The 120,978-nt window shown below is 49.5% G+C and overlaps 1 protein-coding gene across 4 annotated transcripts; it reads left to right on the top strand.

Moving 5' to 3' along the window:
• Positions 1–21,268: 21,268 nt before the first annotated feature.
• On the top strand, positions 21,269–120,654 carry KIRREL1 (kirre like nephrin family adhesion molecule 1). 4 transcript variants are annotated; one of them, XM_081495428.1, is made up of 16 exons: positions 21,565–21,704; positions 31,098–31,266; positions 102,093–102,242; positions 104,033–104,182; positions 109,715–109,872; positions 111,818–111,968; positions 112,972–113,077; positions 113,227–113,375; positions 113,547–113,674; positions 114,345–114,519; positions 114,606–114,706; positions 116,310–116,508; positions 117,936–118,043; positions 118,176–118,315; positions 118,883–118,960; positions 119,228–120,654. In XM_081495428.1, exons 2-16 carry the CDS (start codon positions 31,146–31,148, stop codon positions 119,702–119,704), a joined length of 2,391 nt encoding a protein of 796 aa, XP_081351554.1. In that variant the 5' UTR covers positions 21,565–21,704; positions 31,098–31,145; the 3' UTR covers positions 119,705–120,654. The 4 variants fall into 4 exon arrangements, with proteins under 4 accessions (XP_081351553.1, XP_081351555.1, XP_081351556.1 ...); XM_081495427.1 differs by lacking the exon at positions 31,098–31,266 and having other exon boundaries at positions 21,269–21,704; XM_081495429.1 differs by lacking the exon at positions 31,098–31,266 and having other exon boundaries at positions 21,270–21,704; positions 114,393–114,519.
• The last annotated feature ends 324 nt before the right edge of the window (positions 120,655–120,978 follow it).

The raw sequence follows: 120,978 nt of genomic DNA, 5'->3' as shown, positions 1-120,978 counted from the left end.
CAGGAAGGCTTTCTGGGGGAGGTAGAACCTGGAACCTGGTCTGTCGCCATCTCAGTTTAACCATTCTTATCTACAGGCTGACCTCTACCCACTGCAGGCAGTAAGCTCTCTAACCACAAGTCTGCTGTTTAATATCTTTATTATGGACTTCCTTGGTGGCCTGGTAGCTAAGAATCCGCCTGCCAATACGGGGGACTTAGGTTTGCTCCCTGGTCCGGGAAGACACCACTAAGCCAGTTTGACACAACTTCTGAAGCCCATGTGCCCTAGAGCCCGTCCTCCACAACAAGAGAAGCCACTGCAGTGATAAGACCGTGTACTGAAACTAGAGAGTAGTTCCCACTTGTTGCAACTAGGGAAAGCCTGTAGGCAACAACCAAGATCCAGAGCAGCCAAATGTAAATAAATTATTTAATTTTTAAAATATCCTTATTACAACACAGATCACTCCCCTGCTTCCAGCCTTCTAACTCCCCCTCACCATCAAGATAAAATCCAAACACCTCCAATGATTTCTGTGATGCTGGGAAGTCCTCTCCAATCTCAGTTCCTGCCAAAGCTGTCCTTAAACCCGCATTCTGCCTTTCTCAAGATACCCCTGGCTCACAGACCTAGGTCAGCCCATGCTCCTCTCCAGATGAAGCCCAGCCAACTCCTCTCTTCACCCATCTCACATCTAGTCAACTTTCAAGACATGACTCAAGAGCCACCTCCTCCAGAAAGCCTTTCCTGACCCCCAAGTTGAGTTTTGTACTTCACCTCTGTTATCCCACTGTGCCCTAGGCTGACATCTACCTGTACCTCAGCACTTACCATGGTGCTTTGTTATTGCACGCTCATCTGTTCCTTCAGTCTGCAAACTTCTTGAGGACCTGGAAGATGACTTGCACCTCTGAATCCCCAGAACACTCAGAAGTCTCTTAAAAAAAAAAAAAAATTTTACTAAGTGAAAATATTAGCAATGGAAAAGAGCAGAATCAGTGGAGAGACGTGAAAAAGGTATTCCAGGCAGTGCGGTCAGGAGAAATAAAGATGCGCAAGCTGGAATGGGGTGATGCGGTGAGGTGGAAGCGTAATAAGCAGGCAAGTGGGTCCAGAGCCTCTGCTCTAAGTGATGATTAGGAAATAGGACTGGGAGGCATGATAGTGCTGGTCACGGTTACTGTGAATGCTGGACCTGATCCCATAGGATATAATGTGGGCCTGACAAGGCAGCACTATTCTTTTTTTTTTTTTGTAAGGCGAACTGATACACTCTATGCTTTTTTTTAAATGTTTTTATTTTTTAAAATAAATACAAATAAATAAACATTTATTTATTTATTCTAGTTCTGCTGAGTCTTTGTTGCTGCACACAAGCTTTCTCTAGTTGCAGTGAGTGGGGGCTACTCTTCTTTGAGGCATGTGGGCTTCTCACTGCGGTGGGTTATCTTGCTGCAGGGCACGGGCTTTAGGTGCTTGGGCTTCAGTAGTTGGGCTTAGTTGTTCCGAGGCATGTGGGATCTTCTTGGGATTGAACCAATGTCCCTTGCATTGCAAGGTGGATTCTTAAACCACTGACTCACCAGGGAAGCCCCAAGGCAGCAGTATTCTGAGACATTTAAGGAGGGAAGGGATGGGACCTGGGTGCCTGGCCTGTGTGCAGGAAGGGTATCTGGAGAAGAGACTTGGTTGGTACCAGATTTGGCAGTGATGAGGGCAGGTCAGACACAAACTTGGTGAAGAGATTTTGTGGATACAATTAAGGTCCCAGATCAGTTGACTTTGAGTTAATTAAAAGGGAGATTATTCTGAGCTTGTTTAATCAGAAAAAAACCCTTAATAAAAGAACTGGGCCCTCACTGGAAAAAGAGATTCAAAGCAGCAAAAACAATCTCCTGCTGTCCTTAAAGAAGAGGACATTCATAGTGTGAGTGGCCTATGGAGAGAGTTGGCTTCTAGGAGCTGACTGCCTCAGTCCCACAACCACAAGGAATTGAGCAGAAAACCTCTTCACAGTCTCCATGACAAAGCCCTACAGACTTCCCTACAGTTGGTAAGGAATCTTCCTGCAATGCAGGAGACCCCAGTTCGATTCCTGGTCAGGAAGATCCCCTGGAAGAAGGGAAAGGCTACCCACTCCAGTATTCTGGCCTAGAGAATTCCATGGACTGTATGTATAGTCCATGCAGTGGCAAAGAGTCAGCTTTCACTCTCACAGACTTCCCAGGACACTTTCCCTACATCCTAGGCTCTAGACCCCCTGGGCTAGTAATTACCTACTCCTATTACCCAATTCCAGCTTCATCCCTTTCTTTCTGCCCAGACTTCTGACTGCTAGGTTTGTGGTATTTGATTACACAGCAATATATCACTAATCTAAGGGATCTCGAGTCAGCAACGTAGCATCAAAGAAATGTGTTGCAGAGTGAGCTTCTGTAGGGTCTTTTTCATAAAGAAGACTCCACAGCGAAGCACAACTACAGCTCTCCTAGTTCAAAACATCCCCAAGGGCAGAGACCACATCTCCTGCCACCTGTGGATCCTTTCTGCCTACCCCACTGCTTTACTTCCAGGCCCCTACATTTCTCAGGTATTAATGAAACTGTAAATTGGTTAAGGTCTTCAAGGCTCTCCTCTCCTCTCAAGAGAACAGGCACTGGAAACAACCCAAGGGTGTCTCTTTAGAGGATTTGTTAAATAAATCATGTTATTTCCACATAAGGAAGTACTATGAAGCTATTAAAGTGGGGGGAAAAGGAAGCCATCTTTAGAGCTATGGGGAAAATCTCCTGGCTATATTGTTAGGTGAAATAAGAGAGGGGTAGAACACTGAACATACTACCTTTTGTCTAAGAAAAAGTGAAAGTGAAAGTCGCTCAGTCGTGTCCGGCTCTTTGAAACCCCATGGACTATATAGTCCATGGAATTCTCCAGGCCAGAATACTGGAGTGGGTAGCCTTTCCCTCCTCCAGGGGATCTTCCCAATGCAGGGATCAAGCCCAGGTCTCCCATATTGCAGGTGGATTCTTTACCAGCTGGGCCACAAGGGACGCTGTCTAAGAAAAGAAGACTATAAACTCATGCATCTGTATGGGCTTGTGAAGCCACTGGAAAGACAGAGCAAAAGCAAATTAATCCAGTTCCCTAAAAGAGATGGAATGGGGGGGGTGGAGTTGGAGAGCAGAGATAATAAAGATGGTAAAAATGAGACTCCTCAATACATTCCTTTTTATATCATTCTTTAAATCTTTGAACCTATTCAAAATAAATTATTTAAAGGTACTGAGCAAGGAAAAAGTATTTTTTTCTACTTCCTTAATGCTGTATCTATATGAGACGATGGATGTTCACTAAAACTCTTGTGGTAATCATTTCATGATGTACGTAAGTCAAATCATTATGCTGTACACCTTAAACTTATACAGTGCTGTATGTCAATTATATCTCAACAAAACTGTGAAATAAATGAATAAATAAAGTACTGAAACATTTTGAGGGGAAGAGATTCCCAAAGGGCCAAACAAACTGAAGAGCTGTGATTCTGTGATAGGCAGCCTCCAAACTGAACAGAAAGAAGACAAGCCAGATATGATTTTGCAACCAGGAAGGTCATATTCCTGTGTGTTAGGTTATATTAACTAGGATCTGTGTGACCAGGTACTTCTGTGAGGTTCTGAATGTGTCAGAGTAAAGTGAGGGAGATGTTGAAGAAGGAATTCGTAGGGCCTGGACTCCATCTTAGGCCTGTTCATGCTGATCATGTTCGGCCACCTCTCTAATAGACTCTGAACTCTGTGCTTAGTGCCTGTGGAAACGACAATAGAAGGATAAGATCCCCTCCGGACAGGGGAACCTTGAAGATCGTATCTAGGTTACTCATCGCCTAAGAGAAAACATACACTAATCACCCCTGTCTCTGGACAGGCCGTAAATTTTTCTGTACCTATCGGAGTGTAACCTCGGGCTTATTGATTATTGGCCAATTGTTTAACTGTTTGAACACATAACACCTAAATGATGAGATTATTGTGATTATATTTACCCTTCCTTTGTTTATGTAAGTCTCAAGGAATTTGGGGTGGTGAGTTCGGACACATACACGTGGGGTATAAAAGATTTTCACAAATGCTGGTCGGGGTCCTTGGCTAAGAGGAGACTCTGCCTTGGGCGAGCAGGTGTAATAAACTGCACTCCATTACCTGCATTGTCCTTCTGAGTGAGTTTGTTTCCCAAAACGCGTGGCTGAAACAGTGTTAGGATGTGTTTGTGGGGCTGTGTGTGGGAATGTTACAGGGTCCAGTCTAGGGCAACCTAGATAACCCTGATATCTACAAGATTTGGTGGTAGACTGGTCTGGGCAAGGACGGTGGTAAGAGCTAGATTGTGTTCCCCAAAATCCATGTTTGAGGTCCTCAGAATGTGACTATACATGGAAATTAGGTCTTTAAAGAAGCAAATAGGACTTCCCTGGTTGTCCAGTGGTTGAGAGTCCACCTGCCAATGCAGGGTCACAGGTTCAATCCCTGGTCCAAGAAGATTCCACACGCTTCAGTGCAACTACTTAAGCCTGCGCCCTAGTGCCCATGCTGTGCAACAAGAGAAGCAACTGCAATGAGAAGCCAGAGCACTGCAACTAGAGAGTAGTCCTGGATGTAACCAGAGAAAGCCAGGAAGACCCTGTGTGGCCAAAAATATATTTTTTTAAAGATGTAATTAAATTAAAATAAGATCATCATGGTTGGCCCTAATCCAACATGGCTGGTGTCCTTATTTGAAGAGATTAGGACACACACAAGCACTAAGGGAAACCATAGGAGGGCACTGGGAGAAAATGGCCATTCACAAGCCAAGGAGAGCTGCCTCAGAAGAAACCAATCTTGCTGACACACTGATTTGGGACTTCTAGCCTCCAGAGCTAGGAGAAAATATTTACACCACCCAGTCTGTGGCACTTTGTCATGGCAGCCACAGCAAACTGATACAGGAGGGAACTGGCCTGGCGGGCAAGGAGGACAGCTTTGCTAAGGGGTGAACTCAGAAGAGAAGCAGGGGCAAGGGGGTGAGGGGGGGATGGTGCTGAGGGCGGCACAACTTTGGGGGATCCTGGGAGAAAAGGAAGAGAGGCAGAGCACTGAAGAGAGGAAGGAGAAGCCCTGCGTGTCTGTGTCTGTTTGGGGGTGGTGGGCAGTGAACGGAAGGCACTAAGTCTCTCATTTTTCTCCCTTAAAATCCCATTTTCCCCAGAGCCAGCCCTTCCCCAGGGCCACACTCTCAATGTCCCTCTGTTCTGCTCGGGGAGCAGAAGGTTTGGCTCTGAGGAGGGGCCAGTGCAGAGCCGCCCGCCCCTCCCCGCCATCTGACGGCCCATTGTGCCCACGCAGCTTGGAGGGGTGACTCCGAGGGGCACTTTCCCCCCGGCCCGGGAAGGTCTCTGGCTCCCAGGGCTCCCTCGGTGCCGTTGGGAGCAGAGGGGGCCGGCTCCCAGGATGGGGAGGGGATGGCAGGTGGGGGCTGGGCAGCCAGGGATTGATTGCAGCCTCAGCTGGCGCGGTCCCCTCCCGCCACCTCCGCCCCTCGGCCCGGCGGCAGCTGGGCGCGCGCCCTCTCCTTTCTCCAGGTCTTTGTGGCTCCAGTTTATTTTCCAGTTAATGAAGTGGAGAGGAGGCTGCGTGCTGGCTGCTGCCCCTGGAGACGCTGGAGTTCTGAAGGCATCTCCTCCCGAGGCAGCAGCCTGCGCCCCCACCCCTTCCGCGCCCGCCCCCGCCCCAGGCGGCCTGCGGGTCCCACCTGCCGAGCGTCCGCCGCCCGAGGCCTCACCCCGCCCACCCTGGGCCAAGGCCAAGGCCAAGGCCGGCGTCGGGGGCTGTGGGAGCGCAGGGAAAAGCCTGCGGCCAAAGCTGAACTCTCCTGCCGTCTGTCGGCTGTGTGTCTTCCAGCTTTACACTTGGCCGCTCTGAGTGTAAGATGAGCGGTGAAGTCTGGGAACTTAAACTCTTCACTCTGGGGCCAGGGGAGGTGAGGGAACCAGGATTTAGATCAGCGAATACAGAAAGTAAGTTTCTGTGTTGTATCCAGGCTTTGCAGCTTCCCAGCTGAACAACCTGGGACAGGTTGCCTAACATCTCTGGGACTTTAGTTCCTTCATCTGTAAAATGGAGAAAACAAGTAGTTTCCAATGGGGGAAACAAGTTGTTATTGAGGAGTAAGTGAGATAATTTCACAGTAAAGCACTTAGAATAATTCGGGCACATAATAAACTTTAGGAAAAGTGTCGCCATTCAGCATTATCTTAATAAAATACCAATGCTGTAGACATAGATGAATCCTATTTTATGGGGTCTGGAGGTTTATGCTGTTTTGCTTTTTGGGGTGGGGCTGGGGGGCTTCATTATTAAAGGAAAAGAATACAAAATTATAAATGCAAAAGTAAGTAAGAAGTGAACATTTGTTTTAAAAATGAATAAAGGATTCATAACACGTTACAACTTTTAAAAAGTTGGCAAATCAAAATCATTAAAATCCAGAAAAAAAATAATCATTTTTATTAATTAACCGCCTGGCACACCCATTAATATTTTTTGCTACTTTTTTGGCTGCATACCCTTTGATTGATTCCCTGTAATGATTCTGTAATGTTTTTATAGAGAGAGCAGAAGGATGATTCGGTTTTCTTCTGGCATGGTTGATCAAAATTTATCTTTTTATTATCAATAGTCTTTAAAAATGTCTTTCAACTCTAAAATTGCTATATTAATGTATGCATGCATGCTAAGTCGCTTCAGTCATGTCCAACTCTTTTCCACCTCATGGGCTGTACCCACTAGCCTCCTCTGTCTATGGGATTCTTCAGACAAGAATACTAGAGTGGGTTGCCATGCCCTCCTCCAGAAGATCTTCCCCACCCAGGGATTGAACCCATATCTCTCATGTCTCCTGCATTGGCAGGTGGGTTCTTTACCACTAGCAGCACCTGGGAAGACCATTATGTTGATAATACCATCTATAATTTTAGAATTGTTATTTTTGGAAGACAAAAAATCTGTACACTTTTTAAAAAAATAATTGAGCTGTAAGATATCAGGGCAGTTTGAGTTTTTTTATGTTGTTGTTCAGTCACTAAGTCTTGTCCAACGCTTTGCAACTTGCCAGGCTTTTCTGTCCTTCCCTATCTCCCCCAGTTTGCTCAAACACATGACCATTGAGTCAGCAATGCCATCCAACCATCTCGTGTCATCCTCTGTCTCACCCTTCTCTTCCTGCCGTCAGTCTTTCCTAGCATCAGGATCTTTTCCCGTAAGTCAGGAAAAAGTGGCCAAAGTATTGTAACTGCTGCTGCTGCTGCTGCTAAGTCGCTTCAGTCGTGTCTGACTCTGTGCGACCCCATAGATGGTAGTCCACCAGGCTCCGCCATCCCTGGGATTCTCCAGGCAAGAATACTGGAGCGGATTGCCATCTCCTTCTCCAGTGTATGAAAGTGAAAAGTGAAAGTGAAGTCGCTCAGTTGTGTCCGACTCTAAGCGACCCCATGGACTGTAGCCTACCAGGCTCTTCTGTCCGTGGGATTTTCCAGGCAAGAGTACTGGAGTGGGGTGCCATTGCCTTCTCCGGTATTGCAACTAATCTTAAGTATTTGTTCTAAAGGATACCAGTCATTATTAACAAGCTTTTCCTCATTGTAGTGATCTATTATATTTATCTTTACCAAATCACCAAGAAATTGAAAATTTTCTCCACTGTAATCGTATGTGTTACCCTCTTTATTAATTGGGATATTGAAGAATCCCAGTGCCTTTAGAAAACTATTCTGTTCCTTTTAGTGAAATATCTCTCTGGGGATAAACTGAGTTTTGTGTTACAATTCTCTTCCTAATGTCAGAATACCTTCTATCTAATCATTTCATATAAAATACACAGGAAACATTCTAGTATGGCATATTTATAATTTATATGCAACATCATTAGGCATATTCCTGACAGGAAAGAACTTCCATTTTGACAGAGCATCAATGAGAACCAAACCCAACACTTGCCATGTTCCATGTCAGGTGATTAGAAAAATTTTCCGTGGACTAGCTTCTGCTTTCTGCACCTCCAGGTCTGGGTACTAGAGGACACATTCTTGCCTCCACGACCCTCCTGTTCTGCATCTACACATCCTGATGCTGCCTGAGTCAGCTTGGTGACCACAGGAGGATTCCTAGAATCCATCCCTATACCAGAGGGTTAACATAACCATACATGCCAGTGATTATGAGCTGTATTGCATAAACACTTTCATCCAACCTAAATGGACTTCCTACTCAATCTGCCCTTAGCCAGGCCCGAAGAATGTCCATGGCTCCTCCACCTCCTGACCTGAGGGAAAGTGGGGTGGAGGAAAGTACTAGTGAAAAGAAACCGCAGACTTAACTGTGATTACAATATCTTACTCTTGCATTTTTTATGCAGACCACATGAAAGCACTGGCGCATAGATGGGGTGCCACCCAAGGCCTTAGAAGGTCCTGAGCAACTGAGCTTCATTAACTTCATGGTAATTCTCCCTCTGCTTGTAGACTATTGGGTGAGCTGTAATTTCATGGGCTCTAGAAGGTTTCTCTGTAGTACCCCCAAAATGCCTCCTTACCAAGTAAAAAAATGTCTATAACTACACTGTCAGACATACTTTTCCTTGGTTAAAACATTGCCCCAGGAACTGCCCTGGTGGTCCAGTAGTTACAATTTATATATATTACATAATATCTGGGGTGTCAGGGGGAGGATATGGAGTCCTTCACATTTTAGCATAAGCTCATTCTCCAGGGAAAGTTTAGAGCAGAAAGAGAGCTCTCAAGATTGTGGAATAATGCTTCAAGAAAGATACAGGATCATCAAAGACAAACTTCTTTCACTTCACACTTTGTGTGAGGAATGAATGTGCTGGATTCTGCAGCCAAATATGGGGTTGCAAATAGCCTATGTGAGAAGGTGGAGCTGGGGAAAACACTTATAGGAACTCAGCATCATTTTAAATCACTTTTCAATTCTGAGCAATAATAGAAGATATAACAATTATTTATAATATTAATAGAAATTTTTTAGCAAAATCACTTTGCTTGGTAAATATTTTTTATTTTATTCAGTGTCTTAAGCCACATGCTGGTGACCTAGCTGAACATGAATTGGGAAGACACATACTTTTTCTGATTTGCTCTGGCTTCTTTCCCCCACGATCACCTGCCCTCACTTCCCAGTCTCGGCTTCCCAAATTCTGCTTGCCTAAGATCATGACTCAGATCCTAGCCTATCTGAACTACACCACCAACACCCTACTCCCCACCCACCTTGGGTAATTTCTAGTTCCCACTTTCCCTGAGGTAAACATTTGATGGTTTGTTTGGGAGAAAGAGAATCTCAGTTCACCATTGCTTCTCTTTCCTTTTTTTTTTTTTTTTTTTAGCCCTGCTGCTCAGAATGTGGGATCTTAATTCCCCACCCTGAGATCAAACCCATGCCTCCTGCATTGGAAGCACAGTCTTAACCGCTGGACCCCTAGGAAAAGTCCCTCTTCCCATTTAGACTCTGAATAGAGGTGATGGTAAAATCATCCAAGAAGATCCAGAAGCAGAGGAGGGGAGATGCAGAGGAAAGCCAGGGTCCTGAGCAGTGGGTGGTTTGGCTGCCAGGTGGCTGTTTATCTCACATTCTCTCTCGCTGACTCTGAGTTTTCCTTCCCCCACATAAATGAGGTAGGGAAGGGGTCGGTCCCCAGGACACAAAAAGGCCCTGGGGCTTCTTCTTTCAAAGCAGTGATTTTCTGACAAGCCTCCTCAGAACACTTCATTTGGTGGTCCGGTGGTTAAGAATCTGCCTCCCAATGCAGGGGACACAGGTTTGATCCCTGCTCCAGGAACTAAGATCCCACATGCCAAGGAGCAACTAAGCCCCAGTGCAGCAACCAGAGAGGCCATAAGCACCAAGTCTCAACTAGAGAAAGCCTGTGTGCAGAAATGAAGACTCAATGCAGCCCCCCAAAAAAGAAACTTCATTTTGATGACTCCAGCACCTGAGTAAGCGACCCTGGAACCAGTTGTGAAGAGGCAGGTTATTAGCTGGCTGTGTGCAGTGCTTTTAAGAAGAGAATGCATATCCTGGGATATTAGATAGAAACCAGACTATAGACCATACAGCCCAAGGTCTCCAGAAATAGGAAAAACATGGTAGATTTTGACATATTGACTGAGAAGCCTATGGTCACGTTTACTTGCTGTATACCTTGGGTAAGCTACTGCGCCTCTCTCTGCCTCAACCATCTTACACAGAAGAGGGGATGCTGACACTTCCTAGTCATGTGAGGATTGAAAATCCTGCCAGTAGAGCTTCCAACTGGACATGGTTGCAGATGTTCAAGGGGGACTATGTTCACAGAAGGAACAGATATTTGATTGAACAAACATTCTCTGAGTTTCTGCCATGTGGCAGGACCTGGAGCAGACCTTGAGGAAGGAACGAAGATGTGTGGGGAAGGGACTCACCATTTGAGTTGGAAACAAGACATGTCTGGGTGCAAGTTTATCATGGTGAACAGGTGACCTCAAGGAGCAGAGAATGCAGAGTCAGTGGTGTTGGGAGGAGAGAACCGAATGGTGCACCTTGCACTGGGCATCTCAGTGAAAATGTTGCGTCTGCGTTGGGCCTAATAAAGGAGCAGTTTTGACTGGAGATTTATAGTAGAAAAACACAATACATGGAGGGAAAACATGAGCAAATACATGGAGGGATGAACACCTAGGAGCTATTTGGGGAAACTCAATGAAGACTGGGGACCACATGGCGAATGTGAATAAAGCTGTGCTGTGCTGGGCTCAGTTGTGTTCAACTCTTGGTGACCCCATGGACTATAGTCCACCAGGCTCCTCTGTCCACGGGATTCTCCAGGCAAGAAGACTGGAGTGGGTTGCCATGCCCTCATCCAAGGGTTCTTCCCCACTCAGGGCCATACATGGAGCCCAAAGATAAGCAAAGGCCAATGAGGCTTTGCATGTCTTAAGTGTCCACAGCTCATCAGTAAATGGGGAACTGCGGCAGATTTTTGAATGCATGGTTTTGGAGAGAACTCCCCACTCCTCAGTGCCTCCAGTACCCCCAAGCAGGGGCCTGGCCCAGCCATCCTGTTTCATGAGAAGAGCAGGACTTTGGCCACCATCAAACAGGAGGACGAGGGAGGGCAGGCAGGCAGGGAGAAGTACTAGTGAGTTACACCGTTATAAATACACTTTAGGGCCGTGTGACTTGACCATAAATCCCCGCACTGTGCTCAGGTGATGTCACTCGACGCTCGGCTGTATTTATAGCTTTGTTCACTGCTCCCTAGGTTTTTTTTTTTTTTTTTTTTTTCACATCCAAGGTAATATGTGTCTCCCACGCACACACGCACTCTAAACAAGAGAAGATAAACTAACATGCCAGTTTTGCTCTTCTTCTGGTGCCTTGCATGGATGATTTCCTGGAACTTGCTAAATGCCTACTTAGTGGGGAAGTTCCTCCTGGAGTCTAACTGCTAGTCCTCTGGCTCTACTTTGTTACATGGAAACTAGCCCCCTCTCTACTCCAAGAAATCCTTTCCAGGATTCAAAATAGGGAACATATCTCTTTCTCAGTCCTAAGAGCCTACTATGTGCCAGGCACTATGGTGACAGCAGTGAACAGTACTGGCAGGCTCTACCTGTACAGGGCTTAGGATCCAACAGGGGAAACAGACACTGAATACCTAATTACAAGTGTGATTAATGCTGCCAGTGAAAATAGAGGGTGCTTGAGGGCAATAATGAGGTGATCTAACCTGTTTGGAGGAATTAGAGAGGCTTCCATGGAGAAATGACATTCAGTGTGGGATCTGAGAGATGAGCAGGACTTAGTCTAGGGGATGAGGTAGGGGCAAGGGCCAGGGTGGAAAAAACATTGCAGGCAAGGGAACAGGACACGTGGAGGCCCTGATGATGACCCATATGTGGCCAGTTCCAAGAACTTGGATAAGCCTGTCAGTATAAGGGGTAAGAGGGAGTGTCAGAAGCAGTGAGACTGTGAGGCAAGGCAGAGCCATCCCAGGCAGGATCTGGTAGCTGACGGGAAGATTCTGAGTCTGATCCATGGGGCTGTAGAGTTACCAGTGAGTTTAAGCAGGAGAATTATGTGATCCAGTTTAAGCTTGAGTAAGACCACTGGGGCTGCAGACATACAGAACTGCAGAGAACAGAACTGAGCAGACACCGAGAGGCTGTTGCTGGTGGTCCAGGCAGGAGAGGACCAAGGCAGTGACAGTGGAGGTGGAAGGAACTGGATATAACTTATAACAACCGATAGGAGTTGGAGACTAATTGGGGATGGATGGGGAGAAAGAAGAAACAGTCAAGTAGAGCAGGTCTTTGGTTTAAACAACAGGGTGGAAGCTGTTGCCAGTCCTTTTTCTTTTTTAATCACATTATTGAGGGATGGTTAACATACAAAAAGCTGCACACATTTAATGTATACAACTTGTTGAGTTTGCAAATAAGTATGCATGCAGGAAACCATCACCATATCTGTGCCATAAACATATCCATCACCTCCAAAATTTCCTTCAGCCTCTTTTTAAAAAAAAATATTAATTAATCAATTTGACTGTGCCAGGTCTTAGCTGTGGTACGGGGATCTTCGAAGACCTTCGATCTTCATAGCGACATTCAGGATCTTTAGTCATGGCATGTGAACCCTTAGTTGTGGCTGCGGGATCTAGTTCCCTGACCATGGTTTGAACCCAGGCTGCCTGCATTGGGAGTGCAGAGTCTTAGCCACGGGACCACCAGGGAAGTTCCCTTCTGCCTCTTTTTATGTATTATTATTATTTTGAGATAAGAACACTTAACGTAAGATTTACTCTCCTAGCAAATTCTTGAGTACAAGATAGCATTGTTAACTTATATAACTCTTATATAACTGAACCTTTGTACCTTTTGACTAATGCCTCTCCTTTCCCCATCCTCATCCCCCGACAAACAGCATTCTGCTCTCAGGTGGTACCTCTTGAAGGACCCCTGAAAGATGAGTCAGGTTTCCGGTGTTTTGCTCTTTTTCATTGGTGGCAAACTTTTCATGGGGATTTGCTTTCCCCTAGACCATGGGTCTTCCCAGATGGGTCAGTGGTAAAGAATCTGCCTGCAATGCAGGAGACGCAGGTTTGATCCATAGGTCGAGAACATCCCCTGGAGGTTGAAATAGCAACCCATTCCAATATTCTTGCCTGGGAAATCCAATGGATAGAGGAGCATTGCGGGCTACAGTGCAAAGGATCACAAAAGAGTCGGCCACGATTTAGCGACTCAACAGCAACAACAAAAGACCTATTACCAGAGCCTGGGCTCAGGCTCTGTGTTGGGAGGACTTGGGGATGGGGCTGGAGGAAGCTGGAGGCTTGGGGATGAAGGCTGTTGGAGGAGGGGCACTGCCATGCCTGCCAGAGGAGGACAAGGTGCCAGGGCCTTATTGCTGACTGTGTCTGGGAGGATGGAATAGAGGCACTGGAGGGACATTAAATCAACATTCTCCATCTGTCCATTTAGGAAATACCACCAAAACCAGCAGCCAGACCCTGCCTGGCAGTCACTGCTAGGCCTGTTCACTGGCACAGAAGCTGGGAAGCTAGTGGGATCAGGGAGGAATACTTTGGCCTGGAGCATGGCTGTCTCACATAGGAAAGCCCACTGTGTTGTATGCAGGGAGTTAGGAGATGGCTCCCTGACCCTGGATCTCAGGAGGAATAGAAGCAGTTCTCAAACAGGGAGCATTTCTAGAACAACGTTATAGATATCCCGATGGAACCTCTCAGCAGGCATCTCTAGGGAACAGCCTTTGCCTTCTTAGTATAAACAAACATTTAACTGTACTGCAGGGCTGTCAGAGCTACATGACACTGAGGCCCAGAGAGGGGAACTATCTTACTTAGGGCCCTATTTCAGACTTTGAAGATCCTAATTCTCAGCTCTAGGAAACTTTCCTTGACATCTCCAAGCTAAATTCAATAATTCCTGCTTTGCCCTCTTAAGGAAATGGGCATGTTTCTATCGCTGCACCTCCCAACTCTGTTGTAGTTACCTGTTGGTCTTTCCCACTAGACTGTGGCTTCAACAAGGGGTGCATTTTATTCATCTTTGTGTACTAAGTGTTTAGCCTAGTACCTGGGCATAGAGTAAGCTTTTAATACATGTTTGTGAGATGAAGAGATGGATGAATGGGTGAACAAACTAATTACTAATCAATTAATCTTAACCCAAACCCTTTGCAAGCCTCTATTGGGGTTATTAGGGCTGGAGTGACATTTTTTTTTTTTAGTGTTTTAAAAATTTTATTAGTTAAGATTAAATTGTTTATCACTATTAATTTTCCCTTTAAGCACAGCTTTGGCTATATCCTGTAAGTTGTTTTTTTTTTTTGGCTGTGTTTGGCTTTTGTTGCGTTGCTTGAGCTTTCCCTAGTTGCAGTAAGTGGGGGTTCCTCTTCATTGCGGTGGTTTCTCTTGTTATGGAGCACAGGTCCTAGGGCACTTGACTTTAGTAGTTGTGACACACAGGCTCACTCGTTTCAGCTCCTGGGCTCTAGAGCTCAGGCTCAGTAGTTGTGGTGCATGGGCTTAGTTGCTCCAAGGCCTGTGGAATCTTCCCTGAGCAGGGATGTCCCCTACATTACCAGACGGATTCTTACTCATTGCACTACCAGGGAAGTCCAACTTTGGTTTCTTTTTTAATTGAAGTATAGTTTATACACAATGCTATGTTAATTTCTGCTATACAGCAAAGTGATTCAGTTATACATATCATATATATATACACTCTTTTTCATATTCTTTTCCATTCTGCTTTATTACAGGGTATTGAATATAGTTCCCTGTGCTATACAGTAGGAGCTTGTTGTTTATCCATTCTATGTATAATAGTTTGTGTCTGCTAATCTCCAACTCCTAATCCTTCCTTCCTGAAGTGACATAGTTAAGGGTTGTGCTTTAAAGTAATGACTCCTCTTATAATAAGGGTAGGGCTTCTCCGATAGCTCAGTTGGTAAAGACTCTGCCTGCAATGCTGGAGACTTGGGTTCAATCCCTGGGTTGGGAAGATCCCCTGGAGAAGGGAACAGCTACCCACTCCGGTATTCTGACCTGAAGAATTCCATGGACTGTATAGTCCCTGGGGTCGCAAATAGTCAGCTATGACTGAGTGACTTTCATACACACATAATAAGGGTTGAGGCTTCCCTGGTGGCTCAGATGGTAGAGAATCTGCCTACAGTGCAGGAGACCGGGGTTAGATTCCTGCGGGCTACAGTCCATAGGGTCACAAAGAGTCGGACATGACTGAGTGACTAAGCACATAATGAGGGTTGAGTAAGCCTAACTGTATATTTCCACTGGTGTGAACATTATTCAACTTCACCCTTAAACCTACTATGTTGTTCAATGACCTTAATATAACTTCAGACCATAATCTTAGCTGCCAACTTGATCTCATATCTAGCTTGAATGTAAACATAAACCACAATTCTCACAGCCAGTCCTGATACTAAATAGATCTAATGATGGGAAGTTTTAGGTCTGCGAAGAAACACCAAGGAATGCTAAAAATCAGGAGACTGTGAACTTGGGAATAGGATCCAAAGGAACTAAAAGCAAGGGCCAAAGGTAGATGAGAGAGACACTTCCTTTCTCCTTCACAACCCCCCTTCTGCTTAGTTGAGTCTCTGATTTTCATATACCTACAGGAGACCAGAGCTATGATCAGAGCTGTTTGGACATATGGGTTGACTTTGCTGATAAAAGCACTTGGAATGGGTCTGGGTTGCAGGGATGGGGAGCTGAAGTTAACAAGACACACAAGTGAATCCTGGCCTGAGAGGCAAGAGGGCTGAGTTCTGATCCCAGTCTTCTACTATAAGTTGCTTTGTCATTTCACCATTTCAAGGGAGAAGGGGCCTCATGTTTTTTGAGGCTTCATATAGTTCTGGAGCTTGACATTTGAGTCGTTAGTTGACATTTCTTTCCATTTTTTCCTAATTAAATCTATTCCCCACTCTCCCCTCCTCAATACCCACACCCCCACCCACTCCCCGCCTCTGTGCCCCTGCCCAGGGCCCCCGAGTCCTAGCTCTCTCCTCTTTCTCTAAGCTGATCTCCTCAACTGGGCTGCTCATTTGAAGCAGGAATCTTCCAATCCCTGTGAGCTGAGGCAATGAAATCCTCATTAAACCTAATAAGAGATAACTGGTCCATTTAGCACAAATTGTCTCCCCACGTTGGAGCTGGGATGTGATGCAGTGAGAAAGAGGGGGCTGAAATGGGTGGGATGGAACAGATCACAGTTGCTCACAGGCAAGGCTGGTGTGTGGTAAACACACCCTGGGAGCCTGTCTTTGCCAAGGTCATTCTTTCTCTGTCCCTGCCTCAGAGCACTTTCAGCCTATCCAAATCTCTCCTCAAATATTTTGGACACTCCTCCTCAGTAGATGGTCCCTTCTGAAGTCTAGTCTTTAGCCCTTTGCTTCCATAGCAGCAGTGCCCCCTCAAATAACCTCTGACACCCATGCCCCATCCAAGGAGCCTGATTCCTTGGTGCCCTCCCCCAAGGGACCACTAAGGGTTGGGCAGAGCACTTCAGCAGCTGTTGCTCTTCCTCATGACCCCGCCCCCCTCCCCCTTCCCTCACAGTGCAGATCTGAATCTCTCCCCATCGCCATTAAGGCTGTCTTCTGTCTCTGCTCCAATTTTCATACATCTCAAAGCAGGGTGACTGTAGCCATGAAATTAAAAGACGCTTGCTCCTTGGAAGAAAAGCTATGACCAACCTAGACAGCATATTAAAAAGCAGAGACATTACTTTGTCAACAATGGTCCATCTAGTCAAAGCTATGGTTTCTCCAGTAGTCATGGATGGATGTGAGAGTTGGACCATAAAGAAAGCTGAACGCCAAAGAATTGATGCTTTTGAACTGTGGTGTCGGAGAAGACTCTTACGAGCCCCTTGGACTGCAAGGAGATCAAACCAGTGAATCCCAAAGGAAATCAGTGCTGAATATTCATTGGAAAGCCTGGTGCTGAAGCTGAAGTTCTAATACCCTGGCTACCTGATGCAGAGAGCCGACTCATTGGAAAAGACCCTGATGTTGGGAAAGATTGAAGGCAGGAGGAGAAGGGGACGACAGAACATGAGATGATTGGATGGCATCATCAACTCGACGGACATGAGTTTAAGCAAGCTCTGGGAGATGGTGATGGACAGGGAAGCCTGGTGTGCTGCAGTCCATGGGGTTGCAGAGTCAGACACAACTGAGCGACTGAACTGAACAAAGCTGGGCATCTTAAGGAAAAGGAGAACAAGAGAAAACAGATTGGTATAGCAGCAGGAAAGCCCAAGGCCTGATATCTGGAAGAACTTACACAATTACCTGGGTTCTAAGACAGAAAACTGGAGCAGGAATGAAAGCAAGTCGCTTTGCTGGGGGTACTTTGGAAGAAGAGGTGCCTCTCTCACTGCTCTGGGCTGCAGTCGTTATAGCAGCGGGAGAGACACGGTGACACCAGCAGTTCCTCACTCTTGGGGACTCAGGGTTTCCTTTATGGTCAGGATTATTTTCCAGGCTGAAAATCAGGATCTTGGCCTTTCCTTTTTGAGTTTCTGGTAAGCAGCAGGAACACAATCCTCCACCCCCTCTGGGGGGAAAGAGGACAATTTATAGAATTGTTCTGCTGTTCTTAGCCCTTATTGAGACAAGGAATTCATTTCCGTCTCTCGGGGTGGCTTCTCCTGCTGATGGTCATAATTTGCCTTCCTCTCACTCCCTGACCTCTTGATCTCTTTGCTTTTGTGCTAAAAAGTTATTAATATTTCTCTTAACTCCATATACAACCTCTAGCTGCTTCTCTCCTTTTTTTCAGGGAGAAGTAGTATCCTTAGGGGTTACTTCCTCCACCTCCACGCCTGCACACTTCTCTGTGGGCAGGGCCCTGTGCATGGGGATGAAGACTAATCTAGCAGGAAGGAGACTGGAAAGGTCCCTGCTTTGGGGACCTCCCAAACTGAAATTAATCACAGCTAGCATTTACTTCTCACTGGGCGCTCTGCACCCATTTAATCCTCCCAACCTCTCCATAAAGTAAGTACTATTATTATCTCTGCTTTCAGATGAAGAAATCAAGGATTAGAAAGGGGAGGTAAATAAGCTACCCAAGGTCACACAGAAAGTAAGGGGCAGAACCTGGATTAGGATCGCCTTGGGTGGTTTCTATGCTCATGTGTCTTGCTTTCAAATATTCTGCTGCATCTCTGCTGTGGAGAGGGGTTCCCAGCTTCTTCCTTGCCCTGGGGAAGCTCCAGACTGAGAGGACATGCATATCTTGCCCCAAAGACCCCAAGTTTGGTGGGGAGGCAGATATCCTGACCTGGGGAGGTTATGTCTAGTCTGATGGAAAAGACACAGGCTTTGCTTCCAGGATCATCCATCAGACACTGGAGACGCAGCCCCACGAAGTCCCCAGTTTGATGAAAGTTATGTGATTAAATTCCAGGAGACTCAGTTAATCCAATTAGAACCATGAACATTACCGTGAGAGAGATAGAATGGAGGAAAGTTGGGAGAGCTTGATTGGGGTCCTCCCTACAAGGAGGGGAGGAAGAAGCAGGATTAGCAGGAAGTAGAACTGCTCATGGAGGGAAGAGGGCACAGCACCCCGTGGTGTGTGGCCTTGCTGAGGGCAATGCCTGGAAAGCAGGGGATTGCTTTCTGGTTCTCAACCCTGGCTGCCCATCAGAATTACCTGAGGAGGTTAAATCCTGATGCTTGGGGCTTCACTACAGAACAATTAATCTTTGGGAGTGAGGCCAAAGCACTGGTGTTTTTTAAAGGCCCCTCAGGAGATCCTAATACACAGCTAGTGTTGAGGACCCCTGGCTGGAGAAGGGGTCTTAAACTCTGGCATCTGGAATGTTGACTGGCTCTTGTAGAGGGGAGTCTGGAGAATTGTGTTTGCTGTGAACAGAGCTGGTAAGAATCAGAGATTAAAGAGAGCAGGCGGGGTGGGAAGTTAAGGGACCAGGAGAGGGGAGTAAGATTACTACTTTGGCTGTTAAGGATCTAGAGAAATTTGGCTTCTCTGTTGCTAGGGTTTCAAGGTGAGATAAAAGGCTAAGGGAAAGGTAAAGCTCTGATAACCCAGTCCCTCCTCACACTGAGACTCACCATCAAACCTGAATAGCAGAAAGTAGACAGGAAGAATTCACTAAGCTAAGAATATTCTCTTCTTTGGCTCTGGATTTTTTCTTCAAAAATTTTCCTAAATCGTATCGCCATGGGCCTCCTTTCCATGCAGAATAAAAAGGAGAAAAGGCTGTCTCACCGATATTCCAAGAACCTCCCTTCCTCAGGGCCCTTCTATTATACTTGTTTCCACCTATCTGCTACAGTCTCCCCTTAGATGCCTGTCTGAACACCTGTATCTCCCAATTCCTTCAGGTATCTGCTCAAATGTTACTTTAGCAGAGCAGAGTTTTCCTTGACTCTGGTAAGAGTAGCAATTTCTCCTTTCCTTCCACTCCCTATTCATTGTTTTCTGCTTTATTTGTCTCTCACAGCATTTACTACAACCTGGTATTTTCTATTATTTTTCTACTGCCTCTTCCTGCTCTCCAGTATAGAATACTCTGAGGGAGGGACTTTGTAAAAAAAAAAAATTTTTTTTGTTTGTTTTTTCATTGCTATAGCTCCAGGGCCTAGAATTGTGACTGGAACATAAGCAAACACTGAAGAATGCAAGATGCAAGAATATCTGCAAAATGCAAGATTAATGATGAGTAAATTAAAAGCCCTTATGTGTCTGCATGCTGATGTGTGGCTGTCTGTATGTATTTGTGATTATATTCCTATTTCTCCGGGTTAGGTATGCTCTTTATTTTTAAACTGTGTGTTTGACCATACACATGTGTTTTTGAACACATGAAGGACCCTCTAATCTGTGCCGAGTATGCTTCTGAATGTGAGTTTGTGTTTTGTGTGTCCTCTGTATGTGGATGTGTCTGGATCATTCAGCCTAGTGTCAGTATCTGTGGAAGAAAGAGGCATCATAACTGCCTCACACCAGCAGAGGGCACCAGAGAGCTATAAACCTTGGCTCCGGGGGCTGAAATCCAGAATCTTGGCGGGTAATGAGGGACCCAGGAGACTTAGAATCTGGGAGGAAAGAAGTGGAGACCTCTCTAGACCAATTTTGTAAAGTTGTGCAATTCCTAGGCGATTTCTGTAATGTATCCTCAACTCATTGCCTAGGACCCTGAGGTTCAGGCACCCCCGGTCCTATGAGCAGAAGCATCTAGTTAGAGGTTGGGAGAGAGGCTGGTTGTTAACCTGGTTTCTTTAAGAAAGAGGAAACCCCTACTGAATGCCTTCATCAATCTCACCAGGAATTCCTTTTTCCTAGCACACAGAACCCTCAACCCCAAAGGATCTCAAACTCTGTGCTTGGTGATCCTCCTGTGGCTGCCCTCCTCTTGGCTATATGAAGCCCTGCAGTTGAGTACTTCGCTTTCCGGGTGGGAAGATAAGATGAACAAAGGAAGGAGTCATTTACTCCTGTCCTCCACCAGCTGAGGACTCCAACACAGCCTGGCCCCACTGTGTGCTGGGTGAGGCCCCCTGGCGGGGGCCTCAGGCCAATCCAGGAAGCAGCTGGAATTCTCCAGCTTTGCCTTTAGTAGGTGGGAAGAGGAGTGATTTCTTCCCCACCTCCAGCATTCATTAGTCAATTGAGAATTCCCAATTTGAGAATCTAGAGGTTAGATTCTGGGTGTGGAATTAACAAGAGGAAAAAAAAAAAGGATTTTAAGCTTTTTGATTCCATGAACCACCGCCTGCCCACCCCCTCCTCTCCCAAACATGCTTACACACACCCAAATACACACAAACACTCACACACCCTTCCCCACCACAGTCATCCCCTGGGCTAAAAGCTGGTCCTCAGCCCATGCCCCGCCTCCCCAATCCACTGCCTAGTTCGGTAGCCTGGGACCAGGGCTGTGTATATAGATGGGAGGGAGGTGCGGGTGGGCAGGGGTCCCGCCGTCTCTGGGGTCCCGCCGTCTCTGCCCCAGCGCCTGCGACTCTCACGTTGTTACCCTCTTTGCCCTCCACCGCTTTCTCTCTTGGCGCTCGGTCCATCTCAGTTGCAGCAAGGGGTGTGAGTGTGTGTGCGCGCGCACTGGGGGGGCAAGGGGAGGGCTGTGGAGGGAGGCGCCGTCGGAGGGAGAGTAGACGTCAGGAGGAGGGACGGAGGCAGAGAGAGGGAAGGAAGACAAGAGGGGAGAAAGGGAGAGCAGAGAGCGAAAGAGACCCGGAGAGATAAAGATTGAGGCGAGAAATAATAAAAGGGCGAGGGGGAAGGAAAGAGGGGCGAGAGAGAAGGAGAGAGAGAGACAGGACCGCGAGGAAGGAGAGATAAAAGAGAAGCGGAGGGAAGGGAAGTGAGTTTGTGCGCGCGAGTGAGTGTGCGTGTGAGTGTGCAGGGGCGGGCGCGGGCGGGCGGGGGGCGGGCTCCCGGGCTCCCCTCCTCCCCAGCCCGCTCCTCTCGCTCCCTCGCCAACTCTGGGCCCCAGCCGCGGGCGGGCGCACGGCGGAAGGACAGCATGCTGAGCCTCCTCGTCTGGATCCTCACTCTCTCCGATACTTTCTCCCAAGGTAAGCTCCCCCACCCCCCTGCTCCGCCCGCTCCTGCCCTTGCTCCCTCCACCACCCGACCGCCGGGGCCGGAATGGTGTGCCCCCACCCGGGGAACGCTGAGGGGCTCGGCCGCCCGCGGCCGGTCCCCGGGGGTCTGGACGCCACGAGGTGGGGGCTGGGTCCCCGCGCGGAGTAACGGGGGCTAGGGAGGAGGAGTTTTCCGTGGATTTGCCCAAGTTGTTTCCTCTGGCTGCGCGGGAGAACCGAGAATCGGGGCCGCGAGGGCCGGGGGTCGGAGTGAAAAAGGGATCCAACCGCTCAAAGTCTCTTCCGGAGCCTCTGGCAGCTCTACTCACCTCCACCCTCCGAGACCCGGAGTCCGAACGCCTGGGTCCCGGCGGGGGGAAGGCTGGGAAGAGGGTGGGATCTCAGATTCGGGGGGCCGAGGTGCGCGGAAAGCGGGGGACCCAGGCTCCCGAAGATGTAGCTGAGGGAATCCCGGTCCTCCTAAAGCCCAGCCCCTCGCGGGGCTGAGTCTGAGCCGCGGCTCCAGACTGCCTGGGGCTGCCCCCTCCAGAGGAAGGGAGAGGTGCCTCGGGGCCTCTGGTGGGGATTTGAACCCTTGCCCGCGGAGGCTCCTTGTCGGGAGTGGAGCTCCAAAGGCAGCTTCGGGCCCGCTGGGTATGGAAGTGGCCATTTGCGGGGGCAGCGGGAGTGGGGGGGCGGCTAACACCCACTTGGGTCAGAAAAGTACCGATGTCGGTGCTTATTTGGGACCGGCTGGGAAGAGGCTGGGAGATGGAGGAGAGGTTGAGAGATGCGGGAGAGGTTGAAAGAGATGAGGATGTTGGTGTATCCTAAGGCTGGGCTGGGGGCCGGCAGGGGAACTGAAGAAACCGAGGGCCCGGACTTCAGCCCCTACTGGGGTCTGTTTGAGTGGATTCTTCTTTCTTGGATCTGACTCTAAGGAAGATTTAATCCTGCTGAGCTAGCCGCCCCCCCCCACTCCACCCCCACCCCCAAGATGGGGCTGACACACAGAAATTGACATACAAACACCAAAAACCAGTCCTAGACACCGAGACAGCCTATCCACCTACTGAGACAGACATACCCGCGAGCATTCCCCACACGGAGACAGACACATATACACAAAGACAGTGACACATCCGAGGAAGACAGATTCCTCCCCTATATCGGTACACGCGTGCATATTCATGCACCCAAACACACCACAACTCACAGACACAGTACATGTATGCAGTCGGGCATTTACAAGGACACAGCACATACCCACACACAGAAACCCTTCTGTGAATACCAACCCTCCAGCAAACAAAGAAACTTGAACAGACATTCCTATAGGCAGATACCTATGGAGATGTACAGACAACAAAATGGAGGAGGTGGTCTATTCTTGGGTGGTGTTGGGAGAGTGGATCTTGGAAGAGGAAAGTTACTGTGCACCAAGCACCCTCAGGCATGGCCCTTCCTGACCTGGTGGGTGTGTGTTTAGGGGTGGGATGTTGTATTGGACCCCTCCCCTCTTCTCCTAGCCCTCTCTGGCTCTGAAGGCAAAGCCTGGCTGAGTTGGTGGGGGCGGGTCTCCTTCTGTGTCCCCTGAGGCTCCTACCCCACTCCCTTACACACATGCATACTTAGCATTTGGGTAGGGCCCACATTCATAGTGTGAGTGGGGTGGAAGTGGTGCTGGGGGAAAGGAGGCCTGGTCCTGGGGTTGGCAGGCCAAGCCAGCCACTTGGCAGAAAGTTGGGGGGATGACTTAAGTTCTGACTTTGTTCAGCCAGGATGCTAGAGGAGGGGGAGGGGAGGAGGGCCCACAGTGGTGGGGGAGGGGTCAGCTGGGTCAGTACTGGTATGTGTTGGGGGCAAGCGTCTGTCTGCCCCTTTCCTGCAGCCTTAATGTGTCAGCAACATGGATACGAACAAGCTTCAAGAAACAAAAGCTGCAGTTCGCAAACAGGAGAGGCATGTGGACTGAATCAGGAGAGAATGGTCCAAGAGAGGAGTGTTGTGTGCCTTTCTGTCTTGGGGGAGGAGGGGTCAGGGGTTAGCTGAGCTTCCATCAGCCATCCTCCTGCAGGGGTGAAAGCAAGACCTGATGAAAGTGTACAAAAGTATTTGGGGGTGAGAGGGGGGATACCAAAGGGAGAGGATAGAACAGAAGGGAGAGGAAGTCACTCCTGAGCTGAGCAGGGACTGGAGAGGAGGCAAGGTGGGAAGGAGTGGGGACCTGGGGAGACTGGGATGCTCACAGGACGGGGAGGGGTGTGGGTGGCGGTGGCAGGACCTTTCTCCTCAGCCTCCATCCTTAGAGAGCAGTTGTAGGCAGGGACTGGGGCAGTGAGGGAAGAAACTGAGGGGGGGTCCGCCAGACATTGGAGGGAGGGTGGTGGGCAAGTGCGGAGAAGGTGGGAGGAGAAGGCAGTTGAATTGAGGGGAGCGGAGAGGAGAGAGGAAGGGAACGTTCAGCCTAGGCAGAGAAATAAAAATCGTGTTTTAAAGAATTTCAATGGGCTTCATCAATCTTCATTTTTCACTAAATAATTTTCTGTATCTTATCTAAATGAAAACCATTATCCTTCCCCCCATTTCCATCATGCGCTGGCTCCTCAGACTGATTGCGCCGAAAATTGAAATATTTATTCATTTTCTGGGAGATTTTCTCGCTCCCCAGTCTCAGGGAGGAGAAATTGAAAAAGAAAGATTATAGCTAATCAGAGCAATGTGGGATGACAGGCCGGCTCGGGTTGGGAGCTGCCTCCAGGGGAGAGTGGATGTGGGGGTAGGGGGAAAATGTGTCCCTCCAGCCCCTAGATGTCCCCTGGGCATCCCTGCGACCACTTGGCAGGGTGGCGAGGAGTAAAGGGAAGAGGCCCCAGGGCCTCCTAAATTCCCAGTATTCAACTGCCTGAGTACAGCTACATCCTGACAGAGAACAAGAGTCTCGAAAGAAGAGTAGCTGGGAATGGACTCTTGTCTCACCGTGCCACACACACACACACACACACACACACACACACACTCACACTCACACTCACACTTCAGATAGCCCACGTTTCTGACCCACAGCAGCCTCTTGAGGTTGGGGAAGAGCAGGGGGAGACATGGCAGAAATCAGGATACCTGGTCCCTCTCCTTGACCTTGATTGGACTTCTGCTCAGGCCCAAAGAGAAGGGTGTAAACCCACTTTTCAGTGCCTAGCATTACCTCCAGCTATAGCTCTGGACCCCAGAAGATCCTGGATCAGGAAGAGGAGGAGAAGGTATCTAGGCCTCCCACCTTCTGCTGGCTCCCATGGTTGCATGGTTGGTTGTCTTCCTCTCCCTTTGGTTCTCTGGTGGAATAGGGATGAAGCAGCCCAGCCTTGTCCTTGGTTCTCACCCCATCTTGACCTGGGAACCAAGTACTCTGATGGAAGCTCCTGTAGAGCTTTATATCCTCGGGGACTAAGTCTTCATTTCTCTTTTATCCTTTCACTTTCTGACACAGTGCTAAGCGTGCGATAAGTGCCCTTAAGTATCTGATCAGTTGATTGATTTGATGAGAGTACTACGAAGTTAGAAGGAGGCAGTATTAAATGGTGCTTAAATCACAGACTCCTGTCCAGCTCCCTGGCTAAACCCCTTTACCCCCAGGCCACTGGGTAATTGTGTCAGCTTGAACAAGGTGTGTGTTTTCTCTGTGACTCAGTTTGCTTGTCTGTACAGTCAGGATAGAAATAACATTTCATAGGGTGGCAATGGCATGTTAATCCATATAAGGTGCATGGAACAGCGTCTGAAAAGACATGCCCTGTAAGTGCTTCTCTTAGGACTTTGTGGCTGGACACGGACAGCCCAGTTGTTTGCTTCCTTTCCAGCTCCTCCTTCTCTTTTTGTTTTCTCGCTCCAGCTGCCCAGATTCTTGGTCCTGGGCTTCAGCACCTCTGCTTTGTATCTCTCGTGGAGAGAACTGGGTTGTGGAGGACCCAGAAGGGGAAGCTAACCAGCCTTGGTTGGAGACCTCAGGAAGGGTTTGGGGGAAGAAGAAGACCAAGTGGAAGAGGTTGGCATTCTAGTGAGAAGGAGCCAAAGCTCTTATGAAAAATGAGGAACACTGGCCCCGCAGTGGCAGCATTTCAGAGTCTGGAAATAATACGGATCATTTATGGAGCCCTTGTGCTAACTTCTTTATTTGCATTATCTAATTTAATCTATACAACAGCCCCCTGAGATTGGCTCTGTAATTATCCCCATTTCATGGCTGAGAAATCGAGGTTTAGACAGGTTGGGTATCTTGATGGTATTAATGGTTGGGGAACCAGCTCCCCTCAATACTGCCCCCACCTTCCTTTGACTGGGATCCCACATGCCAGCAGGGACAGATACTGGGCCAGAACAGGGTCCTTCCTGATCCAGAGGTGAAGGAGAACTAAGAGGAAAAAGGAAAGAGTGCTCATAAATGGAAATCATTCAAATTCATAAGACCATCCTTTATTCTGAAATTCTGTCCTACATTTTTGGGTGTCGAATGGGTTTTTCTTTGGTAATATAACAGTGCCCATAAATGACTTTTAATTTTTTGTTTGTTTGTTTATATTTTGTATTTATTTGACTGCTACAGGGTCTTAGTTGCAACAAGTAGGATCTAGTTCCCTGATCTGGGATTGAACTTGGGTCCCTTTCATTGGGAGAAGCGAAGTCTTAGTCACTGGACCACCAGGGAAGTCCCGTAAAAAGTGCTTTACTTGGCAAATGAAAAGGTTTGCAACTTTGTGTTTCTTTCTAAAATTACACACAGCCTTTACAGGTCCATGAGCTGCAAACTTGGAAACTACCCTTGTAACATGCAAGACTGACTTGTGGAGAGTCATGCAAGGGATGGGGTGCTGAGTTGGGGCCTGGGGAGAAAACCAAGACAGTCAACTTCTAATTCAGCCCAGTCCCTGGCAGACACAGGGGCTGGGGTCTGTTCTCATCTGCTTTGGGAGGCCCTGCCTGCCCTAGGGTAGGGAAAAGTGATTGTAGGAGAGGTGGTCTCCCAACCAAAGCATCAAAATGACTTCTTGTCAAATCCCTACTGGACGCTCTTCGCACTCGTTGTTTATTCCTTTTAACAACATCTTGTGAAGGAAATGTTACCCCCATTTTGAGGATGAGGAAACCAAAGCCAATTTTAATTAACTTGCTCAGGGCCATCCCTGGAGTATTAGATCCCAGATTCAAACTCTTTGTTTTACTACAAAGCCCATGGTCCACTGTGTACCCTCCACGGCAGAGCCAACTGTGCAGTGGCCTCCCTTAGGTTGAGGTGGCTCTGGAGGGGAAAAGAGGGCATCTTCCTGCTCTTCTTCCCCATGGTGACAGACAGGCTCCTCCTGGTGCCTGGCTCAGCCTGCTCCCCCAGGGCTCACCCGAGACATCTAGCCCACCTGCATCTTGCTGTCTTGCTTGGATGACCATCTGTTTTATTTAGTGGGGATGGGAACTCCTTGTCTGTCAGGAGCAGCAGGAGCAGGAGGTTTGTAACACCGCAGATCTCTTCTTCCCACCGGTACAGTCTTTTTAACTTTGTATTGTTTAGTCACTAAGTTGTGTCGGATACTTTTGTGACTCCATGGACTGTAAGCTGCCAGGCTCCTCTGTCCATGGGATTTCCCAAGCAAGAATACTGGAGTGGGTAGCCATTTCCTCCTCCAGGGAATCCTCCTCACCCAGGGTTCAAAGCCGCATCTACTGCATTGGCAGGTGGATTTTTTTTTTTTTTTTAATCACTGAGTGACCAGGGAAGTCCTGTATTTATATAGTGTGTCCCAATTTTAGCAACTTTCTCACATGTACAGTCTCATTTGGTAGATATATTACAACTGTTCTGTGATACAGGCAGTGTAGTTATTTCCCCCACTTAATACATAATAAAACAGTCTTAGAAAGTTGAAATGACTTGCTATGGGGAGGTTGGGCTGGAGGGAGGGGATAGGGGGCAAATGCCTCCATCATCCCAATTTTGGGGATGGTTTCCAGCCAAGGATAGGGACATTCCTGTCCATGCGTCCAGAGCTGGGAAGGCTGTGTCCCTTCTCCACCTACCAGCTCCTGCCTGGTTTTTTCTCAAGGCCTCCAGGCCACTTTACTTGGCCCTGTCCTGGAAGATGCTTTGACCTGGAAAGGGCTGGGATTGGGGGCTGGGGAGCGGCAGGCAGTGGTCAGCAGGAAAGAAGAAAGAGGCTGCCATGTCCTCAATTCTGAAATGTTATATCAAAGAGAGGCTGTCTCAGGAGTCAGGAAAGAAAATGAATCCATTCTAAGTGAGAGAGAAGGTGGTTCTCTTTTGTGGAGAGCCCGCTTTGTGTTTTGCATGAATTAGTAACTCATTTAATACCAACAGTAAGGACTTGCCAGGCTGTCTAGTGGTTAAGACCCTGTGCTCTCAATACCAGGGGCATGAATTCAACCCCTGATCGGGGAACTGGGATCCCACATGCCTCTGGTGCAGCCAAAAATAAAAATAAATTTTAAAAAATTTCTTTTAAGTACCAACAACAACCTGTTAGGAATTATCCCCATTTTGTGAGTGGACAAAGAAAAACAAAGAAAGAAGTTAAGCAGATTGGCCAACATGATATATTTAAGTAAGTAGTGACAGAGCCAGGACCAGATCCCAAGCAGGGAAGTTGGAGTGGGAGGCAGGAATGATTCCAGAGGGAAGCCCCTGAAGATGGATGGGCACATCCACCCGTTCCACATTGTTGCCTCATGCAAGTCTCACTGTGCACTGGTTGTGTCCACATGCACACATTAGATTCCCTCGTGGTCTCTTGTGCACTTGAGTACACAGCCGCTTCTCACCCCCATACACCTATGAACAGATATCTCTCCCTTTCCTCCGGTCCATCCATTCACCAGAGAATACTGCCATGTTTCTGTGTACCATTCCCCTTCCAGCTATGGCAGCCATCCTTTGAAGAGTCTGTGAAGGCACCAGTTTTTGTCTTGTCTTGCTCTGAAGATGCACACACTACAGGTTAAGAAAGTAAGAACCCTCAGGTTCCCCACTGTGTGATTCTGGTCTCTCTCCATCCTGCAGCCCCAGCTCTTACACCTCCCCACCCACTGATTCACAGACAGTGCAACTTGACAGAGTTCTTTGAGCTCCAGGGATGAAAGCTGACTTTCTTTTTTGCTGAAGATCGCATTTTTCTTTTTCCATCCCGCTCTCCCCCACCCTGCATCAACTCTCTCCAAGCTCCCAATTTCTCCCCCTCCACATTTAATTTCTCCAGCAACTTTTATTAACCTCTGTAGTCTCTGGCAGCTGAAGCCTCCTTCCTCTCTGCCCTCCTTGAGTCCATTTAACAAAATTGGGATCATATTGAAATAAATGGGCCTTGTAGCCAGCCAGCTTCCTCAGGATTAAGGGTCTTAAATCCAGGGTGGAACTCTGTAGTACTCCCTAGCAAATTCCATTAGTTTCCCAGGAGATGCTGCTGCTGCTTCATTCCTCCAGGGGCCTGACTCTGGGAAGGTGATGGAAGAATCTCCCTGAAGGCCATGGGACTGGGTTTGAGGCAGCAAGGAACAGCAGTATCTGAGTGCTCTGTGCTGGCAGGGCTGTCCCTGTAGCCTGTCCCACTCCAGGCCAGATTAGGAACCATACATCCCTCTTCCCAACTGGCCATTTGATGCTCTCTTCTTTCCTTCTGAAGCAGTTTGAGGAGTCCATCCTCACTGTGTGGGAAGAGAGTCAGGACTTGGTTCCTTTATCCCACAGAAATGTGTGTGTGCTTATGCTATGTTCCAGGCACCAGTGTCGCAAAAAGAATAAAATACTACCTTTGCCTTTAAGGGTCTCACTTTGTGATTTAGATGCAAATTATTTAGCTTCCATAGGTGTCAGTTTACTCTTCCATAAAATGGGGAGAATTAGTTTTTTTCCAAGTCAGCAAATGTAGATTACTATATATGAAATATACATTATGTAGGCATTATGGGGAATTAAAAAACCCCCACAATATCATATGGTCCCTTCCCTTTAAGAAACTAAGATGTGCATATATATGCAAAGATTCCAGGTAATGCTAGGCTGGGTGTATTTGGCACCAGGATAGCAGTGTGCACAGTCAGAGATGGGGAGCTTGCTGTGGGCTGAAGAGGCCAGGAAAGGCTCCATGGAGGAAGCGGGTCTAAGGATGGACAGGATGTGGATGTGGCAGGAAGAGGGAGAGCATTACCAGACCAGCTGAACTTCCCGAGTCAAGGTGTGGCTGCCGGAATGTGCAAGGTCTGTGGAGGCTGGTGGCAGCTGAGGATTTGGGTTAGGGAGAAATAATGGAGGTGATCCAGAACAGTAGTCTGGGGCCTGACCCTAAAAAGCCTGGAAATGCCAGGCCTGAGACCCTCCTGTAAGAAGGAAGAGATGGGGATTTCTGTTTTTAAAGCAAGGGAAATGTTAAAAACTTTGTGATCCCTACTTCATTCTTCACCAAACCCTCCCCTCCCCTTAAACTCCTCATCTGTTGGAGCCACTATAGAGGTTTGTGTGTGTGTGTGCTCAGTCCCTCAGTTGTGTTCGACTCTTTGCAACCCCATGGAATGTAGCCTGCCAGGCTCCTCTGTCCGTGGGATTCTCCAGGCAAGAATACTGGAGTGAGTTGCCATGCCCTCCTTCAGGGGTTCTTCCCGATCCAGGGATCAAACACCCGTCTCTTACATCTCCTGCATGGGCAGGCGGATTCTTTACCACTAATGCCACCTGGGAAGCCTACTGTTGAAGTTTACAGCCCCTTAAGTTGTCAAAAAAAAAAAAAAAAGAAAAGAAATGGGCAGATGGTCGGGGTTTGACTGGGTAGAAGTGAGCAGAAAAACAAGAGAAAATCAGTTCGCCTTGGGAAGTCTCAGATCTGTGACCAGAGTTGAAGAAGCTTGAAATGATGAGATCTTTTTTCTCTTCGAATCCTCAGGTCTAAAAAGATACAGATTCCCTGAGGCAGTGGCACCCCACTCCAGTACTCTTGTCTGGAAAATCCCATGGACAGAGGAGCCTGGTAGGCTACAGTCCATGGGGTCGCTAAGGGTCGGACACGACTGAGCGACTTCACTTCCACTTTTCCCTTTCATTCACTGGAGAAGGAAATGGCAACCCACTCCAGTATTCTTGCCTGGAGAATCCCAGGGACGGCGGAGCCTGGTGGGCTGCCGTCTATGGGGTCTCACAGAGTTGGACACGACTGAAGCGACTTAGCCTTAGCCTTAGCCTCCCCAAGGCAGAGTTCAGTGGTGAGCCCTGCAGCTTGGTGGATACCTAGGTTCTTTGTCCCATGTTCTCTGGGAGCCTGGGCTGGGTCTGCACTGCCCAGACTCTAGGGGAACCACCTGGTTTCATCAGAGGGCCAATCTGGGTTTATTTAGTCCCTGCAGGATCAATCCTGGGCCATTTCCTCTGGTCAGTGGCCAGAGATGTGTGTGCATTTGGGGGCTGAGCCTAGGAGATTCTTCAAACCTCTTCAAGGAAGCTGGCTCTGGCTTTTCAAATGGAAACCTTTGAAGAAGATTCGCACCATGGGAGTGAGCCATAGGGGTGAGTGCCAGTGTCCCGCTAAGCTGGTGTGTTTTTAATGGCTGGGCTGGGCTGGGCATGCAGGTAGGCACCAGAGATCCAAAGGTAAGTGAGATTTGGTCCTTGTCCTTGAGCCACTCTGGGGTGGGTGTGGGAGATGGATGTATAAACACATATTGACAATACTATAAGATAAACGCTGGAAGAGAGGTATGTGAAAAATGCTGAGGTCTAGCTATCGGAGAGGGGGGCGTGGAAGAGGCCTCCTGGCAGGGGGAGGGCACAGCCACAGATGTGAGGCCGGGGCTGCGGCTGGAGCCTCTGGAATGCAGCGCTGTTCAAGATATCCCGGTTCTGGACAATCCCTGATGGTGCCCCCCTGCTCCGGATGGAAGGAGCTGAGGAATCCGAAGGAGTGAGCGAGGTCCCTCCCAAGGATTATGATTTCGAGGAACAAAGGCAGTTTATATAAAGCGTGCTTTCCCCAGATCTCCCAACCTCTTGTGTCCAGTTCCCTTTTCCCTATCCCTACTCTCACCCTACTGAGCTGATTTCTAAATTAACTTTGTCCTTGGTTGAGGTCCCCCCCCCTTCCTGAATTCTCCCAAGAACAGCCTGGGGCCCTGCTCGCTCCATTACCCAGCATTGTCAAGCCATGAGGTGCTTTTAACTGCTTCTTCCCATTCGATTCACTTAACTGGGAGGTTATTAAAAGGAAAGAAGCTGAGATGGGCAGATGGGGGCAGAGAGAGAGAGACAAGGGAGCGGGAGCAGGCTGACTGGTAAGGTGAAGCCCCAGAGAGAAGTTGGGGTTTTCTTCACTGTGATTCCCTAGTCATCCAGTGGACTCCTGGGTTTTAATCCCAGACCCTGAGCAATTGACTTCAAATCTTGCGTGTGCTCTGTGCCTCAGCCCCTACCTCCTTGGAAATCTATCAGCTTGACTTCACTGTGGGGATAGTTTGACGGGACTCCCAGAAGCCCCTGAAGCCCGCTCCATCTTTGTCCACCACCTCTCCCGCGCGCATAATCCTGCTGCCAGCACTGACAGCTCTCCAGCCTCCATTCCCAGTCGGCTACTGCCTGGATGATGTTTGATTTTACACTGATGTGCCTATCACCCTGTACACATCTGGGACTTCTTCCCTCATCAGGCCATCGGTGAAGTGAGAATACAAATTCATTTTAATGTCAGTTTGAGCCAAATATAATTAGAAGGGAAACTCTGACTTGGCAAAAAAAAAAAAATTAATGCATTGCAAAGCAAGTTGAAATGACTTCTGGATTATCTACACTGCTGCTGCTCTCCATTTGTGCAGAAAATTGAGAGAGGAGCCCGTAAAGACCGTATCTAAGGGATTTGATTTGTGCATGTTGCCTTTGGTTTCATACCAGGGTCATGTCCTAAGACTGGTCTCTTTCAACACCATCTTGGAATTGGATAACCCCTCAAGTGCCCTGGGACCTCCTGACCAGAAGGCCTATGGGAAAGCCAGAGGGACTGCCACCCATGTGAGCAGGACCAGGTCATTTCACTGGAGCCTCAGTTTTCTCATCTATAAAATGGAGACAATAAGACCTACCTTAGATGAAGTTGCTGTGAGGACTGAATGAAGGAATCTATGTTAAGGAATAGTATTTGGAACACAGTCGGTTTTCAGTAAATCATATTGCACAGTGCCTGCTTTTTTACAGCTCGTAGTCCAAGGCAGATCAGTAGGATGAGTGAAGAACAAATAGTGGTGCAAATACGGATAAGTATGTGTGAACCATGCCAGTGATGTTGGTAATCCCTGAACTTATGGTCTCTGGAATGCCGTGCGGGAGCTTTGAGATGGCAGCAAATAGAAAGCGCCCTGCTTTAGAATTAGGTCTGATCCTGGCTCTGAAGATTCAGTGGGCTCTTCATTTTTGTGAGCCTGTTTCCTCATCTGTTAAATGGAGTGATAGCAACCATTTACCTCTACTTTAAGCCCTGGGAAAGCATTCCTTGGGCAATGCACAGTAAGCAGGACCAGAAAGTTTAGGTTTAAATCCCTATCTCTCCACAAGGTTTCAACTCAGTATGTTAGAACAGTGATTCTCAAACTTGAACATGCTTGTGAAGCACCTGGGGAATCTGGTTAAAAAGTGCAGATTCTGATTCAGAAGATCTGGGGTCAGGCAGGATTTCTGTGTTGGCACCAGGCTCCCAGGTGATGCCAATGCTGCTGCCCCTTGGACCACACTCTGAAGTGTTAGACGATGTGTTTCCTCTAGGGAAATAGAGCTTCAACGTTCTAATGGGAAGCAAGAAAAAATAGAATTCATTTACCTGAATTCACTTTTCAGCCGCCTTGGTTGTGTAACGGAGCCTGGATGGGTCATTGATTCAGGACCATCGATATGTTTGTTTTAGAAAAGCGGGTTGTGTGACAGGAGAAGGGGCAGTGCGTGCCAGCGTGCCCATCTTCGGCCCCAAGCCTAACCTGCCCAGCCTTATTCCCACCACCTCCCACTCTCACAGCCACCTCTATTCCACCCCACCAAGTGTTCACTCATGCCAACAGCTGCCAGCTGCAAAGTTGAAAAGCGACTAGCCAGTATGTTGGTGGAGACATGCCTCCATGCCCGAGCCAGTCAGTCATCAGTCAGCCTTCTCCATTCTTTTTTTAAATGAAAAGAGTGACTCCTAATAACCCAGCTCTCATTTGGTGGGGTTTTGGGGGGAAAAACATTTTGACTGAGCTGCTAGTCAGGGCCTAGGCCTTGCTGGCATTGGCTTGAAAGTTTGATCATGAGCAAAGTGAGATCTGGGAAGGAAGGTGGATCATAGACCTAATTGGGGTCATGATTTTCAGGGAGGAATGGAGGACCATCCCTGGGCAGGTCATTTTCTCACACTCATGTAGGCCTAATGGTTGTTCAGGCAACATGATGAGCTAACTCACTCTCTCCCTCCCTTTGTTATCTGGGTGCAGAGCCTCAGGTTGTCGAGGAAGGTCCACAGGCCAGAGAAGACAGCCTCTGTCCCCAGAGTTTTCTGATAAAATGGGAAAAGTTTGCTCCGTATATCTAGGGAATCCTGTCCACTAGGGGAAAGAAGAACCCCCAGAAAACTGACTACACTTTCAGCCATCTCCAAGTGCAAACTACACACATCCATCCTGAGGAGTTTCAGAGTAAACACAGAAGGAGGTGGGGTCAGTCAGACCGGGCTTCCTAGAACATAGATCCTAGGGTCAGGAGTGAAGGTGGAGAGATGATTCTGTAAGAATCTGAACATCTTTGGACTCTCAAGATCTCTCTAGGCAGGACTAACTTGAATCAACCTGGATGCATCAGTGTTTGTCCTTTTTCTGAAGAGAAAAGAATTTCATTTACTCTCTCTACCTACTCACATTCATATCAATTAATCCCTGGCAAGCAGAAAGTTCTTCTTTGTGTCTAACCCCAACCCTTCCTGCTCTTCCATGGAAAAAACAGAAAAAACTGTCTTATTTGAGACTATAACTGAGTAAGAGTCCAGTATTCTTTATGTCTGGAAAAATAACATTTCCCTTAAAAGGTTCATTTTTCTCTCAGTGCAAGGCAGAGTTCCTTGTGATAGAGAAGCAAGCCTAGAGAGGTCAGAGGTGACACTGTCTTTGAGGCCTCAGTTGAGGTAGAGCAGCTTATCTCTTTAGGGATCAGGTCTACTTTCCAACAAACCGCCAAGGCTATCTTCCCAGTGTCCCCAGTCAGGGCCGGAAAGTAGTGTTCCCAGGAACCCGGCTGACTCACCATGCCCTTACTTGTCCAGTTTCCCCCTCAGTGGCTCAGAGCAGCTGGCAGCTGGCGGGCTCTGGTGTCCTTCACCGGGCCACTGTCTCTGGTGGATGGCTTGGGGGCCCCTCCTGCTTCCTCCTCGGGGGCCAGGCTGAGAGAAGCTCAGGCATCTGGGGCAGCACCGGGTAATTGGAAGAAAGTGGGGCCTGCAGGGGAGATGGCAGAGGTGAGACTAGGCCACAGTCAGGACCTGATCTAGCTTCAGAGCAGGAATATCTCCCTTTTGGAATCACATATTGTGTGTGTTGTGTGCGTGCTAAGTTGCTTCAGTCATGTCCTACTCTTTGAGACACTATGGGCTGTAGCCATGAGGCTCCCCTGTCCATGGGATTCACCAGGCAAGAATACTGGAATGGGTTACCATGCCCTCCTCCAGGGCATCTTCCCGACTCAGGGATCAAACCCGTGTCTCCTGCATTGCAGGCAGATTCTTTACCACTGAGCCACCAGGAAAGCCACACAGGGATGTCCTCAACTAAGCCATGCCTGGGTGGACAGGGTGGATCCCAAGTGACATCAGTGTGGGCAGAGAAAGAAAGGGATAGGGTGTCTGCCTTTGGAGATCTACTAATTTGATGGAGTGTGGACTAGGATACCAAACTGTATTAGATCAATGCAAACTCTTAGCCCTAAGCTTGAACTTGAGGGCGGAGGCTTGGTTTCTGCTGTCAGATAGCTAGTTGTAAGAGAGGAGACAGGTTGCCATCTTCCTCAGGGTCTAAACACACACAAAGATCATCTAAATAAGGGGGGCATTTTTGAACCCTGTTGTACATCTGCACAGGAGAAGATGGAAAGAGATACTGGAGCTGTGGGATCAATTAGGGAAGGTTTCCAGGAGGGGACAAGAAGAAAAAATGGACCCCAGTGGGAAGGACTGGTAGGGCAGGACCCAGTGGGACAGAAGAGACTGTTCTTACAGGAGGGTTGGGTGGGAGAAGAGTGGGAGCCGGGTTGGGGAGGGCTATCCAGCTAGGGCCCTGTGGGCTGCTGGCTCCGGGAGCTTTGAGCTGTGGTGTCGCCTTGTCAAGTTGTAGCCCCTGCAGCATTCGCACCGGTCGCGTGACATACTCCCACATGCCAAGGCAGGGAGAGGAATGGTGTTACAGCAGCTCCTGGTCCCTTGAGGATGGGAGAATGTGAGTCCTCAAAGAGGAGGAGCTGACAAGTCTAGGGGAGACAGGCGCCTGGCCCTCTGGTCCTTCTGGAGGAGACAGTGGGGGTGTTCCAAGTTGGCTCTGCTGTGGAGCCTGCCTGGGGGGCAGCCTGTCTTTGTCAGGGGTTGCTACCCTGTTTCAAGGGTAGCCATGGCCCGAGGGCCTGGAAGTGCTGCCTGGTGGCCTGGCACGGGACAATCTGTCCACCAGCACAGATGCGGGCTCCACTGCACCGGGCCTCTCCCTCCCCCAGCTGAACGCTCCCCGGGCCCCTTTCTCCCGCTGTCCTTCCCTGTCTGTCGGTCTGTCACTCGGCAGGAGTGAAATGTGCCCTGCTCCTGGAGCATTTGGTGCTTGATAATTTGTGGATTATAGCTAACTCTCGATAAAGATTCCCCTAATTGCTTGGCTCACCTCAGGTTCTATCATCAAAGCAAAGCCGTGAGGCCCCCCTCTCGCCCTCCTTTTCTTTTTATTATCTCTTAATTAATCACTCTGGCTTTCACACTTAGCAGATAATTACAGTCTCCTGGGCACGCAGCTCATTTTCATAACCTCCTGCTCCAAGCCCGCAGCAGAGGGGGGAGGGGAGGAAGTTGGAGAGAAGGGGAGAGTGGGAAGAGAGATGCTGGAGGGAGGTGGGGGCAGCTGGCTGCGAGTGCCGAGACCAAGAGAGGGGAAGAAAGGGACGTCAGACAGCAGCACTGAGGGGGTGCATGGAATGCTGAGAGGAGCTCGGGCCCAGAACCCCTGGTCAGCCCAGCAGGCTGGTGGAGGCTCTGGTGGTGGTGGGCAGGGAGTATGGTCGTGCTCCCTGGGGGAGGCTCCACCTGGTCTCTCAGCTGGCGCAGCCAGAGCTGCACATCACTGGCTCCCTTGGCCTCCCTGGTTGTCGGGGGGATGAGGTAGGGTGGGCTACAGCAGGAGGTATGCATAGGCTGGTGACCAGAACACTTGATGAGGAGCAAGAGATGGTCCCAGTGAAGTTCATTGACCCTATGCTGGGAAGTGAAGCCAGCAGGGGTGAGAAGGATGACAAGGAAAGAAAGGGCAGGGCCACCACCCAGTTAGGACCCGGGACTTGGCCTGGGAACATTTTCTGAGGAGAGCGGGACACACACTCTGGGGCTGAATCCCATGGCCATGTGTGCTAAGTCGCTTCAGTTGTGTCCAACTCTTTGCAGCCCTACGGACTGTAGCCCATGAGGCTCCTCTGTCCATGGGATTCTCCAGGTGAGAGTACTGGAGTGGGTTGCTATGCCCTCCTCCAGGGGATCTTCCCAACCCAGGGATCGAACCTGCCTCCCTTAAGTCTCCCGTGCTGGCAGGTGGGTTCTCTACCAATAGCACCACCTGGGAAGCTCACTCAGGGAATAACCACTCCATAATGGTGATTGGATGAAGAGGGGGAAGGCCTAGCACTTAGACTTACACCTTGCAGGTGCTGTGCCAGGAGTTGACAATATGCTCCATTTCAGAGATGAGGAAAACTGTGACCCAGGAAGAAGAGGTAAGGGAAGGAGAGAGCACTGTTCCTGCTGGGCCCTCGGCCCTGGCATAACCACAAACCTTGGGGCTTTCCTTGGGCTTCCAACCCGAAGATAAACAGAGAGGAAGATGTCCAGATGATGCATTTGAGAAGACTGAGAGACAGTGGGGTTTACTCAGAGGGTTAGACACAGAGCGGGACTGGAACCCAAACTTCTGGGAACTCACCGCTGTTCCCCACTGCTGTTCATCTTGTCTCTGAGCTCTGCAGGATGTGGTGGAGAATGGGTGACGCCCATTCTTTCGCTCTCTGTGTTGAATTTTCTTTCTTCACCCTAGCACAATGCTTGGTCTTGAGAAAGAAAAGAATTGGATCCTATCAACCTTTTTGCCTTTTTGCCATGAGACCTTGGAATTGTCATATAATCTGAGTCTCAGTTTATTCGTTGGTCAATGGGAATCTTGGAAAGACTGCAGATGGTATATGTAAACAGAGTTCCTGGCATATGACAGGTGCTTAACAAATGGTAGCTGTGACTGCCATTACTATTCCTATTGTTATTACCACTACACATGGAAGCACCTAGCCCATGACCTTAGAAACCACATCAAACAAATTAATTTTTTAAAAAGCTGATGAGAGAGGGAGAGTGCTTTTGTTGACCTTCCTAAGTAATGGAGGGCACAAAATTTCTACACTGTGCCTCTTCTGGTATGTGCTGTTGAGCCTTGACAATCCAGGTCACTCTGTCCCGGTGCAATTTTTCTTTTCACAAATAAGTTGTCTGTTTCGGCCAGGGCTACTTCCAGCTCAGAGCTTATTGGCATCCAGCTCCAGGTAGGGTTGACATCCTCCCTTTGCTGACCTCCACGCCTCAGACTGCTTACTGCACCTGCAGCAGAGCCCCTGTGCCAAAGGGTTAAATGTGTCCAGGCTCACTCAGATGGTTTGTAGCTTCTGTCTCGGCTCCTGGTTTCCCAGGCACTATGGTAGGAAAGTCTACATTCAGAAGGCAATATAGAAGGAGCACTGGATTGCGAGTCTAGCTGTGAATTTTAGCTCCATTTGTGCTTGTCGGGAAGTGTGCCTTATGCAAGGACCTGAGCCTGTTTTCTTATCATAAAATGAGAAGGGTAATAATCTCCAAGATTCTGACTGCACCGTTTTCTGACTCTTTGCCATCCGGGGGTAGTTCATATAAAGGACTGGTTCTTCCTGAATGAGGCCCTGGATCTCTCTGACTTGGTTTTTGAGCCAAAACCAGAGGTATTGATTTCAGAGAGCCAGAGTTGGGGTGCACCCGGAGAAGCATTATTTGCTTAAGAACCAGGGTGGAAGCAAACTTTTTATACATTTTTCAGATCTGGTCTGGACTCTAGGTAAGGACAGCAGAAGTACCCTTGTCCCTGCACACACACACACACACACACACACACTGGACTCTAGGTAAGGACAGCAGAAGTACCCTTGTCCCTACACACACACACACACACACACACACACACACACACACACAGTCTGCTGTCCTGGGAATGGAGATGATCCAGCCCTGGGAAGGTTGGGGACCCTGGATCAAGGATGTGGGTGCTTGTATGTGCCTGTTGATAAGAGTTTGTTCCTTAAGAAACGTGCTCTGATCTCACCCTCAGCTTTAGCTTTGGTCTGTGAAAAGGTTTCACAGAGTCTTGTGGGAACATAAACATTTGGCAGATTTCTTTCCCTGAAAACTATTTCTTCTTTCTTTTTCTGGGAACTTTCGCCAGCAAGATCAAGGCCCCTCCACCCTCCCTCCTCCCTCCCCTCTGCCTGAGACACCCTACCCCCTCTCTCTTCCTTCCCGAAATGAAAACAAAGTCAACTGGTGGGTACTGGGGATCATCGCAGAGCAAACTCGGCCAGAAGAAAAGAGTGAGGCAAACAGATAGCTCTCCCAAGAGGAGAAATTATAAGAAGGGAGGGGAGAGAGAGAAAATAAGCAAATGGCATCAGTGGTGAAAAGTGAATTCCAGGCATTTAAAATTCTTTTGGTTTTAATCATCTCAGAGGCCGACCAGAGCTGAGCTGTAGGGGGAAGGGAAAAAATGAAAACCAGGGCCCTCTCCTAGGAGCCAGAGCCCAGGAATTTCAGTCTGTAAAGACCTAAAGCCTGCGCTATGTAAGCTTCTCCATCCCCACCCTCCACCTCCAGCATCTGATTCTCCAAAGGGTTACCTCCTCCAAGGGCCTTTTCTGACTAACCCTCCCTTTATCTCATTTCACAGGCTCAGTTTATACTCAGTTTTAAAGCAGTGACCTTTCAGTTTTCTACCAGATTGCAAGTTCCCCAAGGCCCTGGATTCTGTTTTGTTAAAAACAAAACAAAAATAACAAACAACAAACCCCAGCCTCTTTCATAAGTCATGCCCGGGCCTTCTCCGTGAGGGTCAGGGCCCCCAGAGAAGCTTCTGGGCCTGTTTTCCTCATTTGTAAAATGGATTTGAAGAGAGGAGCTGAGCCGGGAAGAATCTCCAGGAGGAGCTGGGACGCTGGGAGAGAGCTGGGCAGGTCCTGGTGCCTCCCGTGTGCTGCGTTCTGTGTTGCGCACTTCAGTCTCAAGACCTGTCCTTTCTTCTTGCCCCCTTCCCTCAGGGCTGGGGCTGGTTGTTAGGAAAAGCAGCAAGTGAAGCCCCTGGATGTGGGTTGGGGATTTGGGGGGCGGGTTACAGATTCTAAGTTCTTCTTATTCCTCGGCCAGAGGGACAGGGTTGTTTTAAGGATCTGGATATCTTGACAGCCTAGCTAGCTGATAGGTGGCAAGGCACGGAGAGAAGCCACCCGAGGTTTCAGAAAATTGTTAGTGGCTCAGTCGTGTTTGACTCTTTGCGACCCCATGGATCGTAGCCTGCCAGGCTTCCCTGGCCATGGGATTTTCCAAGCAAGAATACTGGAGTTGGGTACCCATTCCCTTCTCCAGGGGATCTTCCTGAACCAAGGATTGAACCCCGGTCTTCTGCATTGCAGGCAGATTCTTCACCATCTGAGCCACCAGGGCCGCCTCCTTTCCTAGTCTGGCCCCTCCCTGTGTGCTCAGCATCTTGCTTCTTTCTGAGCTCCCTCCCTCTCCTCCCCCTCCTCCACTATCTCCTTCACCATCTGGAGGCAGCTCTTTCCTTTCTCTTGACCACTAGGTATTTCTCCCACTTTTCCTCGTCCTCTTTCCCTCAGACTGGGATCTCTGACTTGGTTTCTTATAATGCAGCTCCCACTGCCTTCCCCCAATAGGACTATAGACATTGAAAGCTCGAGGGTATATTTGAGCTGATCTTAGATTGGGTGACCTGGATTTTCATCCTGACTCTTCTTGGGCAAGTGATATGCTATTTTGGAGCCTCGCTTTATTCAACTATAAAACAAGGAGTCACTAGCTTCCCAGGTGGTACTAGTGGTAAAGACCCCACCTGCCAATGCAGGAGACATGAGACACGGGTTCAATCCCTGGGTCAGGAAGATCCCCTGGAGGAGGGCATGGAAACCCACTCCAGTATTCTTGTCTGGAGGATCCCTATGGACAGAGGAGAATGGCAGGTTACAGCCCATAGCATTGCAAAGAGTTGGACATGACTGAAGTGACTTGGCACTCGCAGGTGATGCCCCGGAAGTACTCTTGAGCTTCTGAGCAAACGGGCAGGATCTGGAGTTCAGACTGCTTGGGTTCAGATCCAGAACCTGCTGCTATCATGACCCTGTTCAAGTCCCTTCATTTTGTTATGGAAGAATAGCAGCATCTGCTTCGTACCATGGTGATAAAGATTGAATTAAATAATCTGTGTAGAATGCTTGGAAGAGGTATCTGAGATGCTTTAAGTGGTATGTGATAGCTCTTATTGCTGAATTGAATCCTAGTATTTTATGGTGTGGAGTGATGAGAAGAGCCCTTGGATTTGTAGTCTGAAGACCTGGGTTCAGATTCCAGCTTCCTTCCCGATTTTCTGTGTAACCTTGTGCAATTTCATTTCAAGTTGTGAATATAAGTTAATGAAAAAGGGGACCTTCTGCTCTTGATCTTGCATCTGCTCCACCCTCTGTGCCTAGAAAGATGCCTGACATGGGCACTCAGGAAATATGTCTGACCTAAATAATTGAGTATAAGGTACTAATCTGTGAACGAGGATATTGAGGCTCTGAATGGGAAAAGGAATTGATTGAGATAGATATAGCTAATGTTTGGTGTGTTTGCATGTGTGGGTGTGTTTGTGTGCACGCGCATGCAGGGAGAGGGGGTGCTGTTGTGTGCTATAGGATGTCTAGCAGCATCCCTGGCTTCTACTCACTAGAGCCAATAGCAACACACCCTCCATTCACTGCTGTGACAATAAAAGATGTCTCTGGACATTTCCAAGTGCCCCCTGGGATAAAATCACCCTGAGTAAAAGTGAAAGTGAAAGCCACTCAGTCGTGTCCGACCCTTTGCAACCCCATGGACTGTAGCCTGCCAGGCTCCTCTGTCCATGAAATTCTCCAGTCCAGAATACTGGAATGGGTAGCCATTCCCTTCTCCAGGGAATCTTCCCAACCCAGGGATGGAACCCATGTCTCCTGAATTGCAGGCAGATTCTTTACCATCTCAGCTACCGGAGAAGCCCAAGAATACTGGAGTGGGTAGCCTATCCCTTCTCCAGATGATCTTCCTAACCCAGAAATTGAACCAGGGTCTCCTGCATTGCAGGTAGATTCTTTACCAGCTGAGCTACCAGGGAAGCCCTGGAAATCAAGTCTTCTGACCCCCAATCCATAGCTTTCTCTAAAATGCCAGATTGTTGTTTATTTATCCCTTTACCCAAGTATTTAACCTTGACCCATATCATACAATTAAGAGAGAACGGTTTATGTTGTTGAGGAGTAAGTAGAATATTTCAATCTCTAGACCATTTTAGGAATGATTAAGTTTCCACTTAAACCATGACTTACCAACAGAGGGGCCAGGGAATGACCGGGTAGCGGGCAAAGACAGCCACTTGGACAGTCCGTTGGTGGGGAGTGAGTGGAGGCCCTGACTTTCTTTAGAAACATGTGCTGAGGATTTCTGGGAGGTCTACCCCACTTCTGCCTTGAGCAGATAAAAGCAGACCCCTGTGGTGCCAGACAGTAGGACTAGCTCTTTTGGGTCTTCGGCACCTGTTTCACCTCCCACTTCCCTCAAATCCCCCCCACCTCACCCTGGTCCCTACCCCCACCAGCTATAGCTGCTGAGACTTCTCTGATGTCCTTGGGCACCTTAAAGTACAGAAAAATCAAAGATTTAATCCAGCCCTTGAAAGTTGACAATGAAAACCAAGACTCAGGAGTATAAGTGACTCACTGCCCCAGAGCAGATACTAGAAGTTCCACCTTCACCCTGCCCTGCCCAGCATCCAACACACACACACACACACACACACACACGCACGCACGCACGCACGCACGCACGCACGCACGCACGCGCCACCCAGCAGTTTGGAAAACTACTGCTTTATCTCCACAGACCTCCCTGTCTCCTCCTCCACCATTCCCAATTGCACAGATCAAAAAGTCCTTTCTTGGTGCCTGGGGGTGGGGTGGGGAATAGATAAGGAATCTATTGCCCATTAATTAATTGCTAGAAGAATTGAGGCCCAGAGAGGAAGGTGGTGGTCCCCAGAGAATCTTGGGTAACACCGCTCCTGGGACTGCCAACAGATCACACCCCATCCCCCAACATGCCCTTATCCTTCGACCTCTGCCCCTGTCTCTCCTAAAGGGTCTTGTCTTGCTGTCATGGCAACCAGGGGATTAGGGCCATCTAGGAAGCCCGATGGCAGGGGAGAGGGCTTAGAGGGGAGGCAGGTGGAAGGAGGAAATGAGAGAATGAGGTGATGATAAGGAAACAGAGTCGGGTGGGGGGAGAGCAGGGCAGAGAGGAAGGTGAAAGGAAGGGAGGGGATGAGAGAAACCTCATCCATCCTAAGAGAGAAAAGGAGGGAGGGGCGGGGAGGGAAGAGAGAGAGAGAAACCTCAACTTTTATTTAAAATCAGAGAGCAGTTGTACGCCTGGAGTCGTTGCCATGGCAACGGCAAAGAAAAGGAGATAGAGAGCTTGTGAAGCCGTGAAAACCCAATAGGGGTAAATGTTTAAAGCCAGGAACAAAAACCATTCAGAGATAATTAAGTAACAGGCTGCAGGTTCCAGACTCCTGCCCATTGTCAGGGGACTTGGCCTGAGATGCCAGCTTGCTCTACCTCTCCTTCTCCCCCGCCTTTATCCTTGTCCTCACTCGCCAAGAGGATTTCCAAGCAGCAGCTAGGGAGCCCCAACCCTCCTTTCAACCTTATTCCCTTTAACTGGGGACTGCCCCTCTCACTCCAGTGCCAGCTCCCTGGACCAAGGCTGGACAAGCTTTCTTTCCTCCACTATTAGGAAAAATACAGTCTTTGTAGGGAAAACGACAAAAAAAAAAAAAAAAGGCTTTGGTCAGATAGAAGAACTTGTGGATGCTAAATTGCTAGATGGATAATTAAGTTGCGGACTTTCTTCCCTTGGAGGACTTCGAGGTTAAGGGATGCAGATGTCACAGTCAGGCTGACCTCTGCACTGACTGTCACCCTCTGGGTCTCTGAAATGCTGGGGTGCCTGGGCTCTTCCTTCAGAGGGGGAAGTACGGTCTAGTCTGGGAGCTTTGCTGGGGCTGTTTAACTGCGTTTAATTCTACCTCTAATTCCTCTTTGAATGCTCCTTGGGATTTTTTTTCCCAGCAGGCTTAATCTCCCCAAGCTTCAAGATGGCCAAAAGCTAAGCTGATATTTTGAGGGTTAGGTATACTCGGCAGAAATAAAAAAGAAAGAAAATGCCAAAGTACTTTTTTGTATTTTAAATGAGTCTCAGTCACCTCACTCCCACCCTAGACATCACAACAACTGGCTGGCCCCTTGCCCCGTCTCCCCAGGGAAATAATCTTTTGAGTTCTGCCTCCCCCTACCTTCAGATGCCTCCCAAGAAATCCTGGATATCAGAGAAGGCTGTGATGTTCTTTCCTTCCTCTCATCTCGGGATGCAGTTCTGAACTGAAGGCCAAAACAGCTAAGTTGCAAGAGTCCTGTTTTATATCTACAGCCTTCCCCCACCCCCACCACTCACTGTTATCACCCACCTCCAGTCCATTCCTCCAGATACTCTCAATTTTATCCTTAGACTAAGCCAGCCTGCCAGAGAGTGGCAAATCGAGACTGAACGGTTTGGGCCCCTCGAAGAATTGCTTTTACTGAGCTGAGGCTTTGGCACTGTGCCATCAGACCGCACTGAGGAATGTTCTAAGGGGCAGCTCTGTGCAATCCCTTATTTTATTTATGGTAGGGATGTTACCCAGAACATGGTTCTCCACATCACAGTGATCCTTGTATGAGGATCCACAGAAGAAAGTTCTGTAGTGGTACTTTTCCTAAGGTACTGGTTAGTTGTTATTTTATGGGTACTGTAAATTGCATCAGTAATTTTGAATTTTTTCCTCTGCACATGCTGCTTGGAAGCTCAAGGCTAATCTTGCAGTTCATCTCTGATGAGGGACTGAGGATCTTGTGGCAAATATTCAGTATATAACTTTACCTGTCCCTCAGTTTACTTCTCCTGTGCTTACTCTCTTTCCCCGCTTGCCTAAGCACCACCATCTGTGCACAGTGTCTCATGTCATCTCTTCATTTACTGTTTTTTAAAAAAATATTTATTTATTATTTGGCTGCACCGGATCTTAGTTGCAGTATGGGAACTCTTAGTTGCGGCATGTGGGATCTAGTTCCCTGATCAGGGATCAAACCTGGGCCCCCTACATTGGGAATGCTGAGTCTTAGCCACTGGACCACCAGGGAAGTCCCAATTTATTGTTTACATAATTGACCCTATGTGTGCTGCCTCAAGTCTTTTTTGTAATGAATAAATGAAATGAGTTAAAATATATATAAAACATATAGCATAGTGCCTGGCACACAATAAGCTAGCAGCTACTGAAATGTCACCTACTATTTTAAGTAACAAATAATATAGGTTGTCTGTAATCTTCCTTTTAGAGGTGCTATAAAGATGGAGCAGAGGCTGTGGAGAGCTGAGTCCCCCAGATTAAAGTCCGTCTGTAAATACAGTTAACTCCCAATTGACCCAGTAGAGGGAGGGCCTTGACAGAGATAACAGTCAGGCACTGTTTCTTTTTAATCTTTTTTTATTTTTTTAACTTTGAGATGCATCATGGTGGTGCTCATGATGATAATAATCAGATTTACTTTGCTTATTAGAGTTGACTTGGACAGCTATTTAAATGAGTTTCTAATTCCCTGCTCACACCAAGACTGACAACCGAGACATTCTGGGTGGCAAAAGGAATCATCCTGCCTGGGATTAAGATTTTTCCATGGATAATCCCCAGAGTGAGAAGCCTATATGCGAGTAATGGAGAGCTGATAGTGTTTTGTTGGATGCGTGATGCCCAGCCAGAAGAGGGTGAGAACTAAGCCCAGGGAAGATAGTAGGGTAAGGAAGAGAGGTTGACAAAACGTGACCACTGCTGATGAGCTTGACGCAACCTGATCTCTATCATGTGAGGCTAGCCCTTTTTTCCCCCAGTCAACCTTTCATTGAGTCCTGGAGGAAAAAGAAAGCACAAAAACAAGCAAACAAAAAGCAATCACCCATAACCAACTTGTTTTGTTCAGCCCTGCATTTATTGAGCATTTACTATATGCTAGACACTGCTAAGTACGTGGTATGCAAGGAGAGGAGAGTTCTCTTTATGGCCTCAGGGTGGGCTTCTGGTTCTTTCTGTTACCGATGAGTTGGGGAAACTGTCCAATGAGTACACAGTCCTGAAATGAGCACCTCCAATCACTCGTCATATTCCTCCTTTCCCCCTTCTGCGAATGCATTTCTTAAGTCCCTTTAAGCTCTTCTTTCTCATGTTTCTCTCCAGCCCTGCCTCCTTTTCTCTGTTACCATTCCAGGGTCCTTTTCAAAGTTCTTTTCACATTTTTCAAGACCTTTCTCTTTTTTCCCTATTAAAATAATTATTTTAAGAAAGAAAATAGCTTTATATTTAAAAAAACTCGTTCCCAATTACTTACAAGAGAAAAAAAAAACCAGCAGCCCTCCCAGTCTCTCAGTTCTTTTGCTCAAAAGACAAAAGATCCTTCAGAATTAGAGAGGAAGGGGGGAAAGCAAAAAAAAAAAAAAAAAAGGATTCCAGTTAAAAATCTTCATCAGGGTCAAAAACCTGACAGAAAAGCTTTGTTTGAAGGGAATGTGAAGGGAGAGGAGGAGGGAATTGGCAACTAGCAACTCTCAACCTCAAAAGGCAAATATCTTGAGGGTTGAAGGGAATCTGGAGATAGTGAGCATTCCCATTGAAGTATTGGAATAGCTTTGATTTCCTTTTTAACCAGAGAGTCTTCTCCTTCTGAGGCTACTAGAATATGCTGAGAAGAATTGAGGTGGTGGGAAGGAAAGAGAAGCTGGAAACTACCATTTTAATGTTATCTGGTTGAGAATTGTCAAGAGTCAGAGTTGGGATGAGTGGAAAGAAAATCCAGGCCTTGAAATCTCAGGCCCCAAAGGGCTGCACTACTGTTCCTGGACTTAATACTCTCTGAGAGTGAGAACAAGAGAGTAAGCAGGGTGTAGGCGTTGGGGAGGACCAGGGGAACATACACCGTGAAACCCTAGGAAAGATGTATGGGCAGGTGGGTGGCCGCATGGCAGGGTTGTCCTGGAACCAAGATGGAGAGAGGCGGCTGCCCACCTGGCAATGAACCTGAGAGGGTGTGTGCTTTGTGGACAGAGAGGGAGGTGGGGAAACAAAGTTCCAACTGATTGATCATAACTTCTCGAGGACTTCGGGCATTAAAGATTCAGAAACGTCCTTTAAATTGAGGAACATTGAAAGCAGGGTGACATGGGGCATTACTGAAGGAGTGTCAGGAGGAATGAGAAGACTATAATGAGGAAGAAGCCACAAAGCTGGACCCCTAGACAAAAAAGAAGTGCAAAAAGAGGACAGGAACCCATGTAAATGCCTACCTTCCCAGGAGGCCATGCTAATGCTGGTGGATGGGGCAGCTTGAGAACTATTTGTGGCAAGTGTCTAAATCCCAGGCTGCTTTTGCCCCAGCACCTGGTATCCAGCCATCGATTGATGTGTGACAAGGGAATATGAACCAATTTTAATATTAGCCTGAACAAAACATGATTAGGAAGAGAAATTTGCTTCAGCAGTTGTGGCTGCTGCAGCAAAGAAGTTACATAAGGTTTACATAAATGACTTGAGACCATCTTCCCCATTCCCATTCCCAGGTCTTTGACTTGAACAAAGAAGTAGAGGCCCAGAGCCTCCACCCTTGCCTTCTGAAAGTTCCAGAGACAGACATGCTGCTTGGGAGCAGAGCTAAGACCTTCAGCCTATAAAAGGACACTGAACAAGGGCACAAATCAAATAAGTCAGTACATAATGACATAAGGCGAAGGGGGAAAGGGGGAGAGGAGGGCAGGGAGGGGCAGACTGGAAGGGGAAGGAAAAATTGCTGAGGCAAAGTGGGGCTCCTGACTCCTCTCTTGTGATGGGGGAAAGCAAAAAAAAAAAAAAAAAGAGCAGAGTTACCCTGGGACAGTTGCAGAAGAACAGGATGGATTTAGGAAGGAATTAACTCTATATGGCCTGTGTTATTATGGTTACAATTTAAGGTGGGCAAAGGAAAGGAGGAGGTGGAGCATTTTGGCAGAGACTCTTTAGGTGATTGGGAAGGACTGAGGGAGTCGGTGGCAATGGGGGTGACTCTCTAGGGGTGACGTTCCTGTGGTACAGAGACGTCCCAGACTGAGCTCCACGTGGCCCCCTTAAAGCAAGCTCTTCACTCAGGGTACTTCATCTGGGTGGAGGGAGGCAGGAGTGGAAACTCCAGGCCTAATTGCTAGGTCTCTCTCAGCTCTTCCAGGGAGCACAGGGCAGGAAATTCCTCAAATTCCAGGCTTGTAGGATCATTGCTGAGCATAACCGCAGAGCGAGGGAAAGAGGCAGAGAGGCAGAGAGGGCGTCCTCTCCATCTTTTTTCCTCCCCAGTTTTAAAGCAGCAGCAAATTAGAAGGGTTTATCGGGGCTGATGGCTAAGAGAGAGGTCCCAAAGATAACAGTCTCCTGTAAGGAAAGTTCCAGGTCTGGGAATCCCAGAGAAGCTAGGCCTGGATTGAGTAAGTCTGAGGTTGAAAATAGATTGCTGTGGACTGGGACAGGAATTTTTCCCAGGGTGATTTTTTTTTTTTCTTTTTAAAGCTCTAAGGAGTAACTAGTGGAAAGGAACTTGCTTTAGTAGGGCATGAGCAAGAACTATCTTGTTGAAATAAATGATGGTGGAGCAGGGAGAACATTGAAAGAGATCTTGGGGGTTTACAGAATTTCGTTGTGCTCAAAGGAGGTAATCAGTCAGGTCTCCTCTCACGGCACTGGGTGGGGAGGGGAGAACCAGTGCTGTTCCTCACACTGTTCCCTGCACTGCCCATTCATCTTCTCAGCCTCCATGCTCATTCAGACCAGTGACCCCTCTTCCCATCCCATGCCCTCTGAAATCTGGATTTGCCTCCAAGATGCACTTTTAGTGCCTCTCTCTTAAGTAGTCTTCTCTGCTCCCTCCAAAAATTTGTTCTTTCCTTTGAGCTTCTAAAGCAAATTGCTTGAATTTCTTGATGTGGCAGTTATATTCTGTCTTAATCATAGTGAGTTATTTACCTCTGCCTGTCTAACCAGACTGGAGGATAGAGTGTGTCTTACTCCTGTTTGTAATTTTCCTCTTCTCCCCAGCACCAGAGTGCCTCCTACACAAGTCCACACACACACAAACACACACACACACACAGCTGTTGAATGAATATTCTGGTCATTGGCAGGTCCCCATAATGAAATTTTAATTCAAAATCTGGTTCCTCTTCCAGCTAACCACTTCTGTTCCTCCCTATCACTTAATATGTGCTCAGAGAATGCAAACACTTTTTTAATATTATCTTCAGTAGAACATAATTAGGTGCCACTAAAAATTCATTATCATGCTTTCCAAAGCCAAAAAGAAATGACTTTTCATTATCCACACCACCAGTCTTCCTCAGTGGTACCAGTAACTGAGATGCGAATGCTTACATCAGCACTGATGGTGGGCCCCCAGAGGAGGGCAGTGGGATTCACTGGGGTGGAGGAGGCAGGGGGCGTGGCCCTCAGCCTCTGTAATTCTTGTTTCTCAGTGGCTGTGCATTCTGGGATCTGCCCAGGGCACAGATCCTCGCCCTCAGCAGCAACCTAAAAATGGCCAAAGTGGGCTGGCATCAAGGAAGTAGCTCCACCAAAACCTCAAAAATTCAGTCGAAAGTGTTGTATCCTGGATTTCATTCTAGGGCTGTTACATTCTTTCTTGGGATAGAAATAGGGAACCTTTTTCGTTCTTCTTCAGACCCTCATGTCCCCTTTTGTTATCAGATCTCTTTCCTGGGTGGCAAGTGCAGATTTTTCACTGCCCTTGAATGTGGATTCTCCACCAAACAATTCAGCTGGCTGCATGATGTCAAAATGACTCCTTGGTTTGGATACTTCAGTCAGCTGGTGAGAGGATCGCAGTGCACAAGGCATTGTCTTGGTTTCCTTCCTGATTACCGAATGGGCTGTGTGACTTTGAACAAATTGCTTAACCTCTCTGGGTCTCAGTCTTCCCTAACATGAGGAAGTTGGGCTAGGTGAAAGCAGAGGCTCTTTTTAGCTGTTGCTTTTGTGTCTATATATAAAGTTATTATGTTTTTAACTTTCTTCCCTTTCTTGTGGGAAGACAGAGAGAGGGCCCTCTGAGAGAGGGGTCTTTATGAAGGGAGTTTTCTTTAGTCCTTTCTGTTCATTTGTCAGGTTTCAGGGGTAAATTATGCCTAAATTATACCTATACTCACTAGGATATATATATATATATATATATATATATATATATATATATATATATATATGAAACTACAGATAAATATAATGCAACCTGAGGCGTTGAATACTGAAGGGACTGGACATAATGCTGGGTGTGGTTATAGACTGGTGTAGATTGGCCAGCCTTCCTTAAAAAGGTAAGTCTGGAGCAGGGCTCAGAAGGAAGAGACAGGGCATGGATTGCAAGGGGAGAAAGAAATCCAGTCCAGGTGTGTGGGCGGGTGCGTTGGGGGTGGGGCTTGGTGGGCAGCTATTAAAGCCTTGTGCACATGTATTCTCATAGGCAGCTATTGTGGGTTCTTGAGAAGTGGGTCAAGATAATGAAGTTTGAGAGGCTGCAGTCAGATTTTTGGGCAAATGAAAGTGGGGAAAGTCAGAAGCAGGGAGGATGCTGAAGGGGCCATTATCATCCAAATGAGATCAGTGGGATGCCAGCAGTGTGGAAAACTTTTAAGTATCTGGAGGAAGGGAGTCTCAGAATTATATCGGTTCAGTCATTTAACTTGTGCTAAACACCTCCTGTGTTCTGGCGTGTCAGTTCTGGAGGTGCCTAGTCCATGGAGAAGGCACTGGCACCCCACTCCAGTGCTCTTGCCTGGAAAATCCCATGGATGGAGGAGCCTGGTAGGCTGAGGTCCATGGGGTCGCTAAGAGTCGGACACGACTGAGCGACTTTACTTTTACGTTTCACTTTCATGCATTGGAGAAGGAAATGGCAACCCACTCCAGTATTCTTGCCTGGAGAATCCCAGGGACGGGGGAGCCTGGTGGGCTGCCGTCTGTGGGGTCGCACAGAGTCGGACACGACTGCAGCGACTTAGCAGCAGCAGCAGCAGTCCATGAATGAGGATCCTGAAGATCAGATGAGGGATGGGACTAGTCCAGTGCCACAAAGCTGATGCTGCTGAAACCAGGGCTAGAAATCTCGAATGCTGATTCCCATTCCAGTGCTCTTTCTATGACAGCTAAGTACCACCCAAATTCTTTGAACTCAGTTTCCCTATTAACTTTGACATAGCTTCTGAGGAGTTCCTCTGAATTTAGACTATGTGACCTTAACACACCCCGGGAGCTCTGCAAACGATGGGCTGTCCGCAACAGTCAAAAGTCAGGACTTGCCCCAGACTCTTTGCCAGCTGCCAGAATCCCAGGCTCTGAGATTTAAACTCCCCACACAGCTTCCAGCACCGATTGCCCAATAACTATCTCGGAAGGGAGGAAGGGGATCCAAGTGTTCAGGCAAGTACTGCTCTGCTGGGCTCCTCTCCTGCCTGTCCACATCTGTACCCCTTTGAAGAATGTGAGAACATCTGCGAGCCTCTGCTAAAGTGCCACGGGCCCTGCTTCCAGGCTCCTTCTTCCTCCTGTGGATTCTAATCCGGGTATACCCAGTGCGAGTGAGGAGAGACCTAGGACTTGGTCCAGGAGGAGCCAGGAGTGACCGCCCTAGATGATGCTACGGTCCGCAGGTGTCTTCTGGAGTTCTTTTTTGGAGCCCCGCGTAGCTCCCACAATTTCCTCTCCGCAGGTTTGGCCTGCAGCCATGAAGTGGGCCAAGCAATTGCTGAGTTCCCGGCCTGGAAGTCCATGCCTTTCTCTTTCGGCCTCGGAAAACAGTAGAAGGTGCAAGTTGTACCCCTAAGTGACCGTTTCACATCCCCGTTGTCTTTTGTGAGTGATGGGGAGTGACAGGAGGGGGCTGACCCCGAATGGACATGGCTGTGCTTTATCATCTTTGTCAACAAAAACCTCCATCATCTTATTGAGGGTGAGGGCTCCGCTGTTTCAGAGGGTCAATAGTATGTTTTCATTTCAGTTAGTTTCAGTTCGTCAAGCAATTATTGACTGCCAGGCACTGTTTGGTGCTGAGGAAACAGAGATAAATACAATATGGTTGCTTGCCTTCAAGGCACACAATTGAGTAAATTTTTATTTAAGACCAACAACACATATCTCAGACAAAGCAGAGACTGACTACAGGGAAAGGTATTTTGGGATAGAGAACAAGGGACAGTTATGGAAATCCCCGACCAGCAGACCAGGCCAACTATTCTGCCTTCTCTGAGGAGACGGCAGCTTCAGGACAATGGAAGAGCACAAGAGGAGGAGTTAGGAAACGTGGGTGTCTTCTCTTTGGATTGCCACACTGTATGCACCAGACAAATCATTTAATTGCTCCGGCACTCAGTGTCCTAATTCTAAATTGTGTATGTGTATTAAGTCTCTTCAGTCATATCAGATTCTTTTCGACCCTATGGGCTGTAGCCTGTCAAGCTCTTCTGTCCATGGGATTCTCCAGGCAAGAATACTGGGGTGGGTTGCCATTTCCTCCTCCAGGGGATCTTCCCAATCCAGGGATCAAACCCATGTCTCTTGTCTCCTGCATTGGCAAGTGAGTTCTTTAGCAATTCTAAACTGAAGGGCAATTAAATAATTTCTTAGAGCTCTTCCATCTTTAAGAGTCAATCCAGGAAGACTTCCTGGAAGAAGTACAATTTCTCTGAAAAATGGGGGAGGGGGAGGAATATTAAGTTACTATTCTGGAAAAGGTATCCCTGCTGTGTAGTATCATCTGGAAAAAACAGGTGGGAAAGGGTGGAGGGAGGGAGAGAATGGAGACAACGGATTTTTTTTTTTAATATATCTTTTTAAAATATTTATTTGGCTGCACAAGAGACTTAGTTGTGGCATGCAAGATCTTCAGTTGAGGCATGTGGGATCTAGTTTCCTGGCCAGGGATTGAACCTGGGCCCCTTGCATTGGGAGTGCAGAATCTTAGCCACTGGACCATCAGGGAAGTCCTGAGACAACGCGTTTTGAAAAGATACTATGAATAAGTAGCGAGGGAACTGGCAGATCTAGAGGATGACTGTGGAAAGGCTTTTGGACCCAGTGCTTAGATCATAAGGGTTTGTAGAGAGGAACTTGAAACAGACCTAGCAGATGAAATCCAGATGTTTTCCTTAAGCAAGTATCCCCTCCAAGGCTCTGCAGGGTTTACCCTAACCCCAGAATAAAGGCAGCTCACTACCAGCTGTATTTTTAGGAGAGAGGGCGGTGTGGTGAAAACTAAGACAGTGATTCCTCAAAGGTTGGAATGGCTTGCCCTCAGCTGAGGAAACAAGACCAAAAAAAGAGGTCCTCCCAGCAGCTCTGGGCAGCCCAGGTGTGGCTGGCAGATACCCTGTCACCAAGGCGGCCATGGCAACTCCTCCAGAAAGCCCCTTTGTATCTGCCTCCTCTGGGTGGAAAAGACATCGTGGAGTTTCTTCTCCTTGGTCCTGACTCCACAAGCTCTTCCCTGTCACTGTGTTTCATGTTGGGAACTAACTAGTGGATTGTGAACTGAAAAGAGCACTTAGGATGAGACAGGTCATGAGTGTCCTCCCCCAAGAATCCCCCCATTCTCGCCTGCCTACCAGAAAAAGGACAGAATGTATACAAATTCCTCAAAATGCACCTTTCTTTCAGCGTGGTGGATGCACTGAGTGGGAGAGAGGGGAGAGTGGGAGCCAGAATGGAGGGAACACAGGAAGAAAAGAGGAAAGAGAGAAATAGGAGAAGTGGACCAAGAAAGGTGAGTGAGAAAATAAAACATGGACTTCTTGGTGGTTCAGTGGCTAAGACTCTGCACTCCCAAAGCAGAGGTCCCAGGTTTGGTCCCTGGTCAGGGAACTAGATCCTTCATGCTGCAATGAAGATCAAAGATTCTGAGTACCCCAGCTAAGACCCGATGCAGCCAGATAAATAAATAAAAGAAAATAAAGAAAGCAGAAGAAAGAAATGGAGCAAAAGAACAAGTGAAGTGAAGTTAAAGTCACTCAGTTGTGTCCAACTCTTTGTGACCTCATGGACTATACAGTCCATGGAATTCTCCAGGCCAGAATACTGGAGTGGGTTGCTATGCCCTCCTCTAGGGGATCTTCCCAACCCAGGGATCGAACCCAGGTCTCCCTCATTGCAGGAGAATTTTTTACCAGCTGAGCCACCAGGGAAGCCCGAAAGAATAAGAGAGGCAAGGAAATAAGGATTCTGAGGTTCAGCATGTAGCAGGGAGGGCAGGTGGCCCAGCTGAGACTGGAAGCTGGGAGGCCAGAATCAAGAGAAGATGATCTTGGGGGATGGGAGGAAGGAAAGGTTAGGGGGCAAAATAGCCAAAGAAAGACGAGGAGAAACAGTGAGATGGGAAGGGAGAGGTACAGCCAAGATTTGTACAGAAGAGAAAAAGGAGCAAACAGGTTAATGAGGAGGGGAGGCCAGAGGGGTGAGGGGACTGAAGAGGGAACCAGGAGCAGAGAGCAGAGGGCAGGGAGGGAGTCGCAGAAGAGGCACACATGGCTGGGTTAATGAGCCACTCTGCCTCTCCCACTCCCCAGGAGAAGTGCACTAATTATGCCTCCATCCTCCCAGACAGGAGGAGATCAGGAGGGCTCAAGAAATGCCCTCACCCAGCTGAATGGCCGGGGGAGTGAAGGGTGGGAGAAGGCCAGGCTGGGGTCAGGGGCAGGAAGGAGTGCTGAGCGGGCAGGATGGCAGATGGCGCCCCTGCCCTGGATTAATCAGGCCTCCCCTGGATTGGTGGTGGGCGGGCACACTGCCAGACCCAGGTGGTGTGGTAGGAGGAGGGACACCTATATCAGTTGGCCTTGTGGACTGCTGTCCTCTCGGGGATGTGCTAAGAAAGCCAAAGACCTCATGAGAAGGGTGGAGGAAGGAACTGCGGGCAGGGGTTTCTTCTCCCTGGCGTGGGATATTTTCTCCTGCCCAGTATCACTGCCTGGTACTGATGCTCTGCCTCAAATCTCAAAGGCACTAAAGTGAATCAGAGGCAGGTGAAACTGTAGCCTCAGGCTGCTCCAGTGTACCCCCTACTCCTGTTCTGCTGGGTATCAGAGAAACCGAGTTTCATATGCTAACACCCGGACTCACTTAACTGCACTCATGTATCATACACCCTCTAGGTGCCGTGGAGGACGAGGGGCAAATGCGAGCCTACCAGTGTCCCATGAGTGGTTTATAACCTAAACCAGGGAGAGATGGGGACAGTATACTTCGGGAAATCCAAGGGAGTGAAGCACTCTATGGAATTCTGGCTGTGTAGCTTTTAAGGTCTTGAGCAAATTTCCTAGCATCCATTCCCTTGTGCATTAACCATGTGCCAGGCACCTTTCTGAGCAACATTAGTACATTTATGCATTAATGATCTTCGGTTGTCCAGGTATTTTGTCATCCCCATTGGACTGAAGAAGAATCTGAGGCACAGAGAAGTTAAGTGACTTGTCCAAAGGCTCACAGCTAAGACATGACAGAGTAGCTGCGATTGCAGTCCGTCTGGCCTGGAGATCCTGCTGCCAACTACCTACCATGCTCTAAAGCCTTTCTCTGAGATGGAGATAATGAACTGAGTGCAGGGCTGCGGGGAGGAGTGGATCAATTGGAAGCATCTAGCACACACTAGGTCCTCGATACCTTTGTGTCCTCTTGGAGCAAGGCAGTAGATGCTATATTGCCCTGTGAGTAGCAGAGCCAGAAAGCTCAAACAGAGCAAGGACAGCTGACTTCATTTTAGGGTGTTCTGGGAAAGCTTGACCATCAAAGAGAATTAATAGGAGTTCAATCGTAGGGGCAGGGCAGGGGTACCCCCCAGGGTAGGAATGATAATCCAGAGACCACTTCAAAAAGGACCAATACTCCTGCCTTCTCACTCCACCCACTTGCTGGTTTTACTAATTCAATTTCTTCCTACTCCCCTACACAACCCCACCCCCAACTATTGCCAAGCCCGTAACAGAAGGCCAGCTCACTCTTGCCTCTAGGCTTGGAACAAGCCACCGTTGTCACTACCTGGAATGCCCTCTCTCACTCTGCTGCCTACCCTTGACCTTCACCGCCTGCAAAACCAGCCACAGCACTCCAGGAAGAACTGTGACTTGATTTGATTGCTGATTGGAGTCTCTCCTGCCTGGGCCCCTCAGAGTGTCCTGCATGGTCATCTGCACTAGTTGGTTTATTTTATTTTTTTGTACTTATTTATTCATTTATTTGGCTGGGTCAGATCTTCATTGCATCATGTCATACCTTTCATGTGGTGAACAGATTGTCTAGTTGGGTGCATGGGCTAAGTTGCTCCGAGGCATGTGGGATCTTAGTTCCCCGACCAGGGATTGAACCAGCATCCCCTGCATTGCAAGGTGGGTTCCCAACCACTGGACCACCAGGGAAGTCCGCTAGTTGTTCTATTGCTTGAACAATCCCTCCCTAACACTGGGGAATGTGTAGTTAACTGTGTGTATGTATGTCCCATCCAGAATGAGTAGAAATGGGTTGTTGGTGGTAGTTTAGTCTCTAAGTCATGTCCAGCTTTTGTGACCCCATGGACTGCAGCCCAATGCAGCTTAAATGAATTGAGGGTTAATTTGGACTATTTCTTTTAGCTGTTGCAAAGGTGGATAAAAGTCCAACTTATCACTGTAGCAACTAGCTATCGCAAAGATCTCTGGTGTATTCCATTTGCCAGTGATGTGCCAGGCCTTCAGCCAGCACAGGGAAGCCAGTAAACAAGATGGTTTCCATCGCTGGGGGGTGGAAAGCACGGGAGGCGTTTTCCCCTGAACCTCAGGGTCAGCTCAGATGACATTTTTTTCATTAATTTTTCTCTCTTTCTTCCTAAATAGCAGATATATAACACTTTTCGGTTTACTGTTTCACAAGCCCTTCTTTCAGTTTTCATTACAGACCCATGAAGTAGGTGTCATCTCCATTTTATAGGTGGACAGACCGTTACCAAGAGAGGATATTTACCTTCTCCAGAGCCAGGTAGAGCCAGGATGCAGACGGTGCTCTTTCTCCAAGTACTAGTGCGTGTTCCCCTGCACAGCACTGTCTCATAAAAATTACCCTACCCGGAGGCTTCATTTCTCTTTAAGTTAGAATATATGACCTTTATCTCTGTGGTCATCTGCTCAAACCTTTATTAAGCACATAATTGCGTCTGGCTCAGAGTGGATGCAGTACAAAGGGATACGTTTGGCCCAGCCCCTGCCCTCTGGGGCCTGTAGTCTAAGCCAAGGCACTGACATGGATAAGCCTGTACAGGGCATGTAGGCAGCAGAATGAAAACAATAACCTAACATGAATCGACAGCAAAGTATTTAAAGACTGTGCGAGGCAAGGATGAGTACGTTTTAGGGGTGGGACAGGATGAACAACTCTTGCCAAGCTGCCTGGGCAGTACTCCACAGTGCCAGACCATGGGAGTGCCTTTTCATCCCCATCCTAATTCTCTCTCCTCTTGCTATAACAAGGTGTGTGTGTGTGTGTGTGTGTGTGTCTGCACATGTATAATTCTTCAGGCTGCCAGTGCACAATTTGGGTTGGTTGTAAGGCAAGTAGTTATGGGAGTCCTATATTTAGATAATGATGGGGAAACTTTTAGCCCTCCTGTAGCAATATAGTAAAATTTACTCTCCTTCAATATACATCAAGTTTATCTCTTAACACGGGAGCTTTTATGAGATGGAGTGAGCACCTGTAATGTAGGGAACAGAGAGAGAGAGAGGGAGGGAGGGAGGGGAGGGAAGGAGGGAAACTGAAATCAGAAAGATACGAATTTTAATCCTAGACCTGCTAATATTTAGTCACATTCATGACACTGGGCAATTTATCTGAGCTGGCTGAGCCTCAGTTGCCTCATGTGCAATTGGGAAAATTATCTCTGCCTTGCAGGGCTGTGGAGAGAAATAAGTGACATTGTGTGTATAAAGCACTCTATAACCTGAAGGCCAAACGTATTTTTGTTAAATTTTTTAATATGTTTATAGCAGATAATGTACATGGCACAACATTTTTTTAATGTGAAAAGGTAAACTGAAAACCTCTTTCCCATTGTTGCCTTCTAGCCACCATTTCCCTTTTCCTTGTGTAATTTGATCCTCAAAATTTCTGTATAGTTGGCAGGACAGGGTTTTTTATCCCTATTTTTTAGGAATGGAAACTGAAGCCCAGAGAGGTGAAACAGTTTGAAAATGGTGGAATTAGAACTCAGGTCCTCCTGTTAATAACCCAGCTCGTTGTTCTCTGTATTTCACACCAGAAGGCTTGGTCAGAAATGCCCTCCCAAGGTGCTGAATCTTGTGATTTTGGGTCAGAGACTCTTTCAAGAATCTTATGAAAGTTATTGACCTCCCCTGCAATGCCATTCAGATTCTCCTATATACTTTTATGTGATTTCTGTAGAAGCCCTCCCCATAATGCCTTCCTTATATCCTCAACAGGGTGTTAGCTTCATGGGACTTCTCTGGAGAGCAATGGCACATGCCCATTAACCTGCAAACAGAGACTGCTCCCCACGAAGCCCAGGATTCTGGAGTTAGAAGATCTGGGTTCAACTCCTGGCCATGTATGCCTTAGCTTTGTGACCTTAGACAAGTCTTAGTTTCTCTGAGCTTCACTCTCCTCAACTATTAAATGAAGTTGGTATTCTCTGCTGCCAGTGAGTTGGCTACAAACACTTATAAAGTCATTTTGCAAACTGTGAAATTATACACAAATCTAAGTATTGTTTCTCCTTGCAAAGCCTGGAGAAACTGCCACAACCAGAAAGTAGAATCATACTTCGAACTTCACCCACTGACATGGAAAGTGCCTGTTCTGCTTGGTGGAGGCTGTCCAGCTATGCTGCCCTCTCTGGAGTTAGCAGTCAGAATCGAGGTCCTCAGAACTAGGTGTGAGTGCTGACTTATGTAGCTCTGAGCATCCCATCATCAAATTTCACCTCCATCTGCTTGTCCTGGTCCAGAATGAGTGATAAGATGGAGCCACAAACAGCCTGGTAGATGCAAGGCTGCTGCCTGGGAAAGCTTCCCTTCCCCTCCCCTGTTCATTAATGATTATGGGAGGTTTTATTCCCCCCAACAAAAGTGTTAATTAGATATCATTCTGAACAGGGATATTACACAGATGAATTAAACTCAAACCAATCAACAAACCAGTTCTGTGCTTCAGGTCTCCTGAAAGCGAAGGGAATTAAAGGCAGTAATAGGAAACAAACAGTAGGATGTCTCCCATAATATAAAATAATATGTAGGAAGGTTCCTTTTGCTTCCAGCACCACGCCTTTGACAGCAGATACCTTTCTTCCTGCTTCCTTTGCCTTCATATTCCTTCCTCTTTATTTCTTTCTTTCTCCTCCACTCCATGTGCATATGCACACACACAGTCCTGGACTGCCCAGTGGACTGTGGTACTTCCCAGGTAGCCTAGTCTTTAGGCTTGGGGCCAGGATGGGGATGAGAAGAGACTCTACCTGACCCCAATTCTAATCCTTTCTGTCACTCATCATGTTTCAATGTGGATTAGTTGATAAATCTTTTAGAGCCATTAGTTTTCTCATCAGAAGATAGAGTACAGAATATTTGAGTCCCAAGGGTATGCAGTAGGTACTCAATAGATAGTCTTTTGAGTCTAATTGATAGTCTGCTGAGTCTGTTGACTCAGCACCTGGAAGCATTTTGTGGCCTCGCAGTGAATTCCTGGTTACTGGTCACTCCCTGTGGGCAGAGAGGAAAGAACCAGAGGGGAGAGTCCCATTTTGAGGGCTCTCATTTGATTGGGCCTCCCTGGTATCTCAGGTGGTAAAGAATCTGCCTGCAATGCGGGAGACCTGGGTTTGAGCCCTGGGCTGGTAAGATCCCCTGGAGAAGGGAATGGCAATCCACTCGAGTATTCTTGCCTGGAGAATTCCATGGAGAGAGGAGCCTGGCAGGCTACAGTCCACAGGGTCACAAACAGTCGAATATGACTGAATGACTTAACACTGTTTGTTTGGAGGAAAGGTTAGAGAAGCCTGAAAAGTCTTAAGAACATGCAAATGAGAACAAGACAGGGTAAAAGTAAATATTAAATACTTGGCTTGTAATGGCAGCTGGGGAACTAGAGTAGGAAGGAGAAGTCAGGGGAGGGGGCAGGTTTTTTTCACCATGGGAAGAAAGCCCCTTACACAGGCCTGGAGAGGATGGGGTGGAGGCTGGGTCTGTGTGGCTAAAGCAGGAAGTGGGGACCAGGAACAGGGAGATGAGTTTGGTCAATCCATCCTAAAGGAGATCAATCCTGGGCGTTCATTGGAAGGACTGATGTTGAAGCTGAAACTCCAATACTTTGGCCACCTCATGCGAAGAGTTGACTCACTGGAAAAGACCCTAATGCTGGGAAGGATTGGAGGCAGGAGGAGAAGGGGATGACAGAGGATGAGATGGTTGGATGGCATCACCGACTTGATGGACATGGGTTTGGGTAAACTCCGAGAGTTGGTGATGGACAGGGAGGCCTGGCGTGCTGCGATTCATGGGGTCTCAAAGAGTCAGACACGACTGAGCAACTGAACTGAACTGAACTGAACCACCACCCCAATCAGCAAGTTGTTTGATCATTGTCTCAAAGCCTGCTGTTGCAGAAAGAATCCATTTTCTCTTGTTTGGCCCTTGAAAAATGGTCAGTAGGACTATGGAGCTGATGCTCCAGGGACAGAATATGAAGTTTTTCTTCATCCTTCTCTTCCCTGCTTCTTGGAGCCTCAGATTCCCATAGATTTTTCCTCTCCCAATTTCCATTCTATTTCATAGCCAAGTGGTTGGCATTCTTCATGTCCGTGAACCCCCAAGCTCTAATAACATCCTGAGCGATGCCTAAAATAGAAGAGTTCTTGTCAGATCTCTGTTATCTAGTTACCTGGATATTTTACTTTGTGGTACACATGTGTGTAAGCATGTAAGTGTTATGAGTGCATGTCTTGGGAGTCAGGATATGTGGGTTCAAATTCATAGTCTCCTCTTACTAGCTGTAAGACTTCGGGGCATCACCTCCTTGAGCATCAGCTTCCCAGGGCTGAGTTTTTGTGATTCAAAAGTAAAAAGAAAATGATTTATGAATTATAAAGCTGTTCATCAAATGGAAGGGATTTTTATTTCTTGGTAACTTTATGTTAGTCCTGTTGTCCCTTATCCAGTCCATAGGAGTCAAGAGACCAGAGGCCTTTATGGATCATCCACAAGTTGGGTAGTTGAAGAGTAGACATGTTTTAGACAATGTGGGGCTGCTTAGTTATTACTGCAGATCACCCATTTGTTTTGCATGCTACCAGATATAAATGAGTATAGTTTTTCATTGAAGAAATTGAGGCATGTTAGGGAAAGTCAACATTAGATTCTGTGTTTTCTACCTAGCGAACATTTATATTGAACTGTGTGTGTGTTGTATTTAATTTTGCCTTTGTGTTGTTTTTCTTGCATCCTTTCCTTCTATCTCTTTATGTATCACCTCTTAGAATCTGTGAACTGTAGCAGGAACTGGTAGGAGCCATCGCCCCTGCCTCCTGGCTAGGTAGCTATTCAGGCGCCCTCCCTACCTCTTGTAAGGGATCAATTACTTTCCATCCATCAGTTTCTTTTTCCTTATGGAAGGAAATCTGTTTAGAACAGCCCCCTTGAGACTGGGGCCCCGGGCAGTGTGTGTCACAGAGAAGGGAGGTCTGTGTGGCTGATGTACCGTTGTGTGACTGCACGCACACATGCTGACAGCAAGGACTGCAGAGGGTTTGACCCCATCTCTGACATCCCCCGTCCATCAGTGGAGGGGCAAGGATACCAGAAGACACTGACCTTCACACTAGGTGGGTAGATACAGAGGAAGGAAGGAAATCAGGAAGAGAGAATTAATGCATAATGAGTACCTACTCTTCACTAGACAATCTGCTAAATATCCTACTTTCCCATTTCATTTAATTCTCATGGAACTCTGTTAAGTAACTTTATTTTCTGGGTGAGGTGGTAAGGCCCAGTTAGGTGAGAGTGGAGCTGGAATTCAAACCAAGACCTGTCTGAGCCCAGGGTTCCTAGTTCTTTTGAACCAGTCCATTCTCTCTCAGGGCTTCTCTGATGAAGGAGACAGGTCCTGTCCTTGCTAGATGGAGACTGGCTGATAACTGGAATGGGGCGTTTGGATGCTTTAGCCAAAATCTGTATCCTGAAGCAATAGAGCTAATAATTTGGGAAGAACACACTTCTAGCCCTTAAAAAGACATTTTACTACCCCAGTGTCCCAGAAATCTACAGAGCCCTACAGAACCACACACAGCCAAGGGGATCTGGTTTCCAGGGATAGATTTATGCTTTGACAGAGTGTACGCATGCACAAACACACACATACACACACACTGCCAGCCTGCACAAAAATTTCAGAGACCTGAGGTGTCGGGAGATACTTTCAGGGGAAAGTGTTAGTTGCTCAGTCATGTCTGACTCTTTGCAACCCTATGGACTGTAACCCACCAGGCTCCTCTGTCCATGGAACGGCCAAGAATACTGGAGTGTGTAGGCATTCCCCTTTTCTAAGGGATCTCTCTGACCCAGGGGTCAAACCCAGGTCTCTTACATTTCAGGCAGATTCTTTACCTCCTGAGCCAACAGGGAAGCCCCTTCTCTGTATAACCGAGTATAACCAAGGGATACTGGGATAATCCAAAAATGTTGTGGTTTGTTTGTTTGTTTTTATTGAAGTATAGGTGATTTGTAATGTGTTAGTTTCAGGTTTATATCAAAGTAATTCAGATATATTTATACATTCTTTTTAAGATTCCAAGTTTGTTGGCTTTTTTTTTTTTTTGAGAAGAAATCCTGGGCCTTGACACTGGAAGACAAGACAATCTAATCCAATAACATAGATTGCAGTGCAAAGGGCTCCCCCTGGAGCATAGAATTGGAGTGCGGAATGTCAAAATATGTGTTCATTCACTGATGAATCATTGTTCCAGACTTATTTTCTGGTTTGACTCATTGAGACGGATGCAGCATTGAACTTGTAGTGCTGAGTGTACATATCAGCTGGAGGTGTTGAGGGGCTGTGGCAGATAGTTTAGGTGGTTTAGGGAGCCACGTTAGGATGAAAATGCACAGTTCCCTTGCAGACCTGGGCACGATGAAACATGCATCATGCTTAGGTAACAAGGTCATCTGTTGGGTAACCCGTACTTACAAATGGTGAAGGGGTATAATAGTGTGCTAGAGATGCCGTAACAAAATACCTCAGACTGGGTGGCTTTAACAAGAGAAATTCATTTTCTCCCAGTCGTGGAGGCTGGGAGTCCAAGGTCAAGGTGTCAGCAGGGTGGGTTTCTCTGCCTGGCTTGCAGAAGGCTGCCTCCTTGCTATGTCCTCACGTGGTCCTTCCTCTGTGGGCACATCCTTGGCATAGCTTTTGCATATCTGAATTCCCTCTTCTTATGGGGACACCAGTCAGATTGGATTAAAGCCCACCCTCCTGGTCTCATTTTAACTTAATTACCCTTTTAAAGGCCCCTATCTTCAACAGCAGTCACATTCTGAGGTCCTGTTAGGGCTTCAACAGGAAATTTTGTTGTTGTTCAGTTGCTCAGTTGTGTCTGACTCTTTGCAACCCCATGGACTGTAGCACACCAGGCTTCCCTGTCCTTCACCATCTGCCGGGGTTTGCTTAAACTCATGACCATTGAGTCAGTGGTGCTATCCAACCATCCCATCTTCTGTCGCCTCCTTCTCCTCTTGCCCTCAATCTTTTTCAGCAACAGGGTCTTTTCCAATGAGTCGGCTCTTCCCATCAGGTGGGGAAATTTGGAGGGGATACAATTCAGCCGATAACAGGGGCACAGAGAATGGAAACTTGCAAGAAAGGGAGTAAGAGGGTGCATGGAGCAGAAAATGGTAAGTTCTCCCACAGGAAGTGCAGCTTGTGTGAAGGAGGTGAGTTCATGGAGCCTGGTGCGACCTTGGTCGGCCTGCAAGGGCTGATGTCCTCCAGGTCCAGTGGGGGCTTTGTCTCATGATACCAAGGACTGCTGATGGCTTTCATGTGCCCTGTTCTAAGGCTGGAAGGGGAAGTGAGAAGGCAATCTGAGGTGGAGAGCAGGCTGACTAGATGAGAAAGAGTGGAAAAGCAGACCCATGAAGGCAGTCAAACAAGTGCAAGGATGCCAGGGGTGAGGGTGGTGAAGGCCCCCAGGCTAGATAGTGTGGTTTTGACCTGTCATGTGTCTGAGGAGCCTTGGCAGGTCTGCAGGGACCTCTGCGAGCATTGGACATTAATGGGTCCTGGGGAGGTACAGTCTCAGTTCTGCCCTTGCGAGTTGGCTTTCCTATGATAGAAAAGTCCCAAAAGATGCCCTGGGGCCACGAAGCCCGCTAATGACATGGGGCCTTCTGGTGACGTGGGGGTCTTCTGATGGCAAGCAGCAATGAGTTCACGTTTGAAGTCCCTGACACCTGGGCTCAAATTCTGGTTGGCCCTTAGCCAAGTTACTTCATCTCTCTAAGCTCTGTTTCTCCACTTGTGAAAGGAGTTAATCATATTTTCTTCTCAGGGTGGTGTGAGCATTAAATGAATCAGTGTCTGTAAAGTGGTTAGCAGAGTGCCCAGCATACGTCAGTGTTAAAATGGACATTAGTTTAAATTGTTAGCTGTCAAGCCCCTTTGCCCCTTTCAAACCTTGTTTGCAGTACTCCTCCTCCAGGAAGGGCTCTCTGACTGGGTGCACAGGACTCATGTCTCTTGCAGGCTGAACCTGGGAACTTTGGGTTCCCAGGTAGCAGTTGGCTGGTTGTCCTAAGTGGCCTAGAAACATGGTCTCCAGAGCAAAGGCCTAGCTCCTCTTCTCCCCACCTTTCTCCTCGAGGCCCAGAGCAGATTCCTGCCTGCCGGGATGCAAGGCTGAACCTGGGGGTGCCTGACTGATTGGCCCCCTGTGACTCACTCCCATTTCTTCTCCAGGAAATCATCCCAGACTCTGTGTCAGCTAGACACCAGGTCAGACCAGCAAGCCAGCCGCTGGCAACTCTGCTTGAATTGGGGGCTGACTCCGTGGCTGCAGACCTTCCTAGGAGGCTCTCCTGGGGCTGGCCTCCCCTCCGCCTGGCTGGCTGGATGGGAGGCTGCTGTTTCTTCCTCAGGAAGGTGATGCTGCCTGAGGGGGTAGAGGTCTGGGCATGAGTCTCTGCTGCATGCCTGGAGCTGTTCTGGGCCTTGGTGATCAGCAGTGATGAGGTGAGTGAGGCTCTGCCCTGGTGTGTGTGGCATGAGCTGGTTCATGGCTGTGAGAGTGAGTCCAATAAGTAAATCAACAAGAACATATCAACTAATAATAAGCATCATGATGAAGAAAATTAATAGGGTGACGCGAAAAAGGCTGACATCTCCCAGTCCTTTTCTGACATTCCTCATTCAAGGAGTGCTTCTTGTTGTATAATGGGAGAAACTGTTCTCTCTCTCTCTCTTTTTTTTTTTGGCCGTAAGTGGCTTGTAGGATCTTAGTTCCCTGACCAGGGATCGAACCACATGCCCTTTGTTGGAAGCATGGAGTCCTGCCAGACTTCCAAGGAATTCCCAGGAGAAACTGCTCTTAGCTCTCAGAGAACTCACAAATGGAAAATTGAACACAAATAGGGTTCCACAGGGTTTGAGGAGAAGGGAAAAATCCTGTGTCATGTGGAGCAAACAGTTAGCTGGCCCACTCAATTTAAATACTCCAAGAGACTTTGTTTCCTTCATTGTTTTAACTTCACAATCTAGAGTAGTGGGATGTAGTAGGTTCTCAGTAAATGCTGTCTGGCTTCAGGGGGTTGAGCTGGGATTAATTGAAGTGGACATTACAGAGAGGAAGAGCTTCATGTTGTTGTTCAGTCACTATGTCATGTCTGACTCTGCAACCCAGTAAACTGCAGCCAGGCTGCACTTCACTGTCTCCCAGAGTTTGCTCAAACTCATGTCCATTGTGTCCATTGGATGCCATCCAACCATCTCATCCTCTGTCAACCCCTTGTCCTCCTGCCCTCAATCTTTCCCAGCATCAGGGTCTTTTCCAATGAGTCAGCTCTTTGCATCAGGTGGCCAAAGTGTTGGAGCTTCAGCATCAGTCCTTCCAATGAATATTCAGTGTTGAATTCCTTTAGGATTGACTGGCTTGATCTTGCTGTCCAAAGGACGCTCAAGAGTCTTCTCCAGCACCACAGTTAGAAAGAGCTTCATAGACTGTTGTTTAAAAAAGTTTATGGCCAGAGCTATCCAGCAAACAGAAAAAGGGCTGCTTCAGGAGGCAGAGAGCCCCGCAGCCCAGGAGGGTTCAGGATGAGCCAGGCTGACCACACGCTGGGCACTTCAGATTGAGAAATGGGTGGGCAGAGCAACCTTCACTGTCCCTTCCAACACTGAGACTCTGCCATGCTGTCACCACCTCTCTCCAAGCCCAGCCTGCCCTGTCTTGCATCATAAATGTTTGGACTATGGTGACAATGCCTGTGCCTTGCTTGCAGTAGATTTGCCCACAAAGAGGAGCCCTGACTGCTCCGCATTACAAGGGAAAATCACCTGAAAATAGACTTCCCTTCCCTGACCCTGCAGCTCTGTCCCTGTTTTATTTTTCTGCATCAAACTGCCAGCAGTAAAATTGCTGGACGCATGGCATGTGCTGTTTGCTTCCTTTATGGCCTCTTATTCCCACCAGTTGGCCAGTGGAGAAAACAATTAGTGGCATTGGCCCGAGACACCGGCTCGAGGACAGGAGAGCAGCCAGTGCTGAGCGGGCTGCGGGAGCCAGCCAGGCTGGGATGGTGAGGGCTGGGACGAGCGTGCACTCACGTTGCCATATGCCTACAACCTTCCATCCCATGTCCACACCAAGTCATCAAGCTGTTTTTCCTCTGACCACTCCGGTTGTTCCTGAACCCGCTGCCTTTGTGGTTGTGCCTGAGCGCAGTGTTCCCCTGCCTCCCTACTCCTTCACATCTCCTAATGGGCCAGTGATGTAAATACAGTCTGGCTATGTACTGATTTTCTATTTCTAGGCCTCCTTTCCAAATGGCCTAGATGTTGCTACCTGTGTTGGTGTGTCGGTCTCAGAGGGAGGTCCCAGGAGGCAATGGATGTGTCTGTCTCCATTCTTTATAGGGAGCCGTGCTTGTCACCTCTGGGTGTTGTTGTTATGTTTTTTGGTTTGTTTTGCTGTGTTTGGTGTTTTGTTTTTTGGCAACCATGCCATCTCCTTGAGAGCTGATGATTTGCTCATAGAGCAGAACTCCGGAGAGAGGAGGCAGGTGATGCACAAGGGGTTCTCCTGCTCAGAGCACGAGACTGGGTGTCCCTGTGTTTCTTTTACCCTGGACAGTTCCTCCATTGCTGCTCATGCCTGAGGGAGTGATGTAATCCTCAGTTCATTCATTCATTCACTTATTTATTTCTTCAGTTAGCCATATTAATGAAAATCTTCTATGAAACCACTCCTGGGCTTGCAGAGAGTGAATGTGAATATAAGACCCAACCTCTAACTATATGTCTAAAGGGAAAAACAGAATTGTAGACAATGTATGCTACAAAGCATAGGACGGAGACCCCCCACAGTAGAAGTAAGAGGTGGTGAGATGGGGAAGACCAGAGACTGGGACTCAGATCTTGGCTCCAGCTTTTATGGGTTTTGTGACCTTCTTGAGCCCATGTTCAGTGAAGTGATAATGTCTACTTGCTAAGGTTGTTGTGAGGGAGAATTAAGCTGGATAAAGAATCTACTTGCCAATGCAGGAGACATGGGTTCAATCTTTTGGAGAAGGAAGGGAAGATCTCCTACAGAAGGGAATGGCAACCCACTCCAGTATTCCTGCCTGGAGAATCCCATGGATGGAGGAGCCTGGTGGACTACAGTCCATGGGGTAGAAAAGAGTTGGGCATGACTGAGTGACTAAACAACAAACAAACAAATATGTAGTCAGAACTCTGTAATTATGGATCCCTCTTTTCCATGTCTGGGGAGAATATAAAAGGAGTGTCTCACTTTGCCTGGGAAGTTAGGAGAGCTTCACAGAGGAGGTGATTATTGAGCTTGACCTTATAGCACAGAGAACAGTTGCCCAGGTGGAGATGGAGGGGAAGAACATTCCAGAAAATGGGAACAGCCATTTCCTTAACTCGACCCTAGTAAGGAAAAGGCCTGGGGAATTCCCTGGCCATCCAGTGGTTAGGATTCTGCGCTTTTACTGCCAAGGGCCCATGTTCAGGCCCTGGCCTGAGAACTAAGATCCCACAAGCTGTGTGGCATTTCCCCCTCTCCCCCTGCCCAAAAAAACAAATAAAGGCCTGGCCTCTTCAAAGAAGGAGGGCCAGAGTATGCTGTGGGATCATGGCAGAGATAAGATGGGGAGGAGAACAGGGATATGGTTTTGGATGGCCCTGGGTGTCCAGCAAAATATTTTGAATTATATTGCAAAGAGCAGGGACATGATGGAGGTATTTAAGCAATAAGTGGTATGAATCGATTTTGTGTCTAGGGTAATAACTTTAGGGGGCAGTATGGAAGTGGGGTGAGTGTGGTCCTGGGAGAGAATATAGAATATATTAAGAGTCATTCAACAAACATTTACTGAGCAGCTATTATGTGCCAGGCACTCTATGAGCACTGGGATACAAAGATAGATTCCTGAAGGTGACAGGTAGATGGGTAACACACTAAGTTGTGGTAAGGGTTTTGCTGGAGAGCAGAACTGGTCCTGTGGAGGCCTGAAGGAGGGACAACTAATCATCAAGGCTGTGGACAAGGCCCCTCATTCACCCGCATGGATGTGCATACGTGGCACAGTGCCCAGGGGTATCATGTACACAGACAGCTACACCAGTTGGTCCTGGCATTGAACTCATCTACGAGAGAGACAATATGAGTTGGAACCAAGGGAGGAACAATTCAGGAAAGGAGGCATTTACCTCCAAAATAGTATTCTGGAGTTGGAGTTGACAGTCAAATTGAGGTAAAGGCTGAGGGGGAGGGAGGAGTCCAGCCTCTCTAGGGAACAGTCCCACAGGAAGGTACTGAGGCTCCAGTCTAAGGGGCAGGAATGGTGGTAGAGCCCCTGGAGGGAGTAACTAGAGAAGACTCACCTCGGGCACGAACTGCAGTGTGGGGGCTGACATATGTCTTCTCTTCGTCTTGGAGCCTAACCCCGGGGAATGGGAGCTGATTTCTCTCTACCTCCTTCTCCTTCCTCTTCAGATTCCTCATGTTAATCCTCTCCCAGAAGAACCAGATTACCTACGTGTGCAGGACAGCGAACAAGTCAGCCTCTTACTGGGCTTTTTGTATGTTATGAAGCCCCAGGCTAGTGGTAGGATTTTAGCCATCATCCTTGTGAGCAGCAGGCTGAATGGATAGTTGGAGGGAATGGGTTTGGAGAGCTGGAGATGGGGTGGTTAGGCAGTCGGTCAGTTTCAGAGCTTCTTTCAGGGGAAGGAAGTGAGAACAAAGTTCAAGGGCCTTCACGGAAGCTCAAGAGAATTTGCTGTACTACCCAACACTCCCAGAGCTCCAGCTGCCAGCAGGGAGGCATGGGGTGAGGACCAGGAAGAGGAAGAAAGCTCTTCAGAAACCAGAGACCAGAGGCAAGCCCAGGGCTGCGAGCGGATGTGTGATGGTGTGGCCCTTCCCCAAGGGACAAGTGTGTGTGTGTGAACATGAAAAAATAAAAATAGTGAGTGGGGAGGGATAAATTGGGAGATTGGGATTGACATATACCCACTATATAAAACTGATAACTAATAAGGACCTACTGAATAGCACAGGGAACTCTACTCAATACTCTGTAATGGACTATATGAGAAAAGAATCTTAAAAAAGAGCAGATATATGTATAGCTGACTCATTTTGCTGTACACCTGAAACTAACAACATTGTAAATCAATTATACTATACTCCAAAAAGATTTCTAAATAAATAAACAAAATAAACATGGGGACACAATTGCAAGGTATCCTGGTAACCAACTGGCATCTCATCTACCCTCTCATAGCGGAGGAAGAGGAACACTGTCTCCAGCCCACCCCTCCCCACTGCATGCTCCTGTTTACCTCCACCCTTTGCTTGGCCCCTTCTGCACTCCACCCTTCCCCCAACCTGTGGCCTCCACCCCAGCCGGGATCAGATATGGCCTTTGTCTTTCTGCCTGGCTGCTCCCTTTCAGGGCATAAAGGCCTCTGTGTCTGGGATCTGGGAACACCGATAGTCCAGGGGAGCCCGAGGGGCAGCTTTGGGAAGTCAGACGGGGCTCCCCAAATAAACACCTCCTCTCTCCACCCACTGGCACTTCTCATGCTCTTCCCCTGGCCTGGATACCCCATGGCAGTGCTCTTCCCAAAGCTGTGGAGGAGGCTTCTGCTTTCCTGGGTCCCTGCTTAGGGAAGGGGGAGAGGAGGAAACAGAGCAGAAAATGTGCCTTCTGGAGAGCAATGAGGAGCTGGGGCTGGGAGCCACAGTATGGAGGGGAGGGGTCTTCCCCTGCACTCCCCCATACTTCTGCTAGTATCAGCTCTAGGGCCACCTAAGGGGCTGGGGCTCCTGGCAGCCCATGCTTGTTGGCCAGTGGGGGCTTCCTGTGAGGACCCCTTGTACTCACTCCCAGGTAAGGGAGGGTGCCCATGACTAACTAGCTTAAGGTGAATGGAGAGCCGCACTGTGGATGACAAAAGGGCTAAGGCAACTTCACATCACTTTATAGTCATAACTGTTACCAATAGCTACCATCTACATAGCAGTTGTATGGTTAAGCGCTTTACATACTTTCAGTTCCTCTAATCTTTGCAGTCGTATTTTGCAGATAAAAGAAACTGAGATTCAGAGGGGTGGCTTCACTTGTCTACAGTTATATTACCATTGAGGCAGTATAGCACTGAGGTTGGGCTCCTTGCTCTTTGACGCCAAAAAGACCCAGTGTTTAATTTTATTTTTCCATTCTAGCACTGCAAATTCCTAGACAAGTTAGGAATTAGACAAGTTACTTAATTTCTCTTAGACTCCACATTTCTGTCTGTAAAATGGGGTTAATAATATATTTCATAATGGTAGCTGTTGAGGATTCAGTGAGACAATCCACACAAAATGACAAGCTTGATGTCTTGAATATTCATTCGTTCATTTAGCAGATGAGAACTGGGTGCCAGTTTGATGCCAGGGATGTACTACATGCTCGATTTACAAAAGTGAGCGAAGTGGCCATAGACCCTGCCTTTCTGGAAACAAGCAAAGTCTGCAAGGCCTGATAAGTGCCATATATAGGAAGCATGATGTAAAAGGCAGGTATAAAAAAAAAAGTGGCAGAACAGGAGGTAAACCCACTTCTGCCTGCCTTGAAAGGCAGGGAGGTAATATCCCAGCCTACTGCTTCAGGGTTTACTGTCACATCTTCCGTGGAGGAGGGGACAGTCCTCTGCACTGCACTGGGAGGTCCATGCCAGAAGAACTTCCATCCTTTCTGGACACCCACTTAGTGGGAAGTGGACATACTGGGCTTCCCTAAGGGACAGTGGTAAAGCTTCTAGAAGTCATAACAGATTCATTTATCCATTCAGTATTTTTAAAGTATCAAGCACTTTTTCTTAAGGGTGAGGATACAGCAATGAACAAAGCAGCGGGGAAAATTCCTGCCCTCATGGCCTTTATAAGGTTCATGAAGGAAGAGAGACAATAAATAAGTTAGTACGTAAAATACATTATAAGTTAGATACTGATATGTGCTATGGGGATAATAAAGCAAGAGAAAGGAAATCCAGAATGTGCTGGGGTAGTGGTGCAATTTTAAGTAGAATTTTGAGGGAAGAACTTACTCAGAAGGTGATAATTGAGAAAGATGTAAAAGAAGTGATGGAATGCCCATACTTTTGACCAACTGGCTATAAATTCAGGGGTTCCCACAGCTCCTTCAGTTTCACTAGTCTGATAGAGCTCACAGAATTCAAGACAGTGCCATACTTAAGAGTTTTGAGTTTTATTTCCTTATTGGCCACAGCAGCAGGTAGGCTCTTAGTTCCCAGACAAGGGATCAAACCTGCACCCCTGCAGTGGAGGTGTGGAGTCTTAACTACTGGACCACCAGGGAAGTCCCCGGTTTTATTTTTAAAGGATACAAATCAGGGCCCACCAAACAAAGAGACACATGGGGCAAGGCCTGAGAGGGTCCCAGGTGCAGACCTGTGTCCTCCCATCAAGGTATTCCCCAACCAGGAAGCTCCCAGTGCCCAGAGTTTTTGGTTTTGCTTTGTTATTTATTTATTTATTTTTACTATTGCTCCAGTCTCCAGCCTACCCTCTCCTTGGAGGTGAACAGGTCAGGTCTGGCTGATATCAGTGGCCCGAAGCCCCAGCCCAAAGCCCCACATGGTTGGTCTTTCCAGCAAGACCAGCCCCATCCAGAATCAGTCACTTCATCAACATAAAGCCAGGTAGGGTCCAAATGCCCACTATGAATAACAAAGACTCTATCATTTGGGGAAATCCCAAGAATTTAGAATCCCTGTCCCAGGAACCCAAGACAAAGTCCAGACAGATTATTACAGGACAAGAACCTTGAAGGAATCCTAGGACTTGGGTTTTTACTTTGAATAAGATGGAAAGTCAGTGGCAGGTTTTGGGCTGAAGTGACATGATATAATTTCTGTTTCAACAGAGTCACTCTGGCTGCTATGTTAAGAGTAGACTATGTGAGGAAAGGGTGGAGGCAGGAGACTCTTCAGGAGGCTATTGCAGTAATCCAGACACAAGATGATGGCTTGTGCAACAGTGGTACCAATGGAGCCCTTGTGGAGTGATCCTTCTGTGGAATTATCAGGATTCCCGGCTGGATTGGGTGCAGGGGGAGAGAGAAAGCAGAGTGGAGGGTGACTCTGAAGTTTGTCTTGAGAACCCAGAGGAATGAAGTTGTCATTTACTGAGAGGATCGGGTTTGGGAGTGGAAGATCAGGAGCTCAGTCTTGGACATGTTAAGTCTGAGATGCCAATTACACATCCAGTTGGAGATGTTAAATAAGCAGATTTGACAGGTGTGGCTGGAGTGTAAAGGAGAGATCAGAGCTGGGCAGAACTGCTAGAATACCAGTGTAGAGATGGTGTTTTAAATTATATAACTGGATGAATTCACTGAGGTGGGGTGAATGGAGCGAGAAGACAGCCAAGGACAGGCCTGTGAGACCTTTGGTGACTCCCAGTGAAAGATGAGGAGTTACTAGCCAAGGAGACTATGAATGGGACCAGGGAACAGGAAGGGAATCAGGAGAGTGTGGGGTCCTGCAAGCTAAGGGAGGGATTGGTAACTGTAACAATTGCTGCTGATCCATCAAGCAAGATAAGGGCTAAGAGGAAAATAAATGTTGGATGTAGCAACTTGGAGGTTGCTGGTGACCTTGACCAGAAAAGTTCTGGTGTGAGTTCATGACAGAGTGGGAGAAGTGTGCATTACAGGTACTCTAAAGGAGACCAGGAAAAGGGACCTGGGTGTGGGATCCAAAGAGTTTTTTAAAAGGGGAGAAAATGTAGCCCATTTGTATGCGGATGCCTGTAGAGAGGAAATAGCTGTTTAAGAAACTGGGGATGTTTGGTCATGAGAAGAGGAGACTCTGGGGGCATGTCATAACTCTTCACGTGCTTAAAGGACTGTCATATGGAAGAGAATTAGATTCATTTTATGTGACTCCAGAGAGAAGAGCTGAGGGTTAGAAGCTGCAAAGAGGATTGTAGCATAGCCTCGATAAGAATTCTGTGTCCCCATTTATTTACTCATTCAAGAAATCAATGTTGAGCCTATAAGGGAAGGAAATTCAAAAAAGAGAGGATATATGTATATCTGATATACGTATAGCTGATTTACTTTGCTGTACAGCAAAGTAAACATTTTACCTTGCAACATTATAAAGCAACTATACTCCAATAAAAATTTTACAAATTAAAAATCTGAAAAAAGGAAAATCAGTGTTGAATGCCTGCTTTGTGACAGGCACTGGCCTGTGCACCAGGGAGGGTATGAGGAAGATTCAGCTCCTTTGGCCAGTGGATGAGAACAACACAGGCTGACAGTTGTAATAATATGTGTGGAAAGTGCTGACAAGGGCCCCTGTATCTAACTGGGGGAGGGGTCCAGGGTTGGGAATGGGGGTTCAGGGAAAGGTCAGGCTGGGCAGGGGAGTCATAAATGTTCACCGAGGATCTTCTGTCTCCTGATAACTGAGAACCTATTTGGCCTAAATAAATGAGGCTTAAAAAGGTACTTGAGCCTCAGTTATCAGGTACATTTTCTGGATGACTAGGCCATGTAGATACAGCCTTAATAAAAATGATGGCTGATAGGTGGGTGGTGCTTTATCATTTACAGAGCACATTTAATCCTCAAAACAGCTCTGCCAACATCGTTCTGTTATCCCTGTTTTATCGTCAGGCTAACTGAGTCTCAGAGATGTGAGCCTTGCCTCAGGTTGCATAATTATTCTAAGGATGGACTTGGGGCCAGAACCAAGTTCACAAGTCCTCAGTCCAATGTGCACACCCTTCCCGGGGCTGCCAAAGGCTCAGCCATGCTGATTATAACCTGCTCTGACCCACGCATGGAAGGACTTTGGCACCAGAGTTTGGGTCTCTTGTGAAATGTCTCATAACCCGTGCCCCCTCCCCTGATTTCTTGGAGCTTTCCTCAGTCTGCTTCCCACAAAAAATAATCTGCTCTGATTACGCCAGTTTCCTGTCCTCTGCCCAGGACTTTCTCTCCTGCTGCTCCCCTCTGGCCCTGACCCTTCCCCTTTTCTTGTTCTTGCATCATCATTCTCTTACTTCCAGGAGATCTCTGGGACTCAAGAGTTTGGCTTAAAGCAAGATTCTTTTGACTTCCTGGATCAGCAGTCCTTGGGTTCCTCTAGTGTTGATGAGACCTATAGCATCCAACTCAGTGGACATGAACTTGGGCAAATTCCAGGAGATAGTGAGGGACTGTTGTGCTGCAGTCCATGGGGTCACAAAGAGCTGGACACAACTTAGCAAATGAACAACAGTAACAAGAGCATCCAAACAATTAAAGAGGGTGAGATATCCAAAAAATGTTAGGATAGAAGGAAGAAGGATAGGGTAAGGATAATAGTAATAATGGTGATGATAATAACAACAGCTTACCTCGGGCTTACTACTTATGAGCAAATACTAATATTATCTCCGTTTTACAAGTGGGGTAACTGAGGCACAGAGAAGGCAAGCCTGCTGCCCCAGGTTGAGCAGCAGAGTCCGTTACTGAGTCAACATGTTGAGCAGATGTGCCCTACTGCCTCCCTTAACAGGAAAAAGGAGGAGAGAAACAAAGACTCAAGGACGCTTTCATTCAGCAGCACTTTTTTGAGCCTTCATGGTGCTGAAGCTACCGGGGAAGAAATAGATCTACTTCCTGCCCTCAGTGAACTCACAGCTCCAGCATCACAGAGCATCAAAGTGGGAAGGATCTCAGAGATGCTGTCCAAACTGGGACACGGGGAGGTGAAGCAAAACACCTCCCAAGGAAAAGGGAACACACACCTTTGTCCACATACAAAAATAACATAAAACATACAAGTTGGCAGTTCAACACAGGCCCTTGACAACTGCAGCCAAGTACCTGTTGTAGGAAATCTGTGGCTGGGTGCTGCCACAGGCAGGGCTCAATGTCCTTGCCACCCTCAGCTGGAGGGGAGTTGCAAGGGTAAGAAATAGTATGATGTTGGCCAAGAGAGTGTAAAGTGTTAAACTGTGAGAAAGAACAAGCAGTCCAGTTTGGAAGGAGTAGAGCTTACTTTTAAGGGAGAAGTAGAAGGTAAGGGAAAGATGCTTAAGAATGTGGCCAAGCTGAGCTCCGAGATACCAAGAGAAGCAGTCAGGTGGGACTCCTCCAGAAAGGCTTCCTGGAGGAGGGGACCTCTGGGTTTCATTTGAGAGGAAGAAACACTTGGATTAGCAAGGGATGGGGAAGAATGAATAAAATATTTGTAGGACAAGGTGGTGTGGGAAGTGGAAAGGGAGGAGGAACTTACCTTTTGAATTCAACAGCTGTTAGTTGAGCATCTAAGAGCCAGACTTCCATGATCATAATAAGGATGAACTAAAAACACAGCATCCTTGGACTTCCCTGGTGGTCCAGTGGTTAAGAATCCGCCTGCCGATGCCGGGGACATGGGTTCAATCCCTGGTCCAGGAAGATCCCACGTGCTGCAGAGCAAGCCCACAGGCTCTAGGGCTCTGTTCTGCAACAAGAAAAGCCATCCCAATGAGAAGCCCATGCACCACAATTAGAGGGTAGCCCCCACTCTCCACAACTAGAGAAAAGCCCACACACAGCAACGAAGACTCAGCACAGTCAAAAATAAATAAATAAATAGAGCAGAGAACATCTGAAAGATAACATCAACCACCCCAAAGAAACTGACATTTATAAAACAGTACACCTAATAACTGAAGAATAAAAGTTCATTAAAATAAATAAAAATATAGTATCCTCAAGGAGCTTATAGTTCAGTGCTTCATGGAGTCATATGCTGCACAAGGCACTATGGGAGTTCTGGGTGGGGTCTAGGCCCAGGCTGAGGAGTTAGGGTAAGTTCCTGGGGGCATGAAGCCTGAACTGCCTCGTGAAGGTTGCCGAAGAGTGAGGCAAGTGGGAGGGGAGGGGAGTGTGCAAAGGTGGAGGGCTGGAGTGGGAGGCAGCTCAGTGTGCAGAAACCTCTGACATCTGAGATTTCTAAAAAGTAAAGTGCACGTTGGAGAGAGCAGAAGATGAGGCTAAAGTAAATAGCAGCTAGGTCAGGCGGGACCTAACCTAATTTGAACTTCATCTGAAGTCACTGGGGAGTCACTGAAGGGTTTTACACAGGGTGATGATACCAGATTTGTCTTCTGGAAAGATCGTTCTAGCAACTGTGTGGAGAACGGATTTAAGGGGAGCAAGCTGGAAGCAGAGGAGCCAATTAGGAGGTTATTGCAATAGTCCTGGGGAGCAAAGACAAAGACTTCAACCAAAGGAGTCAGCATGGAGAGGGAGGGATAGGATTGAGACCTGTGTAGGAGGAGTGTTCACGGTACCTGTTATAAGCTAAGAGAGAAGAAAATGCCTGGGATGAGTGTCTGGTTTAGATGAGGATGGGGAAATAGCAGGGTCGGTGACCAGAAGGCCTAAGGAAATGAGGTTGATGATGCCGAGATCACAGCAGTCTCTGCTCACTTGTGACCCAGGGTCGGAGTCCACGGCTTATGTGGACTGAACTGGTCTCAAGTGCTGGTGAATAATTCCTAGAAATCCCTGGATGAAGACCAACGGCTTGGCGGTTTTTTAGGTTTAAAGCCACAAATCAGTGTCTGGAGGTGGATATTGGGTGGGGGGAATTGTCTGTGTGTGTGAATGGTTGGAGAGCGTTTCTAGAACATTCGACCCGTAATTCTGAGTTTTAAGGACTTTTGCACCGCTGATGTGTTTCTGCACCTCAGGCAGTAGCACTGCCCTCCAAGGCACTGGCAGCCTCCTGGTGAGAACAGAGTGTCAGTCCCAGTTCCCTCCATCCCAGGCTTCTGCCAGAGGTCAGGAATATCAGATAGAGGACTTGGAGGCCCACAGAAATACAGGAGAATACTGCTTATGAAAGCAAGGAATCACTTAATCTTGAGAGGCCACTCAGCACTGCCGTACAGAGTGTTCAGTGCTCAAGGAATCTTTATGGTGACAGGGAACTGGGGAGGGAAGAGGCGGAGATGGCACTGATTAGGAGTCTAGAGAGACCGGAGTTTATGTCCTGGGCTTTGCTGTTGACTTTGGAGGATTCACTTAACCTCCTCGGGTCTTAGGTTTTTCATCTGTGAAATAAGAGGATTGGATTAGATCAGCTCGTATGAGTTTTTTCCAGCTCTAAAATTCTGTGATTCTGAAGAATGCAGTCAGATAACTGCTGCCCATTTGATCCTTCCCTGGTCTCACTATCTACACTTTTCCAAAATCTTGCCTTTTCTTGATTCTTGAAAACTCAAGAGCAGGAAGTCCTTCTTCATGTCTGCGCTCCATTTCTCCTGCTTCAGCATAAACTTTGTTGGGGAGAATGAACATCTTCTAATGTTGCTCAGAACAAAGGCTCCCTCCTCTCAGCCTTCCGTGTTGTCTAAAGAGTGTCCTCATCTATCCTGATGGTGGAAGGCCCTGGTGAGTGGAGAGCAAGGAGCACATGGGCAGCCCATGGCAGCTGTAAAGTTCGCTCACACACTAAGTGCCTTCTCGATTCTTCCACCTTGTGCCTGTGCTCAGTCTGTTTTCTCCCCTTCCCACGGCCTTTCCTGAAGCCAGGGAGATATGAGAACCTGACTCTCAGCTCCTCTTTTCAGCTCCGGTCATCTACAATCACAGGTGATGAGCTTCTACTATTATTCGTCCGTGGCCACTCAACAAATATCCATGGATGACAGAGTTGATGTTCACAGAATAATAACAATGACTAATATTTTAAAGTATTTACTGTGTGTATACTTCATACAGGGGCTTCCCCGGTGGATCAGCAGTAAAGAATCTGCCTGCAGTGCAGAAGACACAGGTTTGATCCCTGGGTCAGGAAGGTCCCCTGGAGGAGGGCATGGCAACCCACTCCAGTATTCTTGCCTGGAGAATCCCAAGGACAGAAAAGCTTGGGGGCTATAGTCCATAGGGTCATAAAGAGTCAGACATGACTGAAGCGACTGAGCATGCATGCATACCTCATATAGTCCTCACAACTATTGACACTACCAATAAACAAATCATAGACACAATAATGCCAACAACTAGGGTGACTGTCACTACACTTGACTTCTGCTCATCTCCTCTTTGGAGGGACATACAGGGTGGAGGCTGACTCTCTTCTCCCTCCCTTCTCCTAACTCATTCTCCTCTCTTGCTTACTCTTCTCCTGGGGTGGATACAAGAGTCATTTTCCTAAAACCCACCCTTCACTGGCTCCCTATCATCAACATTCTCCTTAGAATGACCTTGGAGGGCTGCCAGGCCATCCCCACCACCACCACCTCCACCAGGATTCCCATAGTTGCCTTCACCCACTGTCTGGTTCCCCAAGATGAACATAGTTTCCCTTTCCCTTCCTTAGTTACCACATTCTCCCAACCATTAAGTCCTGTTGATGCTACCTCCTTCATGTATTTCATGTATTTCAAATGTATTTCAAATCTATTCCATTTCTCTTTATCCACTGTCTTGCTTTTACATCCTTATAATTTCTCTCCAGGAGCAGTGCTGCAGCTCCTTGCTGTGCCACCCTCCCCTATGACTGGCAGAGTATTTTATCTAATTCTTCATTTACTCCTCTCAACCACTGTGTTAAAATCCAAAGTCTTGGTCCTGCAGATAAATCTCTTTATGATCTGGCCCCAGCCTGCCTCCCTTGCCCCATTTCTCTTTCTCTCTTTGTCTCCCTCCCTCATCAGAACCACTTGCAGAGGGACTTCCCTGGTGGTCCAGTGGTTAAGACTCCATGTTTCCACTGCAGGGGGCATGGGTTCGATCCCTCGTCGGGGAACGAAGATCCCTCAGTTACGCAGTGTGGTTGAAAAAAAAAAAAAAGGACCACTTGCAGATATCAGAGTTCACCAAAAATCCTTGCCTCTGAGCCCTTGCTCACCTTTACATTCTGCCTGGAGGAATTCCTCCACCCCCACCCTAGTGCCCCTCTTATCTACTTTTAGGTGAAAGTTGCTCAGTCGTTCCCGACCCTTTGTGACCCCATGGACTGTATAGTCCATGGAATTCTCCAGGCCCAGAGTACTGGAGTGAGTAGCCTTTCCCTTCTCCAAGGGATCTTCCCAACCCACGGATCAAACCCAGGTCTCCCACATTGCAGGTGGATTCTTTACCAGCTGAGCCACAAGGGAACCCACGAATACTGGAGTAGGTAGCCTATCCCTTCTCCAGCGGATCTTCTGGATCTGCTTGTAAACACCTCCCATTTTTCAAATCTTAGTCTAAGTGATATCACCTCCGATAGTATTCCTGATCACCAACCTCCTCCCCTCCTCATACAGTCATGTCCAACTCTTGTGACCCCATGGACACATGGGAAAGGGTTGGAGCTGAGAGTGCGTGAGGGTGAAACCAGGAGCAGACAGCTTCAACTTGACAGAAATTCTTCCACAGCAGCTATCAACATATTTCTCACCAACAAATTGCCCGTGGATGCCTATGGAAGCATCATTATTGCTATTATTTGATTGTTGATTATTCCAAACACCACGCTGAGTGCGGAGCAATGTGCCAATGGCCAACCCAGGCCCATGCCAGGAACTCCTCCTGACATTTTCTTACGGTGGTTCTCGAGCCCACCCCCCATCCTCCTACCATCTTGGGGGTTGGAAGTCTTCTTACAGATCTTCTGTCCAACACCTGCTCTTTATAGATGAGGATTCGGGGACCTGGACAGGAGTGCTGGCTCCACCACCATCTCCCTGGTTGTAAATGGCAGAGCTGGAGTTCAAGCTGGTTCTTCTGATTTCCAGCTGATGTACTTTTTGCTACTCCCTCTACTAAAAGCTGCTCCCACCAAACTGCTGTGAGAGTTCCTCGTCATCTATCTTCCTCCATTCTGTTCAATTCAACAAATATTTATTTTATTGAATTTCCACTCCTGCAGAGCAGGCCGTGCCAGGGAATATTGAAACGAGAGAGAGAGAGATGGGGAAGATGAAGTTCCTTGTGCTGACAAGTTTACTGCCTAAACTGTGGGTAGAGGTGGGGTGCAAGGGAGGAGGATATACAGGGGAGCTTCCTGCTGCCCCCTTGCCTGGTCCATCCACTGTCCCTGTGTGACCACTGATGAAACAGGGGCTCTGAGCTGGCACTCAGTGCAACCAAAGCCCCAAGAACTTGCCACTGTGCCATCTGCCTTTCCCTCTGATGAATGAGAAGGAGGGAGTGTGAAGGGGCTGGTAGTCTATTGCTCGCCCACCTGAAGAAGCAGGGAGCTGAGGAATGGACCACACTCAGGGAGGGGAGGGAACCATTCCTGAACTGTGAGAACCTGACATTTGCTCTCATCCCCAGCAGCTGTTCACAGCTCTGCAGCTCTTCTCGCCTTACCCCCTCAGCTCTTGTCCACTTCCTTCTAGAAGAAACACAACTTAAATCCTTTACCTTTGCAGCCCTAACAGAGCTGGGGGTTTCCAAGAGAGAGAAACTGGCCAGTCTGGGGGACCTGAAGAGTGGGTAGCTTTGATGACGGACCGAGAAGGGGTCTGTGTCAGCAACCTCGGCTCTTCCAACCTCCTAGGCAGGAGCGGCAGCTCCTCCCGGTGCCCTGGCCATCCAAGCACCGTCTTGGGAATGCCAACATGCCATTAATTTGTGTGCCTTGCAAATACTTTATTGGCATCTCATGGTGTTGAAAGTCATGTAATTATGAGCAGAATTTATATGTCGCCAGGGCTGCCTGGGCACCCTCCCTTTGTCTCCTTCCAGGCACTGCAAATATTGAAGGCTGCCTTAGAAAAGAATCAAACCCACCTGCCTTTATATCTTTGTACCCCGTAGATAAGATTTCAATTGAAAATCGCTTTGTCTGTTCCCCGTGCCTAATGACAAGCTGCGTGCATGGCTAATGGAGCACATGGGCAGGAGCCCAGCACCCTCGTGGAAGACCAGAGTGGGTCCTGGGATGGGGGAATGGCAGTCACTTTGACATCTTCTCCCCTCCCACACTCACTTTGGGAGGTCCTCTGGTTTCTTACTGATGAGTAGGCACTGGTCTTTGCAGGCAGGATTCCCCTCGTCCCCCTCCTTCCTCCCCATTTCATGGCCCATGATTCTCCAATAAGGACAGGATGCAGCTCACTGCCTGCTTCCTCCCTTCTGCCCAGGACACACTCCTCTCACCCCCTATCCTGCGCATGCCCTTCCAGCCCAGTTGGGTGAAACACATCCCTGTTTGTCATCACGGCTCTCTTTTTCACCTCTGGGACTGCCTGGAGGCCTCTCACCCCACCCAGGACACTTGTCCCAAACTCCTCAGCACACTCCTTCCCTCACCTGCCCTGAGCCCTCTTGTTCCATGAAATCCCTTCAGTAGTGACTTAGGGCCTGTCGTCCTTCTAGATCTGCCCCTGTGTGTCCATACCTCTTCCATCAGACTGGAGCATCCTCCACCCTCTGTAACTCCTCCTGCACCTGAGGAGGTGCTCAGCATGTCCTGGGTTGAGGGGTTGGGTCACAGGCTCTGCCTTCTGCCAGGGACTTCTGGCAGAGTGGTTGATCTGAAAGGTTGATCAAGTGGGAGATGGAGGGGTCAGCTTGATTGCCTTGCCTAGGCAGGGGTAGAGTGTTTGATTCGAGGCTCCAGGTGGAAGAAGAGCCCCAGGACCTGCCGGGCATGGGTGCCCATGGCCTCCACCCCCCATTGCCCTCTTTTGGCCCCTAGTCACATGTCACTCCTGTCACATTTGGCTCCAACGATCATTACCCTGCCAGAGAGCAGGAGGAAGAATTCATTTCCCAGCTTCAGCCAGGCGACTGTGAAATATGATTTCTAAAGTGTTAATAATGCATCACGTTTAGATAGCACTTTACATCTTGCAGAACGGCTGGCTGGGCAGGGGGGCTGGCAGCCTGGGTTTGGAGCTGTGGGGCTGGCTGCCGGGTTTCATTTCAGGACTTCTCATCTGGAACACATGTCTACTCCTTGGTGCCTTAGTTTCTCTAAGAGTCTTGGTGTTCTGCAAGGGTGTGGAGGTGCCCTCCCCTTGCCCCACCCCACCCCCTGCTTCCAGACCTTTATTTATCATCTCATCAAAAGCCCCCAGCACTTCTTTCTTCACTTATCAAACCCTGGTTAAATGACTGTTGTGTGCCTGGTCTGGGGATGAAGAGATGTTATAGTCTCCAGGGCTCTTGGGATTGGGTGGGATAGAGGTGTTATTCCCCCACCTCCAGCACTGTGGCCTAAAGTGAAGGCAACTGAGGGTTTGGCACCCACCCACCCTTCTGCTGAATTTTAGGGTTGAGGGAAGTGTGGGGTGCTCTCTGCACACTGCCAGGGCTTCCAGCTTCCAGGGGAGCCCAGCTAGCTCACCAGTATGGACTTGGAGGGGAAACCCTGCATTGTCTTTGGCAGTCTGCTCAGAGCCAATAAACTTTTAGGGTCCTTGACCTCCTAAGGACTGGAATCGTTCTGAGCTCTCACAAGTCAGCCCCTGTGCCTTTCACATGTGTTTTATAAGTATGCTCATCTTTTCATTCCTTTCCAAGGCATTTTATAGACTTCAAATATTCCCCTCTATGTCACTAAACCCTTTTGCACCTGCAAGGGCTTGAGAAATCTCTCCATTTCCCAGCCCACATCCATAGCCACTGCTTCCAGGAAGCCTTCCTAGAATGATCCGAGGAAAAGAGAAGGCATATAATCGTTATGATGGGTTACCCCAAGTTCCCCCATGGCTCTCACCTAAAAGGTAGCTGCTCTTGACACACTGGAGTCCCAGGGTACTGCCCTCTCTGTAGCAGTTCGCCCTGGAAAAGTATACAGAAATTCTACTTTTATAAAATCATATTTATTTTTTGGAGACCTGGATCTCTCATTTCAAGAAGTCCTGCCCAGCCACCAACTGTCTTTGCAAACTCTTTGGACCTCGGTGTCCTCATCTGAAAAATGAGGGGAAGATGGTCACCAGGGCTTTCTTTAACAGTGTCTTTGATGACACTCCTACTTCAAACAATTCCTTGATGAATTATTAGGTAATGAGAAGGAGCCCTTTGATAAGTGTGTAATTGCCTTCCAGCTGATTGACTTCAGAAATTAGGCTGAGGGCTGTGTTTTCCTGGAAGGTGGCTTGCCTGTGCTCTGCAGTGACTTCATAGACTGCTCCTGTCCTCAGCCCTGGCCGTGACCCGTGGGTCTGGCCCAGAGTGGAAGCTCCCAGAGGGCCAGGCCTGGGGCTTTGTGACTCTGTTTGCACTTCACCCTGCACCATTGGCTGGATGCTAACTCAAAGCTCTGTGCGGCCGAGGATGAGGAGGACACTTCTCCTCGCCCTCAGCTCTTGTGAGTCCTCTCACTTCCCAGGAAGACAATTCCTCACAAAGTTTTCCCAACGGGTTGTGCTGCCGCTGCTATTGAACTGACACCATAGCTGACGAGTTATTAAAAATCCTTCATTATTATTCTGTACCATTGCTCTCCCTCCTCCCTCCCTGCCCTGCCCCAGGCTTCCAAGGCCCATGGCTGTCACTGAGAAATGCCTGGAGGCCCCAGCCGAGCAGAGGCAGGCTTTTCCACTCCCTCCCTCAAAGTGGCCCCCACAGAGGCGGCAGCTGGCTGGAGGCACTGGGTCTCACCCAGGGCCAGGGATTCTTGCATGGGGTTCCCGATCCAGCTTTCAGCAGAGCCCAGGGAGCTGGTGCAGGTGTTTCAGTGCTCAGAGGTCTTTCTGTCAAGAAGTGGTTGGAGACGGATCTCCCGGGAATCTTGGTTAGGGAGATATCTCAGAGGTGTGCACATCCCAGATGACATCAGGGACTGATGCTTCATCCCCTGGGGAGAGTGACAGGCTAACTCCATCATCCCACTCCCTGAGCTGGGGGTCCAAACCCAGCTCATGCATCACACATCCCGATAATCAGATTTGGCTGCAACAAGAACAAAACAGAGTACTCAGCTCCTCTCCCAGGCACTGCGACGACGGGTCCTGAGAGATGGAGAAAGCCTTGCTCCTTGGAGGAAGGATAGCCCAGAGGGAGTTGTTCCTTGTTCCAGAGTCGGGGTGCAAATACGCAAAGTCTCTGGAGCATTGTGGCACCCTGCCAGCACCTTCCCTGCTGCGTGGCTTCCCATGAACACCCCATGAAGGCTTCCTGTGCCCTGTGTCCTGGCAAGTGATCCCAGGGTCAGAGCTGTGAGCAGGAGATAGATGTTGGCTCTCTGTTTCCTGACCTGGAGCCCATTCACTCATTCTCTGTCATGTTTCTCTCTGCTCACACTGCCTCTTCAGATCTGACTCACTCTTCCTGGGGTCTCAAGCATTAGGCTCCTTTGCCCTGAACCTCATAGTTGTGTTCCATCCCACTTTCTAGGACCCTGGGGCAGAAAGTTCTGGGCAGAGAAGAAAACATCCAGGATTAGCCTGAGAATTCAGGACTACCTTCCCACCTTGTTTTGGCCTCTGGGTGGAGTTGTTGTCTTTTATTTGTCTCTACCCTTGATTGCCCAGATGAATTTGAACCACCTACCCAGAGGTGTGGAGGGAGAAAAAGAAAAGAAAGCAGATTCTAGTTAATGAAGTGAAATTGTAGTTAAGAACGTGGCCTTTAGGATTGGGGTAGGAAGAGAGTGAGAGCTGGGGCCTAGAGTTGACCAGTACACAGCAGGGCACTGGGGTAGGCAGGAGGGGTCAGGCTTGAAACAGGAGTGACTGTTAAGGGCGGGGGTTAAGATTTGGTTTCTGTGTTCCTGTATTCAATAAACATCTATTGATCACTTCTGCCGACCAGACCCTGAGGGTATCTGAGGTGTGTTGCCTTCTAAAAGCTCATGTTCTAGTTCAGATTTGGGGTTAGAATGATTGTTAGGACAGGTTCAGATTGGTATGAATGTTTGGGTTGATGCTGGGTTAGGGGTTCTTGCTTGAGGTTAGTGTGGAAGGTGGGATGAGGAGGGTTGGTGTAGGTAGATGTGTAATCCTACAGGTCGGTGTGGGGCTTCCTCCAAGGCTCTACTCCTTGATTCCCCCCTCCCACTGCTTACCCGAGCCTGTCTTTGCTGTCTAAGGCATCTTGGACTTACTGGAATCCGTTTAATGACAGCAACCATCTGCTCTCCCTCCTGGCGATCAGCCCTTTCCTCCTTCCTCTTCTGCACCTCCTTCCGCCTCTCCTGGCAGGTGTCCTGCATCCTGCCTTCCTGGGGGCGGTGGGCCTGATACTCCTGTCCCCTCATGGCTCATGTCCTGGGCATCGTCATCCTTTGCCCCTCCTTCTCCATCTCCCCGCCATATGCACCCACCCCACTCCTTTCCCCTGCACACTGCCCACCTAGCTCAGGCTCTCTCACTTCTGTGGGCACACGTTTGGGACCCTCTGTCTCCAGTGGAGTTCTCCTGGTTGTCTGGCCTCCCCTCATTTCCCCTCTTACCCTGAAGAAATATTTCCTCATGACTTCCCTCCCTGCTTCTCTTTTGATCCATTTTATAGGGTCCTGTCAGAAGTCCCCTGCGGCTCTGATTTCAGCCTGCCCCTCCTTCTCCGTAGATTCCTTTCAGAGAATCTCCCACCCCATCCCTCCAACTCACTGCCTCTTGGGCTGGAGAAATTTCTTTTCATCTCCCCTCATCAGTCATGTGGGGCAGATCCCAGCCAGGAGCAAGTGATTTTGTTCAGAAAAGTCATTTCCATGGGACGCAAGGGGTTGAGGAATGCTGGAGTGGGGGGCCTGGGGTCTGGAAGTGACTCTTCTTCCCTTGTTTCATTCCAAGGTGAAATAGGGTGACACCAGGGCATCCTTTTCCTCCCTCCATTAGCCCCACACCAAGATCTAGGGGGTGGCTGGATGAAATGCCAGAGTCTCAGGCGTGGCTTAGGAAGGAAGTTCCAGAATTATCTGAGTCAAGGTCACACCACTGCCATCCCCATCTCAGAGAAGCTGCACATAAGCTGCTGAGAGCCAGGTTTCAAAGGCTTCTATCTATTCCCCATCATCCTCCTTGTCTTTTTCTTGCTCTTGGAGCTCTCCTGTGCTCCCATGAGAACCTTCTCCCACCCCGCCCTTCCATCCTTCCTTCCCAGAGCTGTGAGCTTGATTGACTCTCATACTAGGGGAAGGCATAAGCCACTCGTTGGAATGCACGGCACCCTGTTCCCCTCACAGGGAGATAATCTAGGAGGAATATTGGCTCGTCCAGGAAATGAGGTGCTAAATTTGTTGTGAGATTGGTGTCACAAGCAATCAAAGGGTGCCTCTCCCCATCGAGGGCTGGGCAGCTAAATGAGACATCATTAGGTTATTGCAGAGACCGGGGACAACAGAGGTGTAGAAAGGAGAGGACTCCCCCCTTCCAACTCCCCATTTCCCTGGGGGGCAACACAGGGAGATCAAAAAGGGAAAGAAAGAATCAGAGATTCAGAGAGAAAGCATGAAGGGAGAGGCAGGCTGCTTTCTCCAGGGTTTCTCCTGTACCTGAATGGATGTCTGTGCATCCATCAGGCATGTTCCTGGCTTCTCCTCTGGCATCTGGGCTGTCCTTAGGCTGACACAGAACACAGGACAGAGAGATAAGTGAGCAGGGTTGGGTGTCTCCAGGTCAGTGAAATTTTGTGGTAGAAAAGTTGAAAAGGGCACGAGCACATAGGAAAAGCTGATGAGGGCACAGGCCAGAGCGGCTGGTTTGGAAGGGATGAGAGAGGAAAATCAATACTTTCTTCATAACTCCTTTGGGAAGACTGCCTGGAGAATAGGAATTTGAAAGATTTGTAGCGAACACTGAATGGGAACAGGTGTAGACCTGCTAGGAGATGTTGGGGTGGCTGTACATGTAGGGTGCTCTCCCCTTTCTCCTAAATTCCTGCCTCCTTCATGGAAATAAGACCAAAGAGCTGCTTTGGCTTTCACATGCTTTGGGGAACAGTCACCAGTGTTCATGGCCTAGAAGAGAAGGTCTCTCCATTGACTCTTGGCTTGGAATCCCAATTGGTCACCAGCACCAGGACTCCCCATCAATATTCTGTAAACTTCCAATAGTAGTTAGATGAATGATTTGGTTTTCCTGGGTTTCCCTGTTCTTGGGGTGTTTGTGTTTCATTTGGCAGGCAAACTGAGTCAGGCAGAACAAGAAAGATCAGTAGCAGACAGAGAGATCAGTGTTCATCAACACTAAGACCTACCTGTGGGTTCTCCCTCCCCTATGCTGGCTGCTGCAATTGAATACCACCATATTGAGCCCCTGCTCCTCCAGCTGTTAATTACAGGGCCTCCACTGCTGGGCTCACTCAGCTCCCCGCAGCAAATTAACATTCCGTGCCCCTTGCACGTGTAGAATGAACCAAGTTAGATGGATCGATTGAGCCGCCGGTCGGAGCTGCTTTTAGGTTATGCAGGATTGATCCAGATGACCCCAACTTGGGGCCTCTAGAAGCGCCTTTGCGGGAAATCTTTTTAATGGAGATTAATTGGAAAAGCCTTGAATGTCCTAGCTATAGGCAGAAAGTGCCCCATTCTCTGTTTGGGTGGCTACATACCAACACTTGTACGTGGGTGTGTACTCACACACACAAGTTCACTAGACGCATGAATGCAAACAAGGACACACAGAGCACACAGTCTCACACACACCATCCACCTTCAAACAGCCACGTTGGTACTTCTGGTGCTTCTAAGCCCATTCCCAAATCTTACCAGGTGGACACAGGGTGAGTCTGTGCAGCCCGGATCAGCTCCAACTTCTACTTCTGTCTTCCTGAATGTGGACCTCTTTCTATGTCACGCCCCCAGTCTTTCTCAACAGCCTAGAAGTTTCTGGAGGGCAGAGACAGGAATGCCCAGAAGGAGAAACTGTTTAATTTTTAAAGAGATATGACCTTGGTTCTAATTTCTTTATCTGCTTAAATTCCAGCCACTTCCAACGGCTTGCTGGTCTTTTATGTCTCCATGTCTTGGCTCATGCTGTTCCTTTTGTCTGGAATGCCCTTCCCCCAGCACTCTGACTGTTGAAATCCATCTTGTCCTCAAGAATCAAGGCAGTTATAATCAGTAAATGAGTATTTATTGGATACCTACTGTGTGCCAAGCAAGATCTACAATGTTTAACCAGTACGATGTAGAAAGGACTGAGAACTAACCAAGGGCAACAAGACAGGGGTCTCAGCCCAAGGGCAGACCGGGGTGGAAGTCAGACATGGGAAAAAATCATTGATGTAATGCTCTTTCCTTGATGTCACTCCATCAGGACGCTTATCATGCCATCTTGCCCGGATATTCGAGTAGAAGCTGGGTGGTGGCAGGAACAGGTCTGTCTTGTTCACTTTGCATCCCAGAGCCCAAGGCAGTGCCTGGTTGGTAGGAGACACTCCTAAAATGCTTGTTGTTACATGAATGAATGTCAAATTGAGTTGGCTTCCTCCGGGTGCAGGTGCTTTATCCATTAATTCACATAATCATATGATAAACATTTATTGAGCACCTATTGTGTGCAAAGCACATTCTGGGACAAACACAACCAATATCACATCTGTCACCTCAAGGAGTTTGCAATCTCTTCATGTGAAAAAGGAGTGAGAATAAATTACAGTATAGTTAGTTACAGACTAAACTGCAGGTCTCAAACTACACAAAACATTGAAGTTTCATGGTTAATCGCCATGGGACCAAAGTCTTACTTAATCCTTGACTGCCAGCCTAGATGGTTTTTTTGAACTGTTTTTTTGAACTGTTTTTTTTTCCCCCTGCAGATGGCTCTGTTTAGAATTCCTTCTTTTAAACTTCAGTTCTGCAAATCATTTCAGTCCACCTTGATTGAACTGTTACAAATTGATTATTTGATAGATGTGTGTCCAAAGTAAGATATGAGGTGTGTGAATAGAATCATAAAGTACCAGAATTGAAAGGGATCTTAAATATTATCCAGAGCCCTCTGGAACATTGCTGTCTGGTAGTCATCCACCCTTATCTTGAATACTTCTAGTGACAAGGAGCTCACTGCCAAGTGCTACTAGAAAGTTCTTATGTGAATAAAAAAAACCTGCTCCCCTGGGAACCACAGTCATTAATGTCCATTCTAGAGGTTTGTAAGGAAGGCTCAGTGATGGAGCCTGAGGATGCGCCTTTGTTATGGGCGTGACGCATGTCTGCCAAGGCAGTCTTTCTCAGAGGCACTAGTGCCAAGCCAGGGCCAAAGTCAAGGCCACTCGTCAGAGCCCCATGCCTTCCCAGGTTAGTTGCTCACCTGGCTCTCAGAGTCAGGTAGTCCATCTGGAAGTGCTGGAGAATCTGCAGAGTCACCTGTGCTGAAGGGTTCCTGACTCTGGGAGGTGATTAAGGTCTAACACCTGGATCTGACCTGCTGCTATTTTCTTTTTTATTCTTTAATTTTGAGGTGGGTGGAGTATGAGGCGATGCAAAAATATAACAAAGCTCGTTAAACTTAGCAATGGAGAAGTGTCCGTAAGAGCTCCTGTCGGGTCCCTGTGCTATGCTTAGTCACTCAGTCGTGTCTGACTCTTTGCAACCCCATGTGCTATAGCCTGCCAGGCTCCTCTGTCCATAGGAATTCTCCAGGCAAGAATACTGAAGTGGGTTGCCATGCCTTCCTCCGGGGGATCTTCCCTATCCAGGGATCGAACCCAGGTCTCCCGCATTGCAGGCAGATTCTTTACCATCTGAGCCACTAGGGAAGCCCATGAATACTGGAGTGGGTAGCCTATCCTTTCTCCAGGAGATCTTTCCAACCCAGGAATCGAACCAGGGCTCAGAAGACCCATATTTCCTTCTGGCTCTTTTAGTTTCCAGTTAAAGAGGAGAATGCCTTCCTTTCTGCTGCCCCAGCCCTCACGTTGCTGGATTTCTCAGAGTTAAGGCTATTTATTCTGGCAACTTGTTGGCTCAGATGATAAAGAATCTGCCTGCAATGCGGGAGACCTGGGTTTGACCCCTGGGCCAGGAAGATCCCCTAAAGAATGGCGTGGCAGCTCATTCTAGTATTCTTGTCTGGAGAATCCCATGGACAGAGGAACCTGGCACGCCACAGTCCGTGGTGGTCACAAAGAGTCGCACACGACTGAGTGACTAACACTTTCACTTTCATTCTGGCGACTGTTCCTAAAAGTGCCAGGAGACTTCTATGGAGGCGGTCTGGGAACCAGCTTGCATTTCTTCCTGGGCTTCAAGCCTGCCAGAGGGCCTCAGGGGTACAATTCTCGCTGCTCTCAGATTGTATTCTGAAGCCGTATTCATAACATGGCAACTAAGAATGTCAAAGCAAGCCAAGGGAGCTTTCAGAGGGGAGCTTGTAGGGGCCCCTGTGCCTCCCCTCCTGAGGGGGGAGCCAGAGGGAAGTGGTTCACAGTGGGAGGAGGGAATGGGGGCAGACCCCAGGATGGACTTCTTGTTTCCCCGGAGAATGACAGGGTTGGTAGGTGGCTGACAGGTGACACGATGGCTTCCCTCCTGGTGGGCACACTGCTGCCCAGGGCAAGGATGCACTAGCCTCCTGGGGGCTCCTACGGGAGGGAGGTGAGGGGGAGCAGTGACTTGGGCCCCCTTTCGTTTGTGGGTAGACACCAGGGCCTTCCATGGGCTGCCTTAGGAATTACCTCAGATACAGTCCACCTCATCCTCTCCTCCTCCCCCACCTTGGCTAATCCCTTCCAAAATCCCTTCCATTTCTCAAGGATTTCACTCCTTTACTTTGACCTAAATGCTCAAGACCTTCTGATGAGGCCAGAGGGTGGTAATCCACCCCAGATCTCCCCGCCCATCTGCCTGCACAGCCCCCAGGGGCCTCTGCTGCCCCCGCCCCTTCTCCGATTTCTTATCTCCATCCCCGGTTCCTCTCCCAGATGGTCCATTACACATTTCCTGACTCTCACTCCCCATTTACAAATGACGTTTTCCCAGCTTCTTCAGTTTCTCCCTTGCTGCTTCCCCAACTTCCTTTAGGGAAGGCAGGGTGCCCAGGTAAAGATTCCTGACCACTGCCCCATCTTGCCCCCATCATCATCGCAGGATGAGGAGATTTGGGGCTGCACCCTGACCCTGGGGAGAGGAACCCTCTGTAACTGGGAGGCTGCCACCAGAAGCTTGGGGGGCATGCTTACCCCAAATACCTTCTTCCTTTTACCAACCCCAAGCTTCTTCAAAATAAAGGTTCTGAACTGGTGATTAAGGTCCTTTCCAGCATCAGCCTTCAAATTCTCTTTCTAATTTAACGTTCTCTTTCTCTGTTCTGTCTCTTTGTCTTGTCCTCTGTCCCTTGTCTGACTTTGTGACTGTCCTCTCCGGCTCTCTCTTCTCCTTCCCTCTCTCTCCCTGCCTTTTGCTGTCTTTTTCCTTACCCTCCGTCTTCTCTCTGAGCGAAGTCCTTGCCGGCCACCTGCCTCCTCTCTCCTGTACTGCCCTTCCCTCGCCCACTGAAGCCAGATTGAAATTCAGTTTTTCAGCAGACCATCCACCACCCTTGCCACCCTCCCCACTTTCTCCTCCCGCCTGTCATATCTGTTCCAGCCAACCCCACTTGGGCTTGCAATGCTGTTGTCCTTCCCATAGAACATTCTCAGGGTCCCCTGCCAGGGCGCATTTGCATAAAGTTGTCAGATCAGGTCTGGCCCAGGTGCCTCAGGCTGGCAGGGCAGAGGGGGCTGGACGGCCAAATACAGCAGTGTGGGGGGAGTGTTTCCAGCCGCACCTGCCCGTCTTTTTTAGTTCATGAGCTCGACATCCTTGTGAGTGGGTCTGGGCTGGCAGGTCCCTTTGGAGACCCAGGATTGCCTGCCCTCTTATCCTCTTTTTTCTTTTCCACCATGAACCTACTGGAAGAGAACTCTTGATTGGGAGCTCCTTACAGGGAAAACAAAGACTGGCCTTTCTCAGCTACTGTCTTAATGGCATAAACTTGCAGCCTTCCTTCTACCCGCCTGCTGGAAGGAAAGGCCAGGATGGCCCAGGTGTGCCAACTCTCTCACAGTCTGGAGCAATGGGCTCAGTCCTTAGAAATGTCAGCAAGGTCCACCTGAGGCCCCAGAAGAGCAGGGGCTGCAGTAGAATCTTAGAACCTCAGAGCCAGAGAGGTCCTTCAGAGCCTAGTACTTTACCCTCTTCTCCTTACAAAGAGCTGAGACTCAGAGAAGTGAAGTGGCCCCTCCTCCCCACCCCGCAAAGTCATGCTGCTGAGTGGGGTGGAGTCAAGACCGGAAAGCCCCTGCCTCCTGACTTCTGGCCCATCGTACTCTGTCGCTCCCAGCAGGCAGTGCTGGGCCAGTTCCCCTGGCCTCTTTTAAGGTTCTGTTCTTGGCCTCTTTCAGTGACTAACACACTGGCCCAGACCAATAAACTCCTGTGTCCTGTCACCATGAATACCAGCCCTGCGGCCAGTCTCTCTGGTCTGTTCAATGCAAGGAAACCAGGCCAGATTGTGGCCACTTGTAAAAGCCCATCTGGTCCCTGGAAAGATTCCCCTTCAGCTGTCCCTACCAAACCCCAGCCTTGGAGATAGACATCAGGGTGGCTTGGCCAAGCTGGTTGAAGGGAGGGAAGAGAAACTGGTTCTTCTGCCTCTGGCTTTGACCTTGTGGGATGAGAAAGGACCAAACAAGGGAAGAGGGTGAAGTTGGAGCTGAGGCATCTGTTCCTCAGGCCCGTGCTGCCCACTGGGTATTATTCACTTCAAACTGTGAAGTGCAGGCCAAATACTTGCGTATGGTAAATGCTAGTGGGCAGCAGGGTCAGTAGTCTTTGAATGTTTAGTAACTTGTCATGGGGCATCCATCTGATATCTATATCACCAGACCTCTACTCACAGCCAAGCCTGAGATTACCTGCTGGAAGCAAGTCAGTGCAGCTTTCTGACCCCTGACCTGTCCGAGAAGGGGCTTACAGTCACTGGGTCACATCACGTTTGGACACTTGGATTCTAGGCTGGGCCTGGTATAAAGCAGAGGCTACAGACCCACACCTCTCAAGCCAGTCAGCTAGATGGTGTGGTACTTCCCTACTGGCAGCTTTTCTTCCAAAGGTCCTGAACCTGCTTCTCTCTCTGCCTCCATGTCTCTGCTGTGGGGCAGCCAGGATCTCTGTCTTTTCTCCTGTGTTCCATGTCTTTGCCCCGCCAGCGCTTGCTCTTGCTTGCATTTTCTCTCTCTGCAACCCCCCTGCGTCCCTTCTCCCCCGCCTTCTCTCCTCTATCAAAAGTGCAAATCTCTCTTTCTTCTCTCCTCTCCCTTTTGCTGGCCAAGCCCAGAGAATTGCAATCCTCTTTTCTCCATGAGAGAATCCAACCAAGGGGAGGGGCCCTCTCTGGCTGTTGTATTTTTCATAGAGCTGGAGAGGGGATGGCTGGGGAGGGGGAGAGAGCCTGAGGGAGGGGGGGAGAGCAAAGATGTGAGGGCAAAGAGAGAGAGGGAGGGTGGCAGGAGGAAGAGTGGAGTGTGGAGAGATTTAGTTCCATCTGAAAGCTGTCGGTGTGAATCAAAGGCTTCCCTTTGAACCAGCAGCGATCTGGAGTGGTGAGCATGGGGACTGCTCCGGCCCAGGGGGTTCATTACTGCTCGTTTGATAAATCCGGGGAGACAGGGCTTGGCCTCTGCCACCCCCATCTCCTGCAGCCCAGGTTCCTTGGCGGCTCCTGTGCTGGGCCCCACTCCTTCTCTGGTTCCCAGCTGGCCTGGCGGGCAAGGCTCTGGGAACATGACTACCAAGGTACATGTGCCAAGACACAGGTGCAGAAAGGCGCCCGTGCAGTGTGCTTGAATGCAGAGGTGCAAGAGGGTGTGTGTGTGTGGTGGGGGGGGGGCACCAGTGAGCATTTGTACTTATATGTACATGCATACACAACTGTGTCTGAGAATCTGTCAGCATTTCCAGCCTCTCTGTGGGAGATGTAGAGGCCACTTCCTAGTTTTCTGTCAGAAATGGGATTCAGGGACGTCCCTGGTGATCCAGTGGCTAAGACTCCAAGCTCCCAATGCAGGGGAGCTCGATTCCTGGTCAGGGAACTAGATCTCACATGCCGCAACTAAGACCCAGTACAGACAAATAGATATTTTTTAAAAAAGTGGGATTCAAGGACTTCTCCAGTGGTTCAGATTCCTTGCTCCCAAGGCAGGAGGCACAGAGTTAGATCCTTGGTCAGGCAACCGAGATCTCACATGCCACATGGGTGGCCAAAAAAAAATTTTTTTTTAAAGGGATGGGATCCCACTGTCTTCACCAGGCCTTTGTGGAAGCCTGGTCCCCAATCCCAGGTATACACCCAGTGGGAGCAAATGTGTTCACACACAGAGGCAGGGACAGGTGGCCTCTTCTGTGCTGAGGTAAGGAGGGAGGAGGGAGGTGGAGAGCTAGCTGGGCTGGACAGCAGAGTCTCCCTAGGAAGCTCATGGTGGGGAAGGAGAGGAGGCGTGGTGCTGAGAGACAGGAAAGGGTGTCCTAGAGAGGGGACACTGCCAAGGGGAAATGGAGAGGCCCCAGTTTGCACAGTGGACAGAGTCTGAGCTGAGAGGCCCAGGGGATGGTGAGAGACCAAAGGCAGCAGTAGCCAGGCTGGAGAGATGGCATTCCAGGGGAGCCAGGTGTTCTGGCCCCTCACTTTGCTTACTGGCCCAGACTCTTACCAGCTGTGTGCCTGGAAAGAAGTTGCTTATCTGTTTGAGTCTTATGCCCTTATTAGGGATAATAATGGTACCTACCATATCAAGTTGTCGTGTGCATTGAGTAAACTAGTCTCAGTGAGGTACTTGGTACAGTGACTGGCACTTCATAAGCAGGGGGGCTGTGTGAGCCCTATGACGCCTACTGCAGGCTGTTGGTAGCTTAACGGATGGCATTTTGTGATCGACTGAAACCTCTAGGTTCTGTTAACGGTCCTGCCAGGTTTGGACCCACTCTCCATTCATGTAGGAACATTTACACCAGCCTTCTCTGATGGATGGTGGCAGCACGTGGGGCAAAGCCTGAGTGGTTACAGAGTACAGGCCAGATCTGAGGAGGGCGCATTGCCCTTCCGCGAGGTAAACACAGTTAAGACGTAGGTCTGAGTGTAGAGTGGAGATCAGAATAGTACATGAGTGCAGAGGTCGGGGGCACCAGAATTTCTCTGGGATGGTTGTGGTGGGTGGGTGGGGGTGGCATGAGTCCCATACATTCAGGAAATGCTTCTTGGATATTCTTATGGCACAGCATGGTACCATGAGCAGGGTGTGTGTGTGTTAGTCATTCAGTCTTGTCTGACTCTTTGCAATCCCATGGACTGTAGCCCACCAGCCTCCTCTGTCCATGGAATTCTCCAGGCAAGAGTACTGGAATAGGTTGCCATTCTCTTTTCCAGGGGATCTTCCTGACCCAGGGATCGAACCAGAGTCTGCCGCATTGCAGGCAGATTCTTTACTGTCTGAACCACCAGGGAAGCCCCAGGGAGTATACTGCTTAAAAGTCCTGAGTTCATCCTCAACTCTACTGCTTCCATATTTCCCTTTAACATGGCGACCATAACGACCACTGTGCCCTGGATTACAATGCTGGGAACAGTGTCTCTAAGGCATGTGCATTGGCACCCAGTACATAGTCAGCATCTTCTAATTGGGAGTTAGCATTACTAAGGAACGTTGCTAGGTCTGAAGGCACAAGAAAGGAAAATTCAAGCATCTCTGTTCTCCAGGGGCTCTCAGGAGAGTGGGAGAGGCAGAAACGCACACATATGAGTAACTTTTAATCCAAAGCAGGCTGTGATAAGTGCTAAAATGAGAAGCTCAAACAACAATGGGGAGGAGGAATAGGGGAGGAACCATCCCAAGATAGAGGCCAGAGGTGCTTTGAGCTATGGGGTAGGGTGGTGAGGCCCAGGGTTAACTCAGAAGGAAGGAGGGCTGGGGGGAAATCAGGGAGGAGCCCAGAGGCCTCGGCCCTATGGCACCCCTGTTTTGCTCTTTTCGTTTCTCCTCAAGGTCTCTCTGTGCTCCCCTTGCCCTCCCCACACTGTTCAGCTCTTCACCTGCCTGCAATCCCTGCCTGAGCCTCCTTGGAATCTCCTGTCCTAGTGACAATACTGGGGAGGGGCACCTGGAGTCTGAGATGCCCCAGCCTCCTGGCAACATGTCTAAAGGATGGAACCAATCTGGAGATGAGGCCCTGGCCTCCTGTGACCACACTCACCATCACCTCCCTGCCCTGCTGTCCTTGTCTTTATCTGCACCCCCATCTGCCTGCCATCCTCAGCCTGCCTGCTCTCCTGCCTTGGCCTGGTTTTCTGTGGCTTCCTGGGTCTTAGTATCATTAGATCTTTGCTGGTGCTTGTCTCTCTGTGTCTCTACCCTGGACCTGTGTCTTCTTTGTTCCTGGGCTCTTTCCAACGAAGATCTCCTCTTCCTCTTCCCTTCCTGCTTCTCCTCCATTCTCCTTTCTCCCTCTGCCGGGTGGGTGTCTGTCTTTGTCTCTGCTTCCCAGCATCACCAGCGCCCCTGCCAGGCTCCCTGTTTGTCTGTGAATGTATGAGCTCCCATGCACTCGTGTGCAGCACACTTCTTCTCTGCCTGCCTTCACAATGGCTGCTTGAGAGCTCACCAACATCTGCCAGTGTCTGAAGACAGGGAAGTAGCAGGCTGAAAGCAGAAGGGAATTCACTTAGACACACACGTGGGGCTTTGCACTTGCCCCAGACTGCTGCTTATTCGATGGCACTGCTTTTGCTTCCAAGGCTGGTCTTTTGTCAGCATTCTGTTTGTGTTCAGGCCCTTCTTGATTCCTCTCCCACCTGGCTCCCCATCTCACATCAAACCATGCCCCTGCATTTTTAGTATTTCCTGGAAGTAGCATGTAGATGTGGGGATGGGGCTGACATTTCACCCCCACGCCCACTCCCAGTCCCAATGCAGACTTCATTCTGTGTCACATATGTCACAGCTGGTGGAAGACCCAGGCCACCAGGACTTCCAAGGCATATGTGTGTTCTGATTTGTGTGTATGCTTGTGAGGCCACTGGTACCAGTTCTTGATGCCTTCTTGACATATATCCAGTACCTCCTTTTCGGTTGTAAAGCGACCTCTGCCCTTCCTATTGTGCCTGTCTGATGCCTATATCTCTTTGCTCACTTTCTAGGCTTTTTTCTCAGCAATCTCCATATTCCCTCTTTACTCACCCCCATCATTGCACCAGAACCTTCCAGAGTTCTGTTCCCCTCCCCTCCCAGCTCTGCTCCACATTCCCTGCTTCAGGGAACCCCCCAGGCCTGCCCCTGGCACTTACTCCTCTGCCTGCAGGGAGAACCCTGTCCTGCCCTTGCACTCTCTTGCCGTGCCTGCTTTTGCCACAGTCCATGAGCCTGACCAGAAGAATGGAGTATCTGCCTCCTTCCCTGATGGGGTTGCACGGCAGGACTGTTTATTCAGGCATTTGCTCAATCACTCCATCAGTCAACAGACTTATTCACAACACCTGCTGTATGCCTGGCAGTCAGGCCCTGTGCTGGGTGATGGGGCTGACACTCTGAGTGACACAGTCCAGATGCAAGGAGTTCTCCCTGGGCAGGGCAGGAGTGGGTAGTGCAGCATGGACTCACCCACTAGCAGAGGTGGGAAGGGAGTACAGAGGGCTCTGAGGCCATGCAGGCAAGCAGGGAGGACTTCACAGGGGAGGTGATTATTCGAATTCCAAGGGAAGGGGAGGGAGCAGTGTTCTGCCCAGGAAAGGCCTGTATAAGGACCTGGAGACAAAGACAGAAGCCTGGAGTGTGCAAAGAAGAATGAATGGGCCTTAGCCATGGCACGGCAGGCTTAGGGCTTTCTCCTAATCATGATCCAGGTCGGGACAACCCACGGGCATCTGGACTGTAGCTTAGATACTATCTTGACTGCAGAGGCTGTTTGGGGGTCAGCAAACGTTGCCTGTCACTTTTGCAGGCTCAGGAGCTACAGGATCTTTCCATTGAGTTAAATTCCTGAGACCCTTTGTTTCTCCTCCTCTCTGGACTCTCTTGGGAGTCATTGCTTCCATCCCCCTGTCTCCAGGCTAAATTGCTTCAACCAAGCCTATGCCAAGAGGGAACTGTATTTCAAAAACCCCAGAATGACAGATATCTTCTTTGTCCTGTCACTGCTCAGGTTTCCATCCGTCCCTCTGATTATCTAACTGCCCAGGATAAATAAGCTCATAGCTACCATTCAGAGAGCACATGCCAGGGAATGTACCAGGCAAATCATCCACCTCTTCCCATTTGACTCTCCAGCCATCCGAGATAGCTGTCATCATCCCCCAGTTTACCAGTGAAGAGAATGAGGCTCAGAATAACCTGGGCACAGTCACACTGGTAGGAAGTGAGTGGCAGAGGCACTATGCAAACCTAAGCATTTCCTAAACCTCTACTCTTCAAAGGGACTTTGCAGTCCTTGGCCCAGACTTGTCATTGTATAGGTGAGCACACGGAGGAGGCCAGGAAGGGGCAGTGGCAAGGCCAAGGTCACACCACTCCCTCTGGCGAGACGCCCACCCCTCTCTGACCCGCACTCCCAGGGCCTCCCGCCTCTATCCTGCTGCCTCCTTGACCTACCAGTGGACAAGGAACCAGCTTCTCACTGTCCTCAGGAGACTTCAACAGGAGACCAGGGTGTCCAGGCCCCATGCAGGAAACCTGTGAATATAAGTTCCATCTCTGAGCCAGGGTGCACAAGCCACTCTACTCACGAGCCCTTGACTTGGGCTCCAGGGGCCATGGGAAGGAGAAATGTGAGTGTGGAGAATTTGCAGCCTGTAGCTGCACTAGAGAAATGCGCAATGATATGAATAAATTTGAATAATAATGAGGGCAATGCCTGAATTAATAATACCGGCTGCTCACCTGACCCACTTCTCCCTCAGGATCTCAGCACCTGCCACCCTAATCCCAGGAAATATGGGTGACCCTTTTCCTTTCCCTTTAGAAGACATAGATGGGATGTCAGGTCAGGAGAGTTCGGGAGCTGGTGTTTCTAACTTCCTGACACCCTGCAGACCCAAAAAACTGGATCTACACACTTAACCAAGAGAGGCTGCCTGGTCGTAGTAAATCATATGCTGGCCATCAGTCTACTCCTAGCTCTGCCCCTTTCTCACTTGGGCTCCTTGATAGGCAACAACCAATGTGGATGTCAAATGTCCAGGGAGATTCAGAGAGAAGAGACAGCATGGGCCTTGGCCTTGTGGAGAGGTTCCCATTCTAATGGAACAGGTAGGGCAAAGACTGCCACCCACAGCTGCCCTCTACCCCCAAACAAAAGCATGGATGTAGACTCAGATAGCTTGGGAGAGGAAATTCCATGGATAAACTGTGACAGCAGGTCTGAAAGGTGGGACAAGCTGTGTTTGCCCAGGGAACTAAAAGATCAATCTAGGAGGACTTCCTGGAAGAGGGGCATGTGAGGCAGTTTTGGAAAGGTGAGAAATGGAGCTGGAGGAGGAAAAAGAAGAAGGGAGGGATGAGAAGATGAGAGTCCTATTCCTGGTGAATAAGAGGGAGGTCTTGGAACTCATAGGAGTGATGGAGGATCAGAGAGATTTTGGAAAGCTGGGTTAGGAAAGAGTTGGATCTGGGGACTGTGATCTCTAAAAGACTTGGAAGCTGGGGAGGGAAAGAAGGGGGAGGAGTCCCCAGAGTTCCGGGGGAAAACTGATTTGGGTTACCGAGTGTGACAGATTGGGGACATGCGTGGGAAGCCCCAGACCTCTCCCTGTGCTGTCCCACAGCCCTTCCGTCTCCTGGGGCCCAGTGCGGGAAGCTGACAGTCACAGCACAGTGCCCAGGACTGCCCACCACCAGGCCGACCAGCGGTGGCTGGAGTGGGTGGGTGGGAGCAGTAGGAGGGCCGGGGGGAGAAGAAACCCAAAATCCAATTCCCTGCTCCATTTAGGCTCCACAATTAAAGGCAATTACTCTGCAGTTCTCTAATCAAATGCTCCCGGCCGAGCAGCCAGCCGAGCAGCCATGTGTAGCTCCGGCAGCCAGAGGGAGAGTGGAACAAAGTCATGTGGCCCTGTCGGCTCCCACGGGGTGGGAGGCTGGGCGTGCGCTGGTGTGTGCACTGTGTGTAGGCACTCATGCTTCCAGAGCTCGGGGCCAAAGGGTGAACATAGGGGACCGGAGAAGTGTGCAAGAAGTGGGTTCACAGCTACTTTGTTTGAGATCTGCCACCAGCCACCCAGGAAGCTTATTTATACACATACAGGTGGACGTGACTGTCCCATAGAATATGCTGTTATGTACTCGCTGGGCGCGTCCAAGGGGGAATTGCACCTGGATAGTTGCACACCTGTGTCACCTTATATTGGCTCATTACACAGGTCCAAGCGGGGATATGGTAGGATATTCACCTCTTGGGGATTGAGGGCAACCATGGCATCACCAGCAGCATGGTTCTGGATTCATCACCCAGTGACATGGGTGTGGGGACGGGGGAGCCCTGGTCAAGGTGGTTGAGGAAAAGCCCAGGACCTGAAGTGCTTAGGCTCGGGTTTGCGTCCTGCTCTGTCCTTAACTCACTGGGTGCCCTTGGGAAAGTGACTCTCCTCTCTCCTCATTGTCCTCGTCTGAATAAGGAGAGGCTTGGACTAGCCTGGTCTCTGAGGCCTTTACATAACACTGCACCACTTTCTATGCTTGCTGAGTGCCTCAGCTCCTGAAACCCAGTCCCATGGGCCATGGAGGGAAGGAAGAATCAAGGGCAAGCACATGGCTTCTTGGAGGGAAGGGTTTGGGGCTGATGTGGGGTGGGGAGCAGAGGGTCCACCTTCCTGGTCTGCGGCTCTCTCTCAATCTGTCTCTAGGGCCACCGTGGGGTAGGGGTGGAAGTTTGGGAGGCACGGCCTCCTGGTGCAGCCCTCTCCTCACTCATCTCCTGACCCTGTGCCAACTTTGGCTTTGACAGGGACCCAGACCCGCTTCAGCCAGGAGCCAGCCGACCAGACTGTGGTGGCCGGACAGCGGGCCGTGCTCCCCTGTGTGCTGCTCAACTACTCGGGGATCGTGCAATGGACCAAGGACGGGCTGGCGCTGGGCATGGGCCAGGGCCTCAAAGGTGAGTGGGGCTGCGCGGCCAGCCCAGCACCCAGACTACCCCATCCTGGCCTCCCTCCCCCCACCAACAAAGAGTACTGGACTCAACATCCTTTCGTTCCCCACCACGTTCCTTCTCTGGGCTGTAGCCTCCCCTCTCCCATCTCTGTGTGAGTCAGTCTCTTTCCCTGTCCCGAGCTCTCTCTCTACTGCTGTCCAAACTCCACAGCTCTGCCTTTCCTCCTGGGTTGTAGGCTGGCTCACAAAGGGCCAACAGGAAGCCCAAGGAATCAAGGGAAACCAAAACACCTTTACGCAGGACAGCTTTAGACCGACAGACACCATGAGAGGAGATGCAGGCAGCCAGGCCAAGCAGGAGGGGCTGGGAGACTCCAGAGCCCCCTGCAAGAGCCAAGGGAGGACATAGCAGCTTCTATGTCCTGCAAGTGTTTCCTGCCAGCTTGGCTTTGCTCCAGCCTCTCTCTTGCCCCCTGCCCAGGCAGTGTCTGTTCTGTGGCCACAAATTCATTTTAATTTCAACCTAAGCACTTATCTATTCATTTAACAAGCACTATGGAGCCACTTTGGAAACAAACATAATGTGCCAAGGTGGGGACAGGGGGAACCCTCCTTTATTCCAAAGCAAGTAAAGATACTTTTGGAAAGGCCGCCTGGCAGAGTGGATGGGGAGTCAGAACCTGCCTCTGCTGCCTTCCAGCTAGGTGACCTCAGGAAAGCCACTTCACTTCTCTGGGCCTTAGTTTACCACTGTGTAAAATAGGCATAGTAGCTGCAGGTCTGCCAGCTTTATAAAAGTGTTTGTGAGTTTTGAACCAAATGAGAGAATATGTGAAAACACACTGCTCGCTGTCAAGCAGTGTAATGGTAAAAGCATAGGAGGGATTGTGTATTTTTATTCATACTGTTATCCAGGGCTTGAGGCTATTTGCTGCGGGTTCTGTGCATTAGAGCAGGCAGGAGAAATTTGTCTGTATGGAGCCATCTCTGTGAAGGAAGGGAAGGGGCTGGCGGATCTATTGATGATGGAAGAGAAAGAAACTGGGAGAGAGAGAGAGATCAATAGATGTGGAGTGAGAAGAATCGATAGCCTCTGAACAGAGGGAGGCAATAGGAGGGAGCTGAGGGTAGGGACCACGAGAGGGGACAGAATGTGAGGGGTGGACGAGAGCCTGGAGGCAAGAGGGGGAAGAAGGCTGGACTGGAGAAGCACAGAGGTGTACCTGCCACAGCCGGGCGAGGCTCCTGCAGGTGAGGGGCTCCTTGGGGAGCGGGCAGGACCCTGCTTCTCGCATCCCTCCCTTGGTGAGTGAGGGTGAGACCTTCGCCTGCCTTGGGCTTCCCTCTGGCCCCAGTGAGCTCATGTCTGAGCTGCAATGGCCTATATTTCCTAGCGCCCACACACCCTCCCCTCTTCCTCTCCTTTTCTCCCTGCTGTCTGCCTTTTTTTTCTTTGCCTTTTCTTTCCTATTATTATGAGAGACATTTGTCTGCAAACAGCTTCAGAGATTTCATCTGCTCCTGCTCAGCCACCCCCTTTTGCTCTCCCCCATCCTGCTTTGTGGCTCCCCGCCTCAGCGGAGGAGGCTGTGACATCGCAGTGTCTGCACGGGGACCTCATCCCCATCGAGGGCCCTCTGGGTCCCAGGAGAGGGTGGAGGGAGGGGTGCTGGCTCCCAGTGGGGCCCCTGGGCCCTGATGTGGGGAGAGGATGCACCCTTGGGGGCAGGGCGGTCCAGGCGAGCCCCAGGTTGGGGCTGGGCTCACCTGGGCTAGCCCTTTCTGTTCCTGCAGCGTGGCCACGGTACCGGGTCGTGGGCTCTGCGGACGCCGGGCAGTACAACCTGGAGATCACAGATGCCGAGCTCTCTGACGATGCCTCTTACGAGTGCCAGGCCACGGAGGCCGCCCTGCGCTCCCGGCGAGCGAAACTCACCGTGCTCAGTAATAACCCCCAACATCCCGCATGCACCCCCCGCAACTGCCCCACCACCTCCTCCTGTCTCTTTCTCTTGGTGTCCTGGCTGTCCCCCGCTTCCCCAAAGTCCTCTTTCATTTCCCAGCTTCTCTGTCTCTGATCCTGGCCTCATGTCCTGTCCCCACTATCTCCCTCTCTTTCCCTCCTCCAATTCTTTAAACTCCTTCCAAAGCCAAGTTCAGATAGAAGAGAAAAGAATGGGCACGTGGGCTGTGTGAGCTCTGGCATCCTCTCTGCCCCCGCCTGTGCCCAGGCCTCGCGGGGACTGAGCTCCACCTTCAGGACATAAACTGCCCCTGCCAGAGTGGGGGCATGGCAGGGCAATGGGGACCAGGCCTCTCCTGGCAGATGGGCTTGTTGGAAGCTTCTCCCTTCCTCTCCCTCGCAGCTGCCCCAGAAACTGCTCCCTTTGCTCCTTTCCCTCCACTCAGCCCCTCTACCCTTCTAGTCCTCTGTTCCCGCCTCAGCACTCACCCCACTTTCTCCACTTCACCTCCAGGCCTCCTCAGGGAACAGGGGAGCAGAACTGGAAGGATCGGGCCTTGAGGGCTGAGAAACGGGGAGGGGATGGGGCAGGGGTCCTGGCTGAGTCTGCAGGAACTGTTGGAGGAGGGATTGTCTCTGAAGAAGCCGTGCTGGCTGCCACCCACAGGGCACAGAGCAGATGTCCCTCTTTGGTAACACCCGGGGCTATTTGCATAATGAGGAGATCCTCTCCTGCACGCAGGCAGGACCCAGTACCGGAATGAGGCCAGCTCTGACGCCCTCACTGCACCCTCCCCCCAACCCCCAGTTTCCCCCCACCGCCGCCGCAGCCGCCAGCGGCACCTCCAGCTCCATCCATCTTTCTGTCTCCCTCAAGCTCTGGTGCTCTGCCTGGGCCTCTGCCTCTGCTCCGCTTGGCTCTGGCTTGGCTCTGTCTGCCTGTGATCCTCTTCCTTCCCTTTTGTCATCTGCTCCATCCCTTTCTCTTTGCTGCTTCCATCTGATCTGTCCTGCCCCTTCTCTTTTCTCTCCCCAACCTCAAAATCTTTAAAGTGGGGGATCCCCCCAGGAGGGATGGGAGGAAGGAGCAGGGAGCTGAGCTAAGTGAGTCTGGACACAAGGAAGATTCTTACCTGGGGGAGAAGGGTGAGGACGTGACGAGTCATCCGAGTGTGGCAGGAAAAGGCCTGGGCTGAGAGTCAGGAGACCAGGGCTATTTTGGCACCGTGACCCTGAAGAGGTCATGACCTCTGGTCATCTGTTTTCTCATCAGTAACATGGCATAATGATGCCGGCTTTTTCTTTTTCTTAGCAACTGCCGCTTTGCTGCTCCCTGAGTGGGGAGTTGTAAACTGTGAAGGTCTGGGCAGATGTGAGGTGTCAGAATAAGTGAGCACCAGAGGGACCCGGCAGTCTGTTTCTCTGGATGTAAAGGCCCCGAAGGACTAGGACTCCAGGCTGGTAGATGACTCACTTTTCCTCTCTGGTGAAGACACATGGGGAGAATTAGCATGGAGCAGGATGGAGGTTAGGGAGCAGGAGTTAGCTGACCACCAGGGTTAGGCATGGAGTGCTAAGACATCAACTTCCCCTCCTCACTGGAGAGTGTGTGAGCCCTCATGCTGGACCAGGCATTCCAAGGGAACATGAGATACTTAGGAGACCTTATCGTTTCTTTTTTCCTCCCTAACTGCCTCAGCTTAAGTCCTGGAAGGTGCTACTTCCAGACTGGAGACTGCCATTTGAATGAGTGGGTCCTGAAACTGTTCCTTCCCCCTCCTGCCCCAGCATGCTGCTGCTGCTGCTAAGTCGCTTCAGTCATGTCCGACTCTGTGCGACCCCAAAGACCCCTACCAGGCTCCCCCATCCCTGGGATTCTCCAGGCAAGAACACTGGAGTGGGTTGCCATTTCCTTCTCCAATGCATGAAAGTGAAGTCGCTCAGTCGTGTCCGGCTCTTCGCGATCCCATGGACTGCAGCCCACCAGGCTCCTCTGTCCATGGGATTTTCCAGGCAAGAGTACTGGAGTGGGTTGCCATTTCCTGCCCCAGCATAGAGATGGAGAAATAGAGAAAGATGGGTAAAGGCCAGCCAAGACCCTAGATATAACAGGAACTTAGTAATGACATCCTGCAACTTGGTTCAATCAAGGAAGCCTTCCTGGCAGAGGAGAATATCAATGGGAACCCTTGGTAGAGAAGTATCTTGTTTAAAAAGCTTTCAAGTCAATGAGGGACGTCTACACGAGCAGGGAGCTGGCTGGCTTATTTGCAGGGTGTTGAGGATGTGGATCTCTGTAGCCTATCTGGGTGTTTCAGGTGGATGAGGGGAGTAGGAGGAGGCCCCAAGAGTAAAAGAGATGGAAGATGAATCCATCTACTCCTTTCCCCTCACTCTGTCCCCTCCTCGTCTCTATGGAACTCTCACACCCCCTGCCTCCTGCAGCCACGTAGAGGCAGTGAGAAGGCAGGAGAGTTTGTGCACCCTCCTCTGCTCACCTGCCTGTACACAGCTTTTGTTCATTCGGGGCTCAGAGACTGGGCAGGACCGAGTGGAGAGTGTGCTGTGTTCAGTGTGTGGAATCAGCCTCCCTGCACATGGCCAGCCTCATCATCTCCCCTCTCCTGCAGCTATACCTCTCGGTGGTCTGCCCCCAACCCCAGACCAGCCCAGTCCACAGAATGGCCTTGCAGGACTCTGAGCAGCTGCCTCCCACTCCCTCGCAGACAGACACAGACATAATATAGATCTACAGACCCACGGCTCCCTCATTATTCACAGCAATAACCTCAAGTGCAGTGGTGATGAGCATAGCTCTGGGTCAGCAGGCCTAGTCCTCATCCCAGCCCGGCCATTGAGCTCAGTCTCCTGCCTCTGAGCACACTGGCCTGACCTGTCTGAGCCTCAGTACCTTGTCTGTAAATGGGAGGTGGAGGGCAGTCAGTGGTATTTACCATGAAAGGATTAATGAAATATACTCTGTGGTGAGGATGAAATAAAATCCTATGCACGAGGCGCTTGAGCTGACGCCTGGGGAGCGGTCAGTGAGTGGTGGAGATGTTGTCGATCATGTTACAGTTTACAGTCGGTTTCACACCCTTGATCTCCTTTCATTCTCCCAATAGGAACTCTGGGGAACATATGTCAATGTGCTTTTTGAAATTTTACAAACAAGGAAACTGAGGCCTCAGACACGTAAATATTGATATACAAATTTTAAGTTTCAAATCCTAAAAATGTGCCCATAAACACACTCATGGGAACTTCCCTGGTGGTTCAGTGGTTAAGACTCCAAACTCCCAATGCAGAGGGCTTGGGTCCTGTCCCTGGTCAGAGACTAGATCCTACATGCCATAACTAAGACCTGACTCACTGGAAAAGACTGAAGGCAAAAGGAGAAGGGGGTGGCAGAGGATCAGATAGCTGAATGGCATCACCAAGTCAATGGACATGAATCTGAGCAAACTCCGGGAGATAGTGAAGGACAGGGGAGCCTGGTGTGCTGCAGTCCATGGGATCGCAAAGAGTCAGACATGACATAGAGACTGAACAAAACAGCCAAACTAAAAAAAAAAGAACCACATGGACACATGCCCGCTAACTAAGCTTGGTAGACACCTCAACGGCCATATTTTCTTCTCCCCAGATACTAAGGTGGGCTAGCGTTAAAGGTGGCAGGTGGGCGGTCTTTCCCTAAATAAAGGGTGAGGACCAATGTTACAAGGGAAAGGAAAGCTGATGGGAGAAGAAGCTTTCCCCTCTTCTGCCCAGCTAGGACTGTCCTCTTGGGGTATGATAGCGCTGTATGACCTTGGAGGGGCCCCACACAGACCAAGAGAGCCTGAGTGGCAGCTCCATTTCTCTGTACCTTTCTCTCCTTCCCACCCCGTTTGCCAATCTGCATACAACTGGCACCGGAACCATGTACACTAGTGAGCAAAGAGGAAGAGCCCGGGATTCAGCAAGCAGATCATTGGCCAGCCAGGAGCCGGAGGCACTGCTGGCTCTTGTCTGAGCACTAACGTAAACACATTGCGCATGTCACACATGGCAGTCCCTCTACCGCCCTCATCTAGCCTTCATGAGGACCCTGGGAATGGGCATCGTATGTCCCTGTTGAAGAAACTGACTTGGCAGCCTCACCCGAGGTCACTTGACAGATGAATAAAGGTGCCAGGACTTGAAACCAGGGCAGCCTACTTCTATATCCTGTGCTGTCCTCACCCTCCCACTCTGCGTGAGCAAAGCCCTGGGACGGGCTGCAAGAGGTTCCTCTCCCCGGAAACCCTAAAAATGGAGACCATCATTTCATAAACTCCAGGACAGCCCTGCCCACGACTGGCCTCATGGGCATCCCAGGGTCTCCTCTCAAGGGCTCCCTTGGAAAGATCCATCTGCGTTTCTCTGGTCTTCCCAGCAAAAAAGCAGACGAAACCCTTTCACATTGCTGGCTGATGAACACAAGGTAGACCAAATATCAAAATTATAATCAAAACCCTTCCGTCTTTATTTCATCAACCACTTATTCCGCTAATAGCCCCAAGGATGAGTTACCAACCAGCCTCTGCACTAGATCTTAGGGCTTTAAGAGAAAAAAGAAGCAGCCCCTGCTCCCAGGGAACTTGCAGTCTGGTTTACCTGAGTGTTTCGAAGCCTGTGGGTATAGGAGAGGGAACTATTTCCTATTAATATTTCAGACATTGGACTGATTCGATTCCTTAAGCATTTAGCCAGAGCCTGCTTTGGTCATGTTCTAGGCACTGGAGACTATATAAATATTAATGTGATGGAGTTCCTGCTTTTCCAGGGATAATGGTTTTGTTGGGGAGGGGACATGGATAACCCTCATAAGTAACCCAAAGACAGGATAGATGGTGCTCGGAGCTTCAAGTAACTGGCTGGGAAGCACAGAGGCGGTGGTTGAGGGGGATGTAGCATGGAAGGCCCTGTGCAGCAGCTGGGATGTGAACAGGATGGACAGCAGTTCAAGAGAAGCTGTGAGGGAAGGGAGCAGAAACAAGAGGAGGTGGGGAAGTGCAGGACTTGACCTGGGGAACATTGGTCACAGGTTGAGAGGCTTGCAGCTCATGCCCATGGCAGCTAGTAGACATAGAAGGTGGTTGAACAGGGAAGTGGTACAGACTTGGCTGATCTGTAGAGAAAATAACCTGCCAGCCATGATGGATGGGTTGAGGCCAGCAGGGGCTGGAGGCAGGGAGTCCATTTGGGAGGTTGCAGTGATAGACCCACTCATCCGGCTGCTACAGGGCGGAGGAGCAGACAGGAGGGAATGGATTTAAGAAGCTACATTGGAGGTAGCCACCTTTCTGTGCCAGGTCCCCCAGACCACAGGAGCAGCAGATTCAGTGATCGTAAGTTAGGGGGTAAGGATGGCACTGCCCCACCAAGGGGTGGACATGCGGTAGGAAAGATGCCTCCAGGGGCAGGGGTTTCGGTCATCAGGGCACTGTTGGCCACATCCTGGACTGACTGTGCTCTGCTCTTCCCCACAGTCCCCCCAGAGGACACCAGGATTGATGGCGGTCCTGTGATCCTGCTGCAGGCAGGCACCCCCCACAACCTCACATGCCGCGCCTTCAACGCCAAGCCTGCCGCCACCATCATCTGGTTCCGGGATGGGACGCAGCAGGAGGGTGCTGTAGCCAGCACGGTGAGACCTTGCCTGCTTCCCCAGCTCCTCGAAGGGCACCCTCTAGGTCGCCTTTCCTTTCCCACATGGATCTGACCACAGACTAGGGGGACACAGATGTGGAAAGGGGCCTTAGAAGTCATGTGGTCCAATCCTCTCATTAAATAGTTGGGCAAATTGAGGTCCAGACAAGAGAATTCTTGGGGCCATTCAGTAGTTAGCATAGACTAAGAATAATAATGAGAATAGCAACATTAATTAAGCACCTACAGTGTAGCAGGCACTGTGCATGCTAAGCTCCATGGACAGTCTCTCTTAATCCTTATGGGAGTTTCATAAATTAGCTGTTACTTCCAACTCAAAAAGAGTGAACTGATGTTTAGAGAGGTTGAGTGACTTGCCCAGAGTCACACACAGCTGACATGCAGCAGAGCTGGGGTTTATACCTGGATTAGAATGCAGTCTCTTGCTACCAAGCCTCTCAACTTTCTTCCCCCAGCCTCTAGTTGGTGCATGTTCCCAGTTGGCACAACTAAGAGCTAGGGGAAGCAGTGATTATGTGGACATTTTATAGATGAGTAACCTATTGCCGAGAAGGACATCAAACGACTTGCCCAGGATCACATGGCAAAGTTGAGGTGGAGCCGGAGTTAGAATCCAGATCTCCTATTTGGAGGTCCTCTTGCCAGCTGTGGACAGGCACAGGTATACCCAGCCCCTTGCTAGATGCTGCAGGAGACACTTCTCATTGAGGGGAGAGACCTTTCACCTGTGTGCATTGGAGTATGCCCAGGGAATGCCTGGATTTGCTCTGCCCTTGACAGTCTGTGTCACCTTGGACAATTCACGTCTTTCTGGCCTTCATTTCACCATGTGACAAACCGTTTGGCTTCAGTGGTGCTTAACTTTCTCACCACCAAGAACCCTGTCATTTTTCCCCTCTATGGTTACATGTATTGAAATATTTTGGCAACCAAACAAGCTGATTGGTCAGTGGGCATTTGTCATCTACTGCCTCCTCCTTTTTTTTCTATTTATTGAAGACGATGGAGCTTTGAAGCAGCAGGAGGAAGCCAGTGTTACTGCACTGGACTGGTATTGCTCCAGTACTGCATCAGGCCTAGTAAGATGCTTGTACTGCTGTCATACTGTGGGCCCCCACTTTGCCTAATATTATGTTTTCCCCTAGGCAATGTGCAAACAGCCTTGGAAAACAGCCCAAGGATCCTATGATCATGTCTGGGGACCTCAGGTTGGGTATCATGGAACCATTATGAGACTTTGAGCCTGTGATCCCTTCCCTGCCCTCAAGGAGTTTATGGTCTAGCAGGAGAGACCCAGCACCGAAACACACGCACAGTGCCTAAGAGGCAAGGTGGATGTGACCAGAGCAGTGTGGGGGACAGATTGCCTGTGAGGGCTACACGTTCAGTCTTGGAGAGAGTCCTGAGAGCTGGGATTAGCAAAGGAAGACTTTCCAGAAAAGGACGGACTTGGGTTGGACTCAGGGAATTCCAGGAACCAGACTTAAAACGATGGAGAAAACTATGCAACCCACAGAGTGAACTCTAATGTAAACTATGGCCTCGGTTAGTAATAGGGTATCAGTGTTGGTTCATCATGTATCATGGTTGTATCATGTATCAGATGTAACATGTATCACACTAGTGCATCATGTTAATAATAGAGGAAACTGGGGTTGGGGAGGAGGATATAGGGGAACTCTCTGTATTTTCTATTCAATTTTTCTGTAAAATTAAAACTTCTCTTAAAAAATAAAGTCTGTTAGTGTTAAAAAAAAAAAAAACCTAAACCTGGGGAGGAGGTAGGGGCTGGGGGAAGGGCAGAGGTTAAATGCCCCTCCAGCAAGCCTAGCTCTGTGTGGGTCACCCCAAGAGCGGAGGAAGGGGCCTTTAGCTTGACCCTGTCTCCCACCCTTATTCCCCACCTCACCCTCCCACCCCAGGAACTCCTGAAGGATGGGAAGAGGGAGACCACCATTAGCCAGCTGCTCATCAACCCTACAGACCTGGACATTGGACGTGTCTTCACCTGCCGCAGCGTGAACGAGGCCATCCCGAGTGGCAAGGAGACGTCCATTGAGCTCGACGTGCACCGTGAGCAGGGCCCGGGGAGGGGGGGCGGGGGGTAACGTGCACCCTGGGGGGCGGCACCCTTTGGGAAGCACAGAAGAATCCCCTGGGGCCCCGGGACAGATGCTCCGTTTCTTTGTCCTCTTGGATTCCCTGCTTTGAACCGTAGGCTTTGAGAGCTGGCACAAGAGCCATCAGCTGCGAGCCAGGCAGTTCCCGGGTTTAAACCGTGTGACTTTGGGCAATGACGTAATCTCTCCGAGCCGTAGTTTCTAATTCTGAATATGTGCAGAAAATAAAATGCAGGCCTACAGTTCCTTATCGGAAATTCCAAACCAAATGTGATTGGGTGGCAAAACCTGAACGGAAGCTCTTTGTAGTCTTTTATTTAATAACTCAATTGGAATAGCCATACCTGTCACTGCAGGTATATTAATGCGTGTTTCTATGGGATGTTGCCCAGATTCTGCTGGGGGTCTTACACAGTAAATGGTCTGTGGTCACCATAACCTTTCTAACATTTGAAAAATTCCAAATTCTGAAACACATCTAATTCCAGGGGTTTCAGATAAGGGATTGTGATGCTCTGTGCCTGCTTCTCAGGGTTGTGAGCATTAAGTGAGATATAGTGTAAGCTCATCTCACACGGAGTATGCTACTGGGTAAGTGCTCAATAAATTCCCACTGCCCAGGGAAGGGTGGAAGTGTGGGCAGCAACTGGAGAGACGCCCCACCCCCACCCTGGCTAGTGAGCCTAGCGAACCCACACTGACGCCTAGTGGTCACAGTTGGTCACTACACAGTCTGACTAATTTTGTCCCTTTGGTATCATCCTTGGTCCTCACCCTAGCTGGCCCCTAGAGGCTCCTGGAATAAAGGTGAGGAAAGCTTATTTACTGGAGTTGGTACACTGCAAACTCAAATTCCCAGATCACCACACGAGTGAGGTCTCAGTGTATGTGCTAGAGAGAGAAAAAGAAATTTGAGGGACAGAAAAGACCCTGACTTGCTGTCCTCTGCTTTGCAGACCCTCCTACAGTGACCCTGTCTATTGAGCCCCAGACGGTGCAGGAGGGCGAGCGTGTCATCTTTACGTGTCAGGCCACGGCCAACCCAGAGATCCTGGGCTACAGGTAGGAGGGGAGGGGCGGGGGCGGGCACACCCTGGGGAGGGATACTAGGAAGCCCTTGAGATCAGGAGTGGGGGACTGGGGAGGACAGGCCACTGGATGTGGGGGAGAGGGCTCCAAGGCCTGACCCTGCTCTGTGTTGCCTCCTTCAGGTGGGCCAAGGGGGGCTTCCTGATTGAAGATGCCCATGAGAGTCGCTATGAAACAAATGTCGATTATTCCTTCTTCACGGAGCCTGTGTCCTGTGAGGTTCACAACAAAGTGGGGAGCACCAATGTCAGCACTTTAGTCAATGTCCACTGTGAGTAGCTGCAGGAGCAAGGGCTTTAAAGGACTTGGGGGAGGGGGAGGCTCTGTGGGGCTGAGGAGACATGAGAGGAGGCAAAGCAGGAGGAGGATTGGGATTGCCACACACCCCCACCCCCCGATGAGATCAGGACCCTGATGATCTGTTTGTTCCTTTCTACCTCAGTTGCCCCTCGGATTGTAGTTGACCCTAAACCCACGACCACAGACATTGGCTCTGATGTGACCCTCACCTGTGTCTGGGTTGGGAATCCCCCCCTCACTCTCACCTGGACCAAAAAGGACTCAAACATGGTAAGAAGCTCTCCACCTCTCCTGAACACTGGGCGGTAGGAGCCTGGCTGCAGGTTGGGAAGAGGGGGCTCAGGGGGCACAGCATTCTTTTTCAAGTTGAACCTGGGATATTCCCAAGTTCTCTGGATTTGGAAGAGAAGGACGGTGCTTGCAATCAACCCCACCCCTCCTTGGCAGATAGCTGGCTACTTCAGTGGCAGTGAGAGGGACAGTGACCTGTGGGTGGGAGGGGGGAAAGGCGGCCAGAGTGGAGCTGCTGCTGTGGCAAGAGACCTGGTCAGTGAATGCTGCATAGGAGGGTTGAGTGGCCGGGGTGATGCACTAGAGGAGAGAAAGCTGAATTCTACAGCTCCACAGAGACCTATATGGGACAGTTTGGGCCAAAATTGTAGAAAGAGGGATTTTAGAGTGAAACTTCCTCATCTGGCAAGAGAAGCACTGGGAGAGGCTACCAGCAGTGGCTGCATCCTCTTTTAAAAATCACGGCAGCTTCACCTGCCCTCATGCACCTGCACCCAGGTCTGCCCACTCTTACAGAGATGCTGTGTCTAAATGCTAACCTGTTTAGAGCCAGATAGACTCGGGACTCTGCTTCCCTTCTGGGAATTCACTTGTGGCCCTTCCTGCTTTCTTTCCAATGCCTCCAATGCGGGGGCCCACACGGATCTAGGGGCCCAGGCCTCCTGGCTCCCCACCCGAGGCTGCTCTCTCTGCCCAGGTCCTGAGTAATAGCAACCAGCTGCTGCTGAAGTCGGTGACCCAGGCTGATGCTGGCACCTACACCTGCCGGGCCATTGTGCCTCGGATCGGAGTGGCTGAGCGGGAGGTGCCACTTTACGTGAATGGTGAGTGGCCTGAGGAAGGGGGAAGGGACCTGGGGGTGGGCTGCTGGAGGTTCCAGCTGGCCCTGACCATGTCCTCTTGTTTGCAGGGCCCCCCATCATCTCTAGCGAGGCCGTACAGTATGCCGTCAGGGGCGATGGCGGCAAGGTGGAGTGTTTCATCGGGAGTACGCCACCCCCAGACCGCATTGTGAGTGGGCCAGGCCTCGGGCCAGCCGCTTATTTCCCTACTCGCCTCAGCCTCCTCCCGCTTTCCCCAGGCCCTTCCTATGCCTTGTGCTTCTCATCCTCTGACTCTGTCCCTCTCCCTGCTCACACGCCACCTCCTCTCTTCCTTGTTGTGTGACCCTGAGCCAGTTACTTGGTCTTTGGAACGTCAGTTTCCTCATCCTTAAAATGGGGGCAGTGATCCCTACTGAACAGGGTTGCTGTTGCCTTTCACAACAGGTGTGAAAGGCCTGGTGAAGTCTCCTCGGATACGGTGCTAGTTCCCCTGGGCTTTCACTCCTGCTCTCTCCTCTCCCTCATCTCCACCTCTTTCCTCAGCCTCCCCACCTCTTCCTTGCCCCCTCCCCTGCCCTCTGCCCCAGCCCTGCCCCATCAGTTCCATCCCACCCAGTCGTCCACTCCCCTCCCTTCTCCTGCCTTCCTCCTCCTACCAGCGCCATGCCCGCCGCTCTCCACCCCCTCCCTCTCCCCCACACCACGAGCCATTAATTCCTTCCGTGACTATTAACCGTCAAACCCCTCATCACATTTAATGACCATTTGGCTAACTCCAGGGCTGCCCAGGGACACTTCATTACCACGGCCGCCTGGGCAGCAGGCGGCTCGGCTCCCCGGGGGCCTCGCTTTCAGAGCTAGGAGGACTGATCCCTGGAAAAGAGCCAGTTCTCTGCGGCTCCCTCTCCCTCGGGCTCCACTCTGAGGGAGGGGACACAATGGAGGGGGGTACCCCAGTCTGGGGGGTGGGGAATGGAGGATCCTGGGAGAGACCCCTCCCGGTGACAGTTCCCACTCATTTATAAGGGTCTGTGAATGGGTCTCCAGAGCCGGTGGGTGGGTTCATGTGGGGCTGGCTGTGGGGTGGTTAAAGGTGAGGCCGAAGTTATATCTACTTAGAGTCTCAGACTATCAGAGCTAGAGGGAAGCTGGGTCACTACCTACTCTAGCCTGGTCCTCTCCTTTTATAGGTGAGGAAACTGAGGCCCAGAGACGGGAGGGGGCGGCCACCCAGGACTCAAAAGGAGGATCAGGCCTAGAGCCCAGGGTTCTTGGCTCTCCCTCCAGGACATGTTCCCACATGTTGGTTCATTGGATCAGCTGGGGTTGTTACGAAAATACAGATTCCCAATAAGAGAAGCCTGAATTCTAACTTGGGAATGATGTGTCTTTGGGATACTGGTCTACCATCTTCCAGGTCTGCTGGCTTCCCGAATAAAATTGCTCTCGCTTGCCTCAACAACCACCACCACCAAATAGAGATTCCTAGGCCTGTGCCCTAGAGAGTCGTATTTAGGAGCTAAGCTCCAGGAATCCTCATGTTAAAGAGTGTCCCTACGCTTATCTGAATGGTCACAGCATGTGTGTCGAGCACGTTTGGGAGCCACTGCTCCTCCTAGACTGGAGGTTTGATGCCAGGTTTGGAGGCAGCAAGTGTGGCTTGGGCTTGTAGGGTGAGTGTGGGTCTGGGCTGACGGGCACACAGGGTGAGGATATGAGTATGCCTTGTGGTGAGTCAGGTCTTTCTACCACCTGCCTCTTCCTCATCCCATCCTGCCCCCCCACCCCAGGCCTGGGCATGGAAGGAGAACTTCCTGGAGGTGGGGACCCTGGAACGCTACACAGTGGAGAGGACCAACTCGGGCAGTGGGGTCCTGTCCACGCTCACCATCAACAACGTCATGGAGGCCGACTTCCAGACCCACTACAACTGCACCGCCTGGAACAGCTTTGGCCCGGGCACGGCCATCATCCAGCTGGAAGAGCGAGGTAACTGTGGTGCTGGCTGTGTCGCCAGGGCACAGGGCAGCCTGGGGACTCTGCTCCCTCTTCTCTCCAGGGGCATGGCTCAGAGACACTGCTCTCTCCTGGGCCTGCCCACCACAGCCTGGTCTTGGTGCTCAGCTGGGAAAACAACTCACTTTTTTAAACATTCATTGAGCATCTGCTATGTGCCAGGCCCCGCACTAGGAGCCGCAGGGACAGATGTAAATGAGCACAGTCCTTGCCATCTGGGAACTTTCAGTTTAGTGGAGGAACTAGAGAGTGGCAGGAAATGACTTCAGATGCAGAAAAATGAAATGATGTGTAAAGGCAGTAACACTCCATAATTCACTGCATTGGTATGACGATTAAATGAGAGGATATTCATGGAATATCTTGGAATAGAATATGCCTGCCAATGCAGGAGACGCAGGTTTGATCCTTGCATTGGGCAGATCCCCTGGAGAAGGAAATGGCAACCCACTCCAGTATTCTTGCCTGGAAAATTCCATAGACAGAAGAACTTGGCGGGCTATAGCCCATGGGGTTGCAAAGAGTCGGACACAACTGAGCACACACACACACGCACCTTTTTATAAATCCTTAGTCTGATAGGAGACACATATTCTCTCCCTTAAGGCATTTCTAGCCTGATAAAAGAGACATAATGCTTTTGAGTTTCTTGGAAGCTCCCAACTCTGATGAGAAAAAGAGTCTCTTTTTTTTTGGTAAGAACTAGCTATTTGATGTGGGAGATTGGGGGAAATAACCTGGGGTGGGGGGGTCTGTCTTAGCTAAGGGAACCAGCAAGAGCAAGGAGTTGGTGGGAAAGAACAGAGTAGACAGAATAAGGAGGGCTCTGCAGGAAACACTTCTGAAAGGGAAGAGACTCACATGGATCTGATCCATCCAGGACAGACAGGAAGGGAGAGAAAACTAGAGGCAGGATTCCTGGGTCCTTCTCATCTCCAAGGAGCAGGGGGATCCAACCAGAACTGCCTGAGCCCTGGGAGGACAGGTGCCCTGGATGGAGCAGTCACAATGGGGTGGATGAGGAAGGCAGTGAAATAGGTGGAAACACAGGTGCCAATGGGAAAGTCTGGGGACAGCCGACCTCAGACAAGACCCCAGCCCAGGAAAGAGAGACAAGTCTCCCAGGCAGGTGGGCTACAAGAGAGGGACAGACAGACCACCACAGCCAGGGACAAGTCGATCCCAACTCTGATGAAGTTGAAGTGAAGGTCTAAATCCAGATACAATGCAGACTTCCTCTCCATTCCCACCTTGACTTTAACTGAACTCAGCTGAAACGTAACCCTGTGCAAAGTCCAGGGGGCCTGAAGCTCAGCTGTTGTGAGCTTCAGCCATCACTGAGCTCAGATCCCCCATGTGACCGCATCCTCACCCTCCTCCTTTCCTTCCCACATCTGAAGAGGTGTTACCTGTGGGCATCATCGCCGGGGCCACCATTGGCGCAGGCATCCTGCTCATCTTCTTCTTCATCGCCTTGGTGTTCTTTCTCTACCGGCGCCGCAAAGGCAGTGAGTATGGGCCCTGCTGGGGCCACAGCCCTCCTGAGGGTCTCTGACAAGCAGGGCTTGGGAGGGACGAGGAGGGATTGGCAGCTGCGCTCTCCAGGCCAGGTGGGTCCAGGCTGCGGCCCTTGTCCCCAGGTCGCAAAGACGTGACCCTGAGGAAGCTGGACATCAAAGTGGAGACAGTGAACCGGGAGCCGCTCACGATGCATTCTGACCGGGAGGACGACACTGCCAGCGTCTCCACGGCGACCCGTGTCATGAAGGCCATCTACTCCGTGAGCATCCACTCCTTCCTGGCCTACCCTCCTCTTTACACTCTTGGGACCAGCCCCACCCCAGGTCACTAAAACTGCCACTCTGCTCCCTCAGTTGACCTACTTTGGTCCTGTCCCCTGCCCCACACACTCACTCTCATACGTACAGACACATGAACATGTACACGCTCCCCAGGCTAATTTTCTTCCAGCAGAGGATAGGTAGGTGGGACCCACACAGGCTTCCCTCACCCCATTCTCCCTGCAACAGAGTGTCAAGAGTCTTTTGACCCAACTGGAAGTTCTCTGGCCCAACTGCCTCAGTGCTCAGATGAAGAACAGCCCCAGAGAGGGGCAGGGACATACACAAGCACTGCACATTATCACAGAATTGGTGCTAGAACCCATATCTCTGGCTTCTTCCCACTATACTCCAGAGTCTCTGCAGGGAGAGGACGCAGGGTACAAGTCTGCCCCTGACCCAGACCCTTCCTCTTAACAGGCGGCCTCTGGGTGTGGGGATGGGGTGGGCAAGGCGGGCGAGAGCAGGCGTCCATCTCCTGATGCCCAGCTCCTGCTCCTCTGCAGTCCTTCAAGGACGACGTGGACCTAAAGCAGGATCTGCGCTGTGATACCATCGACACCCGGGAGGAGTATGAGATGAAGGTGCGGACTGGGGAAGGGCCCACACACGAGGTCCCCTGGAGGGGCGCCGGACATGGATCGCGGGCTCCAAGGGCGGGCAGGGTAGAGGTGAGGGCAGGTGTGTGGAGGAAGGGTAAGGGGATTATTGAGGGAACAGAGGAGATGAAGAGTTATTGGCTGAGAACCGGGGTAGAGCCAGAGAAGGAGGCCCAGAGGGCCTCGATGAGACTCCACACCCCTCCCCAAGAGGGACCCCCCTTCTCATCCTCTTCTCTCATTGCCACCCAGGACCCCACCAATGGCTACTACAACGTGCGTGCCCACGAAGACCGCCCGTCTTCCAGGGCAGTGCTCTATGCTGACTACCGTGCCCCCGGCCCTGCCCGGTTTGACGGCCGCCCCTCCTCCCGCCTCTCCCACTCCAGCGGCTACGCCCAGCTCAACACCTACAGCCGGGCCCCGGCCCCCGACTACGGCCCTGAGCCCACGCCCCCTGGTCCTGCTGCCCCCGCTGGCAACGACACTGCCAGCCAGCTGTCCTACGAGAACTATGAGAAGTTCAATTCCCATCCCTTCCCCGGGGCAGCAGGGTACCCCACCTACCGACTGGGCTACCCCCAGGCCCCACCGTCCGGCTTGGAGCGGACCCCATACGAGGCATACGACCCCATTGGCAAGTACGCCACCGCCACGCGATTCTCCTACACCTCCCAGCACTCGGACTACGGCCAGAGATTCCAGCAGCGCATGCAGACGCATGTGTAGGGCCGGCGCCTGGCCGGGGCATCTCTGCGGGGCAGAGGAGAAGGCTTTCACAGCTGTTCCCTGATATTCAGGGACATTGCCCGTTGTTGCTCCCGTCCTGGACCGGCCTTCCTCCTCCCACCGCGGCAGGCAGGGAGCAGGTCTCCCGGAAACACCCTGTCCCGAGGATGGTGCTCTGCGCATGCCCCAGCCTCCTGGGCCTGCCCTTCCCTCTTCTTCGGGAGGATGTGTCTCTTCTGACCTGCACCCTTGCCTGGCCCTAGTCTGGGGACTGGGAAAGTGAAGGTTGCGGAGAGCAGAGGGGCCACTTTTTAGCATTCCCTTTCTATGCCGCCCCTCTGGTCTCACGTGAGCGGACAGGGGGGCTCCTGTGGGGAGGAGCGAGCTTTGACCCAGAGGACACGGAGTGTCGGGGTGGGTAGCTCTGGTACAGATAGATTGCCTGGCCCATCCCATCTGTTGTCCGCGTCATACCTTGGTTGCGTCTCTCCCTCCTCGGGACTGCAGAAGGGACCTTGAATTTGTTTTTTCAGCCCTGGTACCGAGTTCAGATCCAGCCCTTGTTCAGCTGGGATTAAAATGCCAAGTCATCTGGGCTGCCCACTGTGGACACCTGTCTCTCTGCCTGCAGAGGGATCCGGGTATCTCCCCTAGCGCTGCCCTTTCCTTCTCTTCCTCTGTGCTGGGCCAGCCGGATAAATCAGGGGTCGTGATGGAGAAGGAAAGGTCAGGAACCACATCCTGAGTCACCAACAAGACAGCAGCGTGCTACATAGCAGTTTGTTTCCAGAACCCACGCTAGAGGGGGCCCAGCCAAGCTCCCTCTCCTCCCCAGCAGGCCCTACTTCCTGGCTTTAATGAGCCTGCCTGGGGAGTGGTGGTGAAAGTGGGGGTGCTATAGGCTATTTTTCAAAGACAACAAAAAACAATTAGGGAAAAAGAAATAAAAAGAAGTGGTAGGGAGCTCCCCACCCAAATACAAGTCCCAGTGGAAAGGAAAGGGGGAACCTGTTCTCTATCAGATTTCCAGTACCTTCCATTACTCTTTCAATCTCGAAGCACTTTGAATCCATTTTTAAACATTCAGGTGGTGAGACCTGTCACCCGATGGGCTCTATAGGACCAGAAGGGGGCCTGGCTGTCAGGCTCTACTGTCCTACCCTAGAGCTGACCAGCTGGTTAGAGAGGCCACCTTCTGGGGAACATCTGTGGGAGATGTTCTCTTTAGACGGGTTTTGGTTTATTACATATCTTTTTTTTTTCCCCCTGGACCA

Source organism: Giraffa tippelskirchi, chromosome 5 (assembly GCF_054371585.1).
Source record: "Giraffa tippelskirchi isolate mGirTip1 chromosome 5, T2T-mGirTip1v1.2.pri, whole genome shotgun sequence".
Classification (NCBI taxonomy): domain Eukaryota; kingdom Metazoa; phylum Chordata; class Mammalia; order Artiodactyla; family Giraffidae; genus Giraffa; species Giraffa tippelskirchi.
The sequence above is the reverse complement of the archived record's forward strand: the minus strand, read 5'-3'. Positions and strand labels throughout refer to the sequence as shown.

Bases quoted from the DNA above. Each gene is read 5' to 3' on its own strand.
- KIRREL1 (XM_081495428.1), top strand. From the start codon at position 31,146: ATGTGTGTGCATTTGGGGGCTGAGCCTAGGAGATTCTTCAAACCTCTT. The intron at 102,243-104,032 runs GTGAGTGGGGCT...CTGTTCCTGCAG, and splicing joins CATGGGCCAGGGCCTCAAAG to CGTGGCCACGGTACCGGGTC. The intron at 118,316-118,882 runs GTGAGCATCCAC...GCTCCTCTGCAG, and splicing joins TCATGAAGGCCATCTACTCC to TCCTTCAAGGACGACGTGGA.